The sequence below is a fragment of the Gorilla gorilla genome, chromosome 13 (genome assembly GCF_029281585.2).
Source record: "Gorilla gorilla gorilla isolate KB3781 chromosome 13, NHGRI_mGorGor1-v2.1_pri, whole genome shotgun sequence".
Lineage (NCBI taxonomy): Eukaryota > Metazoa > Chordata > Mammalia > Primates > Hominidae > Gorilla > Gorilla gorilla.
This window is the reverse complement of record NC_073237.2, coordinates 19,443,291-19,587,469: the sequence shown is the minus strand read 5'-3', so window position 1 is coordinate 19,587,469 and position 144,179 is coordinate 19,443,291.

Here is a 144,179-nt window from a genome sequence, read left to right as displayed (position 1 = left end):
ACAGAAGCATTCTCCGAAACTTATTTGGCATGTGTGTCCTCAACTAACAGAGTTGATACTTTCTTTTGATAGAGCAGTTTGGAAACACTCTTTTAGTAGAATCTGCAAGTCGATGTTTGGATAACTGTGAAGATTTCATTGGAAACGGGAAATCTTCATATAAAATCTAGACAGAAGCATTCTCAGAAACTTCTTTGTGATGAGTGTCCTCAACTAACAGAGTTGAACCTTTTTTTTTATAGAGCAGTTTGGAAAAACTCTTTTTGTAGAATCTGTATGTGGATATCAAGATAGTTCTAACGATTTCATTGGAAACGGGAATATCTTCTTCTAAAATCTAGACAGAAGCACTGTCAGAAACTACTTTGTGATATCTGCATTCAAGCCTCAGAGCTGAACATTCCGTTTCATAGAGTAGGTTTGAAAAACTCTTTCTGCAGTATCTGGAAGTGGACATTTCGAGCGCTTTCAGGCCTACGGTGAAAAAGGAAGTATCTTCCCATAAAAACGAGACAGAGGCTTTCTCAGAATCTTATTTGGGATGTGTGTCGTCAACTAAGAGAGCTGAACCTTTCTTTTGATACAGCAGTTTGGAAACACTCTTTTTGTAGAATCTGCAAGAGGATATTTGGAAGGTTGTGAAGATTTCGTAGGAAACGGGAAGGTCTTCATGTAAAATCTAGACAGAAGCATTCTCAGAAACTTCTTTGTGATGTGTGTCCTGAACTAACAGAGTTCAACCTTTCTTTTGATACAGCAATTTGGAATCACTCTTTTTGTAGAATCTGTAAGTTTATAATGGGTTTGCTATGAGGATTTCATTGGAAATGGGAATATCTTCATTTAAAATCTAGACAGAAGCATTCTCGGAAACTTCTTTGTGATGTGTGTCTTCAACTAACAGAGTTGAACCTTTCTTTGGATAGAGAAGTTTGGAAACACTCTTTTTGTAGAATATGTAAGTGGATATTTGGATAACTGTGATGATTTCGTTGGAAACGGGAATACCTTCATCTAAAATCTAGACAGAAGCGCTGTCTGAAACTACTTTGCGATATCTGCATTCAAGTCACAGAGCTGAACATTTCCATTCATAGAGTAGGTTTGAAACAGTCTTTCTGTAGTATCTGGAAGTGGACATTTCGAGCGATTTCAGGCCTATGGTGAAAAAGGAAATATCATCCCATAAAATCTAGACAGAAGCATTCTCAGAAACTTATTTGGGATGTGTTTCCTCAACTAACAGAGTTGATCCTTTCTTTTGATATAGCAGTTTGGAAACACTCTTTTTGTAGATTCTGCAAGTGGATATTTGGATAACTGTGAAGATTTCGTTGGAAACGGTAATATCTTCGTATAAAACCTAGACAGAAGCATTCTCAGAAACTTCTTTGTGATGTGTGTCCTCAACTAACAGAGCGCAAAATTACTCTTGCTACAGCAGTTTGGAAACACTCTTTTTGTAGAATCTTCAAGTGGATATTTGGATAACTGTGAAGATTTCGTTGGAAACGGGAATATCTTCATATAAAATCTAGACAGAAGCATTCTCAGAAACTTCTTTGTGAGGAGTGTCCTCAACTAACAGAGTTGAACCTTTCTTTTGACAGAGCACTTTGGAAACACTCTTTTTGTAGAATCTGTAAGTGGATATCTAGATAGTTCTAATGATTTCATTGGAAACGGGAATATCTTCATCTGAAATCTAGAGAGAAGCACTTTCAGAAACTACTTTGTGATATCTGCATTTAAGTCACAGAGCTGAACATTCCCTTTCATATAGCAGGTTTGAAACCCTCTTTCTGTAGTGTCTGGAAGTGGACATTTCGAGCGCTTTCAGGCCTATGGTAAAAAACGAAATATCTTCCCATAAAATCTAGACAGAAGCATCCTCAGAAACTTATTTGGGATGTGTGTCCTCAACTAACAGAATTATACCTTTCTTTTGATAGAGCAGTTTGGAAACAATCTTTTTGTATAATCTGGAAGTCGATGTTTGGATAACCATGAAGATTTCGTTGGAAACAGGAATATCTTCATATAAAATCTAGACAGAAGCATTCTCAGAAACGTCTTTGTGATGAGTGTCCTCAACTAACAGAGTTGCACCTTTCTTTTGATAGAGCAGTTTGGAAACACTCTTTTTGTGGAATGTGTAATTGGATATCTAGATAGTCCTAACGATTTCGTTGGAAACGGCAATATCTTCGTTTAAAATCTAGACAGAAGCATTCTCAGAAACTTCTTTGTGATGTGTGTCCTCAACTAAGAGAGTTGAACCTTTCTTTGGATACAGCAGTTTGGAAACACTCTTTTTGTAGAATCTGCAAGTGGATATTTGGAAAGCTGTGAAGATTTCATAGGAAACGGGAATATCTTCATGTAAAATCTAGACAGAAGCATTCTCAGAAACTTCTTTGTGATGTGTGTCCCCCACAAACAGAGTTGAACATTTCTTTTGATACAGCAGTTTGGAAACACTCTTTTTGTAGAATCTGTAAGTGGATATTGGGACAGCTCTGACGATTTCGTTGGAAATGGGAATATCTTCATTTAAAATCTAGACAGAAGCATTCTCAGAAACTTCTTTGTGATGTGTGTCCTCAACTAACAGAGTTGAACCTTTCTTTTTCTAGAGCAGTTTGGAAACACTCTTTTTGTAGAATCTGTATGTGGATATCAAGATAGTTCTAACGATTTCATTGGAAACGGGAATATCTTCTTCTGAAATCTAGACAGAAGCACTGTCAGAAACTACTTTGTGATATCTGCATTCAAGCCTCAGAGCTGAACATTCCGTTTCATAGAGCAGGTTTGAAACACTCTTTCTGCAGTATCTGCAAGTGGACATTTCGAGCGCTTTCAGGCCTACGGTGAAAAAGGAAGTATCCTCCCATAAAAACGAGACAGAAGATTTCTCAGAAACTTATTTGGGATGTGTGTCCTCAACTAAGAGAGTTGAACCTTTGTTTTGATACAGCAGTTTGGAAACACTCTTTTTGTAGAATCTGCAAGTGGATATTTGGAAAGCTGTGAAGATTTCATAGGAAACGGGAATATCTTCATGTAAAATCTAGACAGAAGCATTCTCAGAAACTTCTTTGAGATGTGTGTCCTCAACTAACAGAGTTGAACCTTTCTTTTGCTACAGCAGTTTGGAAACACTCTTTTTGTAGAATCTGTAAGTGGATATTGGGAGAGCTCTGAGGATTTCGTTGGAAACGGGAATATCTTCATTTAAAATCTAGACAGAAGCATTCTCAGAAACTTCTTTCTGATGTGTGTCCTCAACTAACAGAGTTGAACCTTTCTTTGGATAGAGCAGTTTGGAAACACTCTTTTTGTAGAATCTGCAACTGGATATTTGTTTAACTGTGATGATTTCGTTGGAAACGGGAATATCTTCATCTAAAATCTAGACAGAAGCATTCTCAGAAACTTCTTTGTGATGTTTGTCCTCAACTAACAGAGTTCAACATTTCTTTTGCTACAGCAGTTTGGAAACACTCTTTTTGTAGAATCTTCAAGTGGATATTTGCATAACTGTGAAGATTTCATTGGAAACGGGAATATCTTCATATAAAATCTAGACAGAAGCATTCTCAGAAACTTCTTTGTGATGTGTGTCCTCAACTAACAGAGTTGAACCTTTCTTTGGATACAGCAGTTTGGAAACACTGTTTTTGTAGCATCTGTAAGTGGATATTTGGATAACTGTGATGATTTCGTTGGAAACGGGAATATATTCATCTAAAATCTAGACAGAAGGGCTGTCAGAAACTACTTTGTGATATCTGCATTCAAGTCACAGAGCTGAACATTCCCTTTCATAGAGTAGGTTTGAAACAGTCTTTCTGTAGTATCTGGAAGTGGACATTTCGAGCGCTTTCAGGCCTATGGTGAAAAAGGAAATATCATCCCATAAAATCTAGACAAAAGCATTCTAATAAACTTATTTGGGATGAGTTTACTCCACTAACAGACTTGATCATTTCTTTTGATATGGCAGTTTGGAAACACTCTTTTTGTAGAATCTGCAAGTGGATATTTGGAGAACTGTAAAGATTTCGTTGGAAACGGTAATATCTTCATATAAAATCTTGACAGAAGCTTTCTCAGAAACCTCTTTGTGATGTTTGTCCTCAACTAACCGAGTTCAACATTTCTTTTGCTACAGCAGTTTGGAAACACTCTTTTTGTAGAATCTTCAAGTGGATATTTGGATAACTGTGAAGATTTCATAGGAAACGGGAATATCTTCATATAAAATCTTGACAAAAGCATTCTCAGAAACTTCTTCGTGATGAGTGTCCTCAACTGACAGAGTTGAACCTTTCTTTTGACAGAGCACTTTCGAAACACTCTTTTTGTAGAATCTGTAAGTGGATATCTAGATAGTTCTAACGATTTCATTGGAAACGGGAATATCTTCATCTGAAATCTAGACAGAAGCACTGTCAGAAACTACTTTGTGATATCTATATCCAACTCACGGAGCTGAACATTCCCTTTCATAGAGCAGGTTGGAAACCCTCTTTCTGTAGTGTCTGGAAGTGGACATTTCGAGCGCATTCGGGCCTATGGTGAAAAACGAAATATCTCCCCATTAAATCTACACAGAAGCATTCTCCGAAACTTATTTGGCATGTGTGTCCTCAACTAACAGAGTTGATACTTTCTTTTGATAGAGCAGTTTGGAAACACTCTTTTTGTAGAATCTGCAAGTCAATGTTTGGATAACTGTGAAGATTTCATTGGAAACGGGAAAATCTTCATATAAAATCTAGACAGAAGCATTCTCAGAAACTTCTTTGTGATGAGTGTCCTCAACTAACAGAGTTGAACCTTTTTTTTTATAGAGCAGTTTGGAAAAACTCTTTTTGTAGAATCTGTATGTGGATATCAAGATATTTCTAACGATTTCATTGGAAACGGGAATATCTTCTAAAATCTAGACAGAAGCACTGTCAGAAACTACTTTGTGATATCTGCTTTCAAGCCTCAGAGCTGAACATTCCGTTTCATAGAGCAGGTTTGAAACACTCTTTCTGCAGTATGTGCAAGTGGACATTTCGAGCGCTTTCAGGCCTACGGTGAAAAAGGAAGTATCTTCCCATAAAAACGAGACAGAGGATTTCTCAGAAACTTATTTGGGATGTGTGTCCTCAACTAAGAGAGTTGAACCTTTCTTTTGATACAGCAGTTTGGAAACACTCTTTTTGTAGAATCTGCAAGTGCATATTTGGACAGATGTGAAGATTTCATAGGAAACGGGAATATCTTCATGTAAAATCTAGACAGAAGCATTTTCAGAAACTTCTTTGTGATGTGTGTCCTCAACTAACAGAGTTGAACCTTTCTTTTGATAGAGCAGTTTGGAAACATTCTTTTTGTAGAATCTGTAAGTGGATATTGGGACAGCTCTGAGGATTTCGTTGGAAACGGGAATATCTTCATTTAAAATCTAGACAGAAGCATTCTCAGAAACTTCTTTGTGATGTGTGTCCTCAACTAACAGAGTTGAACCTTTCTTTGGATAGAGCAGTTTGGAAACACTCTTTTTGTAGAATCCGCAAGTGGATATTTGTTTAACTGTGATGATTTCGTTGGAAACGGGAATATCTTCATATAAAATCTAGACAGAAGCATTCTCAGAAACTTCTTTGTGATGTTTGTCCTCAACTAACAGAGTTCAACATTTTTTTTGCTACAGCAGTTTGGAAACACTCTTTTGGTAGGATCTTCAAGTGGATATTTGGATAACTGTGAAGATTTCATAGGAAACGGGAATATCTTCATATAAAATCTTTACAAAAGCATTCTCAGAAACTTCTTTGTGATGAGTGTCCTCAACTTACAGAGTTGAACCTTTCTTTTTATAGAGCAGTTTGGAAACACTCTTTTTGTGGAATCTGTAATTGGATATCTAGATAGTCCTAAGGATTTCGTTGGAAACGGGAATATCTTCATCTAAATTCTAGACAGAAGCACTGTCAGAAACTACTTTGTGATATCTGCATTCAAGTCACAGAGGTGAACATTCCCTTTCATAGAGCAGGTTGGAAACCCTCTTTCTGTAGTGTCTGGAAGTGGACATTTCGAGCGCATTCGGGCCTATGGTGAAAAACGAAATATCTCCCCTTTAAATCTACACAGAAGCGTTCTCAGAAACTTATTTGGGATGTGTGTCCTCAACTAACAGAGTTGAAACTTTCTTTTGATAGAGCAGTTTGGAAACACTCTTTTTGTAGAATCTGCAAGTCGATGTTTGGATAACTGTGAAGATTTCGTTGGAAACGGGTATATCTTCATATAAAATCTAGACAGAAGCATTCTCAGAAACTTCTTTGTGATGAGTGTCCTCAACTAACAGAGTTGAACCTTTTTTTTTATAGAGCAGTTTGGAAAAACTCTTTTTGTAGAATCTATATGTGGATATCAAGATAGTTCTAACGATTTCATTGGAAACGGGAATATCTTCTTCTAAAATCTAGACAGAAGCACTGTCAGAAACTACTTTGTGACATCTGCATTCAAGCCTCAGAGCTGAACATTCCGTTTCATAGAGCAGGTTTGAAAAACTCTTTCTGCAGTATCTGGAAGTGGACATTTCCAGCGCTTTCAGGCCTATGGTGAAAAAGCAAGTATCTTCCCATAAAAACGAGACAGAGGCTTTCTCAGAATCTTATTTGGGATGTGTGTCGTCAACTAAGAGAGCTGAACCTTTCTTTTGATACAGCAGTTTGGAAACACTCTTTTTGTAGAATCTGCAAGAGGATATTTGGAAGGTTGTGAAGATTTCGTAGGAAACGGGAATGTCTTCATGTAAAATCTAGACAGAAGCATTCTCAGAAACTTCTTTGTGATGTGTGTCCTGAACTAACAGAGTTCAACCTTTCTTTTGATACAGCAATTTGGAATCACTCTTTTTGTAGAATCTGTAAGTTTATAATGGGTTTGCTATGAGGATTTCATTGGAAATGGGAATATCTTCATTTAAAATCTAGACAGAAGCATTCTCAGAAACTTCTTTGTGATGTGTGTCTTCAACTAACAGAGTTGAACATTTCTTTGGATAGAGAAGTTTGGAAACACTCTTTTTGTAGAATATGTAAGTGGATATTTGGATAACTGTGATGATTTCGTTGGAAACGGGAATACCTTCATCTAAAATCTAGACAGAAGTGCTGTCTGAAACTACTTTGTGATATCTGCATTCAAGTCACAGAGCTGAACATTTCCATTCATAGAGTAGGTTTGAAACAGTCTTTGTGTAGTATCTGGAAGTGGACATTTCGAGCGATTTCAGGCCTATGGTGAAAAAGGAAATATCATCCCATAAAATCTAGACAGAAGCATTCTCAGAAACTTATTTGGGATGTGTTTCCTCAACTAACAGAGTTGATCCTTTCTTTTGATATAGCAGTTTGGAAACACTCTTTTTGTAGATTCTGCAAGTGGACATTTGGATAACTGTGAAGATTTCGTTGGAAACGGTAATATCTTCATATAAAACCTAGACAGAAGCATTCTCAGAAACTTCTTTGTGATGTGTGTCCTCAACTAACAGAGCGCAAAATTACTCTTGCTACAGCAGTTTGGAAACACTCTTTTTGTAGAATCTTCAAGTGGATATTTGGATAACTGTGAAGATTTCGTTGGAAACGGGAATATCTTCATATAAAATCTAGACAGAAGCATTCTCAGAAACTTCTTTGTGAGGAGTGTCCTCAACTAACAGAGTTGAACCTTTCTTTTGACAGAGCACTTTGGAAACACTCTTTTTGTAGAATCTGTAAGTGGATATCTAGATAGTTCTAATGATTTCATTGGAAACGGGAATATCTTCATCTGAAATCTAGAGAGAAGCACTTTCAGAAACTACTTTGTGATATCTGCATTTAAGTCACAGAGCTGAACATTCCCTTTCATATAGCAGGTTTGAAACCCTCTTTCTGTAGTGTCTGGAAGTGGACATTTCGAGCGCTTTCGGGCCTATGGTAAAAAACGAAATATCTTCCCATAAAATCTAGACAGAAGCATCCTCAGAAACTTATTTGGGATGTGTGTCCTCAACTAACAGAATTATACCTTTCTTTTGATAGAGCAGTTTGGAAACAATCTTTTTGTATAATCTGGAAGTCGATGTTTGGATAACCATGAAGATTTCGTTGGAAACGGGAATATCTTCATATAAAATCTAGACAGAAGCATTCTCAGAAACGTCTTTGTGATGAGTGTCCTCAACTAACAGAGTTGCACCTTTCTTTTGATAGAGCAGTTTGGAAACACTCTTTTTGTGGAATGTGTAATTGGATATCTAGATAGTCCTAACGATTTCGTTGGAAACGGAAATATCTTCGTTTAAAATCTAGACAGAAGCATTCTCAGAAACTTCTTTGTGATGTGTGTCCTCAACTAACAGAGATGAACCTTTCTTTGGATACAGCAGTTTGGAAACACTCTTTTTGTAGAATCTGCAAGTGGATATTTGGAAAGCTGTGAAGATTTCATAGGAAACGGGAATATCTTCATGTAAAATCTAGACAGAAGCATTCTCAGAAACTTCTTTGTGATGTGTGTCCTCCACAAACAGAGTTGAACATTTCTTTTGATACAGCAGTTTGGAAACACTCTTTTTGTAGAATCTGTAAGTGGATATTGGGACAGCTCTGAGGATTTCGTTGGAAATGGGAATATCTTCATTTAAAATCTAGACAGAAGCATTCTCAGAAACTTCTTTGTGATGTGTGTCCTCAACTAACAGAGTTGAACCTTTCTTTGGATAGAGCAGTTTGGAAACACTCTTTTTGTAGAATCTGCAAGTGGATATTTGTTTAACTGTGATGATTTCGTTGGAAACGGGAATATCTTCATCTAAAATCTAGACAGAAGCATTCTCAGAAACTTCTTTGTGATGTTTGTCCTCAACTAACAGAGTTCAACATTTCTTTTGCTACAGCAGTTTGGAAACACTCTTTTTGTAGAATCTTCAAGTGGATATTTGCATAACTGTGAAGATTTCATTGGAAACGGGAATATCTTCATATAAAATCTAGACAGAAGCATTCTCAGAAACTTCTTTGTGATGTGTGTCCTCAACTAACAGAGTTGAACCTTTCTTTTTATACAGCAGTGTGGAAACACTGTTTTTGTAGAATCTATAAGTGGATATTTGGATAACTGTGATGATTTTGTTGGAAACGGGAATATCTTCATCTAAAATCTAGACAGAAGGGCTGTCAGAAACTACTTTGTGATATCTGCATTCAAGTCACAGAGCTGAACATTCCCTTTCATAGAGTAGGTTTGAAACAGTCTTTTTGTAGTATCTGGAAGTGGACTTTTCGAGCGCTTTCAGGCCTATGGTGAAAAAGGAAATATCATCCCATAAAATCTAGACAAAAGCATTCTAAGAAACATATTTGGGATGAGTTTACTCCACTAACAGACTTGATCATTTCTTTTGATATAGCAGTTTGGAAACACTCTTTTTGTAGAATCTGCAAGTGGATATTTGGATAACTGTAAAGATTTCGTTGGAAACGGTAATATCTTCATATAAAATCTTGACAGAAGCATTCTCAGAAACTTCTTTGTGATGTTTGTCCTCAACTAACAGAGTTCAACATTTCTTTTGCTACAGCAGTTTGGAAACACTCTTTTGGTAGAATCTTCAAGTGGATATTTGGATAACTGTGAAGATTTCATAGGAAACGGGAATATCTTCATATAAAACCTTTACAAAAGCATTCTCAGAAACTTCTTCGTGATGAGTGTCCTCAACTTACAGAGTTGAACCTTTCTTTTTATAGAGCAGTTTGGAAACACTCTTTTTGTGGAATCTGTAATTGGATATCTAGATAGTCCTAAGGATTTCGTTGGAAACGGGAATATCTTCATCTAAATTCTAGACAGAAGCACTGTCAGAAACTACTTTGTGATATCTGCATTCAAGTCACAGAGGTGAACATTCCCTTTCATAGAGCAGGTTGGAAACCCTCTTTCTGTAGTGTCTGGAAGTGGACATTTCGAGCGCATTCGGGCCTATGGTGAAAAACGAAATATCTCCCCTTTAAATCTACACAGAAGCGTTCTCAGAAACTTATTTGGGATGTGTGTCCTCAACTAACAGAGTTGAAACTTTCTTTTGATAGAGCAGTTTGGAAACACTCTTTTTGTAGAATCTGCAAGTCGATGTTTGGATAACTGTGAAGATTTCGTTGGAAACGGGAATATCTCCATATAAAATCTAGACAGAAGCATTCTCAGAAACTTCTTTGTGATGAGTGTCCTCAACTAACAGAGTTGAACCTTTCTTTTTCTAGAGCAGTTTGGAAACACTCTTTTTGTAGAATCTGTATGTGGATATCAAGATAGTTCTAACGATTTCATTGGAAACGGGAATATCTTCTTCTGAAATCTAGACAGAAGCACTGTCAGAAACTACTTTGTGATATCTGCATTCAAGCCTCAGAGCTGAACATTCCGTTTCATAGAGCAGGTTTGAAACACTCTTTCTGCAGTATCTGCAAGTGGACATTTCGAGCGCTTTCAGGCCTACGGTGAAAAAGGAAGTATCCTCCCATAAAAACGAGACAGAAGATTTCTCAGAAACTTATTTGGGATGTGTGTCCTCAACTAAGAGAGTTGAACCTTTCTTTTGATACAGCAGTTTGGAAACACTCTTTTTGTAGAATCTGCAAGTGGATATTTGGAAAGCTGTGAAGATTTCATAGGAAACGGGAATATCTTCATGTAAAATCTAGACAGAAGCATTCTCAGAAACTTCTTTGTGATGTGTGTCCTCAACTAACAGAGTTGAACCTTTCTTTTGCTACAGCAGTTTGGAAACACTCTTTTTGTAGAATCTGTAAGTGGATATTGGGAGAGCTCTGAGGATTTCGTTGGAAACGGGAATATCTTCATTTAAAATCTAGACGGAAGCATTCTCAGAAACTTCTTTGTGATGTGTGTCCTCAACTAACAGAGTTGAACCTTTCTTTGGGTAGAGCAGTTTGGAAACACTCTTTTTGTAGAATCTGCAAGTGGATATTTGTTTAACTGTGATGATTTCGTTGGAAACGGGAATATCTTCATATAAAATCTAGACAGAAGCATTCTCAGAAACTTCTTTGTGATGTGTGTCCTCAACTAACAGAGTTGAACCTTTCTTTGGATACAGCAGTTTGGAAAATGTTTTTGTAGAATCTGTAAGTGGATATTTGGATAACTGTGATGATTTCATTGGAAACGGGAATATCTTCATCTAAAATCTAGACAGAAGGGCTGTCAGAAACTACTTTGTGATATCTGCATTCAAGTCACAGAGCTGAACATTCCCTTTCATAGAGTAGGTTTGAAACAGTCTTTCTGTAGTATCTGGAAGTGGACATTTCGAGCGCTTTCAGGCCTATGGTGAAAAAGGAAGTATCATCCCATAAAATCTAGACAGAAGCATTCTAAGAAACTTATTTAGGATGAGTTTACTCCAATAACAGACTTGATCATTTCTTTTGATATAGCAGTTTGGAAACACTCTTTTTGCAGAATCTGCAAGTGGATATTTGGATAACTGTGAAGATTTCGTTGGAAACGGTAATATCTTCATATAAAATCTTGACAGAAGCATTCTCAGAAACTTCTTTGTGATGTTTGTCCTCAACTAACAGAGTTCAACATTTCTTTTGCTACAGCAGTTTGGAAACACTCTTTTTGTAGAATCTTCAAGTGGATATTTGGATAACTGTGAAGATTTCATAGGAAACGGGAATATCTTCATATAAAATCTTGACAAAAGCATTCTCAGAAACTTATTCGTGACGAGTGTCCTCAACTAACAGAGTTGAACCTTTCTTTTGACAGAGCACTTTCGAAACACTCTTTCTGTAGAATCTGTAAGTGGATATCTAGATAGTTCTAACGATTTCATGGGAAACGGGAATATCTTCATCTGAAATCTAGACAGAAGCACTGTCAGAAACTACTTTGTGAAATCTGCATTCAATTCACGGAGCTGAACATTCCCTTTCATAGAGCAGGTTGGCAACCCTCTTTCTGTAGTGTCTGGAAGTGGACATTTCGAGCGCATTCGGGCCTATGGTGAAAAACGAAATATCTCCCCATTAAATCTACACAGAAGCATTCTCCGAAACTGATTTGTCATGTGTGTCCTCAACTAACAGAGTTGAAACTTTCTTTTGATAGAGCAGTTTGGAAACACTCTTTTTGTAGAATCTGCAAGTCGATATTTGGATAACTGTGAAGATTTCGTTGGAAACGGGAATATCTTCATATAAAATCTAGACAGAAGCATTCTCAGAAACTTCTTTGTGATGAGTGTCCTCAACTAATAGAGATGAAACTTTCTTTTTATAGAGCAGTTTGGAAACACTCTTTTTGTAGAATCTGTATGTGGATATCAAGATAGTTCTAACGATTTCATTGGAAACGGGAATATCTTCTAAAATCTAGACAGAAGCACTGTCAGAAACTACTTTGTGATATCTGCATTCAAGCCTCAGAGCTGAACATTCCGTTTCATAGAGCAGGTTTGAAACACTCTTTCTGCAGTATCTGCAAGTGGACATTTCGAGCGCTTTCAGGCCTACGGTGAAAAAGGAAGTATCTTCCCATAAAAACGAGACAGAGGATTTCTCAGAAACTTATTTGGGATGTGTGTCCTCAACTAAGAGAGTTGAACCTTTCTTTTGATACAGCAGTTTGGAAACACTCTTTTTGTAGAATCTGCAAGTGGATATTTGGAAAGATGTGAAGATTTCATAGGAAACGGGAATATCTTCATGTAAAATCTAGACAGAAGCATTCTCAGAAACTTCTTTGTGATGTGTGTCCTCAACTAACAGAGTTGAACCTTTCTTTTGATACAGCAGTTTGGAAACACTCTTTTTGTAGAATCTGTAAGTGGATATTGGGACAGCTCTGAGGATTTCGTTGGAAACGGGAATATCTTCATGTAAAATCTAGACAGAAGCATTCTCAGAAACTTCTTTCTGATGTGTGTCCTCAACTAACAGAGTTGAACCTTTCTTTGGATAGAGCAGTTTGGAAACACTCTTTTTGTAGAATCTGTAAGTGGATATTTGTTTAACTGTGATGATTTTGTTGGAAACGGGAATATCTTTATCTAAAATCTAGACAGAAGCATTCTCAGAAACTTCTTTGTGATGTTTGTCCTCAACTAACAGAGTTCAACATTTCTTTTGCTACAGCAGTTTGGAAACACTCTTTTTGTAGAATCTTCAAGTGGATATTTGCATAACTGTGAAGATTTCATTGGAAACGGGAATATCTTCATATAAAATCTAGACAGAAGCATTCTCAGAAACTTCTTTGTGATGTGTGTCCTCAACTAACAGAGTTGAACGTTTCTTTGGATACAGCAGTTTGGAAACACTGTTTTTGTAGAATCTGTAAGTGGATATTTGGATAACTGTGATGATTTCGTTGGAAACGGGAATATCTTCATCTAAAATCTAGACAGAAGGGCTGTCAGAAACTACTTTGTGATATCTGCATTCAAGTCACAGAGCTGAACATTCCCTTTCATAGAGTAGGTTTGAAACAGTCTTTCTGTAGTATCTGGAAGTGGACATTTCGAGCGCTTTCAGGCCTATGGTGAAAAAGGAATTATCATCCCATAAAATCTAGACAAAAGCATTCTAAGAAACTTATTTAGGATGAGTTTACTCCACTAACAGACTTGATCATTTCTTTTGATATGGCAGTTTGGAAACACTCTTTTTGTAGAATCTGCAAGTGGATATTTGGATAACTGTAAAGATTTCGTTGGAAACGGTAATATCTTCATATAAAATCTTGACAGAAGCTTTCTCAGAAACCTCTTTGTGATGTTTGTCCTCAACTAACAGAGTTCAACATTTCTTTTGCTACAGCAGTTTGGAAACACTCTTTTTGTAGAATCTTCAAGTGGATATTTGGATAACTGTGAAGATTTCGTTGGAAACGGGAATACCTTCATATAAAATCTTGACAAAAGCATTCTCAGAAACTTCTTCGTGATGAGTGTCCTCAACTAACAGAGTTGAACCTTTCTTTTGACAGAGCACTTTCGAAACACTCTTTTTGTAGAATCTGTAAGTGGATATCTAGATAGTTCTAACGAATTCATTGGAAACGGGAATATCTTCATATGAAATCTAGACAGAAGCACTGTCAGAAACTACTTTGTGATATCTACATTCAACTCACGGAGCTGAACATTCCCTTTCATTGAGCAGGTTGGAAACCCTCTTTCTGTAGTGTCTGGAAGTGGACATTTCGAGCGCATTCGGGCCTATGGTGAAAAACGAAATATCTCCCCATTAAATCTACACAGAAGCATTCTCCGAAACTTATTTGGCATGTGTGTCCTCAACTAACAGAGTTGATACTTTCTTTTGATAGAGCAGTTTGGAAACACTCCTTTTGTAGAATCTGCAAGTCGATGTTTGGATAACTGTGAAGATTTCATTGGAAACGGGAAAATCTTCATATAAAATCTAGACAGAAGCATTCTCAGAAACTTCTTTGTGATGAGTGTCCTCAACTAACAGAGTTGAACCTTTTTTTTTATAGAGCAGTTTGGAAAAACTCTTTTTGTAGAATCTGTATGTGGATATCAAGATAGTTCTAACGATTTCATTGGAAACGGGAATATCTTCTTCTAAAATCTAGACAGAAGCACTGTCAGAAACTACTTTGTGATATCTGCATTCAAGCCTCAGAGCTGAACATTCCGTTTCATAGAGCAGGTTTGAAAAACTCTTTCTGCAGTATCTGGAAGTGGACATTTCGAGCGCTTTCAGGCCTACGGTGAAAAAGGAAGTATCTTCCCATAAAAACGAGACAGAGGCTTTCTCAGAATCTTATTTGGGATGTGTGTCGTCAACTAAGAGAGCTGAACCTTTCTTTTGATACAGCAGTTTGGAAACACTCTTTTTGTAGAATCTGCAAGAGGATATTTGGAAAGTTGTGAAGATTTCGTAGGAAACGGGAATGTCTTCATGTAAAATCTAGACAGAAGCATTCTCAGAAACTTCTTTGTGATGTGTGTCCTGAACTAACAGAGTTCAACCTTTCTTTTGATACAGCAATTTGGAATCACTCTTTTTGTAGAATCTGTAAGTTTATAATGGGTTTGCTATGAGGATTTCATTGGAAATGGGAATATCTTCATTTAAAATCTAGACAGAAGCATTCTCAGAAACTTCTTTGTGATGTGTGTCCTCAACTAACAGAGTTGAACCTTTCTTTGGATAGAGCAGTTTGGAAACACTCTTTTTGTAGAATATGTAAGTGGATATTTGGATAACTGTGATGATTTCGTTGGAAACGGGAATACCTTCATCTAAAATCTAGACAGAAGCGCTGTCTGAAACTACTTTGCGATATCTGCATTCAAGTCACAGAGCTGAACATTTCCATTCATAGAGTAGGTTTGAAACAGTCTTTCTGTAGTATCTGGAAGTGGACATTTCGAGCGATTTCAGGCCTATGGTGAAAAAGGAAATATCATCCCATAAAATCTAGACAGAAGCATTCTCAGAAACTTATTTGGGATGTGTTTCCTCAACTAACAGAGTTGATCCTTTCTTTTGATATAGCAGTTTGGAAACACTCTTTTTGTAGATTCTGCAAGTGGATATTTGGATAACTGTGAAGATTTCGTTGGAAACGGTAATATCTTCGTATAAAACCTAGACAGAAGCATTCTCAGAAACTTCTTTGTGATGTGTGTCCTCAACTAACAGAGCGCAAAATTACTCTTGCTACAGCAGTTTGGAAACACTGTTTTTGTAGAATCTGTAAGTGGATATTTGGATAACTGTGAAGATTTCGTTGGAAACGGGAATATCTTCATATAAAATCTAGACAGAAGCATTCTCAGAAACTTCTTTGTGAGGAGTGTCCTCAACTAACAGAGTTGAACCTTTCTTTTGACAGAGCACTTTGGAAACACTCTTTTTGTAGAATCTGTAAGTGGATATCTAGATAGTTCTAATGATTTCATTGGAAACGGGAATATCTTCATCTGAAATCTAGACAGAAGCACTTTCAGAAACTACTTTGTGATATCTGCATTTAAGTCACAGAGCTGAACATTCCCTTTCATATAGCAGGTTTGAAACCCTCTTTCTGTAGTGTCTGGATGTGGACATTTCGAGCGCTTTCGGGCCTATGGTAAAAAACGAAATATCTTCCCATAAAATCTAGACAGAAGCATCCTCAGAAACTTATTTGGGATGTGTGTCCTCAACTAACAGAATTATACCTTTCTTTTGATAGAGCAGTTTGGAAACAATCTTTTTGTATAATCTGGAAGTCGATGTTTGGATAACCATGAAGATTTCGTTGGAAACGGGAATATCTTCATATAAAATCTAGACAGAAGCATTCTCAGAAACGTCTTTGTGATGAGTGTCCTCAACTAACAGAGTTGCACCTTTCTTTTGATAGAGCAGTTTGGAAACACTCTTTTTGTGGAATGTGTAATTGGATATCTAGATAGTCCTAACGATTTCATTGGAAACGGCAATATCTTCGTTTAAAATCTAGACAGAAGCATTCTCAGAAACTTCTTTGTGATGTGTGTCCTCAACTAACAGAGATGAACCTTTCTTTGGATACAGCAGTTTGGAAACACTCTTTTTGTAGAATCTGCAAGTGGATATTTGGAAAGCTGTGAAGATTTCATAGGAAACGGGAATATCTTCATGTAAAATCTAGACAGAAGCATTCTCAGAAACTTCTTTGTGATGTGTGTCCTCCACAAACAGAGTTGAACATTTCTTTTGATACAGCAGTTTGGAAACACTCTTTTTGTAGAATCTGTAAGTGGATATTGGGACAGCTCTGAGGATTTCGTTGGAAATGGGAATATCTTCATGTAAAATCTAGACAGAAGCATTCTCAGAAACTTCTTTGTGATGTGTGTCCTCAACTAACAGAGTTGAACCTTTCTTTGGATAGAGCAGTTTGGAAACACTCTTTTTGTAGAATCTGCAAGTGGATATTTGTTTAACTGTGATGATTTCGTTGGAAACGGGAATATCTCCATCTAAAATCTAGACAGAAGCATTCTCAGAAACTTCTTTGTGATGTTTGTCCTCAACTAACAGAGTTCAACATTTCTTTTGCTACAGCAGTTTGGAAACACTCTTTTTGTAGAATCTTCAAGTGGATATTTGCATAACTGTGAAGATTTCATTGGAAACGGGAATATCTTCATATAAAATCTAGACAGAAGCATTCTCAGAAACTTCTTTGTGATGTGTGTCCTCAACTAACAGAGTTGAACCTTTCTTTGGATACAGCAGTGTGGAAACACTGTTTTTGTAGAATCTATAAGTGGATATTTGGATAACTGTGATGATTTTGTTGGAAACGGGAATATCTTCATCTAAAATCTAGACAGAAGGGCTGTCAGAAACTACTTTGTGATATCTGCATTCAAGTCACAGAGCTGAACATTCCCTTTCATAGAGTAGGTTTGAAACAGTCTTTTTGTAGTATCTGGAAGTGGACTTTTCGAGCGCTTTCAGGCCTATGGTGAAAAAGGAAATATCATCCCATAAAATCTAGACAAAAGCATTCTAAGAAACATATTTGGGATGAGTTTACTCCACTAACAGACTTGATTATTTCTTTTGATATAGCAGTTTGGAAACACTCTTTGTAGAATCTGCAAGTGGATATTTGGATAACTGTAAAGATTTCGTTGGAAACGGTAATATCTTCATATAAAATCTTGACAGAAGCATTCTCAGAAACTTCTTTGTGATGTTTCTCCTCAACTAACAGAGTTCAACATTTCTTTTGCTACAGCAGTTTGGAAACACTCTTTTGGTAGAATCTTGAAGTGGATATTTGGATAACTGTGAAGATTTCATAGGAAACGGGAATACCTTCATATAAAACCTTTACAAAAGCATTCTCAGAAACTTCTTTGTGATGAGTGTCCTCAACTTACAGAGTTGAACCTTTCTTTTTATAGAGCAGTTTGGAAACACTCTTTTTGTGGAATCTCTAATTGGATATCTAGATAGTCCTAAGGATTTCGTTGGAAACGGGAATATCTTCATCTAAATTCTAGACAGAAGCACTGTCAGAAACTACTTTGTGATATCTGCATTCAAGTCACAGAGGTGAACATTCCCTTTCATAGAGCAGGTTGGAAACCCTCTTTCTGTAGTGTCTGGAAGTGGACATTTCGAGCGCATTCGGGCCTATGGTGAAAAACGAAATATCTCCCCTTTAAATCTACACCGAAGCGTTCTCAGAAACTTATTTGGGATGTGTGTCCTCAACTAACAGAGTTGAAACTTTCTTTTGATAGAGCAGTTTGGAAACACTCTTTTTGTAGAATCTGCAAGTCGATGTTTGGATAACTGTGAAGATTTCGTTGGAAACGGGAATATCTTCATATAAAATCTAGACAGAAGCATTCTCAGAAACTTCTTTGTGATGAGTGTCCTCAACTAACAGAGTTTAACCTTTCTTTTTCTAGAGCAGTTTGGAAACACTCTTTTTGTAGAATCTGTATGTGGATATCAAGATAGTTCTAACGATTTCATTGGAAACGGGAATATCTTCTTCTGAAATCTAGACAGAAGCACTGTCAGAAACTACTTTGTGATATCTGCATTCAAGCCTCAGAGCTGAACATTCCGTTTCATAGAGCAGGTTTGAAACACTCTTTCTGCAGTATCTGCAAGTGGACATTTCGAGCGCTTTCAGGCCTACGGTGAAAAAGGAAGTATCCTCCCATAAAAACGAGACAGAAGATTTCTCAGAAACTTATTTGGGATGTGTGTCCTCAACTAAGAGAGTTGAACCTTTCTTTTGATACAGCAGTTTGGAAACACTCTTTTTGTAGAATCTGCAAGTGGATATTTGGAAAGCTGTGAAGATTTCATAGGAAACGGGAATATCTTCATGTAAAATCTAGACAGAAGCATTCTCAGAAACTTCTTTGTGATGTGTGTCCTCAACTAACAGAGTTGAACCTTTCTTTTGCTACAGCAGTTTGGAAACACTCTTTTTGTAGAATCTGTAAGTGGATATTGGGAGAGCTCTGAGGATTTCGTTGGAAACGGGAATATCTTCATTTAAAATCTAGACGGAAGCATTCTCAGAAACTTCTTTGTGATGTGTGTCCTCAACTAACAGAGTTGAACCTTTCTTTGGGTAGAGCAGTTTGGAAACACTCTTTTTGTAGAATCTGCAAGTGGATATTTGTTTAACTGTGATGATTTCGTTGGAAACGGGAATATCTTCATCTAAAATCTAGACAGAAGCATTCTCAGAAACTTCTTTGTGATGTTTGTCCTCAACTAACAGAGTTCAACATTTCTTTTGCTACAGCAGTTTGGAAACACTCTTTTTGTAGAATCTTCAAGTGGATATTTGCATAACTGTGAAGATTTCATTGGAAACGGGAATATCCTCATATAAAATCTAGACAGAAGCATTCTCAGAAACTTCTTTGTGATGTGTGTCCTCAACTAACAGAGTTGAACCTTTCTTTGGATACAGCAGTTTGGAAACTGTTTTTGTAGAATCTGTAAGTGGATATTTGTATAACTGTGATGATTTCGTTGGAAACGGGAATATCTTCATCTAAAATCTAGACAGAAGGGCTGTCAGAAACTACTTTGTGATATCTGCATTCAAGTCACAGAGCTGAACATTCCCTTTCATAGAGTAGGTTTGAAACAGTCTTTCTGTAGTATCTGGAAGTGGACATTTCGAGCGCTTTCAGGCCTATGGTGAAAAAGGAAGTATCATCCCATAAAATCTAGACAGAAGCATTCTAAGAAACTTATTTAGGATGAGTTTACTCCACTAACAGACTTGATCATTTCTTTTGATATAGCAGTTTGGAAACACTCTTTTTGTAGAATCTGCAAGTGGATATTTGGATAACTGTGAAGATTTCGTTGGAAACGGTAATATCTTCATATAAAATCTTGACAGAAGCATTCTCAGAAACTTCTTTGTGATGTTTGTCCTCAACTAACAGAGTTCAACATTTCTTTTGCTACAGCAGTTTGGAAACACTCTTTTTGTAGCATCTTCAAGTGGATATTTGGATAACTGTGAAGATTTCATAGGAAACGGGAATATCTTCATATAAAATCTTGACAAAAGCATTCTCAGAAACTTCTTCGTGATGAGTGTCCTCAACTAACAGAGTTGAACCTTTCTTTTGACAGAGCACTTTCGAAACACTCTTTTTGTAGAATCTGTAAGTGGATATCTAGATAGTTCTAACGATTTCATGGGAAACGGGAATATCTTCATCTGAAATCTAGACAGAAGCACTGTCAGAAACTACTTTGTGATATCTACATTCAACTCACGGAGCTGAACATTCCCTTTCATAGAGCAGGTTGGAAACCCTCTTTCTGTAGTGTCTGGAAGTGGACATTTCGAGCGCATTCGGGCCTATGGTGAAAAACGAAATATCTCCCCATTAAATCTACACAGAAGCATTCTCCGAAACTTATTTGTCATGTGTGTCCTCAACTAACAGAGTTGAAACTTTCTTTTGATAGAGCAGTTTGGAAACACTCTTTTTGTAGAATCTGCAAGTCGATATTTGGATAACTGTGAAGATTTCGTTGGAAACGGGAATATCTTCATATAAAATCTAGACAGAAGCATTCTCAGAAACTTCTTTGGGATGAGTGTCCTCAACTAATAGAGATGAAACTTTCTTTTTATAGAGCAGTTTGGAAACACTCTTTTTGTAGAATCTGTATGTGGATATCAAGATAGTTCTAACGATTTCATTGGAAACCTGAATATCTTCTAAAATCTAGACAGAAGCACTGTCAGAAACTACTTTGTGATATCTGCATTCAAGCCTCAGAGCTGAACATTCCGTTTCATAGAGCAGGTTTGAAACACTCTTTCTGCAGTATCTGCAAGTGGACATTTCGTGAGCTTTCAGGCCTACGGTGAAAAAGGAAGTATCTTCCCATAAAAACGAGACAGAGGATTTCTCAGAAACTTATTTGGGATGTGTGTCCTCAACTAAGAGAGTTGAACCTTTCTTTTGATACAGCAGTTTGGAAACACACTTTTTGTAGAATCTGCAAGTGGATATTTGGAAAGATGTGAAGATTTCATAGGAAACGGGAATATCTTCATGTAAAATCTAGACAGAAGCATTCTCAGAAACTTCTTTGTGATGTGTGTCCTCAACTAACAGAGTTGAACCTTTCTTTTGATACAGCAGTTTGGAAACACTCTTTTTGTAGAATCTGTAAGTGGATATTGGGACAGCTCTGAGGATTTCGTTGGAAACGGGAATATCTTCATGTAAAATCTAGACAGAAGCATTCTCAGAAACTTCTTTGTGATGTGTGTCCTCAACTAACAGAGTTGAACCTTTCTTTGGATAGAGCAGTTTGGAAACACTCTTTTTGTAGAATCTGTAAGTGGATATTTGTTTAACTGTGATGATTTTGTTGGAAACGGGAATATCTTCATCTAAAATCTAGACAGAAGCATTCTCAGAAACTTCTTTGTGATGTTTGTCCTCAACTAACGGAGTTCAACATTTCTTTTGCTACAGCAGTTTGGAAAAACTCTTTTTGTAGAATCTTCAAGTGGATATTTGCATAACTGTGAAGATTTCATTGGAAACGGGAATATCTTCATATAAAATCTAGACAGAAGCATTCTCAGAAACTTCTTTGTGATGTGTGTCCTCAACTAACAGAGTTGAACCTTTCTTTGGATACAGCAGTTTGGAAACACTGTTTTTGTAGAATCTGTAAGTGGATATTTGGATAACTGTGATGATTTCGTTGGAAACGGGAATATCTTCATCTAAAATCTAGACAGAAGGGCTGTCAGAAACTACTTTGTGATATCTGCATTCAAGTCACAGAGCTGAACATTCCCTTTCATAGAGTAGGTTTGAAACAGTCTTTCTGTAGTATCTGGAAGTGGACATTTCGAGCGCTTTCAGGCCTATGGTGAAAAAGGAAGTATCATCCCATAAAATCTAGACAGAAGCATTCTAAGAAACTTATTTAGGATGAGTTTACTCCACTAACAGACTTGATCATTTCTTTTGATATAGCAGTTTGGAAACACTCTTTTTGTAGAATCTGCAAGTGGATATTTGGATAACTGTGAAGATTTCGTTGGAAACGGTAATATCTTCATATAAAATCTTGACAGAAGCTTTCTCAGAAACCTCTTTGTGATGTTTGTCCTCAACTAACAGAGTTCAACATTTCTTTTGCTACAGCAGTTTGGAAACACTCTTTTTGTAGAATCTTCAAGTGGATATTTGGATAACTGTGAAGATTTCATAGGAAACGGGAATATCTTCATATAAAATCTTGACAAAAGCATTCTCAGAAACTTCTTCGTGATGAGTGTCCTCAACTAACAGAGTTGAACCTTTCTTTTGACAGAGCACTTTCGAAACACTCTTTTTGTAGAATCTGTAAGTGGATATCTAGATAGTTCTAACGATTTCATGGGAAACGGGAATATCTTCATCTGAAATCTAGACAGAAGCACTGTCAGAAACTACTTTGTGATATCTACATTCAACTCACGGAGCTGAACATTCCCTTTCATAGAGCAGGTTGGAAACCCTCTTTCTGTAGTGTCTGGAAGTGGACATTTCGAGCGCATTCGGGCCTATGGTGAAAAACGAAATATCTCCCCATTAAATCTACACAGAAGCATTCTCCGAAACTTATTTGGCATGTGTGTCCTCAACTAACAGAGTTGATACTTTCTTTTGATAGAGCAGTTTGGAAACACTCTTTTAGTAGAATCTGCAAGTCGATGTTTGGATAACTGTGAAGATTTCATTGGAAACGGGAAATCTTCATATAAAATCTAGACAGAAGCATTCTCAGAAACTTCTTTGTGATGAGTGTCCTCAACTAACAGAGTTGAACCTTTTTTTTTATAGAGCAGTTTGGAAAAACTCTTTTTGTAGAATCTGTATGTGGATATCAAGATAGTTCTAACGATTTCATTGGAAACGGGAATATCTTCTTCTAAAATCTAGACAGAAGCACTGTCAGAAACTACTTTGTGATATCTGCATTCAAGCCTCAGAGCTGAACATTCCGTTTCATAGAGTAGGTTTGAAAAACTCTTTCTGCAGTATCTGGAAGTGGACATTTCGAGCGCTTTCAGGCCTACGGTGAAAAAGGAAGTATCTTCCCATAAAAACGAGACAGAGGCTTTCTCAGAATCTTATTTGGGATGTGTGTCGTCAACTAAGAGAGCTGAACCTTTCTTTTGATACAGCAGTTTGGAAACACTCTTTTTGTAGAATCTGCAAGAGGATATTTGGAAGGTTGTGAAGATTTCGTAGGAAACGGGAAGGTCTTCATGTAAAATCTAGACAGAAGCATTCTCAGAAACTTCTTTGTGATGTGTGTCCTGAACTAACAGAGTTCAACCTTTCTTTTGATACAGCAATTTGGAATCACTCTTTTTGTAGAATCTGTAAGTTTATAATGGGTTTGCTATGAGGATTTCATTGGAAATGGGAATATCTTCATTTAAAATCTAGACAGAAGCATTCTCGGAAACTTCTTTGTGATGTGTGTCTTCAACTAACAGAGTTGAACCTTTCTTTGGATAGAGAAGTTTGGAAACACTCTTTTTGTAGAATATGTAAGTGGATATTTGGATAACTGTGATGATTTCGTTGGAAACGGGAATACCTTCATCTAAAATCTAGACAGAAGCGCTGTCTGAAACTACTTTGCGATATCTGCATTCAAGTCACAGAGCTGAACATTTCCATTCATAGAGTAGGTTTGAAACAGTCTTTCTGTAGTATCTGGAAGTGGACATTTCGAGCGATTTCAGGCCTATGGTGAAAAAGGAAATATCATCCCATAAAATCTAGACAGAAGCATTCTCAGAAACTTATTTGGGATGTGTTTCCTCAACTAACAGAGTTGATCCTTTCTTTTGATATAGCAGTTTGGAAACACTCTTTTTGTAGATTCTGCAAGTGGATATTTGGATAACTGTGAAGATTTCATTGGAAACGGTAATATCTTCGTATAAAACCTAGACAGAAGCATTCTCAGAAACTTCTTTGTGATGTGTGTCCTCAACTAACAGAGCGCAAAATTACTCTTGCTACAGCAGTTTGGAAACACTCTTTTTGTAGAATCTTCATGTGGATATTTGGATAACTGTGAAGATTTCGTTGGAAACGGGAATATCTTCATATAAAATCTAGACAGAAGCATTCTCAGAAACTTCTTTGTGAGGAGTGTCCTCAACTAACAGAGTTGAACCTTTCTTTTGACAGAGCACTTTGGAAACACTCTTTTTGTAGAATCTGTAAGTGGATATCTAGATAGTTCTAATGATTTCATTGGAAACGGGAATATCTTCATCTGAAATCTAGAGAGAAGCACTTTCAGAAACTACTTTGTGATATCTGCATTTAAGTCACAGAGCTGAACATTCCCTTTCATATAGCAGGTTTGAAACCCTCTTTCTGTAGTGTCTGGAAGTGGACATTTCGAGCGCTTTCAGGCCTATGGTAAAAAACGAAATATCTTCCCATAAAATCTAGACAGAAGCATCCTCAGAAACTTATTTGGGATGTGTGTCCTCAACTAACAGAATTATACCTTTCTTTTGATAGAGCAGTTTGGAAACAATCTTTTTGTATAATCTGGAAGTCGATGTTTGGATAACCATGAAGATTTCGTTGGAAACGGGAATATCTTCATATAAAATCTAGACAGAAGCATTCTCAGAAACGTCTTTGTGATGAGTGTCCTCAACTAACAGAGTTGCACCTTTCTTTTGATAGAGCAGTTTGGAAACACTCTTTTTGTGGAATGTGTAATTGGATATCTAGATAGTCCTAACGATTTCGTTGGAAACGGCAATATCTTCGTTTAAAATCTAGACAGAAGCATTCTCAGAAACTTCTTTGTGATGTGTGTCCTCAACTAAGAGAGTTGAACCTTTCTTTGGATACAGCAGTTTGGAAACACTCTTTTTGTAGAATCTGCAAGTGGATATTTGGAAAGCTGTGAAGATTTCATAGGAAACGGGAATATCTTCATGTAAAATCTAGACAGAAGCATTCTCAGAAACTTCTTTGTGATGTGTGTCCCCCACAAACAGAGTTGAACCTTTCTTTTGCTACAGCAGTTTGGAAACACTCTTTTTGTAGAATCTGTAAGTGGATATTGGGAGAGCTCTGAGGATTTCGTTGGAAACGGGAATATCTTCATTTAAAATCTAGACAGAAGCATTCTCAGAAACTTCTTTCTGATGTGTGTCCTCAACTAACAGAGTTGTACCTTTCTTTGGATAGAGCAGTTTGGAAACACTCTTTTTGTAGAATCTGCAACTGCATATTTGTTTAACTGTGATGATTTCGTTGGAAACGGGAATATCTTCATCTAAAATCTAGACAGAAGCATTCTCAGAAACTTCTTTGTGATGTTTGTCCTCAACTAACAGAGTTCAACATTTCTTTTGCTACAGCAGTTTGGAAACACTCTTTTTGTAGAATCTTCAAGTGGATATTTGCATAACTGTGAAGATTTCATTGGAAACGGGAATATCTTCATATAAAATCTAGACAGAAGCATTCTCAGAAACTTCTTTGTGATGTGTGTCCTCAACTAACAGAGTTGAACCTTTCTTTGGATACAGCAGTTTGGAAACACTGTTTTTGTAGCATCTGTAAGTGGATATTTGGATAACTGTGATGATTTCGTTGGAAACGGGAATATATTCATCTAAAATCTAGACAGAAGGGCTGTCAGAAACTACTTTGTGATATCTGCATTCAAGTCACAGAGCTGAACATTCCCTTTCATAGAGTAGGTTTGAAACAGTCTTTCTGTAGTATCTGGAAGTGGACATTTCGAGCGCTTTCAGGCCTATGGTGAAAAAGGAAATATCATCCCATAAAATCTAGACAAAAGCATTCTAATAAACTTATTTGGGATGAGTTTACTCCACTAACAGACTTGATCATTTCTTTTGATATGGCAGTTTGGAAACACTCTTTTTGTAGAATCTGCAAGTGGATATTTGGAGAACTGTAAAGATTTCGTTGGAAACGGTAATATCTTCATATAAAATCTTGACAGAAGCTTTCTCAGAAACCTCTTTGTGATGTTTGTCCTCAACTAACCGAGTTCAACATTTCTTTTGCTACAGCAGTTTGGAAACACTCTTTTTGTAGAATCTTCAAGTGGATATTTGGATAACTGTGAAGATTTCATAGGAAACGGGAATATCTTCATATAAAATCTTGACAAAAGCATTCTCAGAAACTTCTTCGTGATGAGTGTCCTCAACTGACAGAGTTGAACCTTTCTTTTGACAGAGCACTTTCGAAACACTCTTTTTGTAGAATCTGTAAGTGGATATCTAGATAGTTCTAACGATTTCATTGGAAACGGGAATATCTTCATCTGAAATCTAGACAGAAGCACTGTCAGAAACTACTTTGTGATATCTATATCCAACTCACGGAGCTGAACATTCCCTTTCATAGAGCAGGTTGGAAACCCTCTTTCTGTAGTGTCTGGAAGTGGACATTTCGAGCGCATTCGGGCCTATGGTGAAAAACGAAATATCTCCCCATTAAATCTACACAGAAGCATTCTCCGAAACTTATTTGGCATGTGTGTCCTCAACTAACAGAGTTGATACTTTCTTTTGATAGAGCAGATTGGAAACACTCTTTTTGTAGAATCTGCAAGTCAATGTTTGGATAACTGTGAAGATTTCATTGGAAACGGGAAAATCTTCATATAAAATCTAGACAGAAGCATTCTCAGAAACTTCTTTGTGATGAGTGTCCTCAACTAACAGAGTTGAACCTTTTTTTTTATAGAGCAGTTTGGAAAAACTCTTTTTGTAGAATCTGTATATGGATATCAAGATATTTCTAACGATTTCATTGGAAACGGGAATATCTTCTAAAATCTAGACAGAAGCACTGTCAGAAACTACTTTGTGATATCTGCTTTCAAGCCTCAGAGCTGAACATTCCGTTTCATAGAGCAGGTTTGAAACACTCTTTCTGCAGTATGTGCAAGTGGACATTTCGAGCGCTTTCAGGCCTACGGTGAAAAAGGAAGTATCTTCCCATAAAAACGAGACAGAGGATTTCTCAGAAACTTATTTGGGATGTGTGTCCTCAACTAAGAGAGTTGAACCTTTCTTTTGATACAGCAGTTTGGAAACACTCTTTTTGTAGAATCTGCAAGTGCATATTTGGACAGATGTGAAGATTTCATAGGAAACGGGAATATCTTCATGTAAAATCTAGACAGAAGCATTTTCAGAAACTTCTTTGTGATGTGTGTCCTCAACTAACAGAGTTGAACCTTTCTTTTGATAGAGCAGTTTGGAAACATTCTTTTTGTAGAATCTGTAAGTGGATATTGGGACAGCTCTGAGGATTTCGTTGGAAACGGGAATATCTTCATTTAAAATCTAGACAGAAGCATTCTCAGAAACTTCTTTGTGATGTGTGTCCTCAACTAACAGAGTTGAACCTTTCTTTGGATAGAGCAGTTTGGAAACACTCTTTTTGTAGAATCTGCAAGTGGATATTTGTTTAACTGTGATGATTTCGTTGGAAACGGGAATATCTTCATATAAAATCTAGACAGAAGCATTCTCAGAAACTTCTTTGTGATGTTTGTCCTCAACTAACAGAGTTCAACATTTCTTTTGCTACAGCAGTTTGGAAACACTCTTTTGGTAGGATCTTCAAGTGGATATTTGGATAACTGTGAAGATTTCATAGGAAACGGGAATATCTTCATATAAAATCTTTACAAAAGCATTCTCAGAAACTTCTTTGTGATGAGTGTCCTCAACTTACAGAGTTGAACCTTTCTTTTTATAGAGCAGTTTGGAAACACTCTTTTTGTGGAATCTGTAATTGGATATCTAGATAGTCCTAAGGATTTCGTTGGAAACGGGAATATCTTCATCTAAATTCTAGACAGAAGCACTGTCAGAAACTACTTTGTGATATCTGCATTCAAGTCACAGAGGTGAACATTCCCTTTCATAGAGCAGGTTGGAAACCCTCTTTCTGTAGTGTCTGGAAGTGGACATTTCGAGCGCATTCGGGCCTATGGTGAAAAACGAAATATCTCCCCTTTAAATCTACACAGAAGCGTTCTCAGAAACTTATTTGGGATGTGTGTCCTCAACTAACAGAGTTGAAACTTTCTTTTGATAGAGCAGTTTGGAAACACTCTTTTTGTAGAATCTGCAAGTCGATGTTTGGATAACTGTGAAGATTTCGTTGGAAACGGGTATATCTTCATATAAAATCTAGACAGAAGCATTCTCAGAAACTTCTTTGTGATGAGTGTCCTCAACTAACAGAGTTGAACCTTTTTTTTTATAGAGCAGTTTGGAAAAACTCTTTTTGTAGAATCTGTATGTGGATATCAAGATAGTTCTAACGATTTCATTGGAAACGGGAATATCTTCTTCTAAAATCTAGACAGAAGCACTGTCAGAAACTACTTTGTGACATCTGCATTCAAGCCTCAGAGCTGAACATTCCGTTTCATAGAGCAGGTTTGAAAAACTCTTTCTGCAGTATCTGGAAGTGGACATTTCCAGCGCTTTCAGGCCTATGGTGAAAAAGCAAGTATCTTCCCATAAAAACGAGACAGAGGCTTTCTCAGAATCTTATTTGGGATGTGTGTCGTCAACTAAGAGAGCTGAACCTTTCTTTTGATACAGCAGTTTGGAAACACTCTTTTTGTAGAATCTGCAAGAGGATATTTGGAAGGTTGTGAAGATTTCGTAGGAAACGGGAATGTCTTCATGTAAAATCTAGACAGAAGCATTCTCAGAAACTTCTTTGTGATGTGTGTCCTGAACTAACAGAGTTCAACCTTTCTTTTGATACAGCAATTTGGAATCACTCTTTTTGTAGAATCTGTAAGTTTATAATGGGTTTGCTATGAGGATTTCATTGGAAATGGGAATATCTTCATTTAAAATCTAGACAGAAGCATTCTCAGAAACTTCTTTGTGATGTGTGTCTTCAACTAACAGAGTTGAACATTTCTTTGGATAGAGAAGTTTGGAAACACTCTTTTTGTAGAATATGTAAGTGGATATTTGGATAACTGTGATGATTTCGTTGGAAACGGGAATACCTTCATCTAAAATCTAGACAGAAGTGCTGTCTGAAACTACTTTGTGATATCTGCATTCAAGTCACAGAGCTGAACATTTCCATTCATAGAGTAGGTTTGAAACAGTCTTTCTGTAGTATCTGGAAGTGGACATTTCGAGCGATTTCAGGCCTATGGTGAAAAAGGAAATATCATCCCATAAAATATAGACAGAAGCATTCTCAGAAACTTATTTGGGATGTGTTTCCTCAACTAACAGAGTTGATCCTTTCTTTTGATATAGCAGTTTGGAAACACTCTTTTTGTAGATTCTGCAAGTGGATATTTGGATAACTGTGAAGATTTCGTTGGAAACGGTAATATCTTCATATAAAACCTAGACAGAAGCATTCTCAGAAACTTCTTTGTGATGTGTGTCCTCAACTAACAGAGCGCAAAATTACTCTTGCTACAGCAGTTTGGAAACACTCTTTTTGTAGAATCTTCAAGTGGATATTTGGATAACTGTGAAGATTTCGTTGGAAACGGGAATATCTTCATATAAAATCTAGACAGAAGCATTCTCAGAAACTTCTTTGTGAGGAGTGTCCTCAACTAACAGAGTTGAACCTTTCTTTTGACAGAGCACTTTGGAAACACTCTTTTTGTAGAATCTGTAAGTGGATATCTAGATAGTTCTAATGATTTCATTGGAAACGGGAATATCTTCATCTGAAATCTAGACAGAAGCACTTTCAGAAACTACTTTGTGATATCTGCATTTAAGTCACAGAGCTGAACATTCCCTTTCATATAGCAGGTTTGAAACCCTCTTTCTGTAGTGTCTGGAAGTGGACATTTCGAGCGCTTTCGGGCCTATGGTAAAAAACGAAATATCTTCCCATAAAATCTAGACAGAAGCATCCTCAGAAACTTATTTGGGATGTGTGTCCTCAACTAACAGAATTATACCTTTCTTTTGATAGAGCAGTTTGGAAACAATCTTTTTGTATAATCTGGAAGTCGATGTTTGGATAACCATGAAGATTTCGTTGGAAACGGGAATATCTTCATATAAAATCTAGACAGAAGCATTCTCAGAAACGTCTTTGTGATGAGTGTCCTCAACTAACAGAGTTGCACCTTTCTTTTGATAGAGCAGTTTGGAAACACTCTTTTTGTGGAATGTGTAATTGGATATCTAGATAGTCCTAACGATTTCGTTGGAAACGGAAATATCTTCGTTTAAAATCTAGACAGAAGCATTCTCAGAAACTTCTTTGTGATGTGTGTCCTCAACTAACAGAGATGAACCTTTCTTTGGATACAGCAGTTTGGAAACACTCTTTTTGTAGAATCTGCAAGTGGATATTTGGAAAGCTGTGAAGATTTCATAGGAAACGGGAATATCTTCATGTAAAATCTAGACAGAAGCATTCTCAGAAACTTCTTTGTGATGTGTGTCCTCCACAAACAGAGTTGAACATTTCTTTTGATACAGCAGTTTGGAAACACTCTTTTTGTAGAATCTGTAAGTGGATATTGGGACAGCTCTGAGGATTTCGTTGGAAATGGGAATATCTTCATTTAAAATCTAGACAGAAGCATTCTCAGAAACTTCTTTGTGATGTGTGTCCTCAACTAACAGAGTTGAACCTTTCTTTGGATAGAGCAGTTTGGAAACACTCTTTTTGTAGAATCTGCAAGTGGATATTTGTTTAACTGTGATGATTTCGTTGGAAACGGGAATATCTTCATCTAAAATCTAGACAGAAGCATTCTCAGAAACTTCTTTGTGATGTTTGTCCTCAACTAACAGAGTTCAACATTTCTTTTGCTACAGCAGTTTGGAAACACTCTTTTTGTAGAATCTTCAAGTGGATATTTGCATAACTGTGAAGATTTCATTGGAAACGGGAATATCTTCATATAAAATCTAGACAGAAGCATTCTCAGAAACTTCTTTGTGATGTGTGTCCTCAACTAACAGAGTTGAACCTTTCTTTTTATACAGCAGTGTGGAAACACTGTTTTTGTAGAATCTATAAGTGGATATTTGGATAACTGTGATGATTTCGTTGGAAACGGGAATATCTTCATCTAAAATCTAGACAGAAGGGCTGTCAGAAACTACTTTGTGATATCTGCATTCAAGTCACAGAGCTGAACATTCCCTTTCATAGAGTAGGTTTGAAACAGTCTTTTTGTAGTATCTGGAAGTGGACTTTTCGAGCGCTTTCAGGCCTATGGTGAAAAAGGAAATATCATCCCATAAAATCTAGACAAAAGCATTCTAAGAAACATATTTGGGATGAGTTTACTCCACTAACAGACTTGATCATTTCTTTTGATATAGCAGTTTGGAAACACTCTTTTTGTAGAATCTGCAAGTGGATATTTGGATAACTGTAAAGATTTCGTTGGAAACGGTAATATCTTCATATAAAATCTTGACAGAAGCATTCTCAGAAACTTCTTTGTGATGTTTGTCCTCAACTAACAGAGTTCAACATTTCTTTTGCTACAGCAGTTTGGAAACACTCTTTTGGTAGAATCTTCAAGTGGATATTTGGATAACTGTGAAGATTTCATAGGAAACGGGAATATCTTCATATAAAACCTTTACAAAAGCATTCTCAGAAACTTCTTCGTGATGAGTGTCCTCAACTTACAGAGTTGAACCTTTCTTTTTATAGAGCAGTTTGGAAACACTCTTTTTGTGGAATCTGTAATTGGATATCTAGATAGTCCTAAGGATTTCGTTGGAAACGGGAATATCTTCATCTAAATTCTAGACAGAAGCACTGTCAGAAACTACTTTGTGATATCTGCATTCAAGTCACAGAGGTGAACATTCCCTTTCATAGAGCAGGTTGGAAACCCTCTTTCTGTAGTGTCTGGAAGTGGACATTTCGAGCGCATTCGGGCCTATGGTGAAAAACGAAATATCTCCCCTTTAAATCTACACAGAAGCGTTCTCAGAAACTTATTTGGGATGTGTGTCCTCAACTAACAGAGTTGAAACTTTCTTTTGATAGAGCAGTTTGGAAACACTCTTTTTGTAGAATCTGCAAGTCGATGTTTGGATAACTGTGAAGATTTCGTTGGAAACGGGTATATCTTCATATAAAATCTAGACAGAAGCATTCTCAGAAACTTCTTTGTGATGAGTGTCCTCAACTAACAGAGTTGAACCTTTTTTTTTATAGAGCAGTTTGGAAAAACTCTTTTTGTAGAATCTGTATGTGGATATCAAGATAGTTCTAACGATTTCATTGGAAACGGGAATATCTTCTTCTAAAATCTAGACAGAAGCACTGTCAGAAACTACTTTGTGACATCTGCATTCAAGCCTCAGAGCTGAACATTCCGTTTCATAGAGCAGGTTTGAAAAACTCTTTCTGCAGTATCTGGAAGTGGACATTTCCAGCGCTTTCAGGCCTATGGTGAAAAAGCAAGTATCTTCCCATAAAAACGAGACAGAGGCTTTCTCAGAATCTTATTTGGGATGTGTGTCGTCAACTAAGAGAGCTGAACCTTTCTTTTGATACAGCAGTTTGGAAACACTCTTTTTGTAGAATCTGCAAGAGGATATTTGGAAGGTTGTGAAGATTTCGTAGGAAACGGGAATGTCTTCATGTAAAATCTAGACAGAAGCATTCTCAGAAACTTCTTTGTGATGTGTGTTCTCAACTAACAGAGTTCAACCTTTCTTTTGATACAGCAATTTGGAATCACTCTTTTTGTAGAATCTGTAAGTTTATAATGGGTTTGCTATGAGGATTTCATTGGAAATGGGAATATCTTCATTTAAAATCTAGACAGAAGCATTCTCAGAAACTTCTTTGTGATGTGTGTCTTCAACTAACAGAGTTGAACATTTCTTTGGATAGAGAAGTTTGGAAACACTCTTTTTGTAGAATATGTAAGTGGATATTTGGATAACTGTGATGATTTCGTTGGAAACGGGAATACCTTCATCTAAAATCTAGACAGAAGTGCTGTCTGAAACTACTTTGTGATATCTGCATTCAAGTCACAGAGCTGAACATTTCCATTCATAGAGTAGGTTTGAAACAGTCTTTCTGTAGTATCTGGAAGTGGACATTTCGAGCGATTTCAGGCCTATGGTGAAAAAGGAAATATCATCCCATAAAATCTAGACAGAAGCATTCTCAGAAACTTATTTGGGATGTGTTTCCTCAACTAACAGAGTTGATCCTTTCTTTTGATATAGCAGTTTGGAAACACTCTTTTTGTAGATTCTGCAAGTGGATATTTGGATAACTGTGAAGATTTCGTTGGAAACGGTAATATCTTCATATAAAACCTAGACAGAAGCATTCTCAGAAACTTCTTTGTGATGTGTGTCCTCAACTAACAGAGCGCAAAATTACTCTTGCTACAGCAGTTTGGAAACACTCTTTTTGTAGAATCTTCAAGTGGATATTTGGATAACTGTGAAGATTTCGTTGGAAACGGGAATATCTTCATATAAAATCTAGACAGAAGCATTCTCAGAAACTTCTTTGTGAGGAGTGTCCTCAACTAACAGAGTTGAACCTTTCTTTTGACAGAGCACTTTGGAAACACTCTTTTTGTAGAATCTGTAAGTGGATATCTAGATAGTTCTAATGATTTCATTGGAAACGGGAATATCTTCATCTGAAATCTAGACAGAAGCACTTTCAGAAACTACTTTGTGATATCTGCATTTAAGTCACAGAGCTGAACATTCCCTTTCATATAGCAGGTTTGAAACCCTCTTTCTGTAGTGTCTGGAAGTGGACATTTCGAGCGCTTTCGGGCCTATGGTAAAAAACGAAATATCTTCCCATAAAATCTAGACAGAAGCATCCTCAGAAACTTATTTGGGATGTGTGTCCTCAACTAACAGAATTATACCTTTCTTTTGATAGAGCAGTTTGGAAACAATCTTTTTGTATAATCTGGAAGTCGATGTTTGGATAACCATGAAGATTTCGTTGGAAACGGGAATATCTTCATATAAAATCTAGACAGAAGCATTCTCAGAAACGTCTTTGTGATGAGTGTCCTCAACTAACAGAGTTGCACCTTTCTTTTGATAGAGCAGTTTGGAAACACTCTTTTTGTGGAATGTGTAATTGGATATCTAGATAGTCCTAACGATTTCGTTGGAAACGGAAATATCTTCGTTTAAAATCTAGACAGAAGCATTCTCAGAAACTTCTTTGTGATGTGTGTCCTCAACTAACAGAGATGAACCTTTCTTTGGATACAGCAGTTTGGAAACACTCTTTTTGTAGAATCTGCAAGTGGATATTTGGAAAGCTGTGAAGATTTCATAGGAAACGGGAATATCTTCATGTAAAATCTAGACAGAAGCATTCTCAGAAACTTCTTTGTGATGTGTGTCCTCCACAAACAGAGTTGAACATTTCTTTTGATACAGCAGTTTGGAAACACTCTTTTTGTAGAATCTGTAAGTGGATATTGGGACAGCTCTGAGGATTTCGTTGGAAATGGGAATATCTTCATTTAAAATCTAGACAGAAGCATTCTCAGAAACTTCTTTGTGATGTGTGTCCTCAACTAACAGAGTTGAACCTTTCTTTGGATAGAGCAGTTTGGAAACACTCTTTTTGTAGAATCTGCAAGTGGATATTTGTTTAACTGTGATGATTTCGTTGGAAACGGGAATATCTTCATCTAAAATCTAGACAGAAGCATTCTCAGAAACTTCTTTGTGATGTTTGTCCTCAACTAACAGAGTTCAACATTTCTTTTGCTACAGCAGTTTGGAAACACTCTTTTTGTAGAATCTTCAAGTGGATATTTGCATAACTGTGAAGATTTCATTGGAAACGGGAATATCTTCATATAAAATCTAGACAGAAGCATTCTCAGAAACTTCTTTGTGATGTGTGTCCTCAACTAACAGAGTTGAACCTTTCTTTTTATACAGCAGTGTGGAAACACTGTTTTTGTAGAATCTATAAGTGGATATTTGGATAACTGTGATGATTTCGTTGGAAACGGGAATATCTTCATCTAAAATCTAGACAGAAGGGCTGTCAGAAACTACTTTGTGATATCTGCATTCAAGTCACAGAGCTGAACATTCCCTTTCATAGAGTAGGTTTGAAACAGTCTTTTTGTAGTATCTGGAAGTGGACTTTTCGAGCGCTTTCAGGCCTATGGTGAAAAAGGAAATATCATCCCATAAAATCTAGACAAAAGCATTCTAAGAAACATATTTGGGATGAGTTTACTCCACTAACAGACTTGATCATTTCTTTTGATATAGCAGTTTGGAAACACTCTTTTTGTAGAATCTGCAAGTGGATATTTGGATAACTGTAAAGATTTCGTTGGAAACGGTAATATCTTCATATAAAATCTTGACAGAAGCATTCTCAGAAACTTCTTTGTGATGTTTGTCCTCAACTAACAGAGTTCAACATTTCTTTTGCTACAGCAGTTTGGAAACACTCTTTTGGTAGAATCTTCAAGTGGATATTTGGATAACTGTGAAGATTTCATAGGAAACGGGAATATCTTCATATAAAACCTTTACAAAAGCATTCTCAGAAACTTCTTCGTGATGAGTGTCCTCAACTTACAGAGTTGAACCTTTCTTTTTATAGAGCAGTTTGGAAACACTCTTTTTGTGGAATCTGTAATTGGATATCTAGATAGTCCTAAGGATTTCGTTGGAAACGGGAATATCTTCATCTAAATTCTAGACAGAAGCACTGTCAGAAACTACTTTGTGATATCTGCATTCAAGTCACAGAGGTGAACATTCCCTTTCATAGAGCAGGTTGGAAACCCTCTTTCTGTAGTGTCTGGAAGTGGACATTTCGAGCGCATTCGGGCCTATGGTGAAAAACGAAATATCTCCCCTTTAAATCTACACAGAAGCGTTCTCAGAAACTTATTTGGGATGTGTGTCCTCAACTAACAGAGTTGAAACTTTCTTTTGATAGAGCAGTTTGGAAACACTCTTTTTGTAGAATCTGCAAGTCGATGTTTGGATAACTGTGAAGATTTCGTTGGAAACGGGAATATCTCCATATAAAATCTAGACAGAAGCATTCTCAGAAACTTCTTTGTGATGAGTGTCCTCAACTAACAGAGTTGAACCTTTCTTTTTCTAGAGCAGTTTGGAAACACTCTTTTTGTAGAATCTGTATGTGGATATCAAGATAGTTCTAACGATTTCATTGGAAACGGGAATATCTTCTTCTGAAATCTAGACAGAAGCACTGTCAGAAACTAATTTGTGATATCTGCATTCAAGCCTCAGAGCTGAACATTCCGTTTCATAGAGCAGGTTGGAAACACTCTTTCTGCAGTATCTGCAAGTGGACATTTCGAGCGCTTTCAGGCCTACGGTGAAAAAGGAAGTATCCTCCCATAAAAACGAGACAGAAGATTTCTCAGAAACTTATTTGGGATGTGTGTCCTCAACTAAGAGAGTTGAACCTTTCTTTTGATACAGCAGTTTGGAAACACTCTTTTTGTAGAATCTGCAAGTGGATATTTGGAAAGCTGTGAAGATTTCATAGGAAACGGGAATATCTTCATGTAAAATCTAGACAGAAGCATTCTCAGAAACTTCTTTGTGATGTGTGTCCTCAACTAACAGAGTTGAACCTTTCTTTTGCTACAGCAGTTTGGAAACACTCTTTTTGTAGAATCTGTAAGTGGATATTGGGACAGCTCTGAGGATTTCGTTGGAAACGGGAATATCTTCATTTAAAATCTAGAAGGAAGCATTCTCAGAAACTTCTTTGTGATGTGTGTCCTCAACTAACAGAGTTGAACCTTTCTTTGGATAGAGCAGTTTGGAAACACACTTTTTGTAGAATCTGCAAGTGGATATTTGTTTAACTGTGATGATTTCGTTGGAAACGGGAATATCTTCATCTAAAATCTAGACAGAAGCATTCTCAGAAACTTCTTTGTGATGTTTGTCCTCAACTAACAGAGTTCAACATTTCTTTTGCTACAGCAGTTTGGAAACACTCTTTTTGTAGAATCTTCAATTGGATATTTGCATAACTGTGAAGATTTCATTGGAAACGGGAATATCTTCATATAAAATCTAGACAGAAGCATTCTCAGAAACTTCTTTGTGATGTGTGTCCTCAACTAACAGAGTTGAACCTTTCTTTTTATACAGCAGTGTGGAAACACTGTTTTTGTAGAATCTATAAGTGGATATTTGGATAACTGTGATGATTTCGTTGGAAACGGGAATATCTTCATCTAAAATCTAGACAGAAGGGCTGTCAGAAACTACTTTGTGATATCTGCATTCAAGTCACAGAGCTGAACATTCCCTTTCATAGAGTAGGTTTGAAACAGTCTTTTTGTAGTATCTGGAAGTGGACTTTTCGAGCGCTTTCAGGCCTATGGTGAAAAAGGAAATATCATCCCATAAAATCTAGACAAAAGCATTCTAAGAAACATATTTGGGATGAGTTTACTCCACTAACAGACTTGATCATTTCTTTTGATATAGCAGTTTGGAAACACTCTTTTTGTAGAATCTGCAAGTGGATATTTGGATAACTGTAAAGATTTCGTTGGAAAAGGTAATATCTTCATATAAAATCTTGACAGAAGCATTCTCAGAAACTTCTTTGTGATGTTTGTCCTCAACTAACAGAGTTCAACATTTCTTTTGCTACAGCAGTTTGGAAACACTCTTTTGGTAGAATCTTCAAGTGGATATTTGGATAACTGTGAAGATTTCATAGGAAACGGGAATATCTTCATATAAAACCTTTACAAAAGCATTCTCAGAAACTTCTTCGTGATGAGTGTCCTCAACTTACAGAGTTGAACCTTTCTTTTTATAGAGCAGTTTGGAAACACTCTTTTTGTGGAATCTGTAATTGGATATCTAGATAGTCCTAAGGATTTCGTTGGAAACGGGAATATCTTCATCTAAATTCTAGACAGAAGCACTGTCAGAAACTACTTTGTGATATCTGCATTCAAGTCACAGAGGTGAACATTCCCTTTCATAGAGCAGGTTGGAAACCCTCTTTCTGTAGTGTCTGGAAGTGGACATTTCGAGCGCATTCGGGCCTATGGTGAAAAACGAAATATCTCCCCTTTAAATCTACACAGAAGCGTTCTCAGAAACTTATTTGGGATGTGTGTCCTCAACTAACAGAGTTGAAACTTTCTTTTGATAGAGCAGTTTGGAAACACTCTTTTTGTAGAATCTGCAAGTCGATGTTTGGATAACTGTGAAGATTTCGTTGGAAACGGGAATATCTCCATATAAAATCTAGACAGAAGCATTCTCAGAAACTTCTTTGTGATGAGTGTCCTCAACTAACAGAGTTGAACCTTTCTTTTTCTAGAGCAGTTTGGAAACACTCTTTTTGTAGAATCTGTATGTGGATATCAAGATAGTTCTAACGATTTCATTGGAAACGGGAATATCTTCTTCTGAAATCTAGACAGAAGCACTGTCAGAAACTACTTTGTGATATCTGCATTCAAGCCTCAGAGCTGAACATTCCGTTTCATAGAGCAGGTTTGAAACACTCTTTCTGCAGTATCTGCAAGTGGACATTTCGAGCGCTTTCAGGCCTACGGTGAAAAAGGAAGTATCCTCCCATAAAAACGAGACAGAAGATTTCTCAGAAACTTATTTGGGATGTGTGTCCTCAACTAAGAGAGTTGAACCTTTCTTTTGATACAGCAGTTTGGAAACACTCTTTTTGTAGAATCTGCAAGTGGATATTTGGAAAGCTGTGAAGATTTCATAGGAAACGGGAATATCTTCATGTAAAATCTAGACAGAAGCATTCTCAGAAACTTCTTTGTGATGTGTGTCCTCAACTAACAGAGTTGAACCTTTATTTTGCTACAGCAGTTTGGAAACACTCTTTTTGTAGAATCTGTAAGTGGATATTGGGAGAGCTCTGAGGATTTCGTTGGAAACGGGAATATCTTCATTTAAAATCTAGACGGAAGCATTCTCAGAAACTTCTTTGTGATGTGTGTCCTCAACTAACAGAGTTGAACCTTTCTTTGGATAGAGCAGTTTGGAAACACTCTTTTTGTAGAATCTGCAAGTGGATATTTGTTTAACTGTGATGATTTCGTTGGAAACGGGAATATCTTCATCTAAAATCTAGACAGAAGCATTCTCAGAAACTTCTTTGTGATGTTTGTCCTCAACTAACAGAGTTCAACATTTCTTTTGCTACAGCAGTTTGGAAACACTCTTTTTGTAGAATCTTCAAGTGGATATTTGCATAACTGTGAAGATTTCATTGGAAACGGGAATATCTTCATATAAAATCTAGACAGAAGCATTCTCAGAAACTTCTTTGTGATGTGTGTCCTCAACTAACAGAGTTGAACCTTTCTTTGGATACAGCAGTTTGGAAACTGTTTTTGTAGAATCTGTAAGTGGATATTTGGATAACTGTGATGATTTCGTTGGAAACGGGAATATCTTCATCTAAAATCTAGACAGAAGGGCTGTCAGAAACTACTTTGTGATATCTGCATTCAAGTCACAGAGCTGAACATTCCCTTTCATAGAGTAGGTTTGAAACAGTCTTTTTGTAGTATCTGGAAGTGGACTTTTCGAGCGCTTTCAGGCCTATGGTGAAAAAGGAAATATCATCCCATAAAATCTAGACAAAAGCATTCTAAGAAACATATTTGGGATGAGTTTACTCCACTAACAGACTTGATCATTTCTTTTGATATAGCAGTTTGGAAACACTCTTTTTGTAGAATCTGCAAGTGGATATTTGGATAACTGTAAAGATTTCGTTGGAAACGGTAATATCTTCATATAAAATCTTGACAGAAGCATTCTCAGAAACTTCTTTGTGATGTTTGTCCTCAACTAACAGAGTTCAACATTTCTTTTGCTACAGCAGTTTGGAAACACTCTTTTGGTAGAATCTTCAAGTGGATATTTGGATAACTGTGAAGATTTCATAGGAAACGGGAATATCTTCATATAAAACCTTTACAAAAGCATTCTCAGAAACTTCTTCGTGATGAGTGTCCTCAACTTACAGAGTTGAACCTTTCTTTTTATAGAGCAGTTTGGAAACACTCTTTTTGTGGAATCTGTAATTGGATATCTAGATAGTCCTAAGGATTTCGTTGGAAACGGGAATATCTTCATCTAAATTCTAGACAGAAGCACTGTCAGAAACTACTTTGTGATATCTGCATTCAAGTCACAGAGGTGAACATTCCCTTTCATAGAGCAGGTTGGAAACCCTCTTTCTGTAGTGTCTGGAAGTGGACATTTCGAGCGCATTCGGGCCTATGGTGAAAAACGAAATATCTCCCCTTTAAATCTACACAGAAGCGTTCTCAGAAACTTATTTGGGATGTGTGTCCTCAACTAACAGAGTTGAAACTTTCTTTTGATAGAGCAGTTTGGAAACACTCTTTTTGTAGAATCTGCAAGTCGATGTTTGGATAACTGTGAAGATTTCGTTGGAAACGGGAATATCTCCATATAAAATCTAGACAGAAGCATTCTCAGAAACTTCTTTGTGATGAGTGTCCTCAACTAACAGAGTTGAACCTTTCTTTTTCTAGAGCAGTTTGGAAACACTCTTTTTGTAGAATCTGTATGTGGATATCAAGATAGTTCTAACGATTTCATTGGAAACGGGAATATCTTCTTCTGAAATCTAGACAGAAGCACTGTCAGAAACTACTTTGTGATATCTGCATTCAAGCCTCAGAGCTGAACATTCCGTTTCATAGAGCAGGTTTGAAACACTCTTTCTGCAGTATCTGCAAGTGGACATTTCGAGCGCTTTCAGGCCTACGGTGAAAAAGGAAGTATCCTCCCATAAAAACGAGACAGAAGATTTCTCAGAAACTTATTTGGGATGTGTGTCCTCAACTAAGAGAGTTGAACCTTTCTTTTGATACAGCAGTTTGGAAACACTCTTTTTGTAGAATCTGCAAGTGGATATTTGGAAAGCTGTGAAGATTTCATAGGAAACGGGAATATCTTCATGTAAAATCTAGACAGAAGCATTCTCAGAAACTTCTTTGTGATGTGTGTCCTCAACTAACAGAGTTGAACCTTTCTTTTGCTACAGCAGTTTGGAAACACTCTTTTTGTAGAATCTGTAAGTGGATATTGGGAGAGCTCTGAGGATTTCGTTGGAAACGGGAATATCTTCATTTAAAATCTAGACGGAAGCATTCTAAGAAACTTCTTTGTGATGTGTGTCCTCAACTAACAGAGTTGAACCTTTCTTTGGATAGAGCAGTTTGGAAACACTCTTTTTGTAGAATCTGCAAGTGGATATTTGTTTAACTGTGATGATTTCGTTGGAAACGGGAATATCTTCATCTAAAATCTAGACAGAAGCATTCTCAGAAACTTCTTTGTGATGTTTGTCCTCAACTAACAGAGTTCAACATTTCTTTTGCTACAGCAGTTTGGAAACACTCTTTTTGTAGAATCTTCAAGTGGATATTTGCATAACTGTGAAGATTTCATTGGAAACGGGAATATCTTCATATAAAATCTAGACAGAAGCATTCTCAGAAACTTCTTTGTGATGTGTGTCCTCAACTAACAGAGTTGAACCTTTCTTTGGATACAGCAGTTTGGAAACTGTTTTTGTAGAATCTGTAAGTGGATATTTGGATAACTGTGATGATTTCGTTGGAAACGGGAATATCTTCATCTAAAATCTAGACAGAAGGGCTGTCAGAAACTACTTTGTGATATCTGCATTCAAGTCACAGAGCTGAACATTCCCTTTCATAGAGTAGGTTTGAAACAGTCTTTTTGTAGTATCTGGAAGTGGACTTTTCGAGCGCTTTCAGGCCTATGGTGAAAAAGGAAATATCATCCCATAAAATCTAGACAAAAGCATTCTAAGAAACATATTTGGGATGAGTTTACTCCACTAACAGACTTGATCATTTCTTTTGATATAGCAGTTTGGAAACACTCTTTTTGTAGAATCTGCAAGTGGATATTTGGATAACTGTAAAGATTTCGTTGGAAACGGTAATATCTTCATATAAAATCTTGACAGAAGCATTCTCAGAAACTTCTTTGTGATGTTTGTCCTCAACTAACAGAGTTCAACATTTCTTTTGCTACAGCAGTTTGGAAACACTCTTTTTGTAGAATCTTCAAGTGGATATTTGGATAACTGTGAAGATTTCATAGGAAACGGGAATATCTTCATATAAAATCTTGACAAAAGCATTCTCAGAAACTTCTTCGTGACGAGTGTCCTCAACTAACAGAGTTGAACCTTTCTTTTGACAGAGCACTTTCGAAACACTCTTTTTGTAGAATCTGTAAGTGGATATCTAGATAGTTCTAACGATTTCATGGGAAACGGGAATATCTTCATCTGAAATCTAGACAGAAGCACTGTCAGAAACTACTTTGTGAAATCTGCATTCAATTCACGGAGCTGAACATTCCCTTTCATAGAGCAGGTTGGCAACCCTCTTTCTGTAGTGTCTGGAAGTGGACATTTCGAGCGCATTCGGGCCTATGGTGAAAAACGAAATATCTCCCCATTAAATCTACACAGAAGCATTCTCCGAAACTGATTTGTCATGTGTGTCCTCAACTAACAGAGTTGAAACTTTCTTTTGATAGAGCAGTTTGGAAACACTCTTTTTGTAGAATCTGCAAGTCGATATTTGGATAACTGTGAAGATTTCGTTGGAAACGGGAATATCTTCATATAAAATCTAGACAGAAGCATTCTCAGAAACTTCTTTGTGATGAGTGTCCTCAACTAATAGAGATGAAACTTTCTTTTTATAGAGCAGTTTGGAAACACTCTTTTTGTAGAATCTGTATGTGGATATCAAGATAGTTCTAACGATTTCATTGGAAACGGGAATATCTTCTAAAATCTAGACAGAAGCACTGTCAGAAACTACTTTGTGATATCTGCATTCAAGCCTCAGAGCTGAACATTCCGTTTCATAGAGCAGGTTTGAAACACTCTTTCTGCAGTATCTGCAAGTGGACATTTCGAGCGCTTTCAGGCCTACGGTGAAAAAGGAAGTATCTTCCCATAAAAACGAGACAGAGGATTTCTCAGAAACTTATTTGGGATGTGTGTCCTCAACTAAGAGAGTTGAACCTTTCTTTTGATACAGCAGTTTGGAAACACTCTTTTTGTAGAATCTGCAAGTGGATATTTGGAAAGATGTGAAGATTTCATAGGAAACGGGAATATCTTCATGTAAAATCTAGACAGAAGCATTCTCAGAAACTTCTTTGTGATGTGTGTCCTCAACTAACAGAGTTGAACCTTTCTTTTGATACAGCAGTTTGGAAACACTCTTTTTGTAGAATCTGTAAGTGGATATTGGGACAGCTCTGAGGATTTCGTTGGAAACGGGAATATCTTCATGTAAAATCTAGACAGAAGCATTCTCAGAAACTTCTTTCTGATGTGTGTCCTCAACTAACAGAGTTGAACCTTTCTTTGGATAGAGCAGTTTGGAAACACTCTTTTTGTAGAATCTGTAAGTGGATATTTGTTTAACTGTGATGATTTTGTTGGAAACGGGAATATCTTTATCTAAAATCTAGACAGAAGCATTCTCAGAAACTTCTTTGTGATGTTTGTCCTCAACTAACAGAGTTCAACATTTCTTTTGCTACAGCAGTTTGGAAACACTCTTTTTGTAGAATCTTCAAGTGGATATTTGCATAACTGTGAAGATTTCATTGGAAACGGGAATATCTTCATATAAAATCTAGACAGAAGCATTCTCAGAAACTTCTTTGTGATGTGTGTCCTCAACTAACAGAGTTGAACGTTTCTTTGGATACAGCAGTTTGGAAACACTGTTTTTGTAGAATCTGTAAGTGGATATTTGGATAACTGTGATGATTTCGTTGGAAACGGGAATATCTTCATCTAAAATCTAGACAGAAGGGCTGTCAGAAACTACTTTGTGATATCTGCATTCAAGTCACAGAGCTGAACATTCCCTTTCATAGAGTAGGTTTGAAACAGTCTTTCTGTAGTATCTGGAAGTGGACATTTCGAGCGCTTTCAGGCCTATGGTGAAAAAGGAATTATCATCCCATAAAATCTAGACAAAAGCATTCTAAGAAACTTATTTAGGATGAGTTTACTCCACTAACAGACTTGATCATTTCTTTTGATATGGCAGTTTGGAAACACTCTTTTTGTAGAATCTGCAAGTGGATATTTGGATAACTGTAAAGATTTCGTTGGAAACGGTAATATCTTCATATAAAATCTTGACAGAAGCTTTCTCAGAAACCTCTTTGTGATGTTTGTCCTCAACTAGCAGAGTTCAACATTTCTTTTGCTACAGCAGTTTGGAAACACTCTTTTTGTAGAATCTTCAAGTGGATATTTGGATAACTGTGAAGATTTCATAGGAAACGGGAATATCTTCATATAAAATCTTGACAAAAGCATTCTCAGAAACTTCTTCGTGATGAGTGTCCTCAACTAACAGAGTTGAACCTTTCTTTTGACAGAGAACTTTCGAAACACTCTTTTTGTAGAATCTGTAAGTGGATATCTAGGTAGTTCTAATGATTTCATGGGAAACGGGAATATCTTCATCTGAAATCTAGACTGAAGCACTGTCAGAAACTACTTTGTGAAATCTGCATTCAATTCACGGAGCTGAACATTCCCTTTCATAGAGCAGGTTGGCAACCCTCTTTCTGTAGTGTCTGGAAGTGGACATTTCGAGTGCATTCGGGCCTATGGTGAAAAACGAAATATCTCCCCATTAAATCTACACAGAAGCATTCTCCGAAACTTATTTGTCATGTGTGTCCTCAACTAACAGAGTTGAAACTTTCTTTTGATAGAGCAGTTTGGAAACACTCTTTTTGTAGAATCTGCAAGTCGATATTTGGATAACTGTGAAGATTTCGTTGGAAACGGGAATATCTTCATATAAAATCTAGACAGAAGCATTCTCAGAAACTTCTTTGTGATGAGTGTCCTCAACTAATAGAGATGAAACTTTCTTTTTATAGAGCAGTTTGGAAACACTCTTTTTGTAGAATCTGTATGTGGATATCAAGATAGTTCTAACGATTTCATTGGAAACCTGAATATCTTCTAAAATCTAGACAGAAGCACTGTCAGAAACTACTTTGTGATATCTGCATTCAAGCCTCAGAGCTGAACATTCCGTTTCATAGAGCAGGTTTGAAACACTCTTTCTGCAGTATCTGCAAGTGGACATTTCGTGCGCTTTCAGGCCTACGGTGAAAAAGGAAGTATCTTCCCATAAAAACGAGACAGAGGATTTCTCAGAAACTTATTTGGGATGTGTGTCCTCAACTAAGAGAGTTGAACCTTTCTTTTGATACAGCAGTTTGGAAACACACTTTTTGTAGAATCTGCAAGTGGATATTTGGAAAGATGTGAAGATTTCATAGGAAACGGGAATATCTTCATGTAAAATCTAGACAGAAGCATTCTCAGAAACTTCTTTGTGATGTGTGTCCTCAACTAACAGAGTTGAACCTTTCTTTTGATACAGCAGTTTGGAAACACTCTTTTTGTAGAATCTGTAAGTGGATATTGGGACAGCTCTGAGGATTTCGTTGGAAACGGGAATATCTTCATGTAAAATCTAGACAGAAGCATTCTCAGAAACTTCTTTGTGATGTGTGTCCTCAACTAACAGAGTTGAACCTTTCTTTGGATAGAGCAGTTTGGAAACACTCTTTTTGTAGAATCTGTAAGTGGATATTTGTTTAACTGTGATGATTTTGTTGGAAACGGGAATATCTTCATGTAAAATCTAGACAGAAGCATTCTCAGAAACTTCTTTGTGATGTTTGTCCTCAACTAACAGAGTTCAACATTTCTTTTGCTACAGCAGTTTGGAAACACTCTTTTTGTAGAATCTTCAAGTGGATATTTGCATAACTATGAAGATTTCATTGGAAACGGGAATATCTTCATATAAAATCTAGACAGAAGCATTCTCAGAAACTTCTTTGTGATGTGTGTCCTCAACTAACAGAGTTGAACCTTTCTTTGGATACAGCAGTTTGGAAACACTGTTTTTGTAGAATCTGTAAGTGGATATTTGGATAACTGTGATGATTTCGTTGGAAACGGGAATATCTTCATCTAAAATCTAGACAGAAGGGCTGTCAGAAACTACTTTGTGATATCTGCATTCAAGTCACAGAGCTGAACATTCCCTTTCATAGAGTAGGTTTGAAACAGTCTTTCTGTAGTATCTGGAAGTGGACATTTCGAGCGCTTTCAGGCCTATGGTGAAAAAGGAAGTATCATCCCATAAAATCTAGACAGAAGCATTCTAAGAAACTTATTTAGGATGAGTTTACTCCACTAACAGACTTGATCATTTCTTTTGATATAGCAGTTTGGAAACACTCTTTTTGTAGAATCTGCAAGTGGATATTTGGATAACTGTGAAGATTTCGTTGGAAACGGTAATATCTTCATATAAAATCTTGACAGAAGCATTCTCAGAAACTTCTTTGTGATGTTTGTCCTCAACTAACAGAGTTCAACATTTCTTTTGCTACAGCAGTTTGGAAACACTCTTTTTGTAGAATCTTCAAGTGGATATTTGGATAACTGTGAAGATTTCATAGGAAACGGGAATATCTTCATATAAAATCTTGACAAAAGCATTCTCAGAAACTTCTTCGTGATGAGTGTCCTCAACTAACAGAGCTGAACCTTTCTTTTGACAGAGAACTTTCGAAACACTCTTTTTGTAGAATCTGTAAGTGGATATCTAGGTAGTTCTAACGATTTCATGGGAAACGGGAATATCTTCATCTGAAATCTAGACTGAAGCACTGTCAGAAACTACTTTGTGAAATCTGCATTCAATTCACGGAGCTGAACATTCCCTTTCATAGAGCAGGTTGGCAACCCTCTTTCTGTAGTGTCTGGAAGTGGACATTTCGAGCGCATTCGGGCCTATGGTGAAAAACGAAATATCTCCCCATTAAATCTACACAGAAGCATTCTCCGAAACTTATTTGTCATGTGTGTCCTCAACTAACAGAGTTGAAACTTTCTTTTGATAGAGCAGTTTGGAAACACTCTTTTTGTAGAATCTGCAAGTCGATATTTGGATAACTGTGAAGATTTCGTTGGAAACGGGAATATCTTCATATAAAATCTAGACAGAAGCATTCTCAGAAACTTCTTTGTGATGAGTGTCCTCAACTAATAGAGATGAAACTTTCTTTTTATAGAGCAGTTTGGAAACACTCTTTTTGTAGAATCTGTATGTGGATATCAAGATAATTCTAACGATTTCATTGGAAACCTGAATATCTTCTAAAATCTAGACAGAAGCACTGTCAGAAACTACTTTGTGATATCTGCATTCAAGCCTCAGAGCTGAACATTCCGTTTCATAGAGCAGGTTTGAAACACTCTTTCTGCAGTATCTGCAAGTGGACATTTCGTGCGCTTTCAGGCCTACGGTGAAAAAGGAAGTATCTTCCCATAAAAACGAGACAGAGGATTTCTCAGAAACTTATTTGGGATGTGTGTCCTCAACTAAGAGAGTTGAACCTTTCTTTTGATACAGCAGTTTGGAAACACACTTTTTGTAGAATCTGCAAGTGGATATTTGGAAAGATGTGAAGATTTCATAGGAAACGGGAATATCTTCATGTAAAATCTAGACAGAAGCATTCTCAGAAACTTCTTTGTGATGTGTGTCCTCAACTAACAGAGTTGAACCTTTCTTTTGATACAGCAGTTTGGAAACACTCTTTTTGTAGAATCTGTAAGTGGATATTGGGACAGCTCTGAGGATTTCGTTGGAAACGGGAATATCTTCATGTAAAATCTAGACAGAAGCATTCTCAGAAACTTCTTTCTGATGTGTGTCCTCAACTAACAGAGTTGAACCTTTCTTTGGATAGAGCAGTTTGGAAACACTCTTTTTGTAGAATCTGTAAGTGGATATTTGTTTAACTGTGATGATTTTGTTGGAAACGGGAATATCTTCATCTAAAATCTAGACAGAAGCATTCTCAGAAACTTCTTTGTGATGTTTGTCCTCAACTAACAGAGTTCAACATTTCTTTTCGTGCAGCAGTTTGGAAAAACTCTTTTTGTAGAATCTTCAAGTGGATATTTGCATAACTGTGAAGATTTCATTGGAAACGGGAATATCTTCATATAAAATCTAGACAGAAGCATTCTCAGAAACTTCTTTGTGATGTGTGTCCTCAACTAACAGAGTTGAACCTTTCTTTGGATACAGCAGTTTGGAAACACTGTTTTTGTAGAATCTGTAAGTGGATATTTGGATAACTGTGATGATTTCGTTGGAAACGGGAATATCTTCATCTAAAATCTAGACAGAAGGGCTGTCAGAAACTACTTTGTGATATCTGCATTCAAGTCACAGAGCTGAACATTCCCTTTCATAGAGTAGGTTTGAAACAGTCTTTCTGTAGTATCTGGAAGTGGACATTTCGAGCGCTTTCAGGCCTATGGTGAAAAAGGAATTATCATCCCATAAAATCTAGACAAAAGCATTCTAAGAAACTTATTTAGGATGAGTTTACTCCACTAAGAGACTTGATCATTTCTTTTGATATGGCAGTTTGTAAACACTCTTTTTGTAGAATCTGCAAGTGGATATTTGGATAACTGTAAAGATTTCGTTGGAAACGGTAATATCTTCATATAAAATCTTGACAGAAGCTTTCTCAGAAACCTCTTTGTGATGTTTGTCCTCAACTAACAGAGTTCAACATTTCTTTTGCTACAGCAGTTTGGAAACACTCTTTTTGTAGAATCTTCAAGTGGATATTTGGATAACTGTGAAGATTTCATAGGAAACGGGAATATCTTCATATAAAATCTTGACAAAAGCATTCTCAGAAACTTCTTCGTGATGAGTGTCCTCAACTAACAGAGTTGAACCTTTCTTTTGACAGAGCACTTTCGAAACACTCTTTTTGTAGAATCTGTAAGTGGATATCTAGATAGTTCTAACGATTTCATGGGAAACGGGAATATCTTCATCTGAAATCTAGACAGAAGCACTGTCAGAAACTACTTTGTGATATCTACATTCAACTCACGGAGCTGAACATTCCCTTTCATAGAGCAGGTTGGAAACCCTCTTTCTGTAGTGTCTGGAAGTGGACATTTCGAGCGCATTCGGGCCTATGGTGAAAAACGAAATATCTCCCCATTAAATCTACACAGAAGCATTCTCCGAAACTTATTTGGCATGTGTGTCCTCAACTAACAGAGTTGATACTTTCTTTTGATAGAGCAGTTTGGAAACACTCTTTTAGTAGAATCTGCAAGTCGATGTTTGGATAACTGTGAAGATTTCATTGGAAACGGGAAATCTTCATATAAAATCTAGACAGAAGCATTCTCAGAAACTTCTTTGTGATGAGTGTCCTCAACTAACAGAGTTGAACCTTTTTTTTTATAGAGCAGTTTGGAAAAACTCTTTTTGTAGAATCTGTATGTGGATATCAAGATAGTTCTAACGATTTCATTGGAAACGGGAATATCTTCTTCTAAAATCTAGACAGAAGCACTGTCAGAAACTACTTTGTGATATCTGCATTCAAGCCTCAGAGCTGAACATTCCGTTTCATAGAGTAGGTTTGAAAAACTCTTTCTGCAGTATCTGGAAGTGGACATTTCGAGCGCTTTCAGGCCTACGGTGAAAAAGGAAGTATCTTCCCATAAAAACGAGACAGAGGCTTTCTCAGAATCTTATTTGGGATGTGTGTCGTCAACTAAGAGAGCTGAACCTTTCTTTTGATACAGCAGTTTGGAAACACTCTTTTTGTAGAATCTGCAAGAGGATATTTGGTAGGTTGTGAAGATTTCGTAGGAAACGGGAAGGTCTTCATGTAAAATCTAGACAGAAGCATTCTCAGAAACTTCTTTGTGATGTGTGTCCTGAACTAACAGAGTTCAACCTTTCTTTTGATACAGCAATTTGGAATCACTCTTTTTGTAGAATCTGTAAGTTTATAATGGGTTTGCTATGAGGATTTCATTGGAAATGGGAATATCTTCATTTAAAATCTAGACAGAAGCATTCTCGGAAACTTCTTTGTGATGTGTGTCTTCAACTAACAGAGTTGAACCTTTCTTTGGATAGAGAAGTTTGGAAACACTCTTTTGTAGAATATGTAAGTGGATATTTGGATAACTGTGATGATTTCGTTGGAAACGGGAATACCTTCATCTAAAATCTAGACAGAAGCGCTGTCTGAAACTACTTTGCGATATCTGCATTCAAGTCACAGAGCTGAACATTTCCATTCATAGAGTAGGTTTGAAACAGTCTTTCTGTAGTATCTGGAAGTGGACATTTCGAGCGATTTCAGGCCTATGGTGAAAAAGGAAATATCATCCCATAAAATCTAGACAGAAGCATTCTCAGAAACTTATTTGGGATGTGTTTCCTCAACTAACAGAGTTGATCCTTTCTTTTGATATAGCAGTTTGGAAACACTCTTTTTGTAGATTCTGCAAGTGGATATTTGGATAACTGTGAAGATTTCGTTGGAAACGGTAATATCTTCGTATAAAACCTAGACAGAAGCATTCTCAGAAACTTCTTTGTGATGTGTGTCCTCAACTAACAGAGCGCAAAATTACTCTTGCTACAGCAGTTTGGAAACACTCTTTTTGTAGAATCTTCAAGTGGATATTTGGATAACTGTGAAGATTTCGTTGGAAACGGGAATATCTTCATATAAAATCTAGACAGAAGCATTCTCAGAAACTTCTTTGTGAGGAGTGTCCTCAACTAACAGAGTTGAACCTTTCTTTTGACAGAGCACTTTGGAAACACTCTTTTTGTAGAATCTGTAAGTGGATATCTAGATAGTTCTAATGATTTCATTGGAAACGGGAATATCTTCATCTGAAATCTAGAGAGAAGCACTTTCAGAAACTACTTTGTGATATCTGCATTTAAGTCACAGAGCTGAACATTCCCTTTCATATAGCAGGTTTGAAACCCTCTTTCTGTAGTGTCTGGAAGTGGACATTTCGAGCGCTTTCAGGCCTATGGTAAAAAACGAAATATCTTCCCATAAAATCTAGACAGAAGCATCCTCAGAAACTTATTTGGGATGTGTGTCCTCAACTAACAGAATTATACCTTTCTTTTGATAGAGCAGTTTGGAAACAATCTTTTTGTATAATCTGGAAGTCGATGTTTGGATAACCATGAAGATTTCGTTGGAAACGGGAATATCTTCATATAAAATCTAGACAGAAGCATTCTCAGAAACGTCTTTGTGATGAGTGTCCTCAACTAACAGAGTTGCACCTTTCTTTTGATAGAGCAGTTTGGAAACACTCTTTTTGTGGAATGTGTAATTGGATATCTAGATAGTCCTAACGATTTCGTTGGAAACGGCAATATCTTCGTTTAAAATCTAGACAGAAGCATTCTCAGAAACTTCTTTGTGATGTGTGTCCTCAACTAAGAGAGTTGAACCTTTCTTTGGATACAGCAGTTTGGAAACACTCTTTTTGTAGAATCTGCAAGTGGATATTTGGAAAGCTGTGAAGATTTCATAGGAAACGGGAATATCTTCATGTAAAATCTAGACAGAAGCATTCTCAGAAACTTCTTTGTGATGTGTGTCCCCCACAAACAGAGTTGAACATTTCTTTTGATACAGCAGTTTGGAAACACTCTTTTTGTAGAATCTGTAAGTGGATATTGGGACAGCTCTGACGATTTCGTTGGAAATGGGAATATCTTCATTTAAAATCTAGACAGAAGCATTCTCAGAAACTTCTTTGTGATGTGTGTCCTCAACTAACAGAGTTGAACCTTTCTTTTTCTAGAGCAGTTTGGAAACACTCTTTTTGTAGAATCTGTATGTGGATATCAAGATAGTTCTAACGATTTCATTGGAAACGGGAATATCTTCTTCTGAAATCTAGACAGAAGCACTGTCAGAAACTACTTTGTGATATCTGCATTCAAGCCTCAGAGCTGAACATTCCGTTTCATAGAGCAGGTTTGAAACACTCTTTCTGCAGTATCTGCAAGTGGACATTTCGAGCGCTTTCAGGCCTACGGTGAAAAAGGAAGTATCCTCCCATAAAAACGAGACAGAAGATTTCTCAGAAACTTATTTGGGATGTGTGTCCTCAACTAAGAGAGTTGAACCTTTGTTTTGATACAGCAGTTTGGAAACACTCTTTTTGTAGAATCTGCAAGTGGATATTTGGAAAGCTGTGAAGATTTCATAGGAAACGGGAATATCTTCATGTAAAATCTAGACAGAAGCATTCTCAGAAACTTCTTTGAGATGTGTGTCCTCAACTAACAGAGTTGAACCTTTCTTTTGCTACAGCAGTTTGGAAACACTCTTTTTGTAGAATCTGTAAGTGGATATTGGGAGAGCTCTGAGGATTTCGTTGGAAACGGGAATATCTTCATTTAAAATCTAGACAGAAGCATTCTCAGAAACTTCTTTCTGATGTGTGTCCTCAACTAACAGAGTTGAACCTTTCTTTGGATAGAGCAGTTTGGAAACACTCTTTTTGTAGAATCTGCAACTGGATATTTGTTTAACTGTGATGATTTCGTTGGAAACGGGAATATCTTCATCTAAAATCTAGACAGAAGCATTCTCAGAAACTTCTTTGTGATGTTTGTCCTCAACTAACAGAGTTCAACATTTCTTTTGCTACAGCAGTTTGGAAACACTCTTTTTGTAGAATCTTCAAGTGGATATTTGCATAACTGTGAAGATTTCATTGGAAACGGGAATATCTTCATATAAAATCTAGACAGAAGCATTCTCAGAAACTTCTTTGTGATGTGTGTCCTCAACTAACAGAGTTGAACCTTTCTTTGGATACAGCAGTTTGGAAACACTGTTTTTGTAGCATCTGTAAGTGGATATTTGGATAACTGTGATGATTTCGTTGGAAACGGGAATATATTCATCTAAAATCTAGACAGAAGGGCTGTCAGAAACTACTTTGTGATATCTGCATTCAAGTCACAGAGCTGAACATTCCCTTTCATAGAGTAGGTTTGAAACAGTCTTTCTGTAGTATCTGGAAGTGGACATTTCGAGCGCTTTCAGGCCTATGGTGAAAAAGGAAATATCATCCCATAAAATCTAGACAAAAGCATTCTAATAAACTTATTTGGGATGAGTTTACTCCACTAACAGACTTGATCATTTCTTTTGATATGGCAGTTTGGAAACACTCTTTTTGTAGAATCTGCAAGTGGATATTTGGATAACTGTAAAGATTTCGTTGGAAACGGTAATATCTTCATATAAAATCTTGACAGAAGCTTTCTCAGAAACCTCTTTGTGATGTTTGTCCTCAACTAACCGAGTTCAACATTTCTTTTGCTACAGCAGTTTGGAAACACTCTTTTTGTAGAATCTTCAAGTGGATATTTGGATAACTGTGAAGATTTCATAGGAAACGGGAATATCTTCATATAAAATCTTGACAAAAGCATTCTCAGAAACTTCTTCGTGATGAGTGTCCTCAACTGACAGAGTTGAACCTTTCTTTTCACAGAGCACTTTCGAAACACTCTTTTTGTAGAATCTGTAAGTGGATATCTAGATAGTTCTAACGATTTCATTGGAAACGGGAATATCTTCATCTGAAATCTAGACAGAAGCACTGTCAGAAAGTACTTTGTGATATCTATATCCAACTCACGGAGCTGAACATTCCCTTTCATAGAGCAGGTTGGAAACCCTCTTTCTGTAGTGTCTGGAAGTGGACATTTCGAGCGCATTCGGGCCTATGGTGAAAAACGAAATATCTCCCCATTAAATCTACACAGAAGCATTCTCCGAAACTTATTTGGCATGTGTGTCCTCAACTAACAGAGTTGATACTTTCTTTTGATAGAGCAGTTTGGAAACACTCTTTTTGTAGAATCTGCAAGTCAATGTTTGGATAACTGTGAAGATTTCATTGGAAACGGGAAAATCTTCATATAAAATCTAGACAGAAGCATTCTCAGAAACTTCTTTGTGATGAGTGTCCTCAACTAACAGAGTTGAACCTTTTTTTTTATAGAGCAGTTTGGAAAAACTCTTTTTGTAGAATCTGTATGTGGATATCAAGATATTTCTAACGATTTCATTGGAAACGGGAATATCTTCTAAAATCTAGACAGAAGCACTGTCAGAAACTACTTTGTGATATCTGCTTTCAAGCCTCAGAGCTGAACATTCCGTTTCATAGAGCAGGTTTGAAACACTCTTTCTGCAGTATGTGCAAGTGGACATTTCGAGCGCTTTCAGGCCTACGGTGAAAAAGGAAGTATCTTCCCATAAAAACGAGACAGAGGATTTCTCAGAAACTTATTTGGGATGTGTGTCCTCAACTAAGAGAGTTGAACCTTTCTTTTGATACAGCAGTTTGGAAACACTCTTTTTGTAGAATCTGCAAGTGCATATTTGGACAGATGTGAAGATTTCATAGGAAACGGGAATATCTTCATGTAAAATCTAGACAGAAGCATTTTCAGAAACTTCTTTGTGATGTGTGTCCTCAACTAACAGAGTTGAACCTTTCTTTTGATAGAGCAGTTTGGAAACATTCTTTTTGTAGAATCTGTAAGTGGATATTGGGACAGCTCTGAGGATTTCGTTGGAAACGGGAATATCTTCATGTAAAATCTAGACAGAAGCATTCTCAGAAACTTCTTTGTGATGTGTGTCCTCAACTAACAGAGTTGAACCTTTCTTTGGATAGAGCAGTTTGGAAACACTCTTTTTGTAGAATCTGCAAGTGGATATTTGTTTAACTGTGATGATTTCGTTGGAAACGGGAATATCTTCATATAAAATCTAGACAGAAGCATTCTCAGAAACTTCTTTGTGATGTTTGTCCTCAACTAACAGAGTTCAACATTTTTTTTGCTACAGCAGTTTGGAAACACTCTTTTGGTAGGATCTTCAAGTGGATATTTGGATAACTGTGAAGATTTCATAGGAAACGGGAATATCTTCATATAAAATCTTTACAAAAGCATTCTCAGAAACTTCTTTGTGATGAGTGTCCTCAACTTACAGAGTTGAACCTTTCTTTTTATAGAGCAGTTTGGAAACACTCTTTTTGTGGAATCTGTAATTGGATATCTAGATAGTCCTAAGGATTTCGTTGGAAACGGGAATATCTTCATCTAAATTCTAGACAGAAGCACTGTCAGAAACTACTTTGTGATATCTGCATTCAAGTCACAGAGGTGAACATTCCCTTTCATAGAGCAGGTTGGAAACCCTCTTTCTGTAGTGTCTGGAAGTGGACATTTCGAGCGCATTCGGGCCTATGGTGAAAAACGAAATATCTCCCCTTTAAATCTACACAGAAGCGTTCTCAGAAACTTATTTGGGATGTGTGTCCTCAACTAACAGAGTTGAAACTTTCTTTTGATAGAGCAGTTTGGAAACACTCTTTTTGTAGAATCTGCAAGTCGATGTTTGGATAACTGTGAAGATTTCGTTGGAAACGGGTATATCTTCATATAAAATCTAGACAGAAGCATTCTCAGAAACTTCTTTGTGATGAGTGTCCTCAACTAACAGAGTTGAACCTTTTTTTTTATAGAGCAGTTTGGAAAAACTCTTTTTGTAGAATCTGTATGTGGATATCAAGATAGTTCTAACGATTTCATTGGAAACGGGAATATCTTCTTCTAAAATCTAGACAGAAGCACTGTCAGAAACTACTTTGTGACATCTGCATTCAAGCCTCAGAGCTGAACATTCCGTTTCATAGAGCAGGTTTGAAAAACTCTTTCTGCAGTATCTGGAAGTGGACATTTCCAGCGCTTTCAGGCCTATGGTGAAAAAGCAAGTATCTTCCCATAAAAACGAGACAGAGGCTTTCTCAGAATCTTATTTGGGATGTGTGTCGTCAACTAAGAGAGCTGAACCTTTCTTTTGATACAGCAGTTTGGAAACACTCTTTTTGTAGAATCTGCAAGAGGATATTTGGAAGGTTGTGAAGATTTCGTAGGAAACGGGAATGTCTTCATGTAAAATCTAGACAGAAGCATTCTCAGAAACTTCTTTGTGATGTGTGTCCTGAACTAACAGAGTTCAACCTTTCTTTTGATACAGCAATTTGTAATCACTCTTTTTGTAGAATCTGTAAGTTTATAATGGGTTTGCTATGAGGATTTCATTGGAAATGGGAATATCTTCATTTAAAATCTAGACAGAAGCATTCTCAGAAACTTCTTTGTGATGTGTGTCTTCAACTAACAGAGTTGAACATTTCTTTGGATAGAGAAGTTTGGAAACACTCTTTTTGTAGAATATGTAAGTGGATATTTGGATAACTGTGATGATTTCGTTGGAAACGGGAATACCTTCATCTAAAATCTAGACAGAAGTGCTGTCTGAAACTACTTTGTGATATCTGCATTCAAGTCACAGAGCTGAACATTTCCATTCATAGAGTAGGTTTGAAACAGTCTTTCTGTAGTATCTGGAAGTGGACATTTCGAGCGATTTCAGGCCTATGGTGAAAAAGGAAATATCATCCCATAAAATCTAGACAGAAGCATTCTCAGAAACTTATTTGGGATGTGTTTCCTCAACTAACAGAGTTGATCCTTTCTTTTGATATAGCAGTTTGGAAACACTCTTTTTGTAGATTCTGCAAGTGGACATTTGGATAACTGTGAAGATTTCGTTGGAAACGGTAATATCTTCATATAAAACCTAGACAGAAGCATTCTCAGAAACTTCTTTGTGATGTGTGTCCTCAACTAACAGAGCGCAAAATTACTCTTGCTACAGCAGTTTGGAAACACTCTTTTTGTAGAATCTTCAAGTGGATATTTGGATAACTGTGAAGATTTCGTTGGAAACGGGAATATCTTCATATAAAATCTAGACAGAAGCATTCTCAGAAACTTCTTTGTGAGGAGTGTCCTCAACTAACAGAGTTGAACCTTTCTTTTGACAGAGCACTTTGGAAACACTCTTTTTGTAGAATCTGTAAGTGGATATCTAGATAGTTCTAATGATTTCATTGGAAACGGGAATATCTTCATCTGAAATCTAGACAGAAGCACTTTCAGAAACTACTTTGTGATATCTGCATTTAAGTCACAGAGCTGAACATTCCCTTTCATATAGCAGGTTTGAAACCCTCTTTCTGTAGTGTCTGGAAGTGGACATTTCGAGCGCTTTCGGGCCTATGGTAAAAAACGAAATATCTTCCCATAAAATCTAGACAGAAGCATCCTCAGAAACTTATTTGGGATGTGTGTCCTCAACTAACAGAATTATACCTTTCTTTTGATAGAGCAGTTTGGAAACAATCTTTTTGTATAATCTGGAAGTCGATGTTTGGATAACCATGAAGATTTCGTTGGAAACGGGAATATCTTCATATAAAATCTAGACAGAAGCATTCTCAGAAACGTCTTTGTGATGAGTGTCCTCAACTAACAGAGTTGCACCTTTCTTTTGATAGAGCAGTTTGGAAACACTCTTTTTGTGGAATGTGTAATTGGATATCTAGATAGTCCTAACGATTTCGTTGGAAACGGAAATATCTTCGTTTAAAATCTAGACAGAAGCATTCTCAGAAACCTCTTTGTGATGTGTGTCCTCAACTAACAGAGATGAACCTTTCTTTGGATACAGCAGTTTGGAAACACTCTTTTTGTAGAATCTGCAAGTGGATATTTGGAAAGCTGTGAAGATTTCATAGGAAACGGGAATATCTTCATGTAAAATCTAGACAGAAGCATTCTCAGAAACTTCTTTGTGATGTGTGTCCTCCACAAACAGAGTTGAACATTTCTTTTGATACAGCAGTTTGGAAACACTCTTTTTGTAGAATCTGTAAGTGGATATTGGGACAGCTCTGAGGATTTCGTTGGAAATGGGAATATCTTCATTTAAAATCTAGACAGAAGCATTCTCAGAAACTTCTTTGTGATGTGTGTCCTCAACTAACAGAGTTGAACCTTTCTTTGGATAGAGCAGTTTGGAAACACTCTTTTTGTAGAATCTGCAAGTGGATATTTGTTTAACTGTGATGATTTCGTTGGAAACGGGAATATCTTCATCTAAAATCTAGACAGAAGCATTCTCAGAAACTTCTTTGTGATGTTTGTCCTCAACTAACAGAGTTCAACATTTCTTTTGCTACAGCAGTTTGGAAACACTCTTTTTGTAGAATCTTCAAGTGGATATTTGCATAACTGTGAAGATTTCATTGGAAACGGGAATATCTTCATATAAAATCTAGACAGAAGCATTCTCAGAAACTTCTTTGTGATGTGTGTCCTCAACTAACAGAGTTGAACCTTTCTTTTTATACAGCAGTGTGGAAACACTGTTTTTGTAGAATCTATAAGTGGATATTTGGATAACTGTGATGATTTCGTTGGAAACCGGAATATCTTCATCTAAAATCTAGACAGAAGGGCTGTCAGAAACTACTTTGTGATATCTGCATTCAAGTCACAGAGCTGAACATTCCCTTTCATAGAGTAGGTTTGAAACAGTCTTTTTGTAGTATCTGGAAGTGGACTTTTCGAGCGCTTTCAGGCCTATGGTGAAAAAGGAAATATCATCCCATAAAATCTAGACAAAAGCATTCTAAGAAACATATTTGGGATGAGTTTACTCCACTAACAGACTTGATCATTTCTTTTGATATAGCAGTTTGGAAACACTCTTTTTGTAGAATCTGCAAGTGGATATTTGGATAACTGTAAAGATTTCGTTGGAAACGGTAATATCTTCATATAAAATCTTGACAGAAGCATTCTCAGAAACTTCTTTGTGATGTTTGTCCTCAACTAACAGAGTTCAACATTTCTTTTGCTACAGCAGTTTGGAAACACTCTTTTGGTAGAATCTTCAAGTGGATATTTGGATAACTGTGAAGATTTCATAGGAAACGGGAATATCTTCATATAAAACCTTTACAAAAGCATTCTCAGAAACTTCTTCGTGATGAGTGTCCTCAACTTACAGAGTTGAACCTTTCTTTTTATAGAGCAGTTTGGAAACACTCTTTTTGTGGAATCTGTAATTGGATATCTAGATAGTCCTAAGGATTTCGTTGGAAACGGGAATATCTTCATCTAAATTCTAGACAGAAGCACTGTCAGAAACTACTTGGTGATATCTGCATTCAAGTCACAGAGGTGAACATTCCCTTTCATAGAGCAGGTTGGAAACCCTCTTTCTGTAGTGTCTGGAAGTGGACATTTCGAGCGCATTCGGGCCTATGGTGAAAAACGAAATATCTCCCCTTTAAATCTACACAGAAGCGTTCTCAGAAACTTATTTGGGATGTGTGTCCTCAACTAACAGAGTTGAAACTTTCTTTTGATAGAGCAGTTTGGAAACACTCTTTTTGTAGAATCTGCAAGTCGATGTTTGGATAACTGTGAAGATTTCGTTGGAAACGGGAATATCTCCATATAAAATCTAGACAGAAGCATTCTCAGAAACTTCTTTGTGATGAGTGTCCTCAACTAACAGAGTTGAACCTTTCTTTTTCTAGAGCAGTTTGGAAACACTCTTTTTGTAGAATCTGTATGTGGATATCAAGATAGTTCTAACGATTTCATTGGAAACGGGAATATCTTCTTCTGAAATCTAGACAGAAGCACTGTCAGAAACTACTTTGTGATATCTGCATTCAAGCCTCAGAGCTGAACATTCCGTTTCATAGAGCAGGTTTGAAACACTCTTTCTGCAGTATCTGCAAGTGGACATTTGGAGCGCTTTCAGGCCTACGGTGAAAAAGGAAGTATCCTCCCATAAAAACGAGACAGAAGATTTCTCAGAAACTTATTTGGGATGTGTGTCCTCAACTAAGAGAGTTGAACCTTTCTTTTGATACAGCAGTTTGGAAACACTCTTTTTGTAGAATCTGCAAGTGGATATTTGGAAAGCTGTGAAGATTTCATAGGAAACGGGAATATCTTCATGTAAAATCTAGACAGAAGCATTCTCAGAAACTTCTTTGTGATGTGTGTCCTCAACTAACAGAGTTGAACCTTTCTTTTGCTACAGCAGTTTGGAAACACTCTTTTTGTAGAATCTGTAAGTGGATATTGGGAGAGCTCTGAGGATTTCGTTGGAAACGGGAATATCTTCATTTAAAATCTAGACGGAAGCATTCTCAGAAACTTCTTTGTGATGTGTGTCCTCAACTAACAGAGTTGAACCTTTCTTTGGATAGAGCAGTTTGGAAACACTCTTTTTGTAGAATCTGCAAGTGGATATTTGTTTAACTGTGATGATTTCATTGGAAACGGGAATATCTTCATCTAAAATCTAGACAGAAGCATTCTCAGAAACTTCTTTGTGATGTTTGTCCTCAACTAACAGAGTTCAACATTTCTTTTGCTACAGCAGTTTGGAAACACTCTTTTTGTAGAATCTTCAAGTGGATATTTGCATAACTGTGAAGATTTCATTGGAAACGGGAATATCTTCATATAAAATCTAGACAGAAGCATTCTCAGAAACTTCTTTGTGATGTGTGTCCTCAACTAACAGAGTTGAACCTTTCTTTGGATACAGCAGTTTGGAAAATGTTTTTGTAGAATCTGTAAGTGGATATTTGGATAACTGTGATGATTTCATTGGAAACGGGAATATCTTCATCTAAAATCTAGACAGAAGGGCTGTCAGAAACTACTTTGTGATATCTGCATTCAAGTCACAGAGCTGAACATTCCCTTTCATAGAGTAGGTTTGAAACAGTCTTTCTGTAGTATCTGGAAGTGGACATTTCGAGCGCTTTCAGGCCTATGGTGAAAAAGGAAGTATCATCCCATAAAATCTAGACAGAAGCATTCTAAGAAACTTATTTAGGATGAGTTTACTCCAATAACAGACTTGATCATTTCTTTTGATATAGCAGTTTGGAAACACTCTTTTTGCAGAATCTGCAAGTGGATATTTGGATAACTGTGAAGATTTCGTTGGAAACGGTAATATCTTCATATAAAATCTTGACAGAAGCATTCTCAGAAACTTCTTTGTGATGTTTGTCCTCAACTAACAGAGTTCAACATTTCTTTTGCTACAGCAGTTTGGAAACACTCTTTTTGTAGAATCTTCAAGTGGATATTTGGATAACTGTGAAGATTTCATAGGAAACGGGAATATCTTCATATAAAATCTTGACAAAAGCATTCTCAGAAACTTATTCGTGACGAGTGTCCTCAACTAACAGAGTTGAACCTTTCTTTTGACAGAGCACTTTCGAAACACTCTTTTTGTAGAATCTGTAAGTGGATATCTAGATAGTTCTAACGATTTCATGGGAAACGGGAATATCTTCATCTGAAATCTAGACAGAAGCACTGTCAGAAACTACTTTGTGAAATCTGCATTCAATTCACGGAGCTGAACATTCCCTTTCATAGAGCAGGTTGGCAACCCTCTTTCTGTAGTGTCTGGAAGTGGACATTTCGAGCGCATTCGGGCCTATGGTGAAAAACGAAATATCTCCCCATTAAATCTACACAGAAGCATTCTCCGAAACTGATTTGTCATGTGTGTCCTCAACTAACAGAGTTGAAACTTTCTTTTGATAGAGCAGTTTGGAAACACTCTTTTTGTAGAATCTGCAAGTCGATATTTGGATAACTGTGAAGATTTCGTTGGAAACGGGAATATCTTCATATAAAATCTAGACAGAAGCATTCTCAGAAACTTCTTTGTGATGAGTGTCCTCAACTAATAGAGATGAAACTTTCTTTTTATAGAGCAGTTTGGAAACACTCTTTTTGTAGAATCTGTATGTGGATATCAAGATAGTTCTAACGATTTCATTGGAAACGGGAATATTTTCTAAAATCTAGACAGAAGCACTGTCAGAAACTACTTTGTGATATCTGCATTCAAGCCTCAGAGCTGAACATTCCGTTTCATAGAGCAGGTTTGAAACACTCTTTCTGCAGTATCTGCAAGTGGACATTTCGAGCGCTTTCAGGCCTACGGTGAAAAAGGAAGTATCTTCCCATAAAAACGAGACAGAGGATTTCTCAGAAACTTATTTGGGATGTGTGTCCTCAACTAAGAGAGTTGAACCTTTCTTTTGATACAGCAGTTTGGAAACACTCTTTTTGTAGAATCTGCAAGTGGATATTTGGAAAGATGTGAAGATTTCATAGGAAACGGGAATATCTTCATGTAAAATCTAGACAGAAGCATTCTCAGAAACTTCTTTGTGATGTGTGTCCTCAACTAACAGAGTTGAACCTTTCTTTGGATAGAGCAGTTTGGAAACACTCTTTTTGTAGAATCTGCAAGTGGATATTTGTTTAACTGTGATGATTTCGTTGGAAACGGGAATATCTTCATATAAAATCTAGACAGAAGCATTCTCAGAAACTTCTTTGTGATGTTTGTCCTCAACTAACAGAGTTCAACATTTTTTTTGCTACAGCAGTTTGGAAACACTCTTTTGGTAGGATCTTCAAGTGGATATTTGGATAACTGTGAAGATTTCATAGGAAACGGGAATATCTTCATATAAAATCTTTACAAAAGCATTCTCAGAAACTTCTTTGTGATGAGTGTCCTCAACTTACAGAGTTGAACCTTTCTTTTTATAGAGCAGTTTGGAAACACTCTTTTTGTGGAATCTGTAATTGGATATCTAGATAGTCCTAAGGATTTCGTTGGAAACGGGAATATCTTCATCTAAATTCTAGACAGAAGCACTGTCAGAAACTACTTTGTGATATCTGCATTCAAGTCACAGAGGTGAACATTCCCTTTCATAGAGCAGGTTGGAAACCCTCTTTCTGTAGTGTCTGGAAGTGGACATTTCGAGCGCATTCGGGCCTATGGTGAAAAACGAAATATCTCCCCTTTAAATCTACACAGAAGCGTTCTCAGAAACTTATTTGGGATGTGTGTCCTCAACTAACAGAGTTGAAACTTTCTTTTGATAGAGCAGTTTGGAAACACTCTTTTTGTAGAATCTGCAAGTCGATGTTTGGATAACTGTGAAGATTTCGTTGGAAACGGGTATATCTTCATATAAAATCTAGACAGAAGCATTCTCAGAAACTTCTTTGTGATGAGTGTCCTCAACTAACAGAGTTGAACCTTTTTTTTTATAGAGCAGTTTGGAAAAACTCTTTTTGTAGAATCTGTATGTGGATATCAAGATAGTTCTAACGATTTCATTGGAAACGGGAATATCTTCTTCTAAAATCTAGACAGAAGCACTGTCAGAAACTACTTTGTGACATCTGCATTCAAGCCTCAGAGCTGAACATTCCGTTTCATAGAGCAGGTTTGAAAAACTCTTTCTGCAGTATCTGGAAGTGGACATTTCCAGCGCTTTCAGGCCTATGGTGAAAAAGCAAGTATCTTCCCATAAAAACGAGACAGAGGCTTTCTCAGAATCTTATTTGGGATGTGTGTCGTCAACTAAGAGAGCTGAACCTTTCTTTTGATACAGCAGTTTGGAAACACTCTTTTTGTAGAATCTGCAAGAGGATATTTGGAAGGTTGTGAAGATTTCGTAGGAAACGGGAATGTCTTCATGTAAAATCTAGACAGAAGCATTCTCAGAAACTTCTTTGTGATGTGTGTCCTGAACTAACAGAGTTCAACCTTTCTTTTGATACAGCAATTTGGAATCACTCTTTTTGTAGAATCTGTAAGTTTATAATGGGTTTGCTATGAGGATTTCATTGGAAATGGGAATATCTTCATTTAAAATCTAGACAGAAGCATTCTCAGAAACTTCTTTGTGATGTGTGTCTTCAACTAACAGAGTTGAACATTTCTTTGGATAGAGAAGTTTGGAAACACTCTTTTTGTAGAATATGTAAGTGGATATTTGGATAACTGTGATGATTTCGTTGGAAACGGGAATACCTTCATCTAAAATCTAGACAGAAGTGCTGTCTGAAACTACTTTGTGATATCTGCATTCAAGTCACAGAGCTGAACATTTCCATTCATAGAGTAGGTTTGAAACAGTCTTTCTGTAGTATCTGGAAGTGGACATTTCGAGCGATTTCAGGCCTATGGTGAAAAAGGAAATATCATCCCATAAAATCTAGACAGAAGCATTCTCAGAAACTTATTTGGGATGTGTTTCCTCAACTAACAGAGTTGATCCTTTCTTTTGATATAGCAGTTTGGAAACACTCTTTTTGTAGATTCTGCAAGTGGACATTTGGATAACTGTGAAGATTTCGTTGGAAACGGTAATATCTTCATATAAAACCTAGACAGAAGCATTCTCAGAAACTTCTTTGTGATGTGTGTCCTCAACTAACAGAGCGCAAAATTACTCTTGCTACAGCAGTTTGGAAACACTCTTTTTGTAGAATCTTCAAGTGGATATTTGGATAACTGTGAAGATTTCGTTGGAAACGGGAATATCTTCATATAAAATCTAGACAGAAGCATTCTCAGAAACTTCTTTGTGAGGAGTGTCCTCAACTAACAGAGTTGAACCTTTCTTTTGACAGAGCACTTTGGAAACACTCTTTTTGTAGAATCTGTAAGTGGATATCTAGATAGTTCTAATGATTTCATTGGAAACGGGAATATCTTCATCTGAAATCTAGACAGAAGCACTTTCAGAAACTACTTTGTGATATCTGCATTTAAGTCACAGAGCTGAACATTCCCTTTCATATAGCAGGTTTGAAACCCTCTTTCTGTAGTGTCTGGAAGTGGACATTTCGAGCGCTTTCGGGCCTATGGTAAAAAACGAAATATCTTCCCATAAAATCTAGACAGAAGCATCCTCAGAAACTTATTTGGGATGTGTGTCCTCAACTAACAGAATTATACCTTTCTTTTGATAGAGCAGTTTGGAAACAATCTTTTTGTATAATCTGGAAGTCGATGTTTGGATAACCATGAAGATTTCGTTGGAAACGGGAATATCTTCATATAAAATCTAGACAGAAGCATTCTCAGAAACGTCTTTGTGATGAGTGTCCTCAACTAACAGAGTTGCACCTTTCTTTTGATAGAGCAGTTTGGAAACACTCTTTTTGTGGAATGTGTAATTGGATATCTAGATAGTCCTAACGATTTCGTTGGAAACGGAAATATCTTCGTTTAAAATCTAGACAGAAGCATTCTCAGAAACCTCTTTGTGATGTGTGTCCTCAACTAACAGAGATGAACCTTTCTTTGGATACAGCAGTTTGGAAACACTCTTTTTGTAGAATCTGCAAGTGGATATTTGGAAAGCTGTGAAGATTTCATAGGAAACGGGAATATCTTCATGTAAAATCTAGACAGAAGCATTCTCAGAAACTTCTTTGTGATGTGTGTCCTCCACAAACAGAGTTGAACATTTCTTTTGATACAGCAGTTTGGAAACACTCTTTTTGTAGAATCTGTAAGTGGATATTGGGACAGCTCTGAGGATTTCGTTGGAAATGGGAATATCTTCATTTAAAATCTAGACAGAAGCATTCTCAGAAACTTCTTTGTGATGTGTGTCCTCAACTAACAGAGTTGAACCTTTCTTTGGATAGAGCAGTTTGGAAACACTCTTTTTGTAGAATCTGCAAGTGGATATTTGTTTAACTGTGATGATTTCGTTGGAAACGGGAATATCTTCATCTAAAATCTAGACAGAAGCATTCTCAGAAACTTCTTTGTGATGTTTGTCCTCAACTAACAGAGTTCAACATTTCTTTTGCTACAGCAGTTTGGAAACACTCTTTTTGTAGAATCTTCAAGTGGATATTTGCATAACTGTGAAGATTTCATTGGAAACGGGAATATCTTCATATAAAATCTAGACAGAAGCATTCTCAGAAACTTCTTTGTGATGTGTGTCCTCAACTAACAGAGTTGAACCTTTCTTTTTATACAGCAGTGTGGAAACACTGTTTTTGTAGAATCTATAAGTGGATATTTGGATAACTGTGATGATTTCGTTGGAAACCGGAATATCTTCATCTAAAATCTAGACAGAAGGGCTGTCAGAAACTACTTTGTGATATCTGCATTCAAGTCACAGAGCTGAACATTCCCTTTCATAGAGTAGGTTTGAAACAGTCTTTTTGTAGTATCTGGAAGTGGACTTTTCGAGCGCTTTCAGGCCTATGGTGAAAAAGGAAATATCATCCCATAAAATCTAGACAAAAGCATTCTAAGAAACATATTTGGGATGAGTTTACTCCACTAACAGACTTGATCATTTCTTTTGATATAGCAGTTTGGAAACACTCTTTTTGTAGAATCTGCAAGTGGATATTTGGATAACTGTAAAGATTTCGTTGGAAACGGTAATATCTTCATATAAAATCTTGACAGAAGCATTCTCAGAAACTTCTTTGTGATGTTTGTCCTCAACTAACAGAGTTCAACATTTCTTTTGCTACAGCAGTTTGGAAACACTCTTTTGGTAGAATCTTCAAGTGGATATTTGGATAACTGTGAAGATTTCATAGGAAACGGGAATATCTTCATATAAAACCTTTACAAAAGCATTCTCAGAAACTTCTTCGTGATGAGTGTCCTCAACTTACAGAGTTGAACCTTTCTTTTTATAGAGCAGTTTGGAAACACTCTTTTTGTGGAATCTGTAATTGGATATCTAGATAGTCCTAAGGATTTCGTTGGAAACGGGAATATCTTCATCTAAATTCTAGACAGAAGCACTGTCAGAAACTACTTGGTGATATCTGCATTCAAGTCACAGAGGTGAACATTCCCTTTCATAGAGCAGGTTGGAAACCCTCTTTCTGTAGTGTCTGGAAGTGGACATTTCGAGCGCATTCGGGCCTATGGTGAAAAACGAAATATCTCCCCTTTAAATCTACACAGAAGCGTTCTCAGAAACTTATTTGGGATGTGTGTCCTCAACTAACAGAGTTGAAACTTTCTTTTGATAGAGCAGTTTGGAAACACTCTTTTTGTAGAATCTGCAAGTCGATGTTTGGATAACTGTGAAGATTTCGTTGGAAACGGGAATATCTCCATATAAAATCTAGACAGAAGCATTCTCAGAAACTTCTTTGTGATGAGTGTCCTCAACTAACAGAGTTGAACCTTTCTTTTTCTAGAGCAGTTTGGAAACACTCTTTTTGTAGAATCTGTATGTGGATATCAAGATAGTTCTAACGATTTCATTGGAAACGGGAATATCTTCTTCTGAAATCTAGACAGAAGCACTGTCAGAAACTACTTTGTGATATCTGCATTCAAGCCTCAGAGCTGAACATTCCGTTTCATAGAGCAGGTTTGAAACACTCTTTCTGCAGTATCTGCAAGTGGACATTTGGAGCGCTTTCAGGCCTACGGTGAAAAAGGAAGTATCCTCCCATAAAAACGAGACAGAAGATTTCTCAGAAACTTATTTGGGATGTGTGTCCTCAACTAAGAGAGTTGAACCTTTCTTTTGATACAGCAGTTTGGAAACACTCTTTTTGTAGAATCTGCAAGTGGATATTTGGAAAGCTGTGAAGATTTCATAGGAAACGGGAATATCTTCATGTAAAATCTAGACAGAAGCATTCTCAGAAACTTCTTTGTGATGTGTGTCCTCAACTAACAGAGTTGAACCTTTCTTTTGCTACAGCAGTTTGGAAACACTCTTTTTGTAGAATCTGTAAGTGGATATTGGGAGAGCTCTGAGGATTTCGTTGGAAACGGGAATATCTTCATTTAAAATCTAGACGGAAGCATTCTCAGAAACTTCTTTGTGATGTGTGTCCTCAACTAACAGAGTTGAACCTTTCTTTGGATAGAGCAGTTTGGAAACACTCTTTTTGTAGAATCTGCAAGTGGATATTTGTTTAACTGTGATGATTTCATTGGAAACGGGAATATCTTCATCTAAAATCTAGACAGAAGCATTCTCAGAAACTTCTTTGTGATGTTTGTCCTCAACTAACAGAGTTCAACATTTCTTTTGCTACAGCAGTTTGGAAACACTCTTTTTGTAGAATCTTCAAGTGGATATTTGCATAACTGTGAAGATTTCATTGGAAACGGGAATATCTTCATATAAAATCTAGACAGAAGCATTCTCAGAAACTTCTTTGTGATGTGTGTCCTCAACTAACAGAGTTGAACCTTTCTTTGGATACAGCAGTTTGGAAAATGTTTTTGTAGAATCTGTAAGTGGATATTTGAATAACTGTGATGATTTCATTGGAAACGGGAATATCTTCATCTAAAATCTAGACAGAAGGGCTGTCAGAAACTACTTTGTGATATCTGCATTCAAGTCACAGAGCTGAACATTCCCTTTCATAGAGTAGGTTTGAAACAGTCTTTCTGTAGTATCTGGAAGTGGACATTTCGAGCGCTTTCAGGCCTATGGTGAAAAAGGAAGTATCATCCCATAAAATCTAGACAGAAGCATTCTAAGAAACTTATTTAGGATGAGTTTACTCCAATAACAGACTTGATCATTTCTTTTGATATAGCAGTTTGGAAACACTCTTTTTGCAGAATCTGCAAGTGGATATTTGGATAACTGTGAAGATTTCGTTGGAAACGGTAATATCTTCATATAAAATCTTGACAGAAGCATTCTCAGAAACTTCTTTGTGATGTTTGTCCTCAACTAACAGAGTTCAACATTTCTTTTGCTACAGCAGTTTGGAAACACTCTTTTGGTAGAATCTTCAAGTGGATATTTGGATAACTGTGAAGATTTCATAGGAAACGGGAATATCTTCATATAAAATCTTGACAAAAGCATTCTCAGAAACTTATTCGTGACGAGTGTCCTCAACTAACAGAGTTGAACCTTTCTTTTGACAGAGCACTTTCGAAACACTCTTTTTGTAGAATCTGTAAGTGGATATCTAGATAGTTCTAACGATTTCATGGGAAACGGGAATATCTTCATCTGAAATCTAGACAGAAGCACTGTCAGAAACTACTTTGTGAAATCTGCATTCAATTCACGGAGCTGAACATTCCCTTTCATAGAGCAGGTTGGCAACCCTCTTTCTGTAGTGTCTGGAAGTGGACATTTCGAGCGCATTCGGGCCTATGGTGAAAAACGAAATATCTCCCCATTAAATCTACACAGAAGCATTCTCCGAAACTGATTTGTCATGTGTGTCCTCAACTAACAGAGTTGAAACTTTCTTTTGATAGAGCAGTTTGGAAACACTCTTTTTGTAGAATCTGCAAGTCGATATTTGGATAACTGTGAAGATTTCGTTGGAAACGGGAATATCTTCATATAAAATCTAGACAGAAGCATTCTCAGAAACTTCTTTGTGATGAGTGTCCTCAACTAATAGAGATGAAACTTTCTTTTTATAGAGCAGTTTGGAAACACTCTTTTTGTAGAATCTGTATGTGGATATCAAGATAGTTCTAACGATTTCATTGGAAACGGGAATATTTTCTAAAATCTAGACAGAAGCACTGTCAGAAACTACTTTGTGATATCTGCATTCAAGCCTCAGAGCTGAACATTCCGTTTCATAGAGCAGGTTTGAAACACTCTTTCTGCAGTATCTGCAAGTGGACATTTCGAGCGCTTTCAGGCCTACGGTGAAAAAGGAAGTATCTTCCCATAAAAACGAGACAGAGGATTTCTCAGAAACTTATTTGGGATGTGTGTCCTCAACTAAGAGAGTTGAACCTTTCTTTTGATACAGCAGTTTGGAAACACTCTTTTTGTAGAATCTGCAAGTGGATATTTGGAAAGATGTGAAGATTTCATAGGAAACGGGAATATCTTCATGTAAAATCTAGACAGAAGCATTCTCAGAAACTTCTTTGTGATGTGTGTCCTCAACTAACAGAGTTGAACCTTTCTTTTGATACAGCAGTTTGGAAACACTCTTTTTGTAGAATCTGTAAGTGGATATTGGGACAGCTCTGAGGATTTCGTTGGAAACGGGAATATCTTCATGTAAAATCTAGACAGAAGCATTCTCAGAAACTTCTTTCTGATGTGTGTCCTCAACTAACAGAGTTGAACCTTTCTTTGGATAGAGCAGTTTGGAAACACTCTTTTTGTAGAATCTGTAAGTGGATATTTGTTTAACTGTGATGATTTTGTTGGAAACGGGAATATCTTTATCTAAAATCTAGACAGAAGCATTCTCAGAAACTTCTTTGTGATGTTTGTCCTCAACTAACAGAGTTCAACATTTCTTTTGCTACAGCAGTTTGGAAACACTCTTTTTGTAGAATCTTCAAGTGGATATTTGCATAACTGTGAAGATTTCATTGGAAACGGGAATATCTTCATATAAAATCTAGACAGAAGCATTCTCAGAAACTTCTTTGTGATGTGTGTCCTCAACTAACAGAGTTGAACGTTTCTTTGGATACAGCAGTTTGGAAACACTGTTTTTGTAGAATCTGTAAGTGGATATTTGGATAACTGTGATGATTTCGTTGGAAACGGGAATATCTTCATCTAAAATCTAGACAGAAGGGCTGTCAGAAACTACTTTGTGATATCTGCATTCAAGTCACAGAGCTGAACATTCCCTTTCATAGAGTAGGTTTGAAACAGTCTTTCTGTAGTATCTGGAAGTGGACATTTCGAGCGCTTTCAGGCCTATGGTGAAAAAGGAATTATCATCCCATAAAATCTAGACAAAAGCATTCTAAGAAACTTATTTAGGATGAGTTTACTCCACTAACAGACTTGATCATTTCTTTTGATATGGCAGTTTGGAAACACTCTTTTTGTAGAATCTGCAAGTGGATATTTGGATAACTGTAAAGATTTCGTTGGAAACGGTAATATCTTCATATAAAATCTTGACAGAAGCTTTCTCAGAAACCTCTTTGTGATGTTTGTCCTCAACTAACAGAGTTCAACATTTCTTTTGCTACAGCAGTTTGGAAACACTCTTTTTGTAGAATCTTCAAGTGGATATTTGGATAACTGTGAAGATTTCGTTGGAAACGGGAATACCTTCATATAAAATCTTGACAAAAGCATTCTCAGAAACTTCTTCGTGATGAGTGTCCTCAACTAACAGAGTTGATACTTTCTTTTGATAGAGCAGTTTGGAAACACTCTTTTAGTAGAATCTGCAAGTCGATGTTTGGATAACTGTGAAGATTTCATTGGAAACGGGAAATCTTCATATAAAATCTAGACAGAAGCATTCTCAGAAACTTCTTTGTGATGAGTGTCCTCAACTAACAGAGTTGAACCTTTTTTTTTATAGAGCAGTTTGGAAAAACTCTTTTTGTAGAATCTGTATGTGGATATCAAGATAGTTCTAACGATTTCATTGGAAACGGGAATATCTTCTTCTAAAATCTAGACAGAAGCACTGTCAGAAACTACTTTGTGATATCTGCATTCAAGCCTCAGAGCTGAACATTCCGTTTCATAGAGTAGGTTTGAAAAACTCTTTCTGCAGTATCTGGAAGTGGACATTTCGAGCGCTTTCAGGCCTACGGTGAAAAAGGAAGTATCTTCCCATAAAAACGAGACAGAGGCTTTCTCAGAATCTTATTTGGGATGTGTGTCGTCAACTAAGAGAGCTGAACCTTTCTTTTGATACAGCAGTTTGGAAACACTCTTTTTGTAGAATCTGCAAGAGGATATTTGGAAGGTTGTGAAGATTTCGTAGGAAACGGGAAGGTCTTCATGTAAAATCTAGACAGAAGCATTCTCAGAAACTTCTTTGTGATGTGTGTCCTGAACTAACAGAGTTCAACCTTTCTTTTGATACAGCAATTTGGAATCACTCTTTTTGTAGAATCTGTAAGTTTATAATGGGTTTGCTATGAGGATTTCATTGGAAATGGGAATATCTTCATTTAAAATCTAGACAGAAGCATTCTCGGAAACTTCTTTGTGATGTGTGTCTTCAACTAACAGAGTTGAACCTTTCTTTGGATAGAGAAGTTTGGAAACACTCTTTTTGTAGAATATGTAAGTGGATATTTGGATAACTGTGATGATTTCGTTGGAAACGGGAATACCTTCATCTAAAATCTAGACAGAAGCGCTGTCTGAAACTACTTTGCGATATCTGCATTCAAGTCACAGAGCTGAACATTTCCATTCATAGAGTAGGTTTGAAACAGTCTTTCTGTAGTATCTGGAAGTGGACATTTCGAGCGATTTCAGGCCTATGGTGAAAAAGGAAATATCATCCCATAAAATCTAGACAGAAGCATTCTCAGAAACTTATTTGGGATGTGTTTCCTCAACTAACAGAGTTGATCCTTTCTTTTGATATAGCAGTTTGGAAACACTCTTTTTGTAGATTCTGCAAGTGGATATTTGGATAACTGTGAAGATTTCGTTGGAAACGGTAATATCTTCGTATAAAACCTAGACAGAAGCATTCTCAGAAACTTCTTTGTGATGTGTGTCCTCAACTAACAGAGCGCAAAATTACTCTTGCTACAGCAGTTTGGAAACACTCTTTTTGTAGAATCTTCAAGTGGATATTTGGATAACTGTGAAGATTTCGTTGGAAACGGGAATATCTTCATATAAAATCTAGACAGAAGCATTCTCAGAAACTTCTTTGTGAGGAGTGTCCTCAACTAACAGAGTTGAACCTTTCTTTTGACAGAGCACTTTGGAAACACTCTTTTTGTAGAATCTGTAAGTGGATATCTAGATAGTTCTAATGATTTCATTGGAAACGGGAATATCTTCATCTGAAATCTAGACAGAAGCACTTTCAGAAACTACTTTGTGATATCTGCATTTAAGTCACAGAGCTGAACATTCCCTTTCATATAGCAGGTTTGAAACCCTCTTTCTGTAGTGTCTGGAAGTGGACATTTCGAGCGCTTTCAGGCCTATGGTAAAAAACGAAATATCTTCCCATAAAATCTAGACAGAAGCATCCTCAGAAACTTATTTGGGATGTGTGTCCTCAACTAACAGAATTATACCTTTCTTTTGATAGAGCAGTTTGGAAACAATCTTTTTGTATAATCTGGAAGTCGATGTTTGGATAACCATGAAGATTTCGTTGGAAACGGGAATATCTTCATATAAAATCTAGACAGAAGCATTCTCAGAAACGTCTTTGTGATGAGTGTCCTCAACTAACAGAGTTGCACCTTTCTTTTGATAGAGCAGTTTGGAAACACTCTTTTTGTGGAATGTGTAATTGGATATCTAGATAGTCCTAACGATTTCGTTGGAAACGGCAATATCTTCGTTTAAAATCTAGACAGAAGCATTCTCAGAAACTTCTTTGTGATGTGTGTCCTCAACTAAGAGAGTTGAACCTTTCTTTGGATACAGCAGTTTGGAAACACTCTTTTTGTAGAATCTGCAAGTGGATATTTGGAAAGCTGTGAAGATTTCATAGGAAACGGGAATATCTTCATGTAAAATCTAGACAGAAGCATTCTCAGAAACTTCTTTGTGATGTGTGTCCCCCACAAACAGAGTTGAACATTTCTTTTGATACAGCAGTTTGGAAACACTCTTTTTGTAGAATCTGTAAGTGGATATTGGGACAGCTCTGAGGATTTCGTTGGAAATGGGAATATCTTCATTTAAAATCTAGACAGAAGCATTCTCAGAAACTTCTTTGTGATGTGTGTCCTCAACTAACAGAGTTGAACCTTTCTTTTTCTAGAGCAGTTTGGAAACACTCTTTTTGTAGAATCTGTATGTGGATATCAAGATAGTTCTAACGATTTCATTGGAAACGGGAATATCTTCTTCTGAAATCTAGACAGAAGCACTGTCAGAAACTACTTTGTGATATCTGCATTCAAGCCTCAGAGCTGAACATTCCGTTTCATAGAGCAGGTTTGAAACACTCTTTCTGCAGTATCTGCAAGTGGACATTTCGAGCGCTTTCAGGCCTACGGTGAAAAAGGAAGTATCCTCCCATAAAAACGAGACAGAAGATTTCTCAGAAACTTATTTGGGATGTGTGTCCTCAACTAAGAGAGTTGAACCTTTGTTTTGATACAGCAGTTTGGAAACACTCTTTTTGTAGAATCTGCAAGTGGATATTTGGAAAGCTGTGAAGATTTCATAGGAAACGGGAATATCTTCATGTAAAATCTAGACAGAAGCATTCTCAGAAACTTCTTTGAGATGTGTGTCCTCAACTAACAGAGTTGAACCTTTCTTTTGCTACAGCAGTTTGGAAACACTCTTTTTGTAGAATCTGTAAGTGGATATTGGGAGAGCTCTGAGGATTTCGTTGGAAACGGGAATATCTTCATTTAAAATCTAGACAGAAGCATTCTCAGAAACTTCTTTCTGATGTGTGTCCTCAACTAACAGAGTTGAACCTTTCTTTGGATAGAGCAGTTTGGAAACACTCTTTTTGTAGAATCTGCAACTGCATATTTGTTTAACTGTGATGATTTCGTTGGAAACGGGAATATCTTCATCTAAAATCTAGACAGAAGCATTCTCAGAAACTTCTTTGTGATGTTTGTCCTCAACTAACAGAGTTCAACATTTCTTTTGCTACAGCAGTTTGGAAACACTCTTTTTGTAGAATCTTCAAGTGGATATTTGCATAACTGTGAAGATTTCATTGGAAACGGGAATATCTTCATATAAAATCTAGACAGAAGCATTCTCAGAAACTTCTTTGTGATGTGTGTCCTCAACTAACAGAGTTGAACCTTTCTTTGGATACAGCAGTTTGGAAACACTGTTTTTGTAGCATCTGTAAGTGGATATTTGGATAACTGTGATGATTTCGTTGGAAACGGGAATATATTCATCTAAAATCTAGACAGAAGGGCTGTCAGAAACTACTTTGTGATATCTGCATTCAAGTCACAGAGCTGAACATTCCCTTTCATAGAGTAGGTTTGAAACAGTCTTTCTGTAGTATCTGGAAGTGGACATTTCGAGCGCTTTCAGGCCTATGGTGAAAAAGGAAATATCATCCCATAAAATCTAGACAAAAGCATTCTAATAAACTTATTTGGGATGAGTTTACTCCACTAACAGACTTGATCATTTCTTTTGATATGGCAGTTTGGAAACACTCTTTTTGTAGAATCTGCAAGTGGATATTTGGAGAACTGTAAAGATTTCGTTGGAAACGGTAATATCTTCATATAAAATCTTGACAGAAGCTTTCTCAGAAACCTCTTTGTGATGTTTGTCCTCAACTAACCGAGTTCAACATTTCTTTTGCTACAGCAGTTTGGAAACACTCTTTTTGTAGAATCTTCAAGTGGATATTTGGATAACTGTGAAGATTTCATAGGAAACGGGAATATCTTCATATAAAATCTTGACAAAAGCATTCTCAGAAACTTCTTCGTGATGAGTGTCCTCAACTGACAGAGTTGAACCTTTCTTTTGACAGAGCACTTTCGAAACACTCTTTTTGTAGAATCTGTAAGTGGATATCTAGATAGTTCTAACGATTTCATTGGAAACGGGAATATCTTCATCTGAAATCTAGACAGAAGCACTGTCAGAAACTACTTTGTGATATCTATATCCAACTCACGGAGCTGAACATTCCCTTTCATAGAGCAGGTTGGAAACCCTCTTTCTGTAGTGTCTGGAAGTGGACATTTCGAGCGCATTCGGGCCTATGGTGAAAAACGAAATATCTCCCCATTAAATCTACACAGAAGCATTCTCCGAAACTTATTTGGCATGTGTGTCCTCAACTAACAGAGTTGATACTTTCTTTTGATAGAGCAGATTGGAAACACTCTTTTTGTAGAATCTGCAAGTCAATGTTTGGATAACTGTGAAGATTTCATTGGAAACGGGAAAATCTTCATATAAAATCTAGACAGAAGCATTCTCAGAAACTTCTTTGTGATGAGTGTCCTCAACTAACAGAGTTGAACCTTTTTTTTTATAGAGCAGTTTGGAAAAACTCTTTTTGTAGAATCTGTATATGGATATCAAGATATTTCTAATGATTTCATTGGAAACGGGAATATCTTCTAAAATCTAGACAGAAGCACTGTCAGAAACTACTTTGTGATATCTGCTTTCAAGCCTCAGAGCTGAACATTCCGTTTCATAGAGCAGGTTTGAAACACTCTTTCTGCAGTATGTGCAAGTGGACATTTCGAGCGCTTTCAGGCCTACGGTGAAAAAGGAAGTATCTTCCCATAAAAACGAGACAGAGGATTTCTCAGAAACTTATTTGGGATGTGTGTCCTCAACTAAGAGAGTTGAACCTTTCTTTTGATACAGCAGTTTGGAAACACTCTTTTTGTAGAATCTGCAAGTGCATATTTGGACAGATGTGAAGATTTCATAGGAAACGGGAATATCTTCATGTAAAATCTAGACAGAAGCATTTTCAGAAACTTCTTTGTGATGTGTGTCCTCAACTAACAGAGTTGAACCTTTCTTTTGATAGAGCAGTTTGGAAACATTCTTTTTGTAGAATCTGTAAGTGGATATTGGGACAGCTCTGAGGATTTCGTTGGAAACGGGAATATCTTCATTTAAAATCTAGACAGAAGCATTCTCAGAAACTTCTTTGTGATGTGTGTCCTCAACTAACAGAGTTGAACCTTTCTTTGGATAGAGCAGTTTGGAAACACTCTTTTTGTAGAATCTGCAAGTGGATATTTGTTTAACTGTGATGATTTCGTTGGAAACGGGAATATCTTCATCTAAAATCTAGACAGAAGCATTCTCAGAAACTTCTTTGTGATGTTTGTCCTCAACTAACAGAGTTCAACATTTCTTTTGCTACAGCAGTTTGGAAACACTCTTTTGGTAGGATCTTCAAGTGGATATTTGGATAACTGTGAAGATTTCATAGGAAACGGGAATATCTTCATATAAAATCTTTACAAAAGCATTCTCAGAAACTTCTTTGTGATGAGTGTCCTCAACTTACAGAGTTGAACCTTTCTTTTTATAGAGCAGTTTGGAAACACTCTTTTTGTGGAATCTGTAATTGGATATCTAGATAGTCCTAAGGATTTCGTTGGAAACGGGAATATCTTCATCTAAATTCTAGACAGAAGCACTGTCAGAAACTACTTTGTGATATCTGCATTCAAGTCACAGAGGTGAACATTCCCTTTCATAGAGCAGGTTGGAAACCCTCTTTCTGTAGTGTCTGGAAGTGGACATTTCGAGCGCATTCGGGCCTATGGTGAAAAACGAAATATCTCCCCTTTAAATCTACACAGAAGCGTTCTCAGAAACTTATTTGGGATGTGTGTCCTCAACTAACAGAGTTGAAACTTTCTTTTGATAGAGCAGTTTGGAAACACTCTTTTTGTAGAATCTGCAAGTCGATGTTTGGATAACTGTGAAGATTTCGTTGGAAACGGGTATATCTTCATATAAAATCTAGACAGAAGCATTCTCAGAAACTTCTTTGTGATGAGTGTCCTCAACTAACAGAGTTGAACCTTTTTTTTTATAGAGCAGTTTGGAAAAACTCTTTTTGTAGAATCTGTATGTGGATATCAAGATAGTTCTAACGATTTCATTGGAAACGGGAATATCTTCTTCTAAAATCTAGACAGAAGCACTGTCAGAAACTACTTTGTGACATCTGCATTCAAGCCTCAGAGCTGAACATTCCGTTTCATAGAGCAGGTTTGAAAAACTCTTTCTGCAGTATCTGGAAGTGGACATTTCCAGCGCTTTCAGGCCTATGGTGAAAAAGCAAGTATCTTCCCATAAAAACGAGACAGAGGCTTTCTCAGAATCTTATTTGGGATGTGTGTCGTCAACTAAGAGAGCTGAACCTTTCTTTTGATACAGCAGTTTGGAAACACTCTTTTTGTAGAATCTGCAAGAGGATATTTGGAAGGTTGTGAAGATTTCGTAGGAAACGGGAATGTCTTCATGTAAAATCTAGACAGAAGCATTCTCAGAAACTTCTTTGTGATGTGTGTCCTGAACTAACAGAGTTCAACCTTTCTTTTGATACAGCAATTTGGAATCACTCTTTTTGTAGAATCTGTAAGTTTATAATGGGTTTGCTATGAGGATTTCATTGGAAATGGGAATATCTTCATTTAAAATCTAGACAGAAGCATTCTCAGAAACTTCTTTGTGATGTGTGTCTTCAACTAACAGAGTTGAACATTTCTTTGGATAGAGAAGTTTGGAAACACTCTTTTTGTAGAATATGTAAGTGGATATTTGGATAACTGTGATGATTTCGTTGGAAACGGGAATACCTTCATCTAAAATCTAGACAGAAGTGCTGTCTGAAACTACTTTGTGATATCTGCATTCAAGTCACAGAGCTGAACATTTCCATTCATAGAGTAGGTTTGAAACAGTCTTTCTGTAGTATCTGGAAGTGGACATTTCGAGCGATTTCAGGCCTATGGTGAAAAAGGAAATATCATCCCATAAAATATAGACAGAAGCATTCTCAGAAACTTATTTGGGATGTGTTTCCTCAACTAACAGAGTTGATCCTTTCTTTTGATATAGCAGTTTGGAAACACTCTTTTTGTAGATTCTGCAAGTGGATATTTGGATAACTGTGAAGATTTCGTTGGAAACGGTAATATCTTCATATAAAACCTAGACAGAAGCATTCTCAGAAACTTCTTTGTGATGTGTGTCCTCAACTAACAGAGCGCAAAATTACTCTTGCTACAGCAGTTTGGAAACACTCTTTTTGTAGAATCTTCAAGTGGATATTTGGATAACTGTGAAGATTTCGTTGGAAACGGGAATATCTTCATATAAAATCTAGACAGAAGCATTCTCAGAAACTTCTTTGTGAGGAGTGTCCTCAACTAACAGAGTTGAACCTTTCTTTTGACAGAGCACTTTGGAAACACTCTTTTTGTAGAATCTGTAAGTGGATATCTAGATAGTTCTAATGATTTCATTGGAAACGGGAATATCTTCATCTGAAATCTAGACAGAAGCACTTTCAGAAACTACTTTGTGATATCTGCATTTAAGTCACAGAGCTGAACATTCCCTTTCATATAGCAGGTTTGAAACCCTCTTTCTGTAGTGTCTGGAAGTGGACATTTCGAGCGCTTTCGGGCCTATGGTAAAAAACGAAATATCTTCCCATAAAATCTAGACAGAAGCATCCTCAGAAACTTATTTGGGATGTGTGTCCTCAACTAACAGAATTATACCTTTCTTTTGATAGAGCAGTTTGGAAACAATCTTTTTGTATAATCTGGAAGTCGATGTTTGGATAACCATGAAGATTTCGTTGGAAACGGGAATATCTTCATATAAAATCTAGACAGAAGCATTCTCAGAAACGTCTTTGTGATGAGTGTCCTCAACTAACAGAGTTGCACCTTTCTTTTGATAGAGCAGTTTGGAAACACTCTTTTTGTGGAATGTGTAATTGGATATCTAGATAGTCCTAACGATTTCGTTGGAAACGGAAATATCTTCGTTTAAAATCTAGACAGAAGCATTCTCAGAAACTTCTTTGTGATGTGTGTCCTCAACTAACAGAGATGAACCTTTCTTTGGATACAGCAGTTTGGAAACACTCTTTTTGTAGAATCTGCAAGTGGATATTTGGAAAGCTGTGAAGATTTCATAGGAAACGGGAATATCTTCATGTAAAATCTAGACAGAAGCATTCTCAGAAACTTCTTTGTGATGTGTGTCCTCCACAAACAGAGTTGAACATTTCTTTTGATACAGCAGTTTGGAAACACTCTTTTTGTAGAATCTGTAAGTGGATATTGGGACAGCTCTGAGGATTTCGTTGGAAATGGGAATATCTTCATTTAAAATCTAGACAGAAGCATTCTCAGAAACTTCTTTGTGATGTGTGTCCTCAACTAACAGAGTTGAACCTTTCTTTGGATAGAGCAGTTTGGAAACACTCTTTTTGTAGAATCTGCAAGTGGATATTTGTTTAACTGTGATGATTTCGTTGGAAACGGGAATATCTTCATCTAAAATCTAGACAGAAGCATTCTCAGAAACTTCTTTGTGATGTTTGTCCTCAACTAACAGAGTTCAACATTTCTTTTGCTACAGCAGTTTGGAAACACTCTTTTTGTAGAATCTTCAAGTGGATATTTGCATAACTGTGAAGATTTCATTGGAAACGGGAATATCTTCATATAAAATCTAGACAGAAGCATTCTCAGAAACTTCTTTGTGATGTGTGTCCTCAACTAACAGAGTTGAACCTTTCTTTTTATACAGCAGTGTGGAAACACTGTTTTTGTAGAATCTATAAGTGGATATTTGGATAACTGTGATGATTTCGTTGGAAACGGGAATATCTTCATCTAAAATCTAGACAGAAGGGCTGTCAGAAACTACTTTGTGATATCTGCATTCAAGTCACAGAGCTGAACATTCCCTTTCATAGAGTAGGTTTGAAACAGTCTTTTTGTAGTATCTGGAAGTGGACTTTTCGAGCGCTTTCAGGCCTATGGTGAAAAAGGAAATATCATCCCATAAAATCTAGACAAAAGCATTCTAAGAAACATATTTGGGATGAGTTTACTCCACTAACAGACTTGATCATTTCTTTTGATATAGCAGTTTGGAAACACTCTTTTTGTAGAATCTGCAAGTGGATATTTGGATAACTGTAAAGATTTCGTTGGAAACGGTAATATCTTCATATAAAATCTTGACAGAAGCATTCTCAGAAACTTCTTTGTGATGTTTGTCCTCAACTAACAGAGTTCAACATTTCTTTTGCTACAGCAGTTTGGAAACACTCTTTTGGTAGAATCTTCAAGTGGATATTTGGATAACTGTGAAGATTTCATAGGAAACGGGAATATCTTCATATAAAACCTTTACAAAAGCATTCTCAGAAACTTCTTCGTGATGAGTGTCCTCAACTTACAGAGTTGAACCTTTCTTTTTATAGAGCAGTTTGGAAACACTCTTTTTGTGGAATCTGTAATTGGATATCTAGATAGTCCTAAGGATTTCGTTGGAAACGGGAATATCTTCATCTAAATTCTAGACAGAAGCACTGTCAGAAACTACTTTGTGATATCTGCATTCAAGTCACAGAGGTGAACATTCCCTTTCATAGAGCAGGTTGGAAACCCTCTTTCTGTAGTGTCTGGAAGTGGACATTTCGAGCGCATTCGGGCCTATGGTGAAAAACGAAATATCTCCCCTTTAAATCTACACAGAAGCGTTCTCAGAAACTTATTTGGGATGTGTGTCCTCAACTAACAGAGTTGAAACTTTCTTTTGATAGAGCAGTTTGGAAACACTCTTTTTGTAGAATCTGCAAGTCGATGTTTGGATAACTGTGAAGATTTCGTTGGAAACGGGAATATCTCCATATAAAATCTAGACAGAAGCATTCTCAGAAACTTCTTTGTGATGAGTGTCCTCAACTAACAGAGTTGAACCTTTCTTTTTCTAGAGCAGTTTGGAAACACTCTTTTTGTAGAATCTGTATGTGGATATCAAGATAGTTCTAACGATTTCATTGGAAACGGGAATATCTTCTTCTGAAATCTAGACAGAAGCACTGTCAGAAACTACTTTGTGATATCTGCATTCAAGCCTCAGAGCTGAACATTCCGTTTCATAGAGCAGGTTTGAAACACTCTTTCTGCAGTATCTGCAAGTGGACATTTCGAGCGCTTTCAGGCCTACGGTGAAAAAGGAAGTATCCTCCCATAAAAACGAGACAGAAGATTTCTCAGAAACTTATTTGGGATGTGTGTCCTCAACTAAGAGAGTTGAACCTTTCTTTTGATACAGCAGTTTGGAAACACTCTTTTTGTAGAATCTGCAAGTGGATATTTGGAAAGCTGTGAAGATTTCATAGGAAACGGGAATATCTTCATGTAAAATCTAGACAGAAGCATTCTCAGAAACTTCTTTGTGATGTGTGTCCTCAACTAACAGAGTTGAACCTTTCTTTTGCTACAGCAGTTTGGAAACACTCTTTTTGTAGAATCTGTAAGTGGATATTGGGAGAGCTCTGAGGATTTCGTTGGAAACGGGAATATCTTCATTTAAAATCTAGACGGAAGCATTCTCAGAAACTTCTTTGTGATGTGTGTCCTCAACTAACAGAGTTGAACCTTTCTTTGGATAGAGCAGTTTGGAAACACTCTTTTTGTAGAATCTGCAAGTGGATATTTGTTTAACTGTGATGATTTCGTTGGAAACGGGAATATCTTCATCTAAAATCTAGACAGAAGCATTCTCAGAAACTTCTTTGTGATGTTTGTCCTCAACTAACAGAGTTCAACATTTCTTTTGCTACAGCAGTTTGGAAACACTCTTTTTGTAGAATCTTCAAGTGGATATTTGCATAACTGTGAAGATTTCATTGGAAACGGGAATATCTTCATATAAAATCTAGACAGAAGCATTCTCAGAAACTTCTTTGTGATGTGTGTCCTCAACTAACAGAGTTGAACCTTTCTTTGGATACAGCAGTTTGGAAACTGTTTTTGTAGAATCTGTAAGTGGATATTTGGATAACTGTGATGATTTCGTTGGAAACGGGAATATCTTCATCTAAAATCTAGACAGAAGGGCTGTCAGAAACTACTTTGTGATATCTGCATTCAAGTCACAGAGCTGAACATTCCCTTTCATAGAGTAGGTTTGAAACAGTCTTTTTGTAGTATCTGGAAGTGGACTTTTCGAGCGCTTTCAGGCCTATGGTGAAAAAGGAAATATCATCCCATAAAATCTAGACAAAAGCATTCTAAGAAACATATTTGGGATGAGTTTACTCCACTAACAGACTTGATCATTTCTTTTGATATAGCAGTTTGGAAACACTCTTTTTGTAGAATCTGCAAGTGGATATTTGGATAACTGTAAAGATTTCGTTGGAAACGGTAATATCTTCATATAAAATCTTGACAGAAGCATTCTCAGAAACTTCTTTGTGATGTTTGTCCTCAACTAACAGAGTTCAACATTTCTTTTGCTACAGCAGTTTGGAAACACTCTTTTGGTAGGATCTTCAAGTGGATATTTGGATAACTGTGAAGATTTCATAGGAAACGGGAATATCTTCATATAAAATCTTTACAAAAGCATTCTCAGAAACTTCTTTGTGATGAGTGTCCTCAACTTACAGAGTTGAACCTTTCTTTTTATAGAGCAGTTTGGAAACTCTCTTTTTGTGGAATCTGTAATTGGATATCTAGATAGTCCTAAGGATTTCGTTGGAAACGGGAATATCTTCATCTAAATTCTAGACAGAAGCACTGTCAGAAACTACTTTGTGATATCTGCATTCAAGTCACAGAGGTGAACATTCCCTTTCATAGAGCAGGTTGGAAACCCTCTTTCTGTAGTGTCTGGAAGTGGACATTTCGAGCGCATTCGGGCCTATGGTGAAAAACGAAATATCTCCCCTTTAAATCTACACAGAAGCGTTCTCAGAAACTTATTTGGGATGTGTGTCCTCAACTAACAGAGTTGAAACTTTCTTTTGATAGAGCAGTTTGGAAACACTCTTTTTGTAGAATCTGCAAGTCGATGTTTGGATAACTGTGAAGATTTCGTTGGAAACGGGTATATCTTCATATAAAATCTAGACAGAAGCATTCTCAGAAACTTCTTTGTGATGAGTGTCCTCAACTAACAGAGTTGAACCTTTTTTTTTATAGAGCAGTTTGGAAAAACTCTTTTTGTAGAATCTGTATGTGGATATCAAGATAGTTCTAACGATTTCATTGGAAACGGGAATATCTTCTTCTAAAATCTAGACAGAAGCACTGTCAGAAACTACTTTGTGACATCTGCATTCAAGCCTCAGAGCTGAACATTCCGTTTCATAGAGCAGGTTTGAAAAACTCTTTCTGCAGTATCTGGAAGTGGACATTTCCAGCGCTTTCAGGCCTATGGTGAAAAAGCAAGTATCTTCCCATAAAAACGAGACAGAGGCTTTCTCAGAATCTTATTTGGGATGTGTGTCGTCAACTAAGAGAGCTGAACCTTTCTTTTGATACAGCAGTTTGGAAACACTCTTTTTGTAGAATCTGCAAGAGGATATTTGGAAGGTTGTGAAGATTTCGTAGGAAACGGGAATGTCTTCATGTAAAATCTAGACAGAAGCATTCTCAGAAACTTCTTTGTGATGTGTGTCCTGAACTAACAGAGTTCAACCTTTCTTTTGATACAGCAATTTGGAATCACTCTTTTTGTAGAATCTGTAAGTTTATAATGGGTTTGCTATGAGGATTTCATTGGAAATGGGAATATCTTCATTTAAAATCTAGACAGAAGCATTCTCAGAAACTTCTTTGTGATGTGTGTCTTCAACTAACAGAGTTGAACATTTCTTTGGATAGAGAAGTTTGGAAACACTCTTTTTGTAGAATATGTAAGTGGATATTTGGATAACTGTGATGATTTCGTTGGAAACGGGAATACCTTCATCTAAAATCTAGACAGAAGTGCTGTCTGAAACTACTTTGTGATATCTGCATTCAAGTCACAGAGCTGAACATTTCCATTCATAGAGTAGGTTTGAAACAGTCTTTCTGTAGTATCTGGAAGTGGACATTTCGAGCGATTTCAGGCCTATGGTGAAAAAGGAAATATCATCCCATAAAATATAGACAGAAGCATTCTCAGAAACTTATTTGGGATGTGTTTCCTCAACTAACAGAGTTGATCCTTTCTTTTGATATAGCAGTTTGGAAACACTCTTTTTGTAGATTCTGCAAGTGGATATTTGGATAACTGTGAAGATTTCGTTGGAAACGGTAATATCTTCATATAAAACCTAGACAGAAGCATTCTCAGAAACTTCTTTGTGATGTGTGTCCTCAACTAACAGAGCGCAAAATTACTCTTGCTACAGCAGTTTGGAAACACTCTTTTTGTAGAATCTTCAAGTGGATATTTGGATAACTGTGAAGATTTCGTTGGAAACGGGAATATCTTCATATAAAATCTAGACAGAAGCATTCTCAGAAACTTCTTTGTGAGGAGTGTCCTCAACTAACAGAGTTGAACCTTTCTTTTGACAGAGCACTTTGGAAACACTCTTTTTGTAGAATCTGTAAGTGGATATCTAGATAGTTCTAATGATTTCATTGGAAACGGGAATATCTTCATCTGAAATCTAGACAGAAGCACTTTCAGAAACTACTTTGTGATATCTGCATTTAAGTCACAGAGCTGAACATTCCCTTTCATATAGCAGGTTTGAAACCCTCTTTCTGTAGTGTCTGGAAGTGGACATTTCGAGCGCTTTCGGGCCTATGGTAAAAAACGAAATATCTTCCCATAAAATCTAGACAGAAGCATCCTCAGAAACTTATTTGGGATGTGTGTCCTCAACTAACAGAATTATGCCTTTCTTTTGATAGAGCAGTTTGGAAACAATCTTTTTGTATAATCTGGAAGTCGATGTTTGGATAACCATGAAGATTTCGTTGGAAACGGGAATATCTTCATATAAAATCTAGACAGAAGCATTCTCAGAAACGTCTTTGTGATGAGTGTCCTCAACTAACAGAGTTGCACCTTTCTTTTGATAGAGCAGTTTGGAAACACTCTTTTTGTGGAATGTGTAATTGGATATCTAGATAGTCCTAACGATTTCGTTGGAAACGGAAATATCTTCGTTTAAAATCTAGACAGAAGCATTCTCAGAAACTTCTTTGTGATGTGTGTCCTCAACTAACAGAGATGAACCTTTCTTTGGATACAGCAGTTTGGAAACACTCTTTTTGTAGAATCTGCAAGTGGATATTTGGAAAGCTGTGAAGATTTCATAGGAAACGGGAATATCTTCATGTAAAATCTAGACAGAAGCATTCTCAGAAACTTCTTTGTGATGTGTGTCCTCCACAAACAGAGTTGAACATTTCTTTTGATACAGCAGTTTGGAAACACTCTTTTTGTAGAATCTGTAAGTGGATATTGGGACAGCTCTGAGGATTTCGTTGGAAATGGGAATATCTTCATTTAAAATCTAGACAGAAGCATTCTCAGAAACTTCTTTGTGATGTGTGTCCTCAACTAACAGAGTTGAACCTTTCTTTGGATAGAGCAGTTTGGAAACACTCTTTTTGTAGAATCTGCAAGTGGATATTTGTTTAACTGTGATGATTTCGTTGGAAACGGGAATATCTTCATCTAAAATCTAGACAGAAGCATTCTCAGAAACTTCTTTGTGATGTTTGTCCTCAACTAACAGAGTTCAACATTTCTTTTGCTACAGCAGTTTGGAAACACTCTTTTTGTAGAATCTTCAAGTGGATATTTGCATAACTGTGAAGATTTCATTGGAAACGGGAATATCTTCATATAAAATCTAGACAGAAGCATTCTCAGAAACTTCTTTGTGATGTGTGTCCTCAACTAACAGAGTTGAACCTTTCTTTTTATACAGCAGTGTGGAAACACTGTTTTTGTAGAATCTATAAGTGGATATTTGGATAACTGTGATGATTTCGTTGGAAACGGGAATATCTTCATCTAAAATCTAGACAGAAGGGCTGTCAGAAACTACTTTGTGATATCTGCATTCAAGTCACAGAGCTGAACATTCCCTTTCATAGAGTAGGTTTGAAACAGTCTTTTTGTAGTATCTGGAAGTGGACTTTTCGAGCGCTTTCAGGCCTATGGTGAAAAAGGAAATATCATCCCATAAAATCTAGACAAAAGCATTCTAAGAAACATATTTGGGATGAGTTTACTCCACTAACAGACTTGATCATTTCTTTTGATATAGCAGTTTGGAAACACTCTTTTTGTAGAATCTGCAAGTGGATATTTGGATAACTGTAAAGATTTCGTTGGAAACGGTAATATCTTCATATAAAATCTTGACAGAAGCATTCTCAGAAACTTCTTTGTGATGTTTGTCCTCAACTAACAGAGTTCAACATTTCTTTTGCTACAGCAGTTTGGAAACACTCTTTTGGTAGAATCTTCAAGTGGATATTTGGATAACTGTGAAGATTTCATAGGAAACGGGAATATCTTCATATAAAACCTTTACAAAAGCATTCTCAGAAACTTCTTCGTGATGAGTGTCCTCAACTTACAGAGTTGAACCTTTCTTTTTATAGAGCAGTTTGGAAACACTCTTTTTGTGGAATCTGTAATTGGATATCTAGATAGTCCTAAGGATTTCGTTGGAAACGGGAATATCTTCATCTAAATTCTAGACAGAAGCACTGTCAGAAACTACTTTGTGATATCTGCATTCAAGTCACAGAGGTGAACATTCCCTTTCATAGAGCAGGTTGGAAACCCTCTTTCTGTAGTGTCTGGAAGTGGACATTTCGAGCGCATTCGGGCCTATGGTGAAAAACGAAATAACTCCCCTTTAAATCTACACAGAAGCGTTCTCAGAAACTTATTTGGGATGTGTGTCCTCAACTAACAGAGTTGAAACTTTCTTTTGATAGAGCAGTTTGGAAACACTCTTTTTGTAGAATCTGCAAGTCGATGTTTGGATAACTGTGAAGATTTCGTTGGAAACGGGTATATCTTCATATAAAATCTAGACAGAAGCATTCTCAGAAACTTCTTTGTGATGAGTGTCCTCAACTAACAGAGTTGAACCTTTTTTTTTATAGAGCAGTTTGGAAAAACTCTTTTTGTAGAATCTGTATGTGGATATCAAGATAGTTCTAACGATTTCATTGGAAACGGGAATATCTTCTTCTAAAATCTAGACAGAAGCACTGTCAGAAACTACTTTGTGACATCTGCATTCAAGCCTCAGAGCTGAACATTCCGTTTCATAGAGCAGGTTTGAAAAACTCTTTCTGCAGTATCTGGAAGTGGACATTTCCAGCGCTTTCAGGCCTATGGTGAAAAAGCAAGTATCTTCCCATAAAAACGAGACAGAGGCTTTCTCAGAATCTTATTTGGGATGTGTGTCGTCAACTAAGAGAGCTGAACCTTTCTTTTGATACAGCAGTTTGGAAACACTCTTTTTGTAGAATCTGCAAGAGGATATTTGGAAGGTTGTGAAGATTTCGTAGGAAACGGGAATGTCTTCATGTAAAATCTAGACAGAAGCATTCTCAGAAACTTCTTTGTGATGTGTGTTCTGAACTAACAGAGTTCAACCTTTCTTTTGATACAGCAATTTGGAATCACTCTTTTTGTAGAATCTGTAAGTTTATAATGGGTTTGCTATGAGGATTTCATTGGAAATGGGAATATCTTCATTTAAAATCTAGACAGAAGCATTCTCAGAAACTTCTTTGTGATGTGTGTCTTCAACTAACAGAGTTGAACATTTCTTTGGATAGAGAAGTTTGGAAACACTCTTTTTGTAGAATATGTAAGTGGATATTTGGATAACTGTGATGATTTCGTTGGAAACGGGAATACCTTCATCTAAAATCTAGACAGAAGTGCTGTCTGAAACTACTTTGTGATATCTGCATTCAAGTCACAGAGCTGAACATTTCCATTCATAGAGTAGGTTTGAAACAGTCTTTCTGTAGTATCTGGAAGTGGACATTTCGAGCGATTTCAGGCCTATGGTGAAAAAGGAAATATCATCCCATAAAATCTAGACAGAAGCATTCTCAGAAACTTATTTGGGATGTGTTTCCTCAACTAACAGAGTTGATCCTTTCTTTTGATATAGCAGTTTGGAAACACTCTTTTTGTAGATTCTGCAAGTGGATATTTGGATAACTGTGAAGATTTCGTTGGAAACGGTAATATCTTCGTATAAAACCTAGACAGAAGCATTCTCAGAAACTTCTTTGTGATGTGTGTCCTCAACTAACAGAGCGCAAAATTACTCTTGCTACAGCAGTTTGGAAACACTCTTTTTGTAGAATCTTCAAGTGGATATTTGGATAACTGTGAAGATTTCGTTGGAAACGGGAATATCTTCATATAAAATCTAGACAGAAGCATTCTCAGAAACTTCTTTGTGAGGAGTGTCCTCAACTAACAGAGTTGAACCTTTCTTTTGACAGAGCACTTTGGAAACACTCTTTTTGTAGAATCTGTAAGTGGATATCTAGATAGTTCTAATGATTTCATTGGAAACGGGAATATCTTCATCTGAAATCTAGACAGAAGCACTTTCAGAAACTACTTTGTGATATCTGCATTTAAGTCACAGAGCTGAACATTCCCTTTCATATAGCAGGTTTGAAACCCTCTTTCTGTAGTGTCTGGAAGTGGACATTTCGAGCGCTTTCGGGCCTATGGTAAAAAACGAAATATCTTCCCATAAAATCTAGACAGAAGCATCCTCAGAAACTTATTTGGGATGTGTGTCCTCAACTAACAGAATTATACCTTTCTTTTGATAGAGCAGTTTGGAAACAATCTTTTTGTATAATCTGGAAGTCGATGTTTGGATAACCATGAAGATTTCGTTGGAAACGGGAATATCTTCATATAAAATCTAGACAGAAGCATTCTCAGAAACGTCTTTGTGATGAGTGTCCTCAACTAACAGAGTTGCACCTTTCTTTTGATAGAGCAGTTTGGAAACACTCTTTTTGTGGAATGTGTAATTGGATATCTAGATAGTCCTAACGATTTCGTTGGAAACGGAAATATCTTCGTTTAAAATCTAGACAGAAGCATTCTCAGAAACTTCTTTGTGATGTGTGTCCTCAACTAACAGAGATGAACCTTTCTTTGGATACAGCAGTTTGGAAACACTCTTTTTGTAGAATCTGCAAGTGGATATTTGGAAAGCTGTGAAGATTTCATAGGAAACGGGAATATCTTCATGTAAAATCTAGACAGAAGCATTCTCAGAAACTTCTTTGTGATGTGTGTCCTCCACAAACAGAGTTGAACATTTCTTTTGATACAGCAGTTTGGAAACACTCTTTTTGTAGAATCTGTAAGTGGATATTGGGACAGCTCTGAGGATTTCGTTGGAAATGGGAATATCTTCATTTAAAATCTAGACAGAAGCATTCTCAGAAACTTCTTTGTGATGTGTGTCCTCAACTAACAGAGTTGAACCTTTCTTTGGATAGAGCAGTTTGGAAACACTCTTTTTGTAGAATCTGCAAGTGGATATTTGTTTAACTGTGATGATTTCGTTGGAAACGGGAATATCTTCATCTAAAATCTAGACAGAAGCATTCTCAGAAACTTCTTTGTGATGTTTGTCCTCAACTAACAGAGTTCAACATTTCTTTTGCTACAGCAGTTTGGAAACACTCTTTTTGTAGAATCTTCAAGTGGATATTTGCATAACTGTGAAGATTTCATTGGAAACGGGAATATCTTCATATAAAATCTAGACAGAAGCATTCTCAGAAACTTCTTTGTGATGTGTGTCCTCAACTAACAGAGTTGAACCTTTCTTTTTATACAGCAGTGTGGAAACACTGTTTTTGTAGAATCTATAAGTGGATATTTGGATAACTGTGATGATTTCGTTGGAAACGGGAATATCTTCATCTAAAATCTAGACAGAAGGGCTGTCAGAAACTACTTTGTGATATCTGCATTCAAGTCACAGAGCTGAACATTCCCTTTCATAGAGTAGGTTTGAAACAGTCTTTTTGTAGTATCTGGAAGTGGACTTTTCGAGCGCTTTCAGGCCTATGGTGAAAAAGGAAATATCATCCCATAAAATCTAGACAAAAGCATTCTAAGAAACATATTTGGGATGAGTTTACTCCACTAACAGACTTGATCATTTCTTTTGATATAGCAGTTTGGAAACACTCTTTTTGTAGAATCTGCAAGTGGATATTTGGATAACTGTAAAGATTTCGTTGGAAACGGTAATATCTTCATATAAAATCTTGACAGAAGCATTCTCAGAAACTTCTTTGTGATGTTTGTCCTCAACTAACAGAGTTCAACATTTCTTTTGCTACAGCAGTTTGGAAACACTCTTTTGGTAGAATCTTCAAGTGGATATTTGGATAACTGTGAAGATTTCATAGGAAACGGGAATATCTTCATATAAAACCTTTACAAAAGCATTCTCAGAAACTTCTTCGTGATGAGTGTCCTCAACTTACAGAGTTGAACCTTTCTTTTTATAGAGCAGTTTGGAAACACTCTTTTTGTGGAATCTGTAATTGGATATCTAGATAGTCCTAAGGATTTCGTTGGAAACGGGAATATCTTCATCTAAATTCTAGACAGAAGCACTGTCAGAAACTACTTTGTGATATCTGCATTCAAGTCACAGAGGTGAACATTCCCTTTCATAGAGCAGGTTGGAAACCCTCTTTCTGTAGTGTCTGGAAGTGGACATTTCGAGCGCATTCGGGCCTATGGTGAAAAACGAAATATCTCCCCTTTAAATCTACACAGAAGCGTTCTCAGAAACTTATTTGGGATGTGTGTCCTCAACTAACAGAGTTGAAACTTTCTTTTGATAGAGCAGTTTGGAAACACTCTTTTTGTAGAATCTGCAAGTCGATGTTTGGATAACTGTGAAGATTTCGTTGGAAACGGGAATATCTCCATATAAAATCTAGACAGAAGCATTCTCAGAAACTTCTTTGTGATGAGTGTCCTCAACTAACAGAGTTGAACCTTTCTTTTTCTAGAGCAGTTTGGAAACACTCTTTTTGTAGAATCTGTATGTGGATATCAAGATAGTTCTAACGATTTCATTGGAAACGGGAATATCTTCTTCTGAAATCTAGACAGAAGCACTGTCAGAAACTACTTTGTGATATCTGCATTCAAGCCTCAGAGCTGAACATTCCGTTTCATAGAGCAGGTTTGAAACACTCTTTCTGCAGTATCTGCAAGTGGACATTTCGAGCGCTTTCAGGCCTACGGTGAAAAAGGAAGTATCCTCCCATAAAAACGAGACAGAAGATTTCTCAGAAACTTATTTGGGATGTGTGTCCTCAACTAAGAGAGTTGAACCTTTCTTTTGATACAGCAGTTTGGAAACACTCTTTTTGTAGAATCTGCAAGTGGATATTTGGAAAGCTGTGAAGATTTCATAGGAAACGGGAATATCTTCATGTAAAATCTAGACAGAAGCATTCTCAGAAACTTCTTTGTGATGTGTGTCCTCAACTAACAGAGTTGAACCTTTCTTTTGCTACAGCAGTTTGGAAACACTCTTTTTGTAGAATCTGTAAGTGGATATTGGGAGAGCTCTGAGGATTTCGTTGGAAACGGGAATATCTTCATTTAAAATCTAGACGGAAGCATTCTCAGAAACTTCTTTGTGATGTGTGTCCTCAACTAACAGAGTTGAACCTTTCTTTGGATAGAGCAGTTTGGAAACACACTTTTTGTAGAATCTGCAAGTGGATATTTGTTTAACTGTGATGATTTCGTTGGAAACGGGAATATCTTCATCTAAAATCTAGACAGAAGCATTCTCAGAAACTTCTTTGTGATGTTTGTCCTCAACTAACAGAGTTCAACATTTCTTTTGCTACAGCAGTTTGGAAACACTCTTTTTGTAGAATCTTCAAGTGGATATTTGCATAACTGTGAAGATTTCATTGGAAACGGGAATATCTTCATATAAAATCTAGACAGAAGCATTCTCAGAAACTTCTTTGTGATGTGTGTCCTCAACTAACAGAGTTGAACCTTTCTTTTTATACAGCAGTGTGGAAACACTGTTTTTGTAGAATCTATAAGTGGATATTTGGATAACTGTGATGATTTCGTTGGAAACGGGAATATCTTCATCTAAAATCTAGACAGAAGGGCTGTCAGAAACTACTTTGTGATATCTGCATTCAAGTCACAGAGCTGAACATTCCCTTTCATAGAGTAGGTTTGAAACAGTCTTTTTGTAGTATCTGGAAGTGGACTTTTCGAGCGCTTTCAGGCCTATGGTGAAAAAGTAAATATCATCCCATAAAATCTAGACAAAAGCATTCTAAGAAACATATTTGGGATGAGTTTACTCCACTAACAGACTTGATCATTTCTTTTGATATAGCAGTTTGGAAACACTCTTTTTGTAGAATCTGCAAGTGGATATTTGGATAACTGTAAAGATTTCGTTGGAAACGGTAATATCTTCATATAAAATCTTGACAGAAGCATTCTCAGAAACTTCTTTGTGATGTTTGTCCTCAACTAACAGAGTTCAACATTTCTTTTGCTACAGCAGTTTGGAAACACTCTTTTGGTAGAATCTTCAAGTGGATATTTGGATAACTGTGAAGATTTCATAGGAAACGGGAATATCTTCATATAAAACCTTTACAAAAGCATTCTCAGAAACTTCTTCGTGATGAGTGTCCTCAACTTACAGAGTTGAACCTTTCTTTTTATAGAGCAGTTTGGAAACACTCTTTTTGTGGAATCTGTAATTGGATATCTAGATAGTCCTAAGGATTTCGTTGGAAACGGGAATATCTTCATCTAAATTCTAGACAGAAGCACTGTCAGAAACTACTTTGTGATATCTGCATTCAAGTCACAGAGGTGAACATTCCCTTTCATAGAGCAGGTTGGAAACCCTCTTTCTGTAGTGTCTGGAAGTGGACATTTCGAGCGCATTCGGGCCTATGGTGAAAAACGAAATATCTCCCCTTTAAATCTACACAGAAGCGTTCTCAGAAACTTATTTGGGATGTGTGTCCTCAACTAACAGAGTTGAAACTTTCTTTTGATAGAGCAGTTTGGAAACACTCTTTTTGTAGAATCTGCAAGTCGATGTTTGGATAACTGTGAAGATTTCGTTGGAAACGGGAATATCTCCATATAAAATCTAGACAGAAGCATTCTCAGAAACTTCTTTGTGATGAGTGTCCTCAACTAACAGAGTTGAACCTTTCTTTTTCTAGAGCAGTTTGGAAACACTCTTTTTGTAGAATCTGTATGTGGATATCAAGATAGTTCTAACGATTTCATTGGAAACGGGAATATCTTCTTCTGAAATCTAGACAGAAGCACTGTCAGAAACTACTTTGTGATATCTGCATTCAAGCCTCAGAGCTGAACATTCCGTTTCATAGAGCAGGTTTGAAACACTCTTTCTGCAGTATCTGCAAGTGGACATTTCGAGCGCTTTCAGGCCTACGGTGAAAAAGGAAGTATCCTCCCATAAAAACGAGACAGAAGATTTCTCAGAAACTTATTTGGGATGTGTGTCCTCAACTAAGAGAGTTGAACCTTTCTTTTGATACAGCAGTTTGGAAACACTCTTTTTGTAGAATCTGCAAGTGGATATTTGGAAAGCTGTGAAGATTTCATAGGAAACGGGAATATCTTCATGTAAAATCTAGACAGAAGCATTCTCAGAAACTTCTTTGTGATGTGTGTCCTCAACTAACAGAGTTGAACCTTTATTTTGCTACAGCAGTTTGGAAACACTCTTTTTGTAGAATCTGTAAGTGGATATTGGGAGAGCTCTGAGGATTTCGTTGGAAACGGGAATATCTTCATTTAAAATCTAGACGGAAGCATTCTCAGAAACTTCTTTGTGATGTGTGTCCTCAACTAACAGAGTTGAACCTTTCTTTGGATAGAGCAGTTTGGAAACACTCTTTTTGTAGAATCTGCAAGTGGATATTTGTTTAACTGTGATGATTTCGTTGGAAACGGGAATATCTTCATCTAAAATCTAGACAGAAGCATTCTCAGAAACTTCTTTGTGATGTTTGTCCTCAACTAACAGAGTTCAACATTTCTTTTGCTACAGCAGTTTGGAAACACTCTTTTTGTAGAATCTTCAAGTGGATATTTGCATAACTGTGAAGATTTCATTGGAAACGGGAATATCTTCATATAAAATCTAGACAGAAGCATTCTCAGAAACTTCTTTGTGATGTGTGTCCTCAACTAACAGAGTTGAACCTTTCTTTGGATACAGCAGTTTGGAAACTGTTTTTGTAGAATCTGTAAGTGGATATTTGGATAACTGTGATGATTTCGTTGGAAACGGGAATATCTTCATCTAAAATCTAGACAGAAGGGCTGTCAGAAACTACTTTGTGATATCTGCATTCAAGTCACAGAGCTGAACATTCCCTTTCATAGAGTAGGTTTGAAACAGTCTTTTTGTAGTATCTGGAAGTGGACTTTTCGAGCGCTTTCAGGCCTATGGTGAAAAAGGAAATATCATCCCATAAAATCTAGACAAAAGCATTCTAAGAAACATATTTGGGATGAGTTTACTCCACTAACAGACTTGATCATTTCTTTTGATATAGCAGTTTGGAAACACTCTTTTTGTAGAATCTGCAAGTGGATATTTGGATAACTGTAAAGATTTCGTTGGAAACGGTAATATCTTCATATAAAATCTTGACAGAAGCATTCTCAGAAACTTCTTTGTGATGTTTGTCCTCAACTAACAGAGTTCAACATTTCTTTTGCTACAGCAGTTTGGAAACACTCTTTTGGTAGAATCTTCAAGTGGATATTTGGATAACTGTGAAGATTTCATAGGAAACGGGAATATCTTCATATAAAACCTTTACAAAAGCATTCTCAGAAACTTCTTCGTGATGAGTGTCCTCAACTTACAGAGTTGAACCTTTCTTTTTATAGAGCAGTTTGGAAACACTCTTTTTGTGGAATCTGTAATTGGATATCTAGATAGTCCTAAGGATTTCGTTGGAAACGGGAATATCTTCATCTAAATTCTAGACAGAAGCACTGTCAGAAACTACTTTGTGATATCTGCATTCAAGTCACAGAGGTGAACATTCCCTTTCATAGAGCAGGTTGGAAACCCTCTTTCTGTAGTGTCTGGAAGTGGACATTTCGAGCGCATTCGGGCCTATGGTGAAAAACGAAATATCTCCCCTTTAAATCTACACAGAAGCGTTCTCAGAAACTTATTTGGGATGTGTGTCCTCAACTAACAGAGTTGAAACTTTCTTTTGATAGAGCAGTTTGGAAACACTCTTTTTGTAGAATCTGCAAGTCGATGTTTGGATAACTGTGAAGATTTCGTTGGAAACGGGAATATCTCCATATAAAATCTAGACAGAAGCATTCTCAGAAACTTCTTTGTGATGAGTGTCCTCAACTAACAGAGTTGAACCTTTCTTTTTCTAGAGCAGTTTGGAAACACTCTTTTTGTAGAATCTGTATGTGGATATCAAGATAGTTCTAACGATTTCATTGGAAACGGGAATATCTTCTTCTGAAATCTAGACAGAAGCACTGTCAGAAACTACTTTGTGATATCTGCATTCAAGCCTCAGAGCTGAACATTCCGTTTCATAGAGCAGGTTTGAAACACTCTTTCTGCAGTATCTGCAAGTGGACATTTCGAGCGCTTTCAGGCCTACGGTGAAAAAGGAAGTATCCTCCCATAAAAACGAGACAGAAGATTTCTCAGAAACTTATTTGGGATGTGTGTCCTCAACTAAGAGAGTTGAACCTTTCTTTTGATACAGCAGTTTGGAAACACTCTTTTTGTAGAATCTGCAAGTGGATATTTGGAAAGCTGTGAAGATTTCATAGGAAACGGGAATATCTTCATGTAAAATCTAGACAGAAGCATTCTCAGAAACTTCTTTGTGATGTGTGTCCTCAACTAACAGAGTTGAACCTTTCTTTTGCTACAGCAGTTTGGAAACACTCTTTTTGTAGAATCTGTAAGTGGATATTGGGAGAGCTCTGAGGATTTCGTTGGAAACGGGAATATCTTCATTTAAAATCTAGACGGAAGCATTCTCAGAAACTTCTTTGTGATGTGTGTCCTCAACTAACAGAGTTGAACCTTTCTTTGGATAGAGCAGTTTGGAAACACTCTTTTTGTAGAATCTGCAAGTGGATATTTGTTTAACTGTGATGATTTCGTTGGAAACGGGAATATCTTCATCTAAAATCTAGACAGAAGCATTCTCAGAAACTTCTTTGTGATGTTTGTCCTCAACTAACAGAGTTCAACATTTCTTTTGCTACAGCAGTTTGGAAACACTCTTTTTGTAGAATCTTCAAGTGGATATTTGCATAACTGTGAAGATTTCATTGGAAACGGGAATATCTTCATATAAAATCTAGACAGAAGCATTCTCAGAAACTTCTTTGTGATGTGTGTCCTCAACTAACAGAGTTGAACCTTTCTTTGGATACAGCAGTTTGGAAACTGTTTTTGTAGAATCTGTAAGTGGATATTTGGATAACTGTGATGATTTCGTTGGAAACGGGAATATCTTCATCTAAAATCTAGACAGAAGGGCTGTCAGAAACTACTTTGTGATATCTGCATTCAAGTCACAGAGCTGAACATTCCCTTTCATAGAGTAGGTTTGAAACAGTCTTTTTGTAGTATCTGGAAGTGGACTTTTCGAGCGCTTTCAGGCCTATGGTGAAAAAGGAAATATCATCCCATAAAATCTAGACAAAAGCATTCTAAGAAACATATTTGGGATGAGTTTACTCCACTAACAGACTTGATCATTTCTTTTGATATAGCAGTTTGGAAACACTCTTTTTGTAGAATCTGCAAGTGGATATTTGGATAACTGTAAAGATTTCGTTGGAAACGGTAATATCTTCATATAAAATCTTGACAGAAGCATTCTCAGAAACTTCTTTGTGATGTTTGTCCTCAACTAACAGAGTTCAACATTTCTTTTGCTACAGCAGTTTGGAAACACTCTTTTGGTAGAATCTTCAAGTGGATATTTGGATAACTGTGAAGATTTCATAGGAAACGGGAATATCTTCATATAAAACCTTTACAAAAGCATTCTCAGAAACTTCTTCGTGATGAGTGTCCTCAACTTACAGAGTTGAACCTTTCTTTTTATAGAGCAGTTTGGAAACACTCTTTTTGTGGAATCTGTAATTGGATATCTAGATAGTCCTAAGGATTTCGTTGGAAACGGGAATATCTTCATCTAAATTCTAGACAGAAGCACTGTCAGAAACTACTTTGTGATATCTGCATTCAAGTCACAGAGGTGAACATTCCCTTTCATAGAGCAGGTTGGAAACCCTCTTTCTGTAGTGTCTGGAAGTGGACATTTCGAGCGCATTCGGGCCTATGGTGAAAAACGAAATATCTCCCCTTTAAATCTACACAGAAGCGTTCTCAGAAACTTATTTGGGATGTGTGTCCTCAACTAACAGAGTTGAAACTTTCTTTTGATAGAGCAGTTTGGAAACACTCTTTTTGTAGAATCTGCAAGTCGATGTTTGGATAACTGTGAAGATTTCGTTGGAAACGGGAATATCTCCATATAAAATCTAGACAGAAGCATTCTCAGAAACTTCTTTGTGATGAGTGTCCTCAACTAACAGAGTTGAACCTTTCTTTTTCTAGAGCAGTTTGGAAACACTCTTTTTGTAGAATCTGTATGTGGATATCAAGATAGTTCTAACGATTTCATTGGAAACGGGAATATCTTCTTCTGAAATCTAGACAGAAGCACTGTCAGAAACTACTTTGTGATATCTGCATTCAAGCCTCAGAGCTGAACATTCCGTTTCATAGAGCAGGTTTGAAACACTCTTTCTGCAGTATCTGCAAGTGGACATTTCGAGCGCTTTCAGGCCTACGGTGAAAAAGGAAGTATCCTCCCATAAAAACGAGACAGAAGATTTCTCAGAAACTTATTTGGGATGTGTGTCCTCAACTAAGAGAGTTGAACCTTTCTTTTGATACAGCAGTTTGGAAACACTCTTTTTGTAGAATCTGCAAGTGGATATTTGGAAAGCTGTGAAGATTTCATAGGAAACGGGAATATCTTCATGTAAAATCTAGACAGAAGCATTCTCAGAAACTTCTTTGTGATGTGTGTCCTCAACTAACAGAGTTGAACCTTTCTTTTGCTACAGCAGTTTGGAAACACTCTTTTTGTAGAATCTGTAAGTGGATATTGGGAGAGCTCTGAGGATTTCGTTGGAAACGGGAATATCTTCATTTAAAATCTAGACGGAAGCATTCTCAGAAACTTCTTTCTGATGTGTGTCCTCAACTAACAGAGTTGAACCTTTCATTGGATAGAGCAGTTTGGAAACACTCTTTTTGTAGAATCTGCAAGTGGATATTTGTTTAACTGTGATGATTTCGTTGGAAACGGGAATATCTTCATCTAAAATCTTGACAGAAGCATTCTCAGAAACTTCTTTGTGATGTTTGTCCTCAACTAACAGAGTTCAACATTTCTTTTGCTACAGCAGTTTGGAAACACTCTTTTTGTAGAATCTTCAAGTGGATATTTGCATAACTGTGAAGATTTCATTGGAAACGGGAATATCTTCATATAAAATCTAGACAGAAGCATTCTCAGAAACTTCTTTGTGATGTGTGTCCTCAACTAACAGAGTTGAACCTTTCTTTGGATACAGCAGTTTGGAAACACTGTTTTTGTAGAATCTGTAAGTGGATATTTGGATAACTGTGATGATTTCGTTGGAAACGGGAATATCTTCATCTAAAATCTAGACAGAAGGGCTGTCAGAAACTACTTTGTGATATCTGCATTCAAGTCACAGAGCTGAACATTCCCTTTCATAGAGTAGGTTTGAAACAGTCTTTCTGTAGTATCTGGAAGTGGACATTTCGAGCGCTTTCAGGCCTATGGTGAAAAAGGAAATATCATCCCATAAAATCTAGACAAAAGCATTCTAATAAACTTATTTGGGATGAGTTTACTCCACTAACAGACTTGATCATTTCTTTTGATATGGCAGTTTGGAAACACTCTTTTTGTAGAATCTGCAAGTGGATATTTGGAGAACTGTAAAGATTTCGTTGGAAACTGTAATATCTTCATATAAAATCTTGACAGAAGCTTTCTCAGAAACCTCTTTGTGATGTTTGTCCTCAACTAACAGAGTTCAACATTTCTTTTGCTACAGCAGTTTGGAAACACTCTTTTTGTAGAATCTTCAAGTGGATATTTGGATAACTGTGAAGATTTCATAGGAAACGGGAATATCTTCATATAAAATCTTGACAAAAGCATTCTCAGAAACTTCTTCGTGATGAGTGTCCTCAACTGACAGAGTTGAACCTTTCTTTTGACAGAGCACTTTCGAAACACTCTTTTTGTAGAATCTGTAAGTGGATATCTAGATAGTTCTAACGATTTCATTGGAAACGGGAATATCTTCATCTGAAATCTAGACAGAAGCACTGTCAGAAACTACTTTGTGATATCTATATTCAACTCACGGAGCTGAACATTCCCTTTCATAGAGCAGGTTGGAAACCCTCTTTCTGTAGTGTCCGGAAGTGGACATTTCGAGCGCATTCGGGCCTATGGTGAAAAACGAAATATCTCCCCATTAAATCTACACAGAAGCATTCTCCGAAACTTATTTGTCATGTGTGTCCTCAACTAACAGAGTTGATACTTTCTTTTGATAGAGCAGTTTGGAAACACTCTTTTTGTAGAATCTGCAAGTCGATGTTTGGATAACTGTGAAGATTTCATTGGAAACGGGAAAATCTTCATATAAAATCTAGACAGAAGCATTCTCAGAAACTTCTTTGTGATGAGTGTCCTCAACTAACAGAGTTGAACCTTTTTTTTTATAGAGCAGTTTGGAAAAACTCTTTTTGTAGAATCTGTATGTGGATATCAAGATAGTTCTAACGATTTCATTGGAAACGGGAATATCTTCTAAAATCTAGACAGAAGCACTGTCAGAAACTACTTTGTGATATCTGCATTCAAGCCTCAGAGCTGAACATTCCGTTTCATAGAGCAGGTTTGAAACACTCTTTCTGCAGTATCTGCAAGTGGACATTTCGAGCGCTTTCAGGCCTACGGTGAAAAAGGAAGTATCTTCCCATAAAAACGAGACAGAGTATTTCTCAGAAACTTATTTGGGATGTGTGTCCTCAACTAAGAGAGTTGAACCTTTCTTTTGATACAGCAGTTTGGAAACACTCTTTTTGTAGAATCTGCAAGTGCATATTTGGACAGATGTGAAGATTTCATAGGAAACGGGAATATCTTCATGTAAAATCAAGACAGAAGCATTCTCAGAAACTTCTTTGTGATGTGTGTCCTCAACTAACAGAGTTGAACCTTTCTTTTGATAGAGCAGTTTGGAAACACTCTTTTTGTAGAATCTGTAAGTGGATATTGGGACAGCTCTGAGGATTTCGTTGGAAACGGGAATATCTTCATTTAAAATCTAGACAGAAGCATTCTCAGAAACTTCTTTGTGATGTGTGTCCTCAACTAACAGAGTTGAACCTTTCTTTGGATAGAGCAGTTTGGAAACACTCTTTTTGTAGAATCTGCAAGTGGATATTTGTTTAACTGTGATGATTTCGTTGGAAACGGGAATATCTTCATATAAAATCTAGACAGAAGCATTCTCAGAAACTTCTTTGTGATGTTTGTCCTCAACTAACACAGCTCAACATTTCTTTTGCTACAGCAGTTTGGAAACACTCTTTTTGTAGAATCTTCAAGTGGATATTTGGATAACTGTGAAGATTTCATAGGAAACGGGAATATCTTCATATAAAACCTTTACAAAAGCATTCTCAGAAACTTCTTTGTGATGAGTGTCCTCAACTTACAGAGTTGAACCTTTCTTTTTATAGAGCAGTTTGGAAAAACACTTTTTGTGGAATCTGTAATTGGATATCTAGATAGTCCTAAGGATTTCGTTGGAAACGGGAATATCTTCATCTAAATTCTAGACAGAAGCACTGTCAGAAACTACTTTGTGATATCTGCATTCAAGTCACAGAGGTGAACATTCCCTTTCATAGAGCAGGTTGGAAACCCTCTTTCTGTAGTGTCTGGAAGTGGACATTTCGAGCGCATTCGGGCCTATGGTGAAAAACGAAATATCTCCCCTTTAAATCTACACAGAAGCGTTCTCAGAAACTTATTTGCGATGTGTGTCCTCAACTAACAGAGTTGAAACTTTCTTTTGATAGAGCAGTTTGGAAACACTCTTTTTGTAGAATCTGCAAGTCGATGTTTGGATAACTGTGAAGATTTCGTTGGAAACGGGAATATCTTCATATAAAATCTAGACAGAAGCATTCTCAGAAACTTCTTTGTGATGAGTGTCCTCAACTAACAGAGTTGAACCTTTCTTTTTCTAGAGCAGTTTGGAAACACTCTTTTTGTAGAGTCTGTATGTGGATATCAAGATAGTTCTAACGATTTCATTGGAAACGGGAATATCTTCTTCTGAAATCTAGACAGAAGCACTGTCAGAAACTACTTTGTGATATCTGCATTCAAGCCTCAGAGGTGAACATTCCGTTTCATAGAGCAGGTTTGAAACACTCTTTCTGCAGTATCTGCAAGTGGACATTTCGAGCGCTTTCAGGCCTACGGTGAAAAAGGAAGTATCTTCCCATAAAAACGAGACAGAGGATTTCTCAGAAACTTATTTGGGATGTGTGTCCTCAACTAAGAGAGTTGAACCTTTCTTTTGATACAGCAGTTTGGAAACACTCTTTTTGTAGGATCTGCAAGTGGATATCTGGAAAGATGTGAACATTTCATAGGAAACGGGAATATCTTCATTTTAAATCTAGACAGAAGCATTCTCAGAAACTTCTTTCTGATGTGTGTCCTCAACTAACAGAGTTGAACCTTTCTTTGGATAGAGCAGTTTGGAAACACTCTTTTTGTAGAATCTGCAAGTGGATATTTGTTTAACTGTGATGATTTTGTTGGAAACGGGAATATCTTCATCTAAAATCTAGACAGAAGCATTATCAGAAACTTCTTTGTGATGTTTGTCCTCAACTAACAGAGTTCAACATTTCTTTTGCTACAGCAGTTTGGAAACACTCTTTTTGTAGAATCTTCAAGTGGATATTTGCATAACTGTGAAGATTTCATTGGAAACGGGAATATCTTCATATAAAATCTAGACAGAAGCATTCTCAGAAACTTCTTTGTGATGTGTGTCCTCAACTAACAGAGTTGAACCTTTCTTTGGATACAGCAGTTTGGAAACACTGTTTTTGTAGAATCTGTAAGTGGATATTTGGATAACTGTGATGATTTCATTGGAAACGGGAATATCTTCATCTAAAATCTAGACAGAAGGGCTGTCAGAAACTACTTTGTGATATCTGCATTCAAGTCACAGAGCTGAACATTCCCTTTCATAGAGTAGGTTTGAAACAGTCTTTCTGTAGTATCTGGAAGTGGACATTTCGAGCGCTTTCAGGCCTATGGTGAAAAAGGAATTATCATCCCATAAAATCTAGACAAAAGCATTCTAAGAAACTTATTTGGGATGAGTTTGCTCCACTAACAGACTTGATCATTTCTTTTGATATGGCAGTTTGGAAACACTCTTTTTGTAGAATCTGCAAGTGGATATTTGGATAACTGTAAAGATTTCGTTGGAAACGGTAATATCTTCATATAAAATCTTGACAGAAGCTTTCTCAGAAACCTCTTTGTGATGTTTGTCCTCAACTAACAGAGTTCAACATTTCTTTTGCTACAGCAGTTTGGAAACACTCTTTTTGTAGAATCTTCAAGTGGATATTTGGATAACTGTGAAGATTTCATAGGAAACGGGAATATCTTCATATAAAATCTTGACAAAAGCATTCTCAGAAACTTCTTCGTGATGAGTGTCCTCAACTAACAGAGTTGAACCTTTCTTTTGACAGAGCACTTTCGAAACACTCTTTTTGTAGAATCTGTAAGTGGATATCTAGATAGTTCTAACGATTTCATTGGAAACGGGAATATCTTCATCTGAAATCTAGACAGAAGCACTGTCAGAAACTACTTTGTGATATCTACATTCAACTCACGGAGCTGAACATTCCCTTTCATAGAGCAGGTTGGAAACCCTCTTTCTGTAGTGTCTGGAAGTGGACATTTCGAGCGCATTCGGGCCTATGGTGAAAAACGAAATATCTCCCCATTAAATCTACACAGAAGCATTCTCCGAAACTTATTTGGCATGTGTGTCCTCAACTAACAGAGTTGATACTTTCTTTTGATAGAGCAGTTTGGAAACACTCTTTTTGTAGAATCTGCAAGTCGATGTTTGGATAACTGTGAAGATTTCATTGGAAACGGGAAAATCTTCCTATAAAATCTAGACAGAAGCATTCTCAGAAACTTCTTTGTGATGAGTGTCCTCAACTAACAGAGTTGAACCTTTTTTTTTATAGAGCAGTTTGGAAAAACTCTTTTTGTAGAATCTGTATGTGGATATCAAGATAGTTCTAACGATTTCATTGGAAACGGGAATATCTTCTTCTAAAATCTAGACAGAAGCACTGTCAGAAACTACTTTGTGATATCTGCATTCAAGCCTCAGAGCTGAACATTCCGTTTCATAGAGCAGGTTTGAAAAACTCTTTCTGCAGTATCTGGAAGTGGACATTTCGAGCGCTTTCAGGCCTATGGTGAAAAAGGAAGTATCTTCCCATAAAAACGAGACAGAGGCTTTCTCAGAATCTTATTTGGGATGTGTGTCGTCAACTAAGAGAGCTGAACCTTTCTTTTGATACAGCAGTTTGGAAACACTCTTTTTGTAGAATCTGCAAGAGGATATTTGGAAGGTTGTGAAGATTTCGTAGGAAACGGGAATGTCTTCATGTAAAATCTAGACAGAAGCATTCTCAGAAACTTCTTTGTGATGTGTGTCCTGAACTAACAGAGTTCAACCTTTCTTTTGATACAGCAATTTGGAATCACTCTTTTTGTAGAATCTGTAAGTTTATAATGGTTTGCTATGAGGATTTCATTGGAAATGGGAATATCTTCATTTAAAATCTAGACAGAAGCATTCTCAGAAACTTCTTTGTGATGAGTGTCTTCAACTAACAGAGTTGAACCTTTCTTTGGATAGAGAAGTTTGGAAACACTCTTTTTGTAGAATATGTAAGTGGATATTTGGATAACTGTGATGATTTCGTTGGAAACGGGAATACCTTCATCTAAAATCTAGACAGAAGCGCTGTCTGAAACTACTTTGCGATATCTGCATTCAAGTCACAGGGCTGAACATTTCCATTCATAGAGTAGGTTTGAAACAGTCTTTCTGTAGTATCTGGAAGTGGACATTTCGAGCGATTTCAGGCCTATGGTGAAAAAGGAAATATCACCCCATAAAATCTAGACAGAAGCATTCTCAGAAACTTATTTGGGATGTGTTTCCTCAACTAACAGAGTTGATCCTTTCTTTTGATATAGCAGTTTGGAAACACTCTTTTTGTAGATTCTGCAAGTGGATATTTGGATAACTGTGAAGATTTCGTTGGAAACGGTAATATCTTCGTATAAAACCTAGACAGAAGCATTCTCAGAAACTTCTTTGTGATGTGTGTCCTCAACTAACAGAGCGCAAAATTACTCTTGCTACAGCAGTTTGGAAACACTCTTTTTGTAGAATCTTCAAGTGGATATTTGGATAACTGTGAAGATTTCGTTGGAAACGGGAATATCTTCATATAAAATCTAGACAGAAGCATTCTCAGAAACTTCTTTGTGAGGAGTGTCCTCAACTAACAGAGTTGAACCTTTCATTTGACAGAGCACTTTGGAAACACTCTTTTTGTAGAATATGTAAGTGGATATCTAGATAGTTCTAATGATTTCATTGGAAACGGGAATATCTTCATCTGAAATCTAGAGAGAAGCACTTTCAGAAACTACTTTGTGATATCTGCATTTAAGTCACAGAGCTGAACATTCCCTTTCATATAGCAGGTTTGAAACCCTCTTTCTGTAGTGTCTGGAAGTGGACATTTCGAGCGCTTTCAGGCCTATGGTAAAAAACGAAATATCTTCCCATAAAATCTAGACAGAAGCATCCTCAGAAACTTATTTGGGATGTGTGTCCTCAACTAACAGAATTATACCTTTCTTTTGATAGAGCAGTTTGGAAACAATCTTTTTGTATAATCTGGAAGTCGATGTTTGGATAACCATGAAGATTTCGTTGGAAACGGGAATATCTTCATATAAAATCTAGACAGAAGCATTCTCAGAAACGTCTTTGTGATGAGTGTCCTCAACTAACAGAGTTGCACCTTTCTTTTGATAGAGCAGTTTGGAAACACTCTTTTTGTGGAATGTGTAATTGGATATCCAGATAGTCCTAACGATTTCGTTGGAAACGGCAATATCTTCGTTTAAAATCTAGACAGAAGCATTCTCAGAAACTTCTTTGTGATGTGTGTCCTCAACTAACAGAGTTGAACCTTTCTTTGGATACAGCAGTTTGGAAACACTCTTTTTGTAGAATCTGCAAGTGGATATTTGGAAAGCTGTGAAGATTTCATAGGAAACGGGAATATCTTCATGTAAAATCTAGACAGAAGCATTATCAGAAACTTCTTTGTGATGTGTGTCCCCCACAAACAGAGTTGAACATTTCTTTTGATACAGCAGTTTGGAAACACTCTTTTTGTAGAATCTGTAAGTGGATATTGGGACAGCTCTGAGGATTTCGTTGGAAATGGGAATATCTTCATTTAAAATCTAGACAGAAGCATTCTCAGAAACTTCTTTGTGATGTGTGTCCTCAACTAACAGAGTTGAACCTTTCTTTTTCTAGAGCAGTTTGGAAACACTCTTTTTGTAGAATCTGCAAGTCAATGTTTGGATAACTGTGAAGATTTCATTGGAAACGGGAAAATCTTCATATAAAATCTAGACAGAAGCATTCTCAGAAACTTCTTTGTGATGAGGGTCCTCAACTAACAGAGTTGAACCTTTTTTTTTATAGAGCAGTTTGGAAAAACTCTTTTTGTAGAATCTGTATATGGATATCAAGATATTTCTAACGATTTCATTGGAAACGGGAATATCTTCTAAAATCTAGACAGAAGCACTGTCAGAAACTACTTTGTGATATCTGCATTCAAGCCTCAGAGCTGAACATTCCGTTTCATAGAGCAGGTTTGAAACACTCTTTCTGCAGTATGTGCAAGTGGACATTTCGAGCGCTTTCAGGCCTACGGTGAAAAAGGAAGTATCTTCCCATAAAAACGAGACAGAGGATTTCTCAGAAACTTATTTGGGATGTGTGTCCTCAACTAAGAGAGTTGAACCTTTCTTTTGATACAGCAGTTTGGAAACACTCTTTTTGTAGAATCTGCAAGTGCATATTTGGACAGATGTGAAGATTTCATAGGAAACGGGAATATCTTCATGTAAAATCTAGACAGAAGCATTTTCAGAAACTTCTTTGTGATGTGTGTCCTCAACTAACAGAGTTGAACCTTTCTTTTGATAGAGCAGTTTGGAAACACTCTTTTTGTAGAATCTGTAAGTGGATATTGGGACAGCTCTGAGGATTTCGTTGGAAACGGGAATATCTTCATTTAAAATCTAGACAGAAGCATTCTCAGAAACTTCTTTGTGATGTGTGTCCTCAACTAACAGAGTTGAACCTTTCTTTTGATAGAGCAGTTTGGAAACACTCTTTTTGTAGAATCTGCAAGTGGATATTTGTTTAACTGTGATGATTTCGTTGGAAACGGGAATATCTTCATATAAAATCTAGACAGAAGCATTCTCAGAAACTTCTTTGTGATGTTTGTCCTCAACTAACAGAGTTCAACATTTCTTTTGCTACAGCAGTTTGGAAACACTCTTTTGGTAGGATCTTCAAGTGGATATTTGGATAACTGTGAAGATTTCATAGGAAACGGGAATATCTTCATATAAAACCTTTACAAAAGCATTCTCAGAAACTTCTTTGTGATGAGTGTCCTCAACTTACAGAGTTGAACCTTTCTTTTTATAGAGCAGTTTGGAAACACTCTTTTTGTGGAATCTGTAATTGGATATCTAGATAGTCCTAAGGATTTCGTTGGAAACGGGAATATCTTCATCTAAATTCTAGACAGAAGCACTGTCAGAAACTACTTTGTGATATCTGCTTTCAAGTCACAGAGGTGAACATTCCCTTTCATAGAGCAGGTTGGAAACCCTCTTTCTGTAGTGTCTGGAAGTGGACATTTCGAGCGCATTCGGGCCTATGGTGAAAAACGAAATATCTCCCCTTTAAATCTACACAGAAGCGTTCTCAGAAACTTATTTGGGATGTGTGTCCTCAACTAACAGAGTTGAAACTTTCTTTTGATAGAGCAGTTTGGAAACACTCTTTTTGTAGAATCTGCAAGTCGATGTTTGGATAACTGTGAAGATTTCGTTGGAAACGGGTATATCTTCATATAAAATCTAGACAGAAGCATTCTCAGAAACTTCTTTGTGATGAGTGTCCTCAACTAACAGAGTTGAACCTTTCTTTTTCTAGAGCAGTTTGGAAACACTCTTTTTGTAGAGTCTGTATGTGGATATCAAGATAGTTCTAACGATTTCATTGGAAACGGGAATATCTTCTTCTGAAATCTAGACAGAAGCACTGTCAGAAACTACTTTGTGATATCTGCATTCAAGCCTCAGAGCTGAACATTCCGTTTCATAGAGCAGGTTTGAAACACTCTTTCTGCAGTATCTGCAAGTGGACATTTCGAGCGCTTTCAGGCCTACGGTGAAAAAGGAAGTATCTTCCCATAAAAACGGGACAGAGGATTTCTCAGAAACTTATTTGGGATGTGTGTCCTCAACTAAGAGAGTTGAACCTTTCTTTTGATACAGCAGTTTGGAAACACTCTTTTTGGAGGATCTGCAAGTGGATATCTGGAAAGATGTGAACATTTCATAGGAAACGGGAATATCTTCATGTAAAATCTAGACAGAAGCATTCTCAGAAACTTCTTTGTGATGTGTGTCCTCAACTAACAGAGTTGAACCTTTCTTTTGATACAGCAGTTTGGAAACACTCTTTTTGTAGAATCTGTAAGTGGATATTGGGACAGCTCTGAGGATTTCGTTGGAAACGGGAATATCTTCATTTAAAATCTAGACAGAAGCATTCTCAGAAACTTCTTTCTGATGTGTGTCCTCAACTAACAGAGTTGAACCTTTCTTTGGATAGAGCAGTTTGGAAACACTCTTTTTGTAGAATCTGCAAGTGGATATTTGTTTAACTGTGATGATTTCGTTGGAAACGGGAATATCTTCATCTAAAATCTAGACAGAAGCATTCACAGAAACTTCTTTGTGATGTTTGTCCTCAACTAACAGAGTTCAACATTTCTTTTGCTACAGCAGTTTGGAAACACTCTTTTTGTAGAATCTTCAAGTGGATATTTGCATAACTGTGAAGATTTCATTGGAAACGGGAATATCTTCATATAAAATCTAGACAGAAGCATTCTCAGAAACTTCTTTGTGATGTGTGTCCTCAACTAACAGAGTTGAACCTTTCTTTGGATACAGCAGTTTGGAAACTGTTTTTGTAGAATCTGTAAGTGGATATTTGGATAACTGTGATGATTTCGTTGGAAACGGGAATATCTTCATCTAAAATCTAGACAGAAGGGCTGTCAGAAACTACTTTGTGATATCTGCATTCAAGTCACAGAGCTGAACATTTCCATTCATAGAGTAGGTTTGAAACAGTCTTTCTGTAGTATCTGGAAGTGGACATTTCGAGCGCTTTCAGGCCTACGGTGAAAAAGGAAGTATCATCCCATAAAATCTAGACAGAAGCATTCTAAGAAACTTATTTAGGATGAGTTTACTCCAATAACAGACTTGATCATTTCTTTTGATATAGCAGTTTGGAAACACTCTTTTTGTAGAATCTGCAAGTGGATATTTGGATAACTGTGAAGATTTCGTTGGAAACGGTAATATCTTCATATAAAATCTTGACAGAAGCATTCTCAGAAACTTCTTTGTGATGTTTGTCCTCAACTAACAGAGTTCAACATTTCTTTTGCTACAGCAGTTTGGAAACACTCTTTTTGTAGAATCTTCAAGTGGATATTTGGATAAATGTGAAGATTTCATAGGAAACGGGAATATCTTCATATAAAATCTTGACAAAAGCATTCTCAGAAACTTCTTCCTGATGAGTGTCCTCAACTAACAGAGTTGAACCTTTCTTTTGACAGAGCACTTTCGAAACACTCTTTTTGTAGAATCTGTAAGTGGATATCTAGATAGTTCTAACGACTTCATGGGAAACGGGAATATCTTCATCTGAAATCTAGACAGAAGCACTGTCAGAAACTACTTAGTGAAATCTGCATTCAATTCACGGAGCTGAACAATCCCTTTCATAGAGCAGGTTGGCAACCCTCTTTCTGTAGTGTCTGGAAGTGGACATTTCGAGCGCATTCGGGCCTATGGTGAAAACCGAAATATCTCCCCATTAAATCTACACAGAAGCATTCTCCGAAACTTATTTGGCATGTGTGTCCTCAACTAACAGAGTTGAAACTTTCTTTTGATAGAGCAGTTTGGAAACACTCTTTTTGTAGAATCTGCAAGTCGATATTTGGATAACTGTGAAGATTTCGTTGGAAACGGGAATATCTTCATATAAAATCTAGACAGAAGCATTCTCAGAAACTTCTTTGCGATGAGTGTCCTCAACTAATAGAGATGAAACTTTCTTTTTATAGAGCAGTTTGGAAACACTCTTTTTGTAGAATTTGTACGTGGATATCAAGATAGTTCTAACGATTTCATAGGAAACGGGAATATCTTCTTCTAAAATCTAGACAGAAGCACTGTCAGAAATTACTTTGTGATATCTGCATTCAAGCCTCAGAGCTGAACATTCCGTTTCATAGAGCAGGTTTGAAACACTCTTTCTGCAGTATCTGCAAGTGGACATTTCGAGCTCTTTCAGGCCTACGGTGAAAAAGGAAGTATCTTCCCATAAAAACGAGACAGAGGATTTCTCAGAAACTTATTTGGGATGTGTATCCTCAACTAAGAGAGTTGAAACTTTCTTTTGATACAGCAGTTTGGAAACACTCTTTTTGTAGAATCTGTAAGTGGATATTGGGAGAGCTCTGAGGATTTCGTTGGAAACGGGAATATCTTCATTTAAAATCTAGACAGAAGCATTCTCAGAAACTTCTTTGTGATGTGTGTCCTCAACTAACAGAGTTGAACATTTCTTTTGATACAGCAGTTTGGAAACACTCTTTTTGTAGAATCTGTAAGTGGATATTGGGACAGCTCTGAGGATTTCGTTGGAAATGGGAATATCTTCATTTAAAATCTAGACAGAAGCATTCTCAGAAACTTCTTTGTGATGTGTGTCCTCAACTAACAGAGTTGAACCTTTCTTTGGATAGAGCAGTTTGGAAACACTCTTTTTGTAGAATCTGCAAGTGGATATTTGTTTAACTGTGATGATTTCGTTGGAAACGGGAATATCTCCATCTAAAATCTAGACAGAAGCATTCTCAGAAACTTCTTTGTGATGTTTGTCCTCAACTAACAGAGTTCAACATTTCTTTTGCTACAGCAGTTTGGAAACACTCTTTTTGTAGAATCTTCAAGTGGATATTTGCATAACTGTGAAGATTTCATTGGAAACGGGAATATCTTCATATAAAATCTAGACAGAAGCATTCTCAGAAACTTCTTTGTGATGTGTGTCCTCAACTAACAGAGTTGAACCTTTCTTTGGATACAGCAGTGTGGAAACACTGTTTTTGTAGAATCTATAAGTGGATATTTGGATAACTGTGATGATTTCGTTGGAAACGGGAATATCTTCATCTAAAATCTAGACAGAATGGCTGTCAGAAACTACTTTGTGATATCTGCATTCAAGTCACAGAGCTGAACATTCCCTTTCATAGAGTAGGTTTGAAACAGTCTTTGTGTAGTATCTGGAAGTGGACTTTTCGAGCGCTTTCAGGCCTATGGTGAAAAAGGAAATATCATCCCATAAAATCTAGACAAAAGCATTCTAAGAAACATATTTGGGATGAGTTTACTCCACTAACAGACTTGATCATTTCTTTTGATATAGCAGTTTGGAAACACTCTTTTTGTAGAATCTGCAAGTGGATATTTGGATAACTGTAAAGATTTCGTTGGAAACGGTAATATCTTCATATAAAATCTTGACAGAAGCATTCTCAGAAACTTCTTTGTGATGTTTGTCCTCAACTAACAGAGTTCAACATTTCTTTTGCTACAGCAGTTTGGAAACACTCTTTTGGTAGAATCTTCAAGTGGATATTTGGATAACTGTGAAGATTTCATAGGAAACGGGAATATCTTCATATAAAACCTTTACAAAAGCATTCTCAGAAACTTCTTTGTGATGAGTGTCCTCAACTTACAGAGTTGAACCTTTCTTTTTATAGAGCAGTTTGGAAACACTCTTTTTGTGGAATCTGTAATTGGATATCTAGATAGTCCTAAGGATTTCGTTGGAAACGGGAATATCTTCATCTAAATTCTAGACAGAAGCACTGTCAGAAACTACTTTGTGATATCTGCTTTCAAGTCACAGAGGTGAACATTCCCTTTCATAGAGCAGGTTGGAAACCCTCTTTCTGTAGTGTCTGGAAGTGGACATTTCGAGCGCATTCGGGCCTATGGTGAAAAACGAAATATCTCCCCTTTAAATCTACACAGAAGCGTTCACAGAAACTTATTTGGGATGTGTGTCCTCAACTAACAGAGTTGAAACTTTCTTTTGATAGAGCAGTTTGTAAACACTCTTTTTGTAGAATCTGCAAGTCGATGTTTGGATAACTGTGAAGATTTCGTTGGAAACGGGAATATCTTCATATAAAATCTAGACAGAAGCATTCTCAGAAACTTCTTTGTGATGAGTGTCCTCAACTAACAGAGTTGAACCTTTCTTTTTCTAGAGCAGTTTGGAAACACTCTTTTTGTAGAATCTGTATGTGGATATCAAGATAGTTCTAACGATTTCATTGGAAACGGGAATATCTTCTTCTGAAATCTAGACAGAAGCACTGTCAGAAACTACTTTGTGATATCTGCATTCAAGCCTCAGAGCTGAACATTCCGTTTCATAGAGCAGGTTTGAAACACTCTTTCTGCAGTATCTGCAAGTGGACATTTCGAGCGCTTTCAGGCCTACGGTGAAAAAGGAAGTATCCTCCCATAAAAACGAGACAGAAGATTTCTCAGAAACTTATTTGGGATGTGTGTCCTCAACTAAGAGAGTTGAACCTTTCTTTTGATACAGCAGTTTGGAAACACTCTTTTTGTAGAATCTGCAAGTGGATATTTGGAAAGCTGTGAATATTTCATAGGAAACGGGAATATCGTCATGTAAAATCTAGACAGAAGCATTCTCAGAAACTTCTTTGTGATGTGTGTCCTCAACTAACAGAGTTCAACCTTTCTTTTGCTACAGCAGTTTGGAAACACTCTTTTTGTAGAATCTGTAAGTGGATATTGGGAGAGCTCTGAGGATTTCGTTGGAAACGGGAATATCTTCATTTAAAATCTAGACAGAAGCATTCTCAGAAACTTCTTTGTGATGTGTGTCCTCAACTAACAGAGTTGAACCTTTCTTTTGACAGAGCACTTTCGAAACACTCTTTTTGTAGAATCTGTAAGTGGATATCTAGATAGTTCTAACGATTTCATGGGAAACGGGAATATCTTCATCTGAAATCTAGACAGAAGCACTGTCAGAAACTACTTTGTGAAATCTGCATTCAATTCACGGAGCTGAACATTCCCTTTCATAGAGCAGGTTGGCAACCCTCTTTCTGTAGTGTCTGGAAGTGGACTTTTCGAGCGCATTCGGGCCTATGGTGAAAAACGTAATATCTCCCCATTAAATCTACACAGAAGCATTCTCCGAAACTTATTTGGCATGTGTGTCCTCAACTAACAGAGTTGAAACTTTCTTTTGATAGAGCAGTTTGGAAACACTCTTTTTGTAGAATCTGCAAGTCGATATTTGGATAACTGTGAAGATTTCGTTGGAAACGGGAATATCTTCATATAAAATCTAGACAGAAGCATTCTCAGAAACTTCTTTGTGATGAGTGTCCTCAACTAATAGAGATGAAACTTTCTTTTTATAGAGCAGTTTGGAAACACTCTTTTTGTAGAATCTGTATGTGGATATTTGGAAAGCTGTGAAGATTTCATAGGAAACGGGAATATCTTCTTCTAAAATCTAGACAGAAGCACTGTCAGAAATTACTTTGTGATATCTGCATTCAAGCCTCAGAGCTGAACATTCCGTTTCATAGAGCAGGTTTGAAACACTCTTTCTGCAGTATCTGCAAGTGGACATTTCGAGCTCTTTCAGGCCTACGGTGAAAAAGGAAGTATCTTCCAATAAAAACGAGACAGAGGATTTCTCAGAAACTTATTTGGGATGTGTATCCTCAACTAAGAGAGTTGAAACTTTCTTTTGATACAGCAGTTTGGAAACACTCTTTTTGTAGAATCTGCAAGTGGATATTTGGAAAGCTGTGAAGATTTCATAGGAAACGGGAATATCTTCATGTAAAATCTAGACAGAAGCATTCTCAGAAACTTCTTTGTGACGTGTGTCCTTAACTAACAGAGTTGAAACTTTCTTTTGATACAGCAGTTTGGAAACACTCTTTTTGTAGAATCTGTAAGTGGATATTGGGACAGCTCTGAGGATTTCGTTGGAAACGGGAATATCTTCATTTAAAATCTAGACAGAAGCATTCTCAGAAACTTCTTTCTGATGTGTGTCCTCAACTAACAGAGTTGAACCTTTCTTTGGATAGAGCAGTTTGGAAACACTCTTTTTGTAGAATCTGCAAGTGGATATTTGTTTAACTGTGATGATTTCGTTGGTAACGGGAATATCTTCGTCTAAAATCTAGACAGAAGCATTCTCAGAAACTTCTTTGTGATGTTTGTCCTCAACTAACAGAGTTCAACATTTCTTTTGCTACAGCAGTTTGGAAACACTCTTTTTGTAGAATCTTCAAGTGGATATTTGCATAACTGTGAAGATTTCATTGGAAACGGGAATATCTTCATATAAAATCTAGACAGAAGCATTCTCAGAAACTTCTTTGTGATGTGTGTCCTCAACTAACAGAGTTGAACCTTTCTTTGGATACAGCAGTTTGGAAACACTGTTTTTTTAGAATCTGTAAGTGGATATTTGGATAACTGTGATGATTTCGTTGGAAACGGGAATATCTTCATCTAAAATCTAGACAGAAGGGCTGTCAGAAACTACTTTGTGATATCTGCATTCAAGTCACAGAGCTGAACATTCCCTTTCATAGAGTAGGTTTGAAACAGTCTTTCTGTAGTATCTGGATGTGGACATTTCGAGCGCTTTCAGGCCTATGGTGAAAAAGGAAATATCATCCCATAAAATCTAGACAAAAGCATTCTAATAAACTTATTTGGGATGAGTTTACTCCACTAACAGACTTGATCATTTCTTTTGATATGGCAGTTTGGAAACACTCTTTTTGTAGAATCTGCAAGTCGATATTTGGAGAACTGTAAAGATTTCGTTGGAAACGGTAATATCTTCATATAAAATCTTGACAGAAGCTTTCTCAGAAACCTCTTTGTGATGTTTGTCCTCAACTAACAGAGTTCAACATTTCTTTTGCTACAGCAGTTTGGAAACACTCTTTTTGTAGAATCTTCAAGTGGATATTTGGATAACTGTGAAGATTTCATAGGAAACGGGAATATCTTCATATAAAATCTTGACAAAAGCATTCTCAGAAACTTCTTCGTGATGAGTGTCCTCAACTAACAGAGTTGAACCTTTCTTTTGACAGAGCACTTTCGAAACACTCTTTTTGTAGAATCTGTAAGTGGATATCTAGATAGTTCTAACGATTTCATTGGAAAGGGGAATATCTTCATCTGAAATCTAGACAGAAGCACTGTCAGAAACTACTTTGTGATATCTACATTCAACTCACGGAGCTGAACATTCCCTTTCATAGAGCAGGTTGGAAACCCTCTTTCTGTAGTGTCTGGAAGTGGACATTTCGAGCGCATTCGGGCCTATGGTGAAAAACGAAATATCTCCCCATTAAATCTACACAGAAGCATTCTCCGAAACTTATTTGGCATGTGTGTCCTCAACTAACAGAGTTGATACTTTCTTTTGATAGAGCAGTTTGGAAACACTCTTTTTGTAGAATCTGCAAGTCGATGTTTGGATAACTGTGAAGATTTCATTGGAAACGGGAAAATCTTCCTATAAAATCTAGACAGAAGCATTCTCAGAAACTTCTTTGTGATGAGTGTCCTCAACTAACAGAGTTGAACCTTTTTTTTTATAGAGCAGTTTGGAAAAACTCTTTTTGTAGAATCTGTATGTGGATATCAAGATAGTTCTAACGATTTCATTGGAAACGGGAATATCTTCTTCTAAAATCTAGACAGAAGCACTGTCAGAAACTACTTTGTGATATCTGCATTCAAGCCTCAGAGCTGAACATTCCGTTTCATAGAGCAGGTTTGAAACACTCTTTCTGCAGTATCTGGAAGTGGACATTTCCAGCGCTTTCAGGCCTACGGTGAAAAAGGAAGTATCTTCCCATAAAAACGAGACAGAGGCTTTCTCAGAATCTTATTTGGGATGTGTGTCGTCAACTAAGAGAGCTGAACCTTTCTTTTCATACAGCAGTTTGGAAACACTCTTTTTGTAGAATCTGCAAGAGGATATTTGGAAGGTTGTGAAGATTTCGTAGGAAACGGGAATGTCTTCATGTAAAATCTAGACAGAAGCATTCTCAGAAACTTCTTTGTGATGTGTGTCCTGAACTAACAGAGTTCAACTTTTCTTTTGATACAGCAATTTGGAATCACTCTTTTTGTAGAATCTGTAAGTTTATAATGGGTTTGCTATGAGGATTTCATTGGAAATGGGAATATCTTCATTTAAAATCTAGACAGAAGCATTCTCAGAAACTTCTTTGTGATGTGTGTCTTCAACTAACAGAGTTGAACCTTTCTTTGGATAGAGAAGTTTGGAAACACTCTTTTTGTAGAATATGTAAGTGGATATTTGGATAACTGTGATGATTTTGTTGGAAACGGGAATACCTTCATCTAAAATCTAGACAGAAGCGCTGTCTGAAACTACTTTGCGATATCTGCATTCAAGTCACAGAGCTGAACATTTCCATTCATAGAGTAGGTTTGAAACAGTCTTTCTGTAGTATCTGGAAGTGGACATTTCGAGCGATTTCAGGCCTATGGTGAAAAAGGAAATATCATCCCATAAAATCTAGACAGAAGCATTCTCAGAAACTTATTTGGGATGTGTTTCCTCAACTAACAGAGTTGATCCTTTCTTTTGATATAGCAGTTTGGAAACACTCTTTTTGTAGATTCTGCAAGTGGATATTTGGATAACTGTGAAGATTTCATTGGAAACGGTAATATCTTCGTATAAAACCTAGAGAGAAGCATTCTCAGAAACTTCTTTGTGATGTGTGTCCTCAACTAACAGAGCGCAAAATTACTCTTGCTACAGCAGTTTGGAAACACTCTTTTTGTAGAATCTTCAAGTGGATATTTGGATAACTGTGAAGATTTCGTTGGAAACGGGAATATCTTCATATAAAATCTAGACAGAAGCATTCTCAGAAACTTCTTTGTGAGGAGTGTCCTCAACTAACAGAGTTGAACCTTTCTTTTGACAGAGCACTTTGGAAACACTCTTTTTGTAGAATCTGTAAGTGGATATCTAGATAGTTCTAATGATTTCATTGGAAACGGGAATATCTTCATCTGAAATCTAGACAGAAGCACTTTCAGAAACTACTTTGTGATATCTGCATTTAAGTCACAGAGCTGAACATTCCCTTTCATATAGCAGGTTTGAAACCCTCTTTCTGTAGTGTCTGGAAGTGGACATTTCGAGCGCTTTCGGGCCTATGGTAAAAAACGAAATATCTTCCCATAAAATCTAGACAGAAGCATCCTCAGAAACTTATTTGGGATGTGCGTCCTCAACTAACAGAATTATACCTTTCTTTTGATAGAGCAGTTTGGAAACAATCTTTTTGTATAATCTGGAAGTCGATGTTTGGATAACCATGAAGATTTCGTTGGAAACGGGAATATCTTCATATAAAATCTAGACAGAAGCATTCTCAGAAACGTCTTTGTGATGAGTGTCCTCAACTAACAGAGTTGCACCTTTCTTTTGATAGAGCAGTTTGGAAACACTCTTTTTGTGGAATGTGTAATTGGATATCTAGATAGTCCTAACGATTTCGTTGGAAACGGCAATATCTTCGTTTAAAATCTAGACAGAAGCATTCTCAGAAACTTCTTTGTGACGTGTGTCCTCAACTAACAGAGATGAACCTTTCTTTGGATACAGCAGTTTGGAAACACTCTTTTTGTAGAATCTGCAAGTGGATATTTGGAAAGCTGTGAAGATTTCATAGGAAACGGGAATATCTTCATGTAAAATCTAGACAGAAGCATTCTCAGAAACTTCTTTGTGATGTGTGTCCTCCACAAACAGAGTTGAACATTTCTTTTGATACAGCAGTTTGGAAACACTCTTTTTGTAGAATCTGTAAGTGGATATTGGGACAGCTCTGAGGATTTCGTTGGAAATGGGAATATCTTCATTTAAAATCTAGACAGAAGCATTCTCAGAAACTTCTTTGTGATGTGTGTCCTCAACTAACAGAGTTGAACCTTTCTTTGGACAGAGCAGTTTGGAAACACTCTTTTTGTAGAATCTGCAAGTGGATATTTGTTTAACTGTGATGATTTCGTTGGAAACGGGAATATCTCCATCTAAAATCTAGACGGAAGCATTCTCAGAAACTTCTTTGTGATGTTTGTCCTCAACTAACAGAGTTCAACATTTCTTTTGCTACAGCAGTTTGGAAACACTCTTTTTGTAGAATCTTCAAGTGGATATTTGCATAACTGTGAAGATTTCATTGGAAACGGGAATATCTTCATATAAAATCTAGACAGAAGCATTCTCAGAAACTTCTTTGTGATGTGTGTCCTCAACTAACAGAGTTGAACCTTTCTTTGGATACAGCAGTGTGGAAACACTGTTTTTGTAGAATCTATAAGTGGATATTTGGATAACTGTGATGATTTCGTTGGAAACGGGAATATCTTCATCTAAAATCTAGACAGAAGGGCTGTCAGAAACTACTTTGTGATATCTGCATTCAAGTCACAGAGCTGACCATTCCCTTTCATAGAGTAGGTTTGAAACAGTCTTTTTGTAGTATCTGGAAGTGGACTTTTCGAGCGCTTTCCGGCCTATGGTGAAAAAGGAAATATCATCCCATAAAATCTAGACAAAAGCATTCTAAGAAACATATTTGGGATGAGTTTACTCCACTAACAGACTTGATCATTTCTTTTGATATAGCAGTTTGGAAACACTCTTTTTGTAGAATCTGCAAGTGGATATTTGGATAACTGTAAAGATTTCGTTGGAAACGGTAATATCTTCATATAAAATCTTGACAGAAGCATTCTCAGAAACTTCTTTGTGATGTTTGTCCTCAACTAACAGAGTTCAACATTTCTTTTGCTACAGCAGTTTGGAAACACTCTTTTGGTAGAATCTTCAAGTGGATATTTGGATAACTGTGAAGATTTCATAGGAAACGGGAATATCTTCATATAAAACCTTTACAAAAGCATTCTCAGAAACTTCTTTGTGATGAGTGTCCTCAACTTACAGAGTTGAACCTTTCTTTTTATAGAGCAGTTTGGAAACACTCTTTTTGTGGAATCTGTAATTGGATATCTAGATAGTCCTAAGGATTTCGTTGGAAACGGGAATATCTTCATCTAAATTCTAGACAGAAGCACTGTCAGAAACTACTTTGTGATATCTGCTTTCAAGTCACAGAGGTGAACATTCCCTTTCATAGAGCAGGTTGGAAACCCTCTTTCTGTAGTGTCTGGAAGTGGACATTTCGAGCGCAATCGGGCCTATGGTGAAAAACGAAATATCTCCCCTTTAAATCTACACAGAAGCGTTCTCAGAAACTTATTTGGGATGTGTGTCCTCAACTAACAGAGTTGAAACTTTCTTTTGATAGAGCAGTTTGGAAACACTCTTTTTGTAGAATCTGCAAGTCGATGTTTGGATAACTGTGAAGATTTCGTTGGAAACGGGAATATCTTCATATAAAATCTAGACAGAAGCATTCTCAGAAACTTCTTTGTGATGAGTGTCCTCAACTAACAGAGTTGAACCTTTCTTTTTCTAGAGCAGTTTGGAAACACTCTTTTTGTAGAATCTGTATGTGGATATCAAGATAGTTCTAACGATTTCATTGGAAACGGGAATATCTTCTTCTGAAATCTAGACAGAAGCACTGTCAGAAACTACTTTGTGATATCTGCATTCAAGCCTCAGAGCTGAACATTCCGTTTCATAGAGCAGGTTTGAAACACTCTTTCTGCAGTATCTGCAAGTGGACATTTCGAGCGCTTTCAGGCCTACGGTGAAAAAGGAAGTATCCTCCCATAAAAACGAGACAGAAGATTTCTCAGAAACTTATTTGGGATGTGTGTCCTCAACTAAGAGAGTTGAACCTTTCTTTTGATACAGCAGTTTGGAAACACTCTTTTTGTAGAATCTGCAAGTGGATATTTGGAAAGCTGTGAAGATTTCATAGGAAACGGGAATATCGTCATGTAAAATCTAGACAGAAGCATTCTCAGAAACTTCTTTGTGATGTGTGTCCTCAACTAACAGAGTTGAACCTTTCTTTTGCTACAGCAGTTTGGAAACACTCTTTTTGTAGAATCTGTAAGTGGATATTGGGAGAGTTCTGAGGATTTCGTTGGAAACGGGAATATCTTCATTTAAAATCTAGACGGAAGCATTCTCAGAAACTTCTTTGTGATGTGTGTCCTCAACTAACAGAGTTGAACCTTTCTTTGGATAGAGGAGTTTGGAAACACTCTTTTTGTAGAATCTGCAAGTGGATATTTGTTTAACTGTGATGATTTCGTTGGAAACGGGAATATCTTCATCTAAAATCTAGACAGAAGCATTCTCAGAAACTTCTTTGTGATGTTTGTCCTCAACTAACAGAGTTCAACATTTCTTTTGCTACAGCAGTTTGGAAACACTCTTTTTGTAGAATCTTCAAGTGGATATTTGCCTAACTGTGAAGATTTCATTGGAAACGGGAATATCTTCATATAAAATCTAGACAGAAGCATTCTCAGAAACTTCTTTGTGATGTGTGTCCTCAACTAACAGAGTTGAACCTTTCTTTGGATACAGCAGTTTGGAAACTGTTTTTGTAGAATCTGTAAGTGGATATTTGGATAACTGTGATGATTTCGTTGGAAACGGGAATATCTTCATCTAAAATCTAGACAGAAGCGCTGTCAGAAACTACTTTGTGATATCTGCATTCAAGTCACAGAGCTGAACATTCCCTTTCATAGAGTAGGTTTGAAACAGTCTTTCTGTAGTATCTGGAAGTGGACATTTCGAGCGCTTTCAGGCCTATGGTGAAAAAGGAAGTATCATCCCATAAAATCTAGACAGAAGCATTCTAAGAAACTTATTTAGGATGAGTTTACTCCACTTACAGACTTGATCATTTCTTTTGATATAGCAGTTTGGAAACACTCTTTTTGTAGAATGTGCAAGTGGATATTTGGATAACTGTGAAGATTTCGTTGGAAACGGTAATATCTTCATATAAAATCTTGACAGAAGCATTCTCAGAAACTTCTTTGTGATGTTTGTCCTCAACTAACAGAGTTCAACATTTCTTTTGCTACAGCAGTTTGGAAAAACTCTTTTTGTAGAATCTTCAAGTGGATATTTGCATAACTGTGAAGATTTAATTGGAAACGGGAATATTTTCATATAAAATCTAGACAGAAGCATTCTCAGAAACTTCTTTGTGATGTTTGTCCTCAACTAACAGAGTTCAACATTTCTTTTGCTACAGCAGTTTGGAAACACTCTTTTTGTAGAATCTTCAAGTGGATATTTGCATAACTGTGAAGATTTCATTGGAAACGGGAATATCTTCATATACAATCTAAACAGAAGCATTCTCAGAAACTTCTTTGTGATGTGTGTCCTCAACTAACAGAGTTGAACCTTTCTTTGGATACAGAAGTTTGGAAACTGTTTTTGTAGAATCTGTAAGTGGATATTTGGATAACTGTGATGATTTCGTTGGAAACGGGAATATCTTCATCTAAAATCTAGACAGAAGGGCTGTCAGAAACTACTTTGTGATATCTGCATTCAAGTCACAGAGCTGAACATTCCCTTTCATAGAGTAGGTTTGAAACAGTCTTTCTGTAGTATCTGGAAGTGGACATTTCGAGCGCTTTCAGTCCTATGGTGAAAAAGGAAGTATCATCCCATAAAATCTAGACAGAAGCATTCTAAGAAACTTATTTAGGATGAGTTTACTCCACTAACAGACTTGATCATTTCTTTTGATATAGCAGTTTGGAAACACTCTTTTTGTAGAATCTGCAAGTGGATATTTGGATAACTGTGAAGATTTCGTTGGAAACGGTAATATCTTCATATAAAATCTTGACAGAAGCATTCTCAGAAACTTCTTTGTGATGTTTGTCCTCAACTAACAGAGTTCAACATTTCTTTTGCTACAGCAGTTTGGAAACACTCTTTTTGTAGAATCTTCAAGTGGATATTTGGATAACTGTGAAGATTTCATAGGAAACGGGAATATCTTCATATAAAATCTTGACAAAAGCATTCTCAGAAACTTCTTCGTGATGAGTGTCCTCAACTAACAGAGTTGAACCTTTCTTTTGACAGAGCACTTTCGAAACACTCTTTTTGTAGAATCTGTAAGTGGATATCTAGATAGTTCTAACGATTTCATGGGAAACGGGAATATCTTCATCTGAAATCTAGACAGAAGCACTGTCAGAAACTACTTTGTGAAATCTGCATTCAATTCACGGAGCTGAACATTCCCTTTCATAGAGCAGGTTGGCAACCCTCTTTCTGTAGTGTCTGGAAGTGGACATTTCGAGCGCATTCTGGCCTATGGTGAAAAACGTAATATCTCCCCATTAAATCTACACAGAAGCATTCTCCGAAACTTATTTGGCATGTGTGTCCTCAACTAACAGAGTTGAAACTTTCTTTTGATAGAGCAGTTTGGAAACACTCTTTTTGTAGAATCTGCAAGTCGATATTTGGATAACTGTGAAGATTTCGTTGGAAACGGGAATATCTTCATATAAAATCTAGACAGAAGCATTCTCAGAAACTTCTTTGTGATGAGTGTCCTCAACTAATAGAGATGAAACTTTCTTTTTATAGAGCAGTTTTTAAACACTCTTTTTGTAGAATCTGTATGTGGATATTTGGAAAGCTGTGAAGATTTCATAGGAAACGGGAATATCTTCTTCTAAAATCTAGACAGAAGCACTGTCAGAAATTACTTTGTGATATCTGCATTCAAGCCTCAGAGCTGAACATTCCGTTTCATAGAGCAGGTTTGAAACACTCTTTCTGCAGTATCTGCAAGTGGACATTTCGAGCTCTTTCAGGCCTACGGTGAAAAAGGAAGTATCTTCCAATAAAAACGAGACAGAGGATTTCTCAGAAACTTATTTGGGATGTGTATCCTCAACTAAGAGAGTTGAAACTTTCTTTTGATACAGCAGTTTGGAAACACTCTTTTTGTAGAATCTGCAAGTGGATATTTGGAAAGCTGTGAAGATTTCATAGGAAACGGGAATATCTTCATGTAAAATCTAGACAGAAGCATTCTCAGAAACTTCTTTGTGACGTGTGTCCTTAACTAACAGAGTTGAAACTTTCTTTTGATACAGCAGTTTGGAAACACTCTTTTTGTAGAATCTGTAAGTGGATATTGGGACAGCTCTGAGGATTTCGTTGGAAACGGGAATATCTTCATTTAAAATCTAGACAGAAGCATTCTCAGAAACTTCTTTCTGATGTGTGTCCTCAACTAACAGAGTTGAACCTTTCTTTGGATAGAGCAGTTTGGAAACACTCTTTTTGTAGAATCTGTAAGTGGATATTTGTTTAACTGTGATGATTTCGTTGGTAACGGGAATATCTTCATCTAAAATCTAGACAGAAGCATTCTCAGAAACTTCTTTGTGATGTTTGTCCTCAACTAACAGAGTTCAACATTTCTTTTGCTACAGCAGTTTGGAAACACTCTTTTTGTAGAATCTTCAAGTGGATATTTGCATAACTGTGAAGATTTCATTGGAAACGGGAATATCTTCATATAAAATCTAGACAGAAGCATTCTCAGAAACTTCTTTGTGATGTGTGTCCTCAACTAACAGAGTTGAACCTTTCTTTGGATACAGCAGTTTGGAAACACTGTTTTTTTAGAATCTGTAAGTGGATATTTGGATAACTGTGATGATTTCGTTGGAAACGGGAATATCTTCATCTAAAATCTAGACAGAAGGGCTGTCAGAAACTACTTTGTGATATCTGCATTCAAGTCACAGAGCTGAAAATTCCCTTTCATAGAGTAGGTTTGAAACAGTCTTTCTGTAGTATCTGGAAGTGGACATTTCGAGCGCTTTCAGGCCTATGGTGAAAAAGGAAATATCATCCCATAAAATCTAGACAAAAGCATTCTAATAAACTTATTTGGGATGAGTTTACTCCACTAACAGACTTGATCATTTCTTTTGATATGGCAGTTTGGAAACACTCTTTTTGTAGAATCTGCAAGTCGATATTTGGAGAACTGTAAAGATTTCGTTGGAAACGGTAATATCTTCATATAAAATCTTGACAGAAGCTTTCACAGAAACCTCTTTGTGATGTTTGTCCTCAACTAACAGAGTTCAACATTTCTTTTGCTACAGCAGTTTGGAAACACTCTTTTTGTAGAATCTTCAAGTGGATATTTGGATAACTGTGAAGATTTCATAGGAAACGGGAATATCTTCATATAAAATCTTGACAAAAGCATTCTCAGAAACTTCTTCGTGATGAGTGTCCTCAACTAACAGAGTTGAACCTTTCTTTTGACAGAGCACTTTCGAAACACTCTTTTTGTAGAATCTGTAAGTGGATATCTAGATAGTTCTAACGATTTCATTGGAAAGGGGAATATCTTCATCTGAAATCTAGACAGAAGCACTGTCAGAAACAACTTTGTGATATCTACATTCAACTCACGGAGCTGAACATTCCCTTTCATAGAGCAGGTTGGAAACCCTCTTTCTGTAGTGTCTGGAAGTGGACATTTCGAGCGCATTCGGGCCTATGGTGAAAAACGAAATATCTCCCAATTAAATCTACACAGAAGCATTCTCCGAAACTTATTTGGCATGTGTGTCCTCAACTAACAGAGTTGATACTTTCTTTTGATAGAGCAGTTTGGAAACACTCTTTTTGTAGAATCTGCAAGTCGATGTTTGGATAACTGTGAAGATTTCATTGGAAACGGGAAAATCTTCCTATAAAATCTAGACAGAAGCATTCTCAGAAACTTCTTTGTGATGAGTGTCCTCAACTAACAGAGTTGAACCTTTTTTTTTATAGAGCAGTTTGGAAAAACTCTTTTTGTAGAATCTGTATGTGGATATCAAGATAGTTCTAACGATTTCATTGGAAACGGGAATATCTTCTTCTAAAATCTAGACAGAAGCACTGTCAGAAACTACTTTGTGATATCTGCATTCAAGCCTCAGAGCTGAACATTCCGTTTCATAGAGCAGGTTTGAAAAACTCTTTCTGCAGTATCTGGAAGTGGACATTTCCAGCGCTTTCAGGCCTACGGTGAAAAAGGAAGTATCTTCCCATAAAAACGAGACAGAGGCTTTCTCAGAATCTTATTTGGGATGTGTGTCGTCAACTAAGAGAGCTGAACCTTTCTTTTCATACAGCAGTTTGGAAACACTCTTTTTGTAGAATCTGCAAGAGGATATTTGGAAGGTTGTGAAGATTTCGTAGGAAACGGGAATGTCTTCATGTAAAATCTAGACAGAAGCATTCTCAGAAACTTCTTTGTGATGTGTGTCCTGAACTAACAGAGTTCAACTTTTCTTTTGATACAGCAATTTTGAATCACTCTTTTTGTAGAATCTGTAAGTTTATAATGGGTTTGCTATGAGGATTTCATTGGAAATGGGAATATCTTCATTTAAAATCTAGACAGAAGCATTCTCAGAAACTTCTTTGTGATGTGTGTCCTCAACTAACAGAGTTGAACCTTTCTTTGGATAGAGCAGTTTGGAAACACTCTTTTTGTAGAATATGTAAGTGGATATTTGGATAACTGTGATGATTTCGTTGGAAACGGGAATACCTTCATCTAAAATCTAGACAGAAGCGCTGTCTGAAACTACTTTGCGATATCTGCATTCAAGTCTCAGAACTGAACATTTCCATTCATAGAGTAGGTTTGAAACAGTCTTTCTGTAGTATCTGGAAGTGGACATTTCGAGCGATTTCAGGCCTATGGTGAAAAAGGAAATATCATCCCATAAAATCTAGACAGAAGCATTCTCAGAAACTTATTTGGGATGTGTTTCCTCAACTAACAGAGTTGATCCTTTCTTTTGATATAGCAGTTTGGAAACACTCTTTTTGTAGATTCTGCAAGTGGATATTTGGATAACTGTGAAGATTTCGTTGGAAACGGTAATATCTTCGTATAAAACCTAGACAGAAGCATTCTCAGAAACTTCTTTGTGATGTGTGTCCTCAACTAACAGAGCGCAAAATTACTCTTGCTACAGCAGTTTGGAAACACTCTTTTTGTAGAATCTTCAAGTGGATATTTGGATAACTGTGAAGATTTCGTTGGAAACGGGAATATCTTCATATAAAATCTAGACAGAAGCATTCTCAGAAACTTCTTTGTGAGGAGTGTCCTCAACTAACAGAGTTGAACCTTTCTTTTGACAGAGCACTTTGGAAACACTCTTTTTGTAGAATCTGTAAGTGGATATCTAGATAGTTCTAATGATTTCATTGGAAACGGGAATATCTTCATCTGAAATCTAGACAGAAGCACTTTCAGAAACTACTTTGTGATATCTGCATTTAAGTCACAGAGCTGAACATTCCCTTTCATATAGCAGGTTTGAAACCCTCTTTCTGTAGTGTCTGGAAGTGGACATTTAGAGCGCTTTCGGGCCTATGGTAAAAAACGAAATATCTTCCCATAAAATCTAGACAGAAGCATCCTCAGAAACTTATTTGGGATGTGTGTCCTCATCTAACAGAATTATACCTTTCTTTTGATAGAGCAGTTTGGAAACAATCTTTTTGTATAATCTGGAAGTCGATGTTTGGATAACCATGAAGATTTCGTTGGAAACGGGAATATCTTCATATAAAATCTAGACAGAAGCATTCTCAGCAACGTCTTTGTGATGAGTGTCCTCAACTAACAGAGTTGCACCTTTCTTTTGATAGAGCAGTTTGGAAACACTCTTTTTGTGGAATGTGTAATTGGATATCTAGATAGTCCTAACGATTTCGTTGGAAACGGCAATATCTTCGTTTAAAATCTAGACAGAAGCATTCTCAGAAACTTCTTTGTGATGTGTGTCCTCAACTAACAGAGATGAACCTTTCTTTGGATACAGCAGTTTGGAAACACTCTTTTTGTAGAATCTGCAAGTGGATATTTGGAAAGCTGTGAAGATTTCATAGGAAACGGGAATATCTTCATGTAAAATCTAGACAGAAGCATTCTCAGAAACTTCTTTGTGATGTGTGTCCTCCACAAACAGAGTTGAACATTTCTTTTGATACAGCAGTTTGGAAACACTCTTTTTGTAGAATCTGTAAGTGGATATTGGGACAGCTCTGAGGATTTCGTTGGAAATGGGAATATCTTCATTTAAAATCTAGACAGAAGCATTCTCAGAAACTTCTTTGTGATGTGTGTCCTCAACTAACAGAGTTGAACCTTTCTTTGGATAGAGCAGTTTGGAAACACTCTTTTTGTAGAATCTGCAAGTGGATATTTGTTTAACTGTGATGATTTCGTTGGAAACGGGAATATCTTCATCTAAAATCTAGACAGAAGCATTCTCAGTAACTTCTTTGTGATGTTTGTCCTCAACTAACAGAGTTCAACATTTCTTTTGCTACAGCAGTTTGGAAACACTCTTTTTGTAGAATCTTCAAGTGGATATTTGCATAACTGTGAAGATTTCATTGGAAACGGGAATATCTTCATATAAAATCTAGACAGAAGCATTCTCAGAAACTTCTTTGTGATGTGTGTCCTCAACTAACAGAGTTGAACCTTTCTTTGGATACAGCAGTGTGGAAACACTGTTTTTGTAGAATCTATAAGTGGATATTTGGATAACTGTGATGATTTCGTTGGAAACGGGAATATCTTCATCTAAAATCTAGACAGAAGGGCTGTCAGAAACTACTTTGTGATATCAGCATTCAAGTCACAGAGCTGAACATTCCCTTTCATAGAGTAGGTTTGAAACAGTCTTTTTGTAGTATCTGGAAGTGGACTTTTCGAGCGCTTTCAGGCCTATGGTGAAAAAGGAAATATCATCCCATAAAATCTAGACAAAAGCATTCTAAGAAACTTATTTGGGATGAGTTTACTCCACTAACAGACTTGATCATTTCTTTTGATATAGCAGTTTGGAAACACTCTTTTTGTAGAATCTGCAAGTGGATATTTGGATAACTGTAAAGATTTCATTGGAAACGGTAATATCTTCATATAAAATCTTGACAGAAGCATTCTCAGAAACTTCTTTGTGATGTTTGTCCTCAACTAACAGAGTTCAACATTTCTTTTGCTACAGCAGTTTGGAAACACTCTTTTGGTAGAATCTTCAAGTGGATATTTGGATAACTGTGAAGATTTCATAGGAAACGGGAATATCTTCATATAAAACCTTTACAAAAGCATTCTCAGAAACTTCTTTGTGATGAGTGTCCTCAACTTACAGAGTTGAACCTTTCTTTTTATAGAGCAGTTTGGAAACACTCTTTTTGTGGAATCTGTAATTGGATATCTAGATAGTCCTAAGGATTTCGTTGGAAACGGGAATATCTTCATCTAAATTCTAGACAGAAGCACTGTCAGAAACTACTTTGTGATATCTGCATTCAAGTCACAGAGGTGAACATTCCCTTTCATAGAGCAGGTTGGAAACCCTCTTTCTGTAGTGTCTGGAAGTGGACATTTCGAGCGCATTCGGGCCTATGGTGAAAAACGAAATATCTCCCCTTTAAATCTACACAGAAGCGTTCTCAGAAACTTATTTGGGATGTGTGTCCTCAACTAACAGAGTTGAAACTTTCTTTTGATAGAGCAGTTTGGAAACACTCTTTTTGTAGAATCTGCAAGTCGATGTTTGGATAACTGTGAAGATTTCGTTGGAAACGGGAATATCTCCATATAAAATCTAGACAGAAGCATTCTCAGAAACTTCTTTGTGATGAGTGTCCTCAACTAACAGAGTTGAACCTTTCTTTTTCTAGAGCAGTTTGGAAACACTCTTTTTGTAGAATCTGTATGTGGATATCAAGATAGTTCTAACGATTTCATTGGAAACGGGAATATCTTCTTCTGAAATCTAGACAGAAGCACTGTCAGAAACTACTTTGTGATATCTGCATTCAAGCCTCAGAGCTGAACATTCCGTTTCATAGAGCAGGTTTGAAACCCTCTTTCTGCAGTATCTGGAAGTGGACATTTCGAGCGCTGTCAGGCCTACGGTGAAAAAGGAAGTATCCTCCCATAAAAACGAGACAGAAGATTTCTCAGAAACTTATTTGGGATGTGTGTCCTCAACTAAGAGAGTTGAACCTTTCTTTTGATACAGCAGTTTGGAAACACTCTTTTTGTAGAATCTGCAAGTGGATATTTGGAAAGCTGTGAAGATTTCATAGGAAACGGGAATATCTTCATGTAAAATCTAGACAGAAGCATTCTCAGAAACTTCTTTGTGATGTGTGTCCTCAACTAACAGAGTTGAACCTTTCTTTTGCTACAGCAGTTTCGAAACACTCTTTTTGTAGAATGTGTAAGTGGATATTGGGAGAGCTCTGAGGATTTCGTTGGAAACGGGAATATCTTCATTTAAAATCTAGACGGAAGCATTCTCAGAAACTTCTTTGTGATGTGTGTCCTCAACTAACAGAGTTGAACCTTTCTTTGGATAGAGCAGTTTGGAAACACTCTTTCTGTAGAATCTGCAAGTGGATATTTGTTTAATTGTGATGATTTCGTTGGAAACGGGAATATCTTCATCTAAAATCTAGACAGAAGCATTCACAGAAACTTCTTTGTGATGTTTGTCCTCAACTAACAGAGTTCAACATTTCTTTTGCTACAGCAGTTTGGAAACACTCTTTTTGTAGAATCTTCAAGTGGATATTTGCATAACTGTGAAGATTTCATTGGAAACGGGAATATCTTCATATAAAATCTAGACAGAAGCATTCTCAGAAACTTCTTTGTGATGTGTGTCCTCAACTAACAGAGTTGAACCTTTCTTTGGATACAGCAGTTTGGAAACTGTTTTTGTAGAATCTGTAAGTGGATATTTGGATAACTGTGAAGATTTCGTTGGAAACGGGAATATCTTCATCTAAAATTTAGACAGAAGGGCTGTCAGAAACTACTTTGTGATATCTGCATTCAAGTCACAGAGCTGAACATTTCCTTTCATAGAGTAGGTTTGAAACAGTCTTTCTGTAGTATCTGGAAGTGGACATTTCGAGCGCTTTCAGGCCTATGGTGAAAAAGGAAGTATCATCCCATAAAATCTAGACAGAAGCATTCTAAGAAACTTATTTAGGATGAGTTTACTCCACTAACAGACTTGATCATTTCTTTTGATATAGCAGTTTGGAAACACTCTTTTTGTAGAATCTGCAAGTGGATATTTGGATAACTGTGAAGATTTCGTTGGAAACGGTAATATCTTCATATAAAATCTTGACAGAAGCATTCTCAGAAACTTCTTTGTGATGTTTGTCCTCAACTAACAGAGTTCAACATTTCTTTTGCTACAGCAGTTTGGAAACACTCTTTTTGTAGAATCTTCAAGTGGATATTTGGATAACTGTGAAGATTTCATAGGAAACGGGAATATCTTCATATAAAATCTTGACAAAAGCATTCTCAGAAACTTCTTCGTGATGAGTGTCCTCAACTAACAGAGTTGAACCTTTCTTTTGACAGAGCACTTTCGAAACACTCTTTTTGTAGAATCTGTAAGTGGATATCTAGATAGTTCTAACGATTTCATGGGAAACGGGAATATCTTCATCTGAAATCTAGACAGAAGCACTGTCAGAAACTACTTTGTGAAATCTGCATTCAATTCACGGAGCTGAACATTCCCTTTCATAGAGCAGGATGGCAACCCTCTTTCTGTAGTGTCTGGAAGTGGACATTTCGAGGGCATTCGGGCCTATGGTGAAAAACGAAATATCTCCCCATTAAATCTACACAGAAGCATTCTCCGAAACATATTTGTCATGTGTGTCCTCAACTAACAGAGTTGAAACTTTCTTTTGATAGAGCAGTTTGGAAACACTCTTTTTGTAGAATCTGCAAGTCGATATTTGGATAACTGCGAAGATTTCGTTGGAAACGGGAATATCTTCATATAAAATCTAGACAGAAGCATTCTCAGAAACTTCTTTGTGATGAGTGTCCTCAACTAACAGAGATGAAACTTTCTTTTTATAGAGCAGATTGGAAACACTCTTTTTGTAGAATCTGTATGTGGATATCAAGATAGTTCTAACGATTTCATTGGAAACGGGAATATCTTCTTCTGAAATCTAGACAGAAGCACTGTCAGAAACTACTTTGTGATATCTGCATTCAAGCCTCAGAGCTGAACATTCCGTTTCATAGAGCAGGTTTGAAACCCTCTTTCTGCAGTATCTGGAAGTGGACATTTCGAGCGCTGTCAGGCCTACGGTGAAAAAGGAAGTATCCTCCCATAAAAAAGAGACAGAAGATTTCTCAGAAACTTATTTGGGATGTGTGTCCTCAACTAAGAGAGTTGAACCTTTCTTTTGATACAGCAGTTTGGAAACACTCTTTTTGTAGAATCTGCAAGTGGATATTTGGAAAGCTGTGAAGATTTCATAGGAAACGGGAATATCTTCATGTAAAATCTAGACAGAAGCATTCTCAGAAACTTCTTTGTGATGTGTGTCCTCAACTAACAGAGTTGAACCTTTCTTTTGCTACAGCAGTTTCGAAACACTCTTTTTGTAGAATGTGTAAGTGGATATTGGGAGAGCTCTGAGGATTTCGTTGGAAACGGGAATATCTTCATTTAAAATCTAGACGGAAGCATTCTCAGAAACTTCTTTGTGATGTGTGTCCTCAACTAACAGAGTTGAACCTTTCTTTGGATAGAGCAGTTTGGAAACACTCTTTCTGTAGAATCTGCAAGTGGATATTTGTTTAATTGTGATGATTTCGTTGGAAACGGGAATATCTTCATCTAAAATCTAGACAGAAGCATTCACAGAAACTTCTTTGTGATGTTTGTCCTCAACTAACAGAGTTCAACATTTCTTTTGCTACAGCAGTTTGGAAACACTCTTTTTGTAGAATCTTCAAGTGGATATTTGCATAACTGTGAAGATTTCATTGGAAACGGGAATATCTTCATATAAAATCTAGACAGAAGCATTCTCAGAAACTTCTTTGTGATGTGTGTCCTCAACTAACAGAGTTGAACCTTTCTTTGGATACAGCAGTTTGGAAACTGTTTTTGTAGAATCTGTAAGTGGATATTTGGATAACTGTGAAGATTTCGTTGGAAACGGGAATATCTTCATCTAAAATTTAGACAGAAGGGCTGTCAGAAACTACTTTGTGATATCTGCATTCAAGTCACAGAGCTGAACATTTCCTTTCATAGAGTAGGTTTGAAACAGTCTTTCTGTAGTATCTGGAAGTGGACATTTCGAGCGCTTTCAGGCCTATGGTGAAAAAGGAAGTATCATCCCATAAAATCTAGACAGAAGCATTCTAAGAAACTTATTTAGGATGAGTTTACTCCACTAACAGACTTGATCATTTCTTTTGATATAGCAGTTTGGAAACACTCTTTTTGTAGAATCTGCAAGTGGATATTTGGATAACTGTGAAGATTTCGTTGGAAACGGTAATATCTTCATATAAAATCTTGACAGAAGCATTCTCAGAAACTTCTTTGTGATGTTTGTCCTCAACTAACAGAGTTCAACATTTCTTTTGCTACAGCAGTTTGGAAACACTCTTTTTGTAGAATCTTCAAGTGGATATTTGGATAACTGTGAAGATTTCATAGGAAACGGGAATATCTTCATATAAAATCTTGACAAAAGCATTCTCAGAAACTTCTTCGTGATGAGTGTCCTCAACTAACAGAGTTGAACCTTTCTTTTGACAGAGCACTTTCGAAACACTCTTTTTGTAGAATCTGTAAGTGGATATCTAGATAGTTCTAACGATTTCATGGGAAACGGGAATATCTTCATCTGAAATCTAGACAGAAGCACTGTCAGAAACTACTTTGTGAAATCTGCATTCAATTCACGGAGCTGAACATTCCCTTTCATAGAGCAGGATGGCAACCCTCTTTCTGTAGTGTCTGGAAGTGGACATTTCGAGGGCATTCGGGCCTATGGTGAAAAACGAAATATCTCCCCATTAAATCTACACAGAAGCATTCTCCGAAACATATTTGTCATGTGTGTCCTCAACTAACAGAGTTGAAACTTTCTTTTGATAGAGCAGTTTGGAAACACTCTTTTTGTAGAATCTGCAAGTCGATATTTGGATAACTGCGAAGATTTCGTTGGAAACGGGAATATCTTCATATAAAATCTAGACAGAAGCATTCTCAGAAACTTCTTTGTGATGAGTGTCCTCAACTAATAGAGATGAAACTTTCTTTTTATAGAGCAGATTGGAAACACTCTTTTTGTAGAATCTGTATGTGGATATCAAGATAGTTCTAACGATTTCATTGGAAACCTGAATATCTTCTAAAATCTAGACAGAAGCACTGTCAGAAACTACTTTGTGATATCTGCATTCAAGCCTCAGAGCTGAACATTCCGTTTCATAGAGCAGGTTTGAAACACTCTTTCTGCAGTATCTGCAAGTGGACATTTCGAGCGCTTTCAGGCCTACGGTGAAAAAGGAAGTATCTTCCCATAAAAACGAGACAGAGGATTTCTCAGAAACTTATTTGGGATGTGTGTCCTCAACTAAGAGAGTTGAACCTTTCTTTTGATACAGCAGTTTGGAAACACTCTTTTTGTAGAATCTGCAAGTGGATATCTGGAAAGATGTGAACATTTCATAGGAAACGGGAATATCTTCATGTAAAATCTAGACAGAAGCATTCTCAGAAACTTCTTTGTGATGTGTGTCCTCAACTAACAGAGTTGAACCTTTCTTTTGCTACAGCAGTTTCGAAACACTCTTTTTGTAGAATGTGTAAGTGGATATTGGGAGAGCTCTGAGGATTTCGTTGGAAACGGGAATATCTTCATTTAAAATCTAGACGGAAGCATTCTCAGAAACTTCTTTGTGATGTTTGTCCTCAACTAACAGAGTTGAACCTTTCTTTGGATAGAGCAGTTTGGAAACACTCTTTCTGTAGAATCTGCAAGTGGATATTTGTTTAATTGTGATGATTTCGTTGGAAACGGGAATATCTTCATCTAAAATCTAGACAGAAGCATTCACAGAAACTTCTTTGTGATGTTTGTCCTCAACTAACAGAGTTCAACATTTCTTTTGCTACAGCAGTTTGGAAACACTCTTTTTGTAGAATCTTCAAGTGGATATTTGCATAACTGTGAAGATTTCATTGGAAACGGGAATATCTTCATATAAAATCTAGACAGAAGCATTCTCAGAAACTTCTTTGTGATGTGTGTCCTCAACTAACAGAGTTGAACCTTTCTTTGGATACAGCAGTTTGGAAACTGTTTTTGTAGAATCTGTAAGTGGATATTTGGATAACTGTGAAGATTTCGTTGGAAACGGGAATATCTTCATCTAAAATTTAGACAGAAGGGCTGTCAGAAACTACTTTGTGATATCTGCATTCAAGTCACAGAGCTGAACATTTCCTTTCATAGAGTAGGTTTGAAACAGTCTTTCTGTAGTATCTGGAAGTGGACTTTTCGAGCGCTTTCAGGCCTATGGTGAAAAAGGAAATATCATCCCATAAAATCTAGACAAAAGCATTCTAAGAAACATATTTGGGATGAGTTTACTCCACTAACAGACTTGATCATTTCTTTTGATATAGCAGTTTGGAAACACTCTTTTTGTAGAATCTGCAAGTGGATATTTGGATAACTGTGAAGATTTCGTTGGAAACGGTAATATCTTCATATAAAATCTTGACAGAAGCATTCTCAGAAACTTCTTTGTGATGTTTGTCCTCAACTAACAGAGTTCAACATTTCTTTTGCTACAGCAGTTTGGAAACACTCTTTTTGTAGAATCTTCAAGTGGATATTTGGATAACTGTGAAGATTTCATAGGAAACGGGAATATCTTCATATAAAATCTTGACAAAAGCATTCTCAGAAACTTCTTCGTGATGAGTGTCCTCAACTAACAGAGATGAACCTTTCTTTTGACAGAGCACTTTCGAAACACTCTTTTTGTAGAATCTGTAAGTGGATATCTAGATAGTTCTAACGATTTCATGGGAAACGGGAATATCTTCATCTGAAATCTAGACAGAAGCACTGTCAGAAACTACTTTGTGAAATCTGCATTCAATTCACGGAGCTGAACATTCCCTTTCATAGAGCAGGATGGCAACCCTCTTTCTGTAGTGTCTGGAAGTGGACATTTCGAGGGCATTCGGGCCTATGGTGAAAAACGAAATATCTCCCCATTAAATCTACACAGAAGCATTCTCCGAAACATATTTGTCATGTGTGTCCTCAACTAACAGAGTTGAAACTTTCTTTTGATAGAGCAGTTTGGAAACACTCTTTTTGTAGAATCTGCAAGTCGATATTTGGATAACTGCGAAGATTTCGTTGGAAACGGGAATATCTTCATATAAAATCTAGACAGAAGCATTCTCAGAAACTTCTTTGTGATGAGTGTCCTCAACTAATAGAGATGAAACTTTCTTTTTATAGAGCAGATTGGAAACACTCTTTTTGTAGAATCTGTATGTGGATATCAAGATAGTTCTAACGATTTCATTGGAAACCTGAATATCTTCTAAAATCTAGACAGAAGCACTGTCAGAAACTACTTTGTGATATCTGCATTCAAGCCTCAGAGCTGAACATTCCGTTTCATAGAGCAGGTTTGAAACACTCTTTCTGCAGTATCTGCAAGTGGACATTTCGAGCGCTTTCAGGCCTACGGTGAAAAAGGAAGTATCTTCCCATAAAAACGAGACAGAGGATTTCTCAGAAACTTATTTGGGATGTGTGTCCTCAACTAAGAGAGTTGAACCTTTCTTTTGATACAGCAGTTTGGAAACACTCTTTTTGTAGAATCTGCAAGTGGATATCTGGAAAGATGTGAACATTTCATAGGAAACGGGAATATCTTCATGTAAAATCTAGACAGAAGCATTCTCAGAAACTTCTTTGTGATGTGTGTCCTCAACTAACAGAGTTGAACCTTTCTTTTGATACAGCAGTTTGGAAACACTCTTTTTGTGGAATCTGTAAGTGGATATTGGGACAGTTCTGCGGATTTCGTTGGAAACGGGAATATCTTCATTTTAAATCTAGACAGAAGCATTCTCAGAAACTTCTTTCTGATGTGTGTCCTCAACTAACAGAGTTGAACCTTTCTTTGGATAGAACAGTTTGGAAACACTCTTTTTGTAGAATCTGCAAGTGGATATTTGTTTAACTGTGATGATTTTGTTGGAAACGGGAATATCTTCATCTAAAATCTAGACAGAAGCATTCTCAGTAACTTCTTTGTGATGTTTGTCCTCAACTAACAGAGTTCAACATTTCTTTTGCTACAGCAGTTTGGAAACACTCTTTTTGTAGAATCTTCAAGTGGATATTTGCATAACTGTGAATATTTCATTGGAAACGGGAATATCTTCATATAAAATCTAGACAGAAGCATTCTCAGAAACTTCTTTGTGATGTGTGTCCTCAACTAACAGAGTTGAACCTTTCTTTGGTTACAGCAGTTTGGAAACACTGTTTTTGTAGAATCTGTAAGTGGATATTTGGATAACTGTGATGATTTCATTGGAAACGGGAATATCTTCATCTAAAATCTAGACAGAAGGGTTGTCAGAAACTACTTTGTGATATCTGCATTCAAGTCACAGAGCTGAACATTCCCTTTCATAGAGTAGGTTTGAAACAGTCTTTCTGTAGTATCTGGAAGTGGACATTTCGAGCGCTTTCAGGCCTATGGTGAAAAAGGAATTATCATCCCATAAAATCTAGACAAAAGCATTCTAAGAAACTTATTTGGGATGAGTTTACTCCACTAACAGACTTGATCATTTCTTTTGATATGGCAGTTTGGAAACACTCTTTTTGTAGAATCTGCAAGTGGATATTTGGATAACTGTAAAGATTTCGTTGGAAACGGTAATATCTTCATATAAAATCTTGACAGAAGCATTCTCAGAAACTTCTTTGTGATGTTTGTCCTCAACTAACAGAGTTCAACATTTCTTTTGCTACAGCAGTTTGGAAACACTCTTTTTGTAGAATCTGCAAGTGGATATTTGGATAACTGTGAAGAATTCATAGGAAACGGGAATATCTTCATATAAAATCTTGACAAAAGCATTCTCAGAAACTTCTTCGTGATGAGTGTCCTCAACTAACAGAGTTGAACCTTTCTTTTGACAGAGCACTTTCAAAACACTCTTTGTAGAATCTGTAAGTGGATATCTAGATAGTTCTAACGATTTCATTGGAAACGGGAATATCTTCATCTGAAATCTAGACAGAAGCACTGTCAGAAACTACCTTGTGAAATCTACATTCAACTCACGGAGCTGAACATTCCCTTTCATAGAGCAGGTTGGAAACCCTCTTTCTGTAGTGTCTGGAAGTGGACATTTCGAGCGCATTCGGGCCTATGGTGAAAAACGAAATATCTCCCCATTAAATCTACACAGAAGCATTCTCCGAAACTTATTTGGCATGTGTGTCCTCAACTAACAGAGGTGATACTTTCTTTTGATAGAGCAGTTTGGAAACACTCTTTTTGTAGAATCTGCAAGTGGATATTTGGATAACTGTGAAGATTTCATAGGAAACGGGAATATCTTCATATAAAATCTTGACAAAAGCATTCTCAGAAACTTCTTCGTGATGAGTGTCCTCAACTAACAGAGTTGAACCTTTCTTTTGACAGAGCACTTTCGAAACACTCTTTTTGTAGAATCTGTAAGTGGATATCTAGATAGTTCTAACGATTTCATTGGAAACGGGAATATCTTCATCTGAAATCTAGACAGAAGCACTGTCAGAAACTACTTTGTGATATCTACATTCAACTCATGGAGCTGAACATTCCCTTTCATAGAGCAGGTTGGAAACCCTCTTTCTGTAGTGTCTGGAAGTGGACATTTCGAGCGCATTCGGGCCTATGATGAAAAACGAAATATCTCCCCATTAAATCCACACAGAAGCATTCTCCGAAACTTATTTGGCATGTGTGTCCTCAACTAACAGAGTTGATACTTTCTTTTGATAGAGCAGTTTGGAAACACTCTTTTTGTAGAATCTGCAAGTCGATGTTTGGATAACTGTGAAGATTTCATTGGAAACGGGAAAATCTTCATATAAAATCTAGACAGAAGCATTCTCAGAAACTTCTTTGTGATGAGTGTCCTCAACTAACAGAGTTGAACCTTTTTTTTTATAGAGCAGTTTGGAAAAACTTTTTGTAGAATCTGTATGTGGATATCAATATAGTTCTAACGATTTCATTGGAAACGGGAATATCTTCTTCTAAAATCTAGACAGAAGCACTGTCAGAAACTACTTTGTGATATCTGCATTCAAGCCTCAGAGCTGAACATTCCGTTTCATAGAGCAGGTTTGAAAAACTCTTTCTGCAGTATCTGGAAGTGGACATTTCGAGCGCTTTCAGGCCTACGGTGAAAAAGGAAGTATCTTCCCATAAAAACGAGACAGAGGCTTTCTCAGAATCTTATTTGGGATGTGTGTCGTCAACTAAGAGAGCTGAACCTTTCTTTTGATACAGCAGTTTGGAAACACTCTTTTTGTAGAATCTGCAAGAGGATATTTGGAAGGTTGTGAAGATTTCGTAGGAAACGGGAATGTCTTCATGTAAAATCTAGACAGAAGCATTCTCAGAAACTTCTTTGTGATGTGTGTCCTGAACTAACAGAGTTCAACCTTTCTTTTGATACAGCATTTTGGAATCACTCTTTTTGTAGAATCTGTAAGTTTATAATGGGTTTGCTATGAGGATTTCATTGGAAATGGGAATATCTTCATTTAAAATCTAGACAGAAGCATTCTCAGAAACTTCTTTGTGATGTGTGTCTTCAACTAACAGAGTTGAACCTTTCTTTGGATAGAGAAGTTTGGAAACACTCTTTTTGTAGAATATGTAAGTGGATATTTGGATAACTGTGATGATTTCGTTGGAAACGGGAATACCTTCATCTAAAATCTAGACAGAAGCGCTGTCTGAAACTACTTTGCGATATCTGCATTCAAGTCACAGAGCTGAACATTTCCATTCATAGAGTAGGTTTGAAACAGTCTTTCTGTAGTATCTGGAAGTGGACATTTCGAGCGATTTCAGGCCTATGGTGAAAAAGGAAATATCATCCCATAAAATCTAGACAGAAGCATTCTCAGAAACTTATTTGGGATGTGTTTCCTCAACTAACAGAGTTGATCCTTTCTTTTGATATAGCAGTTTGGAAACACTCTTTTTGTAGATTCTGCAAGTGGATATTTGGATAACTGTGAAGATTTCGTTGGAAACGGTAATATCTTCGTATAAAACCTAGACAGAAGCATTCTCAGAAACTTCTTTGTGATGTGTGTCCTCAACTAACAGAGCGCAAAATTACTCTTGCTACTGCAGTTTGGAAACACTCTTTTTGTAGAATCTTCAAGTGGATATTTGGATAACTGTGAAGATTTCGTTGGAAACGGGAATATCTTCATATAAAATCTAGACAGAAGCATTCTCAGAAACTTCTTTGTGAGGAGTGTCCTCAACTAACAGAGTTGAACCTTTCTTTTGACAGAGCACTTTGGAAACACTCTTTTTGTAGAATCTGTAAGTGGATATCTAGATAGTTCTAATGATTTCATTGGAAACGGGAATATCTTCATCTGAAATCTAGACAGAAGCACTTTCAGAAACTACTTTGTGATATCTGCATTTAAGTCACAGAGCTGAACATTCCCTTTCATATAGCAGGTTTGAAACCCTCTTTCTGTATTGTCTGGAAGTGGACATTTCGAGCGCTTTCGGGCCTATGGTAAAAAACGAAATATCTTCCCATAAAATCTAGACAGAAGCATCCTCAGAAACTTATTTGGGATGTGTGTCCTCAACTAACAGAATTATACCTTTCTTTTGATAGAGCAGTTTGGAAACAATCTTTTTGTATAATCTGGAAGTCGATGTTTGGATAACCATGAAGATTTCGTTGGAAACGGGAATATCTTCATATAAAATCTAGACAGAAGCATTCTCAGAAACGTCTTTGTGATGAGTGTCCTCAATTAACAGAGTTGCACCTTTCTTTTGATAGAGCAGTTTGGAAACACTCTTTTTGTGGAATGTGTAATTGGATATCTAGATAGTCCTAACGATTTCGTTGGAAACGGCAATATCTTCGTTTAAAATCTAGACAGAAGCATTCTCAGAAACTTCTTTGTGATGTGTGTCCTCAACTAACAGAGTTGAACCTTTCTTTGGATACAGCAGTTTGGAAACACTCTTTTTGTAGAATCTGCAAGTGGATATTTGGAAAGCTGTGAAGATTTCATAGGAAACGGGAATATCTTCATGTAAAATCTAGACAGAAGCATTCTCAGAAACTTCTTTGTGATGTGTGTCCCCCACAAACAGAGTTGAACATTTCTTTTGATACAGCAGTTTGGAAACACTCTTTTTGTAGAATCTGTAAGTGGATATTGGGACAGCTCTGAGGATTTCGTTGGAAATGGGAATATCTTCATTTAAAATCTAGACAGAAGCATTCTCAGAAACTTCTTTGTGATGTGTGTCCTCAACTAACAGAGATGAACCTTTCTTTGGATAGAGCAGTTTGGAAACACTCTTTTTGTAGAATCTGCAATTGGATATTTGTTTAACTGTGATGATTTCGTTGGAAACGGGAATATCTTCATCTAAAATCTAGACAGAAGCATTCTCAGAAACTTCTTTGTGATGTTTGTCCTCAACTAACAGAGTTCAACATTTCTTTTGCTACAGCAGTTTGGAAACACTCTTTTTGTAGAATCTTCAAGTGGATATTTGCATAACTGTGAAGATTTCATTGGAAACGGGAATATCTTCATATAAAATCTAGACAGAAGCATTCTCAGAAACTTCTTTGTGATGTGTGTCCTCAACTAACAGAGTTGAACCTTTCTTTGGATACAGCAGTGTGGAAACACTGTTTTTGTAGAATCTATAAGTAGATATTTGGATAACTGTGATGATTTCGTTGGAAACGGGAATATCTTCATCTAAAATCTAGACAGAAGGGTTGTCAGAAACTACTTTGTGATATCTGCATTCAAGTCACAGAGCTGAACATTCCCTTTCATAGAGTAGGTTTGAAACAGTCTTTTTGTAGTATCTGGAAGTGGACTTTTCGAGCGCTTTCAGGCCTATGGTGAAAAAGGAAATATCATCCCATAAAATCTAGACAAAAGTATTCTAAGAAACATATTTGGGATGAGTTTACTTCACTAACAGACTTGATCATTTCTTTTGATATAGCAGTTTGGAAACTCTCTTTTTGTAGAATCTGCAAGTGGATATTTGGATAACTGTAAAGATTTCGTTGGAAACGGTAATATCTTCATATAAAATCTTGACAGAAGCATTCTCAGAAACTTCTTTGTGATGTTTGTCCTCAACTAACAGAGTTCAACATTTCTTTTGCTACAGCAGTTTGGAAACACTCTTTTGGTAGAATCTTCAAGTGGATATTTGGATAACTGTGAAGATTTCATAGGAAACGGGAATATCTTCATATAAAACCTTTACAAAAGCATTCTCAGAAACTTCTTTGTGATGAGTGTCCTCAACTTACAGAGTTGAACCTTTCTTTTTATAGAGCAGTTTCGAAACACTCTTTTTGTGGAATCTGTAATTGGATATCTAGATAGTCCTAAGGATTTCGTTGGAAATGGGAATATCTTCATCTAAATTCTAGACAGAAGCACTGTCAGAAACTACTTTGTGATATCTGCATTCAAGTCACAGATGTGAACATTCCCTTTCATAGAGCAGGTTGGAAACCCTCTTTCTGTAGTGTCTGGAAGTGGACATTTCGAGCGCATTCGGGCCTATGGTGAAAAACGAAATATCACCCCTTTAAATCTACACAGAAGCGTTCTCAGAAACTTATTTGGGATGTGTGTCCTCAACTAACAGAGTTGAAACTTTCTTTTGATAGAGCAGTTTGGAAACACTCTTTTTGTAGAATCTGCAAGTCGATGTTTGGATAACTGTGAAGATTTCGTTGGAAACGGGAATATCTTCATATAAAATCTAGACAGAAGCATTCTCAGAAACTTCTTTGTGATGAGTGTCCTCAACTAACAGAGTTGAATCTTTCTTTTTCTAGAGCAGTTTGGAAACACTCTTTTTGTAGAATCTGTATGTGGATATCAAGATAGTTCTAACGATTTCATTGGAAACGGGAATATCTTCTTCTGAAATCTAGACAGAAGCACTGTCAGAAACTACTTTGTGATATCTGCATTCAAGCCTCAGAGCTGAACATTCCGTTTCATAGAGCAGGTTTGAAACACTCTTTCTGCAGTATCTGCAAGTGGACATTTCGAGCGCTTTCAGGCCTACGGTGAAAATGGAAGTATCCTCCCATAAAAACGAGACAGAAGATTTCTCAGAAACTTATTTGGGATGTGTGTCCTCAACTAAGAGAGTTGAACCTTTCTTTTGATACAGCAGTTTGGAAACACTCTTTTTGTAGAATCTGCAAGTGGATATTTGGAAAGCTGTGAAGATTTCATAGGAAACGGGAATATCTTCATGTAAAATCTAGACAGAAGCATTCTCAGAAACTTCTTTGTGATGTGTGTCCTCAACTAACAGAGTTGAACCTTTCTTTTGCTACAGCAGTTTGGAAACACTCTTTTTGTAGAATCTGTAAGTGGACATTGGGAGAGCTCCGAGGATTTCGTTGGAAACGGGAATATCTTCATTTAAAATCTAGACGGAAGCATTCTCAGAAACTTCTTTGTGATGTGTGTCCTCAACTAACAGAGTTGAACCTTTCTTTGGATAGAGCAGTTTGGAAACACTCTTTCTGTAGAATCTGCAAGTGGATATTTGTTTAACTGTGATGATTTCGTTGGAAACGGGAATATCTTCATCTAAAATCTAGACAGAAGCATTCTCAGAAACTTCTTTGTGATGTTTGTCCTCAACTAACAGAGTTCAACATTTCTTTTGCTACAGCAGTTTGGAAACACTCTTTTTGTAGAATCTTCAAGTGGATATTTGCCTAACTGTGAAGATTTCATTGGAAACGGGAATATCTTCATATAAAATCTAGACAGAAGCATTCTCAGAAACTTCTTTGTGATGTGTGTCCTCAACTAACAGAGTTGAACCTTTCTTTGGATACAGCAGTTTGGAAACTGTTTTTGTAGAATCTGTAAGTGGATATATGTATAACTGTGATGATTTCGTTGGAAACGGGAATATCTTCATGTAAAATCTAGACAGAAGCATTCTCAGAAACTTCTTTGTGATGTGTGTCGTCCACAAACAGAGTTGAACATTTCTTTTGATACAGCAGTTTGGAAACACTCTTTTTGTAGAATCTGTAAGTGGATATTGGGACAGCTCTGAGGATTTCGTTGGAAATGGGAATATCTTCATTTAAAATCTAGACAGAAGCATTCTCAGAAACTTCTTTGTGATGTGTGTCCTCAACTAACAGAGTTGAACCTTTCTTTGGATAGAGCAGTTTGGAAACACTCTTTTTGTAGAATCTGCAAGTGGATATTTGTTTAACTGTGATGATTTCGTTGGAAACGGGAATATCTCCATCTAAAATCTAGACAGAAGCATTCTCAGAAACTTCTTTGTGATGTTTGTCCTCAAGTAACAGAGTTCAACATTTCTTTTGCTACAGCAGTTTGGAAACACTCTTTTTGTAGAATCTTCAAGTGGATATTTGCATAACTGTGAAGATTTCATTGGAAACGGGAATATCTTCATATAAAATCTAGACAGAAGCATTCTCAGAAACTTCTTTGTGATGTGTGTCCTCAACTAACAGAGTTGAACCTTTCTTTGGATACAGCAGTGTGGAAACACTGTTTTTGTAGAATCTATAAGTGGATA